This window comes from Eublepharis macularius, chromosome 16 (assembly GCF_028583425.1).
Source record: "Eublepharis macularius isolate TG4126 chromosome 16, MPM_Emac_v1.0, whole genome shotgun sequence".
Lineage (NCBI taxonomy): Eukaryota > Metazoa > Chordata > Lepidosauria > Squamata > Eublepharidae > Eublepharis > Eublepharis macularius.
The window spans coordinates 3,919,139-4,063,317 of record NC_072805.1 but is presented as its reverse complement, the minus strand read 5'-3'; the positions used below and the strand labels follow the sequence as shown (position 1 = coordinate 4,063,317).

The 144,179-nt window shown below is 44.4% G+C and overlaps 1 protein-coding gene across 1 annotated transcript; it reads left to right on the top strand.

Annotated features, from left to right (window-relative positions):
• Nucleotides 1-26,582: 26,582 nt before the first annotated feature.
• Nucleotides 26,583-133,686, top strand: SHISAL1 (shisa like 1). The gene is made up of 6 exons (XM_055000867.1): nucleotides 26,583-26,660; nucleotides 63,281-63,380; nucleotides 100,191-100,404; nucleotides 129,114-129,413; nucleotides 132,169-132,267; nucleotides 133,315-133,686. Exons 2-5 carry the CDS (start codon nucleotides 63,314-63,316, stop codon nucleotides 132,227-132,229), a joined length of 642 nt encoding a protein of 213 aa, XP_054856842.1. The 5' UTR covers nucleotides 26,583-26,660; nucleotides 63,281-63,313; the 3' UTR covers nucleotides 132,230-132,267; nucleotides 133,315-133,686.
• Nucleotides 133,687-144,179: the final 10,493 nt, after the last annotated feature.

The following is a 144,179-nucleotide window of genomic DNA, read 5'->3' as shown; positions in this document are numbered from 1 at the left end:
CCTGAAACCCTTCAAGGACTTCACTGTGGCGGTCTCATCTGACACAGCGACCCTGGGTCTGGTCATTCCTCTGGTGCACGTGCTCCAGAGTTCAATGACCTCCTTTATGGACCCAGACGCACCACGTGCAGACATTGTTCCAGCGGTGCGCGCACTCATGAGAAGGTTGCAGCAAGGCATAGCTGCCAGGCCTCTCATGGAGAGAGAGTTGTACATGTTGGCAACCATGTGCAACCCACGCATTAAGGGCACTTCCGCTGAGTGGGACATGAACATCACCCAAGCCAGAGAAGCCCTCTGTCTGTGGGTGAGGCGTATGCAGGCCAAGAGGGGCCGCCTATCATCAGAGGGGACAGGTGGGGGGCCCAGCCCTGTGGGCCCCTCTCGTGCCCCTTCTGAGCAGGCTCCCCTCGCAGCCACCACCGGGATGTCCATGGAGATGGAGATGCTCCAGCGGTCCCTCGGTCCCTCTGGGATTGTGAGTCGTGTGAGAGAGGAGGCAATAGTCAGGGACTACCTTCCAGAGCCCTGCGAGTTGCTGTCCACTGATCCGCTGAGCTACTGGGCCAAGAAGGAGGCAGTCCGGCCGGACCTCTCCCTCAAGGCACAGCGTCTCCTCTCACGCCCACCAATGAGCGTGGAGAGCGAGCACATTTTTTCTTATGCAGGTGACATTGTCAGCCCACATCGCACTCACCTTCTCCCATGGAGAGTTGAGCAGTTGGTCTTCTTGAAGGTCAACGCACAGCTCTTCGATTTCTCAGGAGTGGACTTCCAGAGTGACTGAGGTGAGCCCTCCTTGTGGCCTGCATCCTCTGCGAGTCTGGGACCTGGGGAATATAGCTCTTCCCATAATTAATATTAGTTAGAACACTAGCAGGAGGGGGGTGGAACTCAGTGGCAGAAGGGATGCACCCTGCAATTTGGCTGGCCCCCCAACCACACACACACACACACACACACAGAGAGAGAGAGAGAGAGAGAGAAAGAGAGAGAGAGAGAGAGAGAGAATATAGCAGAACTGACCCAGTCCCTGTGAGTACAGATTTGTTCAGATAACTTTGAATAGAGGCCCCAGACATGTTGACTGCCACTTGAATGGGAAGACATGGCACTGCACACCACTACTGGTGACAAATTGCTACATGATGTAGACACAAATTATGCAGTCGAAGTTCCTGCATTTGGGGAAATCACAGGGATAGGCATTCCCGGAGAGCAAGAGATGAGCCTAACCCTGGGAAAACCTCCTTCATGATCAAGGTGTCTCTGCCCCTGGTCTGATTCTTGATCATGGTAATTCTGAGGTTAACTTTCAGAACCTGCTATGAACAACATCACACCATATAAGTGACTTGGATGTAACAGATACAGAGTGGAAAACCATTTCATAGAATCATAGAATCATAGAATCATAGAGTTGGAAGGGGTCATACAGACCATCTAGTCCAACCCCCTGCCCATTGAACATTTGAACATTGCCATCATTGCTCAGTGTTCTAGATCTGGTCAATGTTTTCCAGTGCAGCCAAATTAAGTTCATCCTTGGAAAAGTGACTGCATAGCGGGGAGATCATCCATCTGCACTGGACTGTACTTTCTGCTGGTGAGTTGCAGATCTTCAGGCCATTATAGGAACAGACACTAACACCACTGTGATTATGTTATACCTTTAATTCCCTCCTCTTGCATTTATCATACACAACATGTGCCATCATGACATCCAAATGTCTTTCCCTACTTGTTTCTGTGACTATTATAGTACCTAGTTTGAAACAAGGAAACACATTCAAAAACTCTTTTTCATGATTGGACTTTATTGCTGTCACATTCATTCTTGGAGATATCTGCATCAATCACTGTTAACTGGAAACAGAGTTCCTTAAAGTATATTGAGAATCGTGCCTGTAACAAACTTCAGGTAGTTTTCATTGAATTCTTTATGTATTATCCTGTTTCGTTACATTGTTTTCTAATTTTGTAATCCAATTTTGTTGTATTGTTTTATTGCATGAAAAATAGTAATCTGCCTTGAGTATCAGCAAGAAAAATTGACTTGAAAATTAAGTACATTTAAAAAATCTGATATGAATGCATTCTTCCAGAAATCTAATTCCTATGAATTGCAAAATTCGCTCTCCAAGACAAAATTCAAGTTCATGAGAGATCCTCAAGTAGTCTAAGGGTACTCTTCATTGTCCCTATGGAACATATAAGTAACGAAACAAATGACAAGAACACCATTACATGTTTATTTCTCTGTTCCAATGGGCAAATATATATAAAGCATTAAAGAAATCACAGTGTGACATCTTTGTCTGACACTACATTTTCTCCCATATCACAATTATTCAACAATTAAACCCACAGACATGACCCAACAGGTGTTAAAAACTGAGTTTTCTTTCTTCAAAATCCTTTACTTTCAGAATTACAGAATCACAGACTTGGAAGGGGCCATACAGACCTTCTAGTCCAACTCCCTGCCCAATGCAGAATGAGCCTAAAGCATCCCTGACAAATCCAGCCTCTTCATGAAAACTGCCAGTGAAGGGAAGCTCACCGCCTCTCTAGGCAGCTGATTCCACCTTTGAACTACTCTGACTATGAAAAGGTTTTTCCTAATATCCAGCCGGTACCTTTCTGCATGTAATTTAAGCCCATTGCTTCGAGTCCTATCCTCTGTTGCCAACTGGAACAGCTCCTTGCCCTCTTCCAAATGACAGCCTTTCAGATATTTAAAGAGAGCAATCATGTCCCCCCTCAATATCCTCCAAACTAAACATTCCCAAGGCCCTCAGCCTTTCCTCGTAGGGCTCAGTCTCCGGACCCCTGATCAATCTCGTCGCTCTCTTCTGCTCCCTCTCAATTTTGTCCACATCCTTTTTGAAGTGAGGCCTCCAGAACTGCACACAGTACTCCAGGTGCAGCCTGACCAAGGCAGTATAGAGAGGGACTATGACCTCCTGCGATTTCGATGCAATGGCCCTTTTTTAAAATTTAGGAATAATTTAAGAATAATTTAAAAGTTTAGGAATAATTTTCATTTTTTTCTTGTTAATTTTGAATCCTGAATAGTCACCGAACTTCAAAAGCTGTTCCATCACATCCTGTATTGTCTCCTGTGGGTTCGAAATCATCAATACCAGGTCATCTGCATGGCATTTCAGTTTAAATTCTTCATCGTCCACTTTTAGGTCTTTAATTTTAGGGTTTCCATTGCCAGTACGACTGGTTGTGGTGACAATAGGCATCCTTGTGTAGTACCCTTTTCTATTTGCTATTCTTCTGTCAATACTCCATTAATTAAAATCTTCGCTTTTTGTTTTCCTTAAATTCCTTTTATCCAATTTTCAAACTTAGGGCCAATGCATAAATTTTGTATTATTTTTTGCAAAAAAATCCAAGAGAGATTATCAAATGCTTCTTCAGCATCCAGAAAGATAAATGCAAATGTATGTCCTTTCTTCTCCACTAGTTCTATTGCATCAATTACAAATCGGTTGTTTTCTCTGGCACGAAGCCCGTCTGATCGGGATGTATTATGTTCGTTATGCTTTTTCTGAGTCTTTCTGCTAAGATAGAGGTAAATAATTTGTAATCCATGTTCAGCAGCGAGATTGGTCGGTATGATTGTGGCAGTGTCGGGTCGTTTCCTTCTTTAGGAATCAGCGTTATATGTGCCTCTTGCTACGATTCAGGTAAAATCCTATCTTCACTTATTTTATTCATCAGTTGTTGAAGCGTCAGGGCCAGCTCTTCTTCAAAGCATTTGTAATACATAGCTGTTAGCCCATCCAGACCGGGTGCTTTATCTTTTTTCAAACTGTTGAAGGCTTTCACGGCTGGAGAACAACGGTTGTTGTGGATTTTCTGGGCTGTATTGCCGTGGTCTTGGCATTGTAGTTCCTGACGTTTCGCCAGCAGCTGTGGCTGGCATCTTCAGAGGTGTAGCACCAAAAGACAGATCTCTCAGTGTCACAGTGTGGAAAAGATGTTGGCAGGTCATTTATATCTATTCAGGAAGGTGGGTTTGGGCTGAGTCATCCTGTAAGAGTTTCCCAGGGTGTGGAATGCTAATGGCGGGAGGCTTCACTGTATCCTGAGGAGGTTCTTTTACATATGGATTGGGGCTTGATTAGCACATCAAGCACCAATCCATATGCAAAAGAACCTCCTCAGGATACAGTGAAGCTTCCCTCCATTAGCATTGGATTGGGCCCGTTTTGACACGGATCGGGTCCATTGTGGGCCCCTGCAGAGCGCGGGAGCATTCCTGCGCTCCGCAGGGGTCCACAACGGGCCCAATCTGCGCCCAAATGGGCCCAATCAGCACCCATTTTGGCGCGGATCGGGCCCGTTTTGGGCCGCTGCAAAGTGCAGGAGCGTTCCTGCGGTCCGCAGCAGCCCCCAACGGCGCAAGCCAGGGGGCTGCATGATGACATCACTTAGTGACATCATCACATAAAGCGCACGCGCACCCCCCCCCAGGTATGAGCCAGGCCCCAATCTCCCGCTGGGAGATTGAGGGGGCCTGGCAACCCTAAGCAGACAGACAGCATGGTGCCATCAGTGCCAGAGTCACCATCTCCACCCCTTTCTCTGCATTTTTACTCACAATGCAAGGAAAAGCTGGCCTGACAACGTCCACATGGGTGTGCACACGTTGGTTTGAGGATGGAGAGGTCTCCTGCAGTCTCTGAGGCCCCCCAATGCTGCAAAGGCTCGTGTAATGCAGGTTAGAGTGAAAATTGAACAGAAAAAACCATTATTAAAGGAGAGCCAGGAGGTCCCAAGCATGTGGAGCTGGTTCATGCCCATCCAGTGGCCTTCTGCTGCTGCTGCTGTCTTTCACTTAGGCACCATGGTGCTGGGGCCATTCACTGTGACTTAAGAAGTCCTCCAAAGAATTAATCTGGCCCAGAAAGCCTTCTAGTTTTGGGGACTTTTTTGATAAAAACTATTAACCCAGCATTGAATGATGGGGAGGTAGCAGCATATCTTGCAAAGTCACGCACGCACGCATCCCCAAGTTTTTCCAGGTCAGTACTGCATGGTGAAGGATCGATCTGGTCAGATTTTTTGTTTTTGAGCACACTGAAACTCTCTCGTTCAGTTTCTCCTGTGATTCCATTTCCTCCCCCTTTTTAATTCAACTCTGAGTTAACAATTCTAGTTGGAAAGGGAGACTGGTAGGCAGCAACCTGTCTAGTAACCCACTTTTACTAGTAAAAAATGGGGGGACACCCTTCCTCTACTTCCCTTCCCATGAAGGAAAACCCCTAGCTGTCCCTTTCTGAGTGCTTTTACATGCAGTGCAAGGACAGGATGGGAGTATTGGCCCCAGCTCCTGCAGCAGATTAGCAAGGAGGGTTCGCCAAAATGGCTCCTCATTGTGGAAACAAACTAAAAGGCACAAGGAAACATGGCTTAACAGCAGGACTCAAAGGTGAAACATATTGGCTTTGTCACTGAAGCAGGAATTTTTTTTTTTAAAAAAATTGCTGTGCTGCGCAGGACTGGTTGGCTAGTACACTCCTTGTTTCCTGCCACTGCCAACACTCACCTTCTTTAATAATAAAATAAAACAATAATAACGGCACTTATATTCTGCTCTTCTAGACAGATTAGTGCCCCACCCAGAGAATGGGCAAGTTCTAAGATTCATATTAAATTTATATTTTTTACATGCATTTTATGCTTATAGGGAATACGTATTCTTTTAACTATATATTATTCACCTCATGAGGTGATGATTATGTAATTTATTGTCTGAACTTTGTTTTACCTGCTGCATGCTGTTTTAAACTGCTGACATGTTGTATTTATAAGCCTATAAACTTAAGACCTCTAGTCAAAAGAGCTAATAAGGAAAAGAAATGAAAGGACTTTTATTGGATGATTTACTGGTTATAGGCAGCTGCAGAATTGCCAACATTGACCCTGAGGCTCTTGTCAGCTAGAGTTACGGACAGCTCATGAGTGTTTGAATAATGTACCTGGAAGGTACTATCCAGCCCACCTGACAGGCCCTGCTGTCTGTGCCCCCAGATTCAGAGGTGAGGAAGGTGGCAACGAGAGATCAGGCATTTTCTGAGGTAGCACCCCATCGCTGGAATAGTCTCTGTCTTGAGGCTCACCTGGCACTTATTTTGCTTGTTTTTAGATCCCAGACCAAAAAGAGTCCAGTAGCACCTTTAAGACTAACCAACTTTATTGTAGCATAAGCTTTCGAGAATCACAGTTCTTTTCGTCAGATGCATGGAGGGCAAGAAGAAACTGGTCAGATATATAGGTAGAGAGGGGAGAGAGGAGTAGATGCAAACAGTAGCTTCTGATATGGAGATCAGTTTGCTTCTGTTAAGGAAGTCAGTTACTTCTGATAATGAGAGAACCATTCATAGTCCATGTTTCTCTACAATAAAGTTGGTTAGTCTTAAAGGTGCTACTGGACTCTTTTTGATTTTGCTACTACAGACTAACACGGCTAACTCCTCTGCATCTAGATCCCAGACCAAAACTCATCTTTTTACCCAGTCATTTAATAGGGGTATTATTTTAACAGCTTTTAAATGATCATGGATCAGTTAAAGTTTCATGGATAGTTTGTATGCTGTTTATGTCCAACTGATTATTTTTAATGGCTTGTTTTATATTATGTTGTTTTGATTCTAAACCCCTTTGAGCAGGACCCTTAAGAGGAATCATAGAAATATCCTAAATAAATAAAATAAATATCTGAACAACAAACCAACTGATTAGCAAGAAAAGAAAGCCATTTATCCATGTCAACTGTCAATGGGGTGGAAATGAGCTTGAGGGGGAAAAAACTTGATGCGTTGTAAGTTGTGATATTGCAAGTTTGCTACCTTTGCATGTGTGAACCCACTTCCTCCCAATAGCCCCAACTGAGGGAAGATATTATGGAGCCTGTAAATGGGGGGGGGGGATTAGCGATACCTCCAGCAAACTGGTGTCTACTGTCAGGTTCAGAATGCTTCTCTATATATTGTAACCACAGAAACTCCATTGTAATCCTTTTACAGTGCAATCCTAAGAAGAGTTACTCCAGTCTAAGGCCATTGAAATGAATGGGCTTAGACTGGTGTAACTCTGCTTAGGATTGCACTGTTAGTGTTCTAAGGCCCTTTTCGCACTTACGGTTTAAACCGCCATTTATGAGCATTCGCCCCGATCGCAGTGGCTTCGGCATTGCACCTGTTCATTTCACACTGTCCACTGCAATTTCGATTTGGTGTCTGTGCTTCATTTCAAAACCTCGGTGCAATTTTGGGCTTTTGGGGCCTTGCAATTCACGTCACACTTTTTTTAAAAAAATTGAGCATGCGTAGTAACGTTGCAATGTTGGAACCCTTCCCCCCTTTTTGCTGATTGGGCTGTCCCCTGCCCACCGGAGAGGCAATTGGTGGCAGAGTTCTGGGGGAAAACATATACCACTCTCATTTTTTTAAATCAAGCCAGGAAAGGGTTAAAATGCTGCCGATTAATGTCCTCCCAGGAAGCAGAGGCTTGTTTCCAAAGGGCTGTGCAAAATGCTTGGGTTTTTTCCCCCTCTTTGGCAAAGTCTGAAACATGCCTGGGAGGGAGGGAAAAGCAGCCGTTTAATCCTTTCCTGGCTTTTAAAGCCAGGAAGAAAGTGCAGGAACATTACAACGTTGCAACCCATTCTTGTCTTTAAAAAAAAAAAAAAAGAATGTGTGTGCATACCCTAAGGGAGGAAGGAGAAAGCAGCTATTTAACACTTTCCTTGATTTTAAAGCTAGCAGGGAATTAGCAGCAAGCTTAGGAATCATTCCTGGCTTTTGAAAAAAAATAAAACAGCATGCATACCGGGACGAAGGAAACCAACGAAGAAGCAGCCTTATGACCCTCAGCTCGCTTTACTAAAAAAAATGGTGGACAAGGAGTTCAGAAAGCTGAGGAGGGTGGGAGTGGTTAATTCTGCACAAACCAATCAGCTCCCAGGGAAAAGGAGAGGGGGGGGGAAGAGAAGCAAAAAGGAGGCAAAAGTGTTCACATTAGCAAAATGCGGGCCAGCTGCCAGTCGGCAGCAAACTTAAAAAAACATCGGGGTATGTCCACAGGGGGAAAAATCGGGGATACAACGGACAAAAAGCAAGACTGCATCCCATGACTGCTTTTAAGTGTGAAAACCTTGCAAACATGGGATGTGGAGCAGGTACAAACGCGCTCTAAAAAACGAGTGCGTAGTGCTTTCTTCACAGGTGCCAAGATGTTCCCTAGCAGCTATCTCTCAGAAGAGGAATGTTTTGGCTACAGCTTTTCCAGTCCTGGGATTGTTTTGAGAACCATGGGGGGAGGCTGGGCCTACTGAGTCTTGATACTTTGTACTGTATTCTTTACCTCTCTTTCGTAACAATACACATGTACCAACCCAGATATTGCATCTGGGCCCGTGGACTATAATGGTTGCATTTTTCAGTAAATCTTTTGAAAACAACGGACTCTTGTCTGATTGCAGAAGGTAGTCTGGATACAACTATTATTTAGCCATAGATCTGACATTTTGTTACGAATCCCATCTGTTCCAATGCCTAAACCGGAGCAGCCAGATACCAAAGCCGTTCCTGACAGGGACCCTTTGTTTGATCCCTATGCCTCCCCCGGTTCGGAAGGACTGGAACCTCAAGGACCCGTTCAAAGAGGGACCGGGTCTTCTGTTACTACAATATACACCCTCGCTCCTAGCAGAACGGATACTCGACCCATAGCAGCAGCTGACCCGCTGATATCCTTACCAATGCCGACACAGTGGGGATCGAGGCCAAGAGACGCGAGGGAAAGGAGAGCGAGTACTGTGTTCACGCAACCCCCGATGGAAGGCCGACGGAATTTGGCGGTGATTGCAGAGCATCCAAGTAGCCAACCTTGGTACTATTGGAACCGTGAGGCCGACCAGTTGGAGTGGGAGCGAAGAGCTTCTGAGAGTACCCAAACGTGGGAAACGTCCCGCCGCGATGTAATGAGTTGGGACTATACAGAAGTTGCTCCGTGGACGGGGCAACAAGATTCGAGTGAGCATGCGTGGATACAATTACAGAGCCAAACCATAGCAGTAGATGCCGGAATTTCGGCGGTTACAGGATTAGCTAAAGGAATCCTGGTGGGGAGATCGCAGGAAGAGCAAGGTAACGGGGCCCAGGGCATGGGAGAAATAAGACCGTGGCCTGGGGCATCCTGTGCAGAGTATTTAGAGCCTATGCAAGTCCCTGATGAACCTCCCCAGAAGTATGCTGAAACCGAGACCACGGCGGTGGACTCGAACAGGGTACAGATCCTAGAGGAGAGATTGTCAAGTATGGAAGAGAGTCTGGCCCATGCAGTTCATTTGCTATCTGTGTTGGTGGTTGGGGGATCAGACAGAAGCCAAGAGACGGCCTCCGGCGTACAGAGCATGAGTCAAAGTTTGTCAACTTTACAAAGGATTATTCCGCGGACAGAAACGGGGGTACCCAATCAACCACTCCCATTACCTGATGATTCGCAGCAACCTGTACACCCATCGAACCCCACACCAGGGCCAGTCGATGAACAGTCGACCAACACCGAAGAAGAAGGAGAGGAGGATGAGGAAATAGTTGGAGGAGGGGAACCACCCCGAGAAGATCCGAGGGGGACCCCGCCGCCTCCCGGAGGTACCCCGCAACACCCGCCGGGGAAGCTCCGATCCTTATGCCCGCACCAATTCCACCGCAGGGACCACCAGCTACCCCCCCGATGACAACCGTACAGCAAGGGCAGCCATTCCTGCCAAGACTCGTAGCACCGATTGCACGGGGCACCACTCCTCGGCAATACCCGCTGACGGGATCGATAGGACGAGGTACTACACCCAGGCCCCTACTGCAACCGAGACCGAGGGGACCTCCTCCCCCAACACAGCCTGTCCCAAGAGGACCTCCTCCACCACTACAACCCATTCCGAGGGGGCCGCCGACACCGCTTCAGCCAGTGCCTAGAGGACCCCCTCCCCCAGTTCAGTCCATCCTCCTCCCCAATATTAAAGGGTACAACCTCAACCGAGACCCCAGCAACCTCCGATACAACCTCCCCCGGTACAGCCTCATCCGCAGTACCCAGATGGGGGACCCCAACCAATACCTATAGACTATTACCCACAGCCTGCTCCGGTAACCAGACACCCAGAATTGCCAATGGGGTGGGTAAAACTGGAAGCCACATTCGACGGAGACCCGTCCAAACTAGGATTTTTCCTAGTACAAGCTTTACAATTCTTTAACCGTTGGGGACATTTGTTCGGAGATGAAGCCAGCCAGATTGAACACTTGGGGTCTCGTCTACAAGGAAAAGCAGCAGAATGGTATGTAGCCCTTTACGATTTAGGGGCCCCTGAATTAAACACACTACAAGGTCTTGTAGATGCACTCCGCGCCCAATACGAAGACCCTTTGGAAGAAAGTAGAGCTCGAACAGAATTACAGTCTATTAGACAAGGCAGCATGTCGGCTAGAGACTATGTTACAAAATTCCGACAGCTGGCCGCTAAATGTCCAAGGTGTGAGGAGTCCACCAAAATAATTCTATTCAAACAGGGCATGAATCCCAGACTACTGGATAGGGCCCTGATGCAAGATAATCCCCCCGCACTCTTGGGGTGGATTCAGTTAGCTTGTGAGGTGGAAAATCACATGCAAGAAGTACGCTTGGTTGAACAGCAACAAGCCGCTGGGCACCGGCGCTCGTCTGTACTTGTGAGAGGGAGCAAGAGCGCTGGATATGCAATAAGAGGAGCGAGAGATGCTAGATGGCAACAAGGGTTGTGTCTACAGTGTGGCCAAAGTGGTCACTTTGTGGCACAATGTCCGTTCCGGCCTGTGCAAAGCACTCCGTTCCTACTAAGATGTCCAACCCCCACCTCTCAGCCCACACCAGCCCGCCCCACACCCGCTCCCTGAGCGTCGAGAGGCAGAGGGACTTTCCGCAGAAATCCTCCCGAAAAGGGCCTAGAGCTCGAAGAGATTATGGACTATGATTCCACAGCTCTAATAGGAGAGGAAAACCCCGAAATTCCCGCCTCGGGAAACGAGATGGATCTGTCATAAAAGGACCCAAGCGGCAGATCAATAACAAGTCAATTCCAACTCCGGAAAGACCTCATGGGTCCATATTATTCATACCAGTAACGTTAGTTAACCCAGAGAGAAAAATGCATATTCGTGTACAAGCCCTAATAGACTCGGGCTGCTCTAGAGACATTATTGCACCAGCCTTAGTAAATGGATTAGTACTCCCTGTGAAAGGACTGGAAACTCCAGTCATATTTGAACAAATGGATGGCATGAATATGAACCCTGTCACTACCGAAACCATACCGGTCATTACAGGTATGGGACAACATTGGGAGACGAGATCATTTGTAATTAGTACTACAGCAAAGTACCCTTTAATATTGGGAAGCAAATGGTTGTGGGATCACAACCCCTATATAGACTGGAAAGCAGGAAGCATCACATTTTCCCATGAAAAATGTGCAAACCATCGTTGGAACCAAAACTGGGGCAAAACCCCTACTCTCATTGAACAAGCCCTGTTAACTCAGGAAGAACTTAACCAAATACCCAAACAATATAGAGCGTATGTCCAAGCCTTCACCGAAGAAGAGGCCAACTCCTTGCCTCCCCACCGGAGGACGGACTGTGCCGTGGAAATTTTACCGGGAGCATCTTTACCTAAGGGCAGACTGTATCCTATGAGCCCAAATGAGCGGGAAGAGCTCCGCAAATTCATTGACACTAATCTTCAAAGAGGATTTATCCGACCCGTGAATAGCCCGCATGCTGCTCCAGTGCTATTTGTCAAAAAAAAGGATGGGGGATTGAGACTCTGCACAGACTTTAGAGGACTTAATGCAGTTTCCTCCAGCAACGCCTACCCCATCCCACTCATCCAGGATCTACTCAATGTCGTGGCACAAGGTAAGATCTTTACGAAATTGGATTTAAAAGATGCTTACTTCCACGTTCATATCAGAGAAGGCGATGAATGGAAAACCATGTTCAATACGCCCCTCGGCCAATACGAATACCTAGTTATGCCTTTTGGCCTAGCCGGGAGCCAAACACGGGTACTGCATCCCATGACTACCTTGCAAGTGTGAAACCCCTGCAAACATGGGAGGCAGAATAGATACTGAAACGCTTTAAAGTCCCAGTGTGAAAAGGACCCAAGTCTACAAGGGTCAGACAAACTCCGTTGAAAGTGAGGAGTACAATGTCCTTCAAGATCTCTGCCATCCCAACATATCACTTGCATCTTGTCCAGATTCAATTTCAATTTGTTCATTTTCAGCCATTTCTCCACAGCTGTCAAGCAGCAATCCAAGACTTCTACTGCATCCTGTGGGGACCATGATGGCACGATATAGAGTTGGGTGTCATCTGCATATTGATGACATCCAACTCCACAGCTGCAAATGAGTTCTCCTAAAGGCTTTACATAGAGATTGAATAACTTGGGAGATAAGATTGCACCCTGCAGAACCCTGCAACATAGCTCCCATTCTGGAGATAGCTGATCTCCAATGGCAACCCTTTGAGTCTGTTCCATGAGAAATGATTTAAACCAGTCCAAGGCACATTCTTTGATGCCCACTTCTATTTCTAAATGCCTCAACAGGATGGCATGGTCTACTGTGTCAAAGGCTGCAGATGGATCCAGGAGGAGCAGTAAACCTTCGGTTTTCATGTCCATGATCAATGAAGTATTGCATGACTTTTTGTACAAAGGTGTAGTGGTGTACCTAGATGACGTTTTAATTTATTCAGAATCTGAGGACGATCACGTAGAGCTGGTGAAAAAGGTCTTAACTACCCTAATGTGTAACAAATTGCCCATTAAACTATCCAAATGTGAGTTTCACAAAACAGAACTCACCTATCTGGGATATTGTATCTCCAAAGATGGGCTAAAAATGGACCCGAGCAAAGTGCAAGCTGTCCAAGAGTGGCAAACCCCCACTACGCGAAAAGAACTACAATCCTTTCTAGGGTTTGCTAATTTTTATAGGGAATTTATAGCAAACTTTGCTCAAATAACACTTCCCCTGACTGAACTGTTAAAAACCAAAGACAAAGGGGAACAAGCTAAAAAACCAAGCGCTAAATTGTCATGGACGCCCCAATGCCAAGCAGCATTCAATCAGCTCAAAACCCAATTTATCTCCGAACCAGTTCTGCAGCACCCTGATGAAAATCGCCCATTTGTAGCGCAAGTAGACGCCAGCGATACGGCAATTGGAGGCGTCCTCTTGCAGCGAGGGGAGGACAATGTGCTTAAACCCTGTGCCTTCCTATCCCGCAAATTTTCTGAACCTGAAAGAAATTGGAATGTTTGGGAAAAGGAAGCTTTTGCTGTAAAAGCGGCGCTCTCCACCTGGAGACATTAGCTAGAGGGAGCCCGTCATCCGTTTGAGGTCTGGATGGATCACAAGAATTTAGAAGCCCTACGCAGTCCGCGAAGGCTAAATGCCAAACAATTGCGGTGGGCAGAGTACTTTTCTAAATTCAACTTCACTTTGAACTTTTTGCCCGGCAAAACTAACTTCCTTGCCGACGCCCTATCGCGCATGCCCCTACATAAAAGCAAGAGGGAGGAGACCATAGACACTGTCTTCTCACCTACGCAATTAGGGGGAGTGGTTACAACGCGCAGTCGCACCACCCACCCTCCTCAGCCAGACCAAGGGTGGAGACAAAAACTGAAGGCTGAAGTGGAAAAGGAGGGGGGAAATGTACCCAAAGAAAAATTACAACAATCCGAACAAGGAGAGTGGCTTTGGGGGGACCGCTTTTATGTACCCAACAGTTTAAGAAAAGATGTGTTGCAACGCTGTCACGACGCCCCTACAGCTGGCCACTATGGGTACTTAAAAACACTGCATCTAGTGCAACGGCAATTCTGGTGGCCAGGCATGCGCAAAGACATTTCCCAATATGTAGCGTCATGCCCCATCTGTCTCAGTGCCAAATCACGCAAAGGCAAACCACCCGGACTTTTGCAACCTTTAGAAACGCCGAACAGACCATGGGAAACCATATCCATGGATTTTATCACAGATCTTCCCCCCTCCAAGGGCCACACTTGCATTTTGGTTGTAGTGGATTTGTTCTCCAAGCAAGCCCATTTCATACCTTGCACCACCATACCCTCAGCCCGAAAGCTAGCAGATATCTTCCTAAAACACATTGTTAAATTACATTCTTTTCCGTCAAAGCTGATTTCGGACCGCGGCGGACAGTTCGTTGCCAACTTCTGGCGGGAGCTTCTACAAATTATGGGAATTGAACAAGGTTTAAGTTCCAGCCATCATCCTCAAACCGACGGACAGTCCGAAAAAACTAATCAAATATTAGAACAGTTCCTCCGCTGTTATATCAATTTTCAGCAAGACAATTGGATCAATTTACTTCCCTTAGCTGAATTCTCATACAATAACAGCATGCACGCCTCGACTGGAGAAACACCCTTCAAAGTAGTATATGGCTTTCACTTCAAACCCTTCCCGTTTGAAGCACTCCCCCCTCCTGCTTCAGCATCCAGAGATGTTTCCGAATGGTGGGGGGAAGCTGCTCAACAATGGACTCTAATTAAACAACATCTCAACAAAGCCAAACAGGATTACAAAAAGTATGCTGATCGCCATCGTGTGGCCAAATGGGAATTACAACCTGGAGATCTTGTTTATTGTCTTGTCCATGGTATTCCTGACGACTGAGCCACTCCCAACGGAAGCTCCCAGAGGGGGGTTGCCAACGGGTGCGCTGGCATTGGTTGTACCCCGTTTCGCTGTTCCTTGCTTCTTCACCAGCCTTTTAATATATATGTCTGAAGAACATAATACCTATATTGTTTATGATGTTTATGATATCATCATAAACAATATAGGTATTATTATCGGTCGTCAGGAATACCATGGATTGCTTATTAGCATCTTAAGCGGCTACAATGGTTCTTTGCCTGCAAAAAGAAAAAGGACATTGGATTGACTGACTATAGAAGGTTTTTGGTGGACTAATAATTATGACTATATATTGAATGGACTTTGTGTACAATTTTGATGGTTGGTTATTGGTGAAATGTGAATATTGAGATATTAGCATGCCTTGATATATATAGTCTCTCTGAACTGTTTGTTCTTTTTGGCTCATTATTATCCTCACAACAAAACACCCGGTGAGGTGGGTGGGGCTGAGAGAGCTAGAAGCTGTGACTGACCCAAGGTCACCCAGCTGGCTTCAAGAGGAGGAGTGGGGAATCAAACCCGGCTCTCCAGATCAGAGTCCTGTGCTCTTTACCATTACACCAAACTGGCTCGCCACAACTCCTACAGTGGAAAAGAGCAAGAGTCCAATAGCACCTATAAGACTAACAAAATTAGTGGTGGGTATGAGCTTTCGTGAGCCACAGCTCACTTCTTCAGATGGGTTTCTGGGTCCTGCTGCTGTCTGCTTCCCAGCAGATACTGTGAGTGAGTGCATGCATGGATTTGCTTTTAAGGCTCACTTGAAGCCCTAACACAAAGATAAACCCCACTGAATGTACAAAACTGTATCTGGGTCAGGTTTTTTACAATGTGTTTTCTATCTACTTTGTGCTGATGGGGTCTGTGGCAGAACGGGCGCTGGCTCTCAGTCCGGGCAACTGAGCCGCCGTCAATGGCCTGCTAGCCCCGCTATCCACCTCCCACCGTCCCTGGTGGGCGTGGCTCACACTCTCCATCACTGCCACCACTCACTGATTTGTACACTGCCTGACTGAGGGGCAATGAGACCCCTCCAGCTGAATTTCCATACTGGGAAGTGAATTACCTAGTCTTTGGTTGGGCCCTGGAGAATTGGCAACCCACCAAGGTCTAGCCTTATCAGTCTCTCCCGGGCTCCCTCCCTTCTTGTAGTGTGCCAAGTGGGGGAGGTTATGTAGTCAGAACACCACAAGGTTCTTTATATTCAAAAAGTATAATTTAATAACTATATACAGAGTACTTGCACACAAAGCAGGTAAAGGCACAACACATAGGGGTAGACCCCCCCTTTCGTAACCCAAAGGGCAGAAAATTAAACAGAAGAGAACCACCGTCTGCTTTCCCTACCACACTGTTCCCTACTCTACCTTAAGGGGGTGGTGGTCTCAGGGAAGAAGGTTCACTCTTTTTATTTCCTTTCTGCTGCCTCCCAGGCCCTCCACATTTAGGGCCTAGGCACCCGGGTTTCACCCAGCAGCAGGAGCCCCTCCTCAGGATGGGCTGGGCATTTCTGTGGAGGCTGCTCCGCCCCTTATTTTTCCTGCACTTTGTTGGCCGGGGCAGCTGGGAGCTGTAGTCCAGGAAGAAGGGCGCCCCCCCTACCAAGACTCCTGCAGCCCCCCCACCCCCGGCACTACAGCCCATTAAACCTCATGGGGAACATTTTTTTCCCCTTTAAGACAGATTAACTGCAACCAGCACTCATTTCACCCTTGGTAACCATTTCGTTACAGGGTCCATGGAGATGGAATAAGCAACTGCAGGATTTGCTTCAAACCCTGGGTTGAAAACTGGTTTGATTTGTACAAATGTGTTACTCAGTGTGGGAGAAATCACAACTTCTTAAGATTTTGTATGTTTCCGTACAAACAGTGTTTGCTTCTTCTTTTTATTTAATCATTAACTGAAAAAGGATCTTTCCACCTAAAGGTTAAAGGGGAAAGAGTTTATATGTTGTGGAACCATCAACAGACGAAAGATTGCCATTTTTGCCGTGAGTCAGTATTTTTGCTTACCTTTTCCCTCACTCGTCCTCCTCCTTTGTTCTGCTTAGTCCTTTGCTCTCTACAATAAAAGAGATTAATGAGAGATCCCAACGAAGAGATTATTTGAATGAATTACACATCAGATTAAGGAAGCTCTTATTTCCAAAGCATCAAAATAAAATCTTTCTGATTAAAGAGGGGAGGAGCCATTTCCCTCTCCTGAAAATAATGAATTGGATTCTTTGCTCTGCAAGAACCCCTCAGTACAGCCCAATGTATTAATGTAACAAAACTACAACACACACTCTGCTGTGGACCCCACTCTGCGGTCAGTGCTGGGAAATGATTGTTGATCCAGCTAGGAGGCAACAGCATCAGAGGCACAAAGCCTGTGAGAGTTTTCCGCAGAACTGAAGGTAGCACGGCAGAGACATCGTTGTATGTGACGTCCATTCACTATTCTCTAAGACGTCTCAGAGGAAAACGGGGACACTCAAGGGTACATGTAACAGCTCTATTCCCCAACTGTTTACGATGATTCTTCCGCTTGCTGAACGCTGCATTGTTTCAGGTCTCTAACAATAACTTACACTAAGTTCCCTTCCCTTCAGGGTCCCTGCTTTAGGTGCCCCCCACCGCCACCACCTGAAGCTAGATGGGTGGCAGCCTGAGAAAAAGCCTCCTTGGCACCCAAACAATGTAATTTCCTCCTCAAAGAGCAGGGCTTGAGAGATTCATCTGCATCCCTCAATTACCGTCTTCACCAGCGGGTGAAGACTTATCCATGTTATTTGGCACTCTTTCCTGTTCATGTGTTTGTTTTGTGTTTAATTGTTTTTATAAGACGTATTTTTCAAAGCTTGTTTTAATGGTTTTCTTGTTTGCCATCTATGTAGCCAAAGGGCAATCGTTCTTTTAGATTTGATAAGAATAAACAAACAAGTGTTGAAGGAAAAGAGATTAAAGTAATCTAGAGGAGTTTCCAAAAAAAACAAGTCTAGAACAAAAAACATGCTTACGACCCTATACTGCTGTCAGGAACCACAAGCAATGACGACAGGTGGACCCCTAGTTCTGGTCCGTTGCACAGTGCTGCCCTGCAGTTCAGCCTCAGCTGCAGTTCTGCTATGTAGGGATTCTCTGAGGGCCAAGCTACACATGACGAATGACACTTGAACAGCAAGTGGATTGAGTGGAGGGCAAGTGAACAGGGAGAAATACACTTGCCATTCAAGTGTCATTCGTCATGTGTAGCTTGGCCCTTAGAAGCTGAATGGTTGCAGCTGTGCATTTGTTTCCCCCTAGGCCTTGGAGAGGAGTGATATATTCAAGATCAATCGATGAGTACGCGGCATACGTCCTAAAAGATCCCCATACCAGGTGCATGGTTTAACTCATAAAGATCCCTCTCCCCAGTACAATGACAGGACGCTGTGATCCACTAAAGTGCATAGTAAGATGGAAAACATGTTTTTAAGAGAAAAAACATCTTTGCCAAAACAGAAGGTTCAGACCTAGCCTGCAAAGTACTCTGGGCTCAAGAGGGAGAAACGGGGGCACACCACTAACTCCTCGAGTTCACAACAGTCTTTCACATGTGCTACTACACCATCTTGGGGATCCTAAATTCAGTGGAATGTGGCATAAAAGTATTTTGAATAAATAAAGTAAATATAGATATCCCTGAAGAAGTGCGATGAGATAAGAGCTAACTAAAACATTACCAGAATCATGTCTAGTTCTAATGTAGGTAGTATAATTAGCCAAACTGCAATAAACAATGGCATTTTGCAAAATCAAAGAAGCTTGGATCAGACCTTTAATCTGGCACCGTGCTGTTTCAGTTCCCTGGCCAGCTGGAGAGAGAGAAAGGGGAGATAGTGACTTAGCAGAACTGTGCCAAACAGGATAATCCCTGACTCGTGGTTCTGTGCAGTATTTCTGCTGATTTCCTTTTAATGGGAGACAAATAGAAAATCTGTGTATGTAACAGTAGAATTTACTTGGTTCATTTTACAGTGCCTTTGAACACAAGATATGCATTCAAATATGAATATGAATGAGAATAGGTTGATTCCCAGTCTTGATCAGGTTCTTGAAGAAGGAAAAGTGGGCTAAAAGCAAGTTCAAAATCTATTGAAGTGGCTGCTTGGGGCATGAGTTATTAAAGAAATACTGTAAACCCCAATATACTGAAATTATTATATACAAAATAAAGCCAATTATGTCCCAGACAAGCAATTAAGACGAGCACATAGAATTCTTCAATATTTTCTTCAGTCATGAAAAATGCATTTGTGTGATTTGTGTGGGTGCAGTTTTTTACTTGCCACTGGATGGCATCTGTGTTGTATGCTGTTCTCTGGTGCCACGGGGTGATGGAACCCACATAGTCTGAGAAAAATTATGGGTTTGTCGAGCCTCCCTCCCCCCCACCCCCCGCTGGGTGAGATCCAGTTTTAGGGACTGGGTTACCCTCTTGAGCAAGCTGCTCTGCTTCTCTGGTTGCTACTGTCCACACCTTTGACTGCCTTGGGCGTTGGTTGTCCAGTGCTGCTCTTGATGCGTTCTGAGCATGGGATGCAGGTACCCAGGAGTCTCTTTCTGCAACTCGAACCGCTGTGCTGGTGACAAGTAACACCTGAAATGGCCCCTCCCGCTTCAGTTGCAGGGCAATGTGAAATCTAGGTTGGTTATCATGACAGGCAATATCTGTAGGAAGGGTCTAAGAATATCACACCTAACTGTGCAAGGCTCTAAACACTCCAGTGAGCTGTAATATATATGTACTAGTAACAAAGCCAGTTTTGTGGGGGGGGGGGCTCTAGAAAGGGGACTGAGGGCAGGTGGGCATTGCTTCCTCCACCGTGACTGATCCCGGAGGGGTGAAGGTGGGGGGCAGACATGAGCACCTGCTCTGCTGCTGATCCAGGCTGGGTGAAAGGGGGGGGGCAGGCATTGGCACCTGCTCCGTTACTGATCACAGCTGGGTGAAAGGGACGGGCATTGCTTCCTGCTCCATGCCTGATTCCGGCTGGGTGAAGGGGGGCATGGGCATTGCCACTTGTTCCACTCCTGATCCCAGCTGGGTGAAGAGGAGGCTGTCATTGCCACCTGCTCCACCTGTGATCCCAGCTGGGTGATGACAGGGCGGGCACTTCCACTTGCTGCGCCCCTGATCCCAACTGGGTGAAGGCGGGGGGCAGGCATTGCCACCTGATGTGCTCCTGATCCCAACTGTGTGAAGGCAGGGGGGGCAGGCAGTACTTCCTGCTCTGCTCTTGATCCCAGCTGAGTGATGGCGGGGGGCAGGCATTGCCACTTGCTGTGCTCTTGATCCCAGCTGGGTGAAGTTTGGGGGGGGGGCATTGCTACCTGCTCCACTCCTGATTCCCTTTGGGTGAACTACCAATAGGAGAAGTGCCCTTAGATAGAACTGCAACAACCAAAGTGGAAAACCACAGCTAGGGGACAAGACAACAACCAATGAAAAATTGCAAAAGTATAACGAGTGATTATTAATAATACAAAGTGACACAGTGCATGTCTTATCTAATTCTAAACACTTCCAGGCTATATATATCCAATTCTCATATACAATATTACACAATATCCGGCCAACTGTAATAAATTTGCTTCTTACAGCAAGGTGGAAGCTCAAAGAGAGATGACAAAGTCAGTGCATAGAAGAGCATGGAACAACACTGTTCCTGTTGTAAACATTAAACAGGCTCTTGCATGTTGCTCTCTCTTTCCAAATGAAACAAGGAGATGGTGAACTTCAAAGGACCAAAGACCCGACAAGGAACCAGTCATTGATAACACTTGTTTCCAGACTGCATCAGGGGTCAGCAGACCTTCTCCCTGTGCATCTCCAAAGCCTCGCTGCTGCTTGCAATATCTCAGGCAGCAGATTGACGCACCCTTTTCTTTTTGGCCGTGCGTCAATCTGCTGCCTGAAATATTGCAAGCAGCAGTGGCACTGAAAGAAGGCGGCAAGGTCAAAGTTGGGCTTGGCAGCAGAGCCCTCAGTAAATAAGGCAAGATCAGGATTAGGGAGAGGTACCGAAAATAAATCAGAGCGGGGAGAATGAGTGACAGTAACTTCAAAACTGTCATGAGCTTCTCCAGGAGCAGGGAAAGGTATAAGGGTAGCGGAGCTGAGAGTAGTAGAACATTCAAGAGAAACATTGGGATCGGTCAGGAGAATCTGATCATAAGAAGTAAGCCTTTGGGAAGAGATAAGTCAAGTTGCTCATTGTAAAAGTAGCGCAGCAACAGAGTGGGGCATCCAGATCCTCTGTGGGTGCCCCAGAGTAAGATCTTGGGCCTTAAAGGCAAGGAGAGAAGCTGCTGCAGCAGCTCAGAGGCAGCCAAGAAGCCTCTAAGCTACAGGATCAAGTTAAGCATAATAATAATAATAGGGCGCATGTCAGAGCCGAGAGGCTGTGCAAGCATGTCAAGTACGATGCCTTCAGTCTCATGGACAAAAATGGCAAAACGGGGCTGAAAATGGCTGAAAAGGGACCTAAAATGGTCAGGATCGGGCCACTGCTTAGCGGGAGAGTGATCCACCACCTGTCAGAGGCCCCATCCGGACTGTTTCGGCCCCAATCCAGGCCGAAACAGGCCCCAAATTGCTGAGAGTCAGGTGACCGGGGCCACCTGACATGTGACCTCTTTGGGGAACTGCCGGAACTGCATTCCTGCGCGTTCCCCCTTGAAATGAGCCCTGGTCCTTGGAATACGCAACTCAGCCTGCCTTTGGACACTGGGGGGTGCTGCATGTCCCTTTGAATGTAATGTATAAGTCTAGCAATCTGCCACTCTCTTGTCTAAGGTGGGAACGCCTACTGACTCCTCCTCTCTTGCCTCTGTGCCTCTTGGGAAGTTTCACACCTTCCCTCGTGGTCTTGCAAAGAGAAAAGATGTAAAGCCACCATGCTCCTTCTGGAGCCCTTCTTTTTGTCCACAGACCCACTTCCAGCCTCGCTGCCTAGTTTCAGGCCGTGGCATTAGAATAGGGAATGTAACTGTTTAGATTAGGATCTTTCCCTTCTTATTACCAGAAGATATTGCTATGGAAGAAATCTGCTACAATAAACTGTAAGTTCCATCTTTCTATGATTTTGTCTGAGGATTAGTTAATGCAAGTTTGTAAGGGTTTAAACGCTTCTGACTAAATTGCTCTGCTATGTTACTCTGCTAAGTTACTAAACTAAACCAAACCAATATATAAATATATAATCCCAACAGTCCTGAGGTAAATAGCACGTATAAGTTCTGCCAGCGAAAGAAAACGCAAATTTAAAATGCAAGATTGGATGGATCGGGACCACAAAGAAAGCCTGCACCAGGTCTGCTTCACAGAACCAAGCACTCTTCTCTGGAGATGGCGGCAAGGATGATCTGTGGATCTGGCACAATGTTGTGGTGGGGGACTGCATTTTTGTTGCTAGCCCGAAGATCTTGTACAAATCTATGTGCTTGCCATTTTCATCAAATTTCTCTTCTTTTTTGATGGGTAAAATCTGAGTATTACATGGGGATCCAAGGGGCAACTTAATTAAAACTCCTTGTTGTAATAGAGCAGAAATGACGAGGATGATACCCTCAACTTGTTCTTTGGACAAAGGGAATTAGGGGATTTGGGGGTAAATGGCATTGGGCTGAATTGTAATTTTGGTAGGGTCAGCTGTCCACAAGCCCACAATGAAGGTAGCAGCAAAGCACCCAGAAGAGTCTCAGCAGGTTCTTCTGGCAAACAAAAAGAGCCCCTGTACAAATTCAGAGAACCATTCAGTTTACAATCAAAGGTTGCTCCAAGTTTACACAATAAATCTCATCTAATTCTAAAATTTAAATCTAAAACTAGTGTAACACATACATATTAAGCAGCACAGAGGAAAATACTGGCCCCTGTGGAACATCACAGGGAGAGAGGCGGTCCTGCAGGTATAAGGGATCAAGGCCATGAAGGGCTTTGCACGTGATGGCCAAAACCTTGGACTGAGCCTGGTAACTGATGGGTAACCAATGGAATGAGTGGGTGCGGAATGGGAGCAATACGCACGTCCTGCTTAGCTCCAAAAGTAAACAAGCTGTGGTGTTCTGTACCCACTGGAATCTTTGAGTAAAGAGTCCAGGAGCACCTTTAAGACAAACCAACTTTACTGTAGCATAAGCTTTTGAGAACCATGGGTCTCGTTGTCAGGTTCTCAAAAGCTTATGCAACAGTAAAGTTGGTTCGTCTTAAAGGTGCTCCTGGACTCTTTACTATTTTGCTACTACAGACTAACATGGCTAACTTCTCTGGAATCTTTGACTCTGAGGAGAGACCAATGTCAAGTGCATTACAGTAGACCAGTTTCGGTGTTATTGTGGTGAGAATCCAGGTGGCCAGATCAGCCATGTCAAGTTTAGGGTGAGCTTTTGAGCTGCTTGATTGTCTGTTGAGAAGACCATTCCGCCTACTCTGTTGGGGGGGTGCACAATAGGTTTTCTCCGCTGCTGCCTGTCCATTAGCTCTGATTGCCAACATAATCCCAGGAGGCAGACTGCAGTGGCTGGTGCTAGTGGGACTTTTGCAAGTGATAGAGGGTGCAATCTATAGAAAACTTGTAAGATATTATAATTAATTATATTCCATAGCACTGTTGCGGTGTTTTATCTTAAAATAAAAAAATCTAAATTGTCAGTTGTATTTTTTCACAGACAAGACTCCTGTAAATGAACATCCAGAAAAACTTTAAAATGTTCCCCTACAGGCTTTTCTGTGTTGCCTTTCTTAGTTTCAAATTTGTGACAGTGCTGAAATTATATCTCATCTAAGCAAAGAAGTAGAAGCCACACACCTAGGAATTTAGATTGAACTTTTGTTTGGGAATTTAGATTGAACAAGAACCAGATAGAAGTTATCTTCTTAATGAAAAATAGAAGATACTGGAAAGCCTCGGCCCAGAAGGTGTTATTCCAATGCTCACACCAATGGCATTAGGTTTCTACAAAGAAAAGATACCCAGACAACAACTGATACACAGGTGTCATAGGCAAGCTTGTATACTTAGCAATGACAACAAGACTGGATATTGCCAGGGGCTGTAATGTATTACTTAAATAATTTAGCTTACTCGTCACAAAGACTGCATTTAAAAGGGTGATAAGATACTTGAAGCGATTGCCAAGAGACAAGTGCCAAGGACTGTGAGGCAAGCTGGACCTTGTTGATGGCTTACAGAGTGTTGGAATAGAGGCATGCCTGGACACTGGGGGGTGCTGCATTAGTTTGTCCAATGCAGAAGGTGTGTACATTTGCAGATCTTAAAGTGACTATCCTAAAAGTGAATTTCAAAAATAGGACACAGCAGGAGATTGCTGAGATACCACTATAACCACTGGCCAACTCCTACCTTTTCCCAGGTTTGGCCCAGCTCAGGGGCATTGTTAAGGGGGTGCCCAAGGGTGCCCACACCCCCTAAATTTGTAGGGAGCCCCTCCCTAAATCCCCCAAGGCCCCATTGCCATAGATAGTAGAGACCCCCACTCTATGATGTTACCAGGCCCTGGTTCTTTTAAGGACCTTGCATAGCAAGGCCTCTGGCTCGGCCCCAGCACCACCACCACCCCGAAACTGGAAAGTCTACACCCCTGCCCAGGGTTGAATTGGGACACTGGATTTTTCTTGCACTGCAGATACTTATTTTCTGTACATTGTACCTATGCTCTATGAAGCTAATTACAACCTATATTACAGCTAGCTTCCTGACACCTCTAATTTGCGATACCCCTCCCACCCTCAAGCTGGATTATAAAGACTCTGACATCTTTCCACTCTATGTATCTGAAGAAGTGAGTTCTGACTCTCCGTAGCTCATACCAGCTAGAGAGCCAGTTTGGTGCAGTGGTTAAGAGTGCGGGACTCTAATCTAGAGAGCCTGGTTTGATTCCCCACTCCTCCACTTGAAGCCAGCTGGGTGACCTTGGGCTAGTCACAGCTCTCTGGAGCTCTCTCAGCCCCACCCACCTCACAGGGTGTTTTGTTGTGGAGATAATAATGGCATACTTTGTAAACCGCTCTGAGTGGGCATTAAGTTGTCCTGAAGGGCGGTATATAAATTGAATGTTATTGTTATTATTATAATACCCTGGAAATCTAGTTGGTCTCTAAGGTGCTACTGGACCTGAACCGTGCTCTTCTACTACAGAACGACATGGCTACCCACCTGAAATTATGTGTACTGAGAAGCAAGTACTCTCATTTCAAAAGATTCTACTTTTAAGGGAGTATTCAAGTAATAATAGGGATCCCTGTGTATCTGCTTAAAAGCAAATCTCACAGAATCCAGCAACTAGGCAAGTGTAGCCTCTAGGATTTCTTGCCTGAGAATGCTTTGCTAATGAACCCAGAGCATCTTATTAGTTCTCAGTATGTCTGCATGGAATAGCTTCAGTTAGGCAACTTGTTGGTCTACAATATTTATTTATTTATTATTTATTTATTGCATTTCTAGACCGCCCCGCCCATCAGACGGGCTCAGGGCGGTGTAACAACATACAATTTGTAACATATAGTTTAAAAACAATAAAAATACTATAACTAAACATTAAAACACTATTCCACATACAATACATTTTCTCTGGAATTCGGCTGCATCTTGCAGACCAGGAAAATTTCTAGGGTCTAAACTTTGGAGAGTCAAATCTTGTTGGTCCCGAAGGTACCACTGGCCTAAAATCCTGCCGCGCACGGGAGGGGCCCGGAGGCTAGCAACTCCTGCCCTTCTTTTGGTCCTCTGTCCCGAAAGCTGATCCGACTGGGGCAAACCTAGGGCGGTCCAGCGCCCCGCTTCCCTGGGGCAACCCAACAGCAACGGCGCTGCCGAGACGCGGGGCTGCTTGCGGGAAGAGCCAGGGGGCGCAGGGCCCGGATCCCGCGGGTTGCCACGGCCGCTCCGCCACGAGAAACGTGCGGGGAGGCGCCCGGCTCGGCCTTCGCGACCAAGTGCCGCCCCCGCCCCGCGACGGCCTCCCCGGCCAGGCTCTCGGGCGCCCGTTCGCGGGGCTGGCGTTGCTCCGCGCACCCGCCGGACCGCCCACCACACTGGCGCCTCGGCCCGCCTCCCTTCCCCGCCGACGAGCGGGCGGAGCGCAGCCTCTGCCTGGCGACGGGACGCGCTGGCTGGTCCGCCCTCCCCGCGAACCGGTGGCTGCGCCGGCGGGAGGAGGGCGCGGGGCGCGCGGGCTCAGCCTTCCTGGCGGCGAACGATGCGGCTCGGGGCTGCCTCTCCCGGGGAACCGGCTCTGCTCCCAGGTAGGCGGCACCTCCGCTCCCCGCCCCGCCGCCGCGAGGGCTTCTGCTTCGGGGGAACGAGCCCCCCACCCACCCACCCACCCGGGCGGCCGCTGCTGCTGCTGCTGCTGCTGCTTCCGCGCCCTTCTCGTCCACGGGCAGCCGCGCGCTGGGCACTGCCCAAGCCAGCCAGCCAGCCGGCTGACCGGCCGATGGGCTCCGCGGTGGGGGCGCCGGGGAGGGGCGCGCTTCCTCGGGGGTCTCGCTCGCTTAGGGTCGGCTGCGAGCCTAGGCGGGTCTTCGCAGGCCCCGGGCGAAGCGGGAGGAAGAAAGCGCCGGCCTGCCAGACAAGGGCGGCGGCGGCGGCTCGCCCAGGCTGCCCTCCTGCCCGAGTCGCAGCTGCCGCCGCCTACGCCAGCCTCACGACTCGGCTCTTGCGCTGCCCTGCCCTGCCCCGCCCGGAGCGGCTTGAAGCCGGCTTGGAGAGGGACGGCTCGCTAAGGCTTCCGCCGGCCGACGTGGAGGAGAGCGGCTCCGCGGGGCGGAGGAGGCCCAGCCAGCCCCCGGGGGAGCGGACCCCAAGGTTGGCGGGAGCCGAGCGCCCTTGCCGGCGAGGCGGGCGGAGGGCGGCGGGGCGTCGCTGGCTCGGCTTTGTCTGCTCCGAGGGGAGGGCGTCGAGCGAGCCGCTCAGTCCGGGTGGGGAGCCTGGGCAGCTGCGGCGCCGGGGCGCGGGCCTCGGGGGCGAGGCGAGGGCAGCGGGGCGCAGCAACCTGCAGCTCGCCTCCAGGGCGCGGCGGCGCGAAAGCCTGTGGGGGCTGCCCGGGCTCGTCGCCCTCAGCCGCGCCGAGCCGCCCCTGGTGGTTGTGAATAAACGGAGGAGGGGAGACGGCGGGGAGCCGCCTCGGCTGGAGAACTGCAATGCCCGCCCGAGGAACTCCTGGAGCCGAGGCCAGAAACTTCAGCTAGTCCGAAATGGGCCCCCGGGCACGGCCGGGAGCTGGCTGCAGGGGCTCCTCCGCCTGCCTCCTGCGCTGGCCGCCCTTGTTTGGGGGCACCGGTCAGAGCTGAGGCCTCCCGCAAGCCCTCCTCTGCAGGTCTTTTTCCCCAGCAGTGGCTGGCACCTTGGCCGTGATCTGCAGTTCCCCTTGAAGCTCACCTGGTGCCTACACAACTCTGTTTTAGGAGCCAGGTGTTTTATGCGCTGGGCTTTATATTTTTCATGATTTGGCCTTTTTATTTTGCGAGCGCTGCTTCAGGCAAGTTTATTTAAAAGTTTTAAGTAAATAAAATCAAGGAATCCCCATGTAAACTGACAAATCATAGAAGTCAGCTCTTACATAGCGTAAAGCCGCTGTGTCCAGTGCTTGTCAGTTATTCCCATGTGGTGGTGATGATATTCTTTGCCTGGAGAACACTGGAGAGCAAGAGCAGGTTGCCGAGTGAGTTGGCAGAATACTTTCTGCATTCTTCCCCTTATAGCTTCATAAATAAAAGGGCTAGACCTTGGCCGTTTCCACACACGTTGAATAATCCACTTTCAATACGCTTTAGTGCACATTTGTAACTGATTTTCCATGTGTGGAACAAAAAATCCACTTCTAAAGGATAACTAAAGTGCATTGAAAGTGCATTATTCAACGTGTGTGGAAACGGCCCTTCTCAGACTGAGATTCATAGAAGGGTTAAGAATCGTGGAGTTTTTTTTTTGTGAACGACATCTTTGGTGTGTGGTAGAACTGTGAGGAGGGCATATATGCTTAGTCAAAATAAAGGGTAACTTTCTCCGTTAACATTTTAAATTGATTTTAATATAATTTCCATAGCATATACTAATCACAATATTATATAACATTTTCTCTTTATATGTATAATACTGGTGGAGGTGAACAGCTGGAGGGGGCTTGCTTGTAGAAGAGAAGAGTAAAATGGCCTGGGTTTCCTCAAGACAATTTTTCGTTCGCTGAATCCAGCTTCTTTGTAAGATGTCAGAGGTAGCTAGGGTTTTTTTTTCTTCCTGTGAGGGCAGTGGAAGGGTGCATAGTACTGGGGGAAGGGACTGACAAAGTGAGGAGGGGAAAAGAAGAAGGAATCACAGCTCTATGGGGAAGTCAAGTTTGTATGGGAATAGAATGGTAGTGGCCTTTCTCCTGCCCTGCCCATTCTCCAAACCCCACAGATCATTGTATATGGGGTTATCTCATCAGCTCCAGAATGTAGACTAGGCTGAGACGTTGTGACTTGTACATTTAGCAGCATTGCCATAATCTGGAACAAATTGATGGGGTCTCTGCTTTCTCTTGAAGAAAGGAGCCATTTAATAGAAAACTGTATAGAGGTGAAGGAGATTGATTTGGGTTTACACACATCAGTTTTTCAGCCCACAAATGAAATTGGGAAACTTTTCTGTGTCAGTTTGTTGCATGAAATGAAGCCTTGTACATGTGTTTATGAGTGTGAGGAATGCACAGCTGAAGGCACTAAAAAAAGAAATGGGGTGAATCAGTGTCAAGTATGCTGTTTTGAGCGTGAGGGGAACGAGTGCCGTGCTTTGTTTTCTGTGGCAAAGCCTCTTATTTTTTTTAAACTGCTGTATGTATGCTTGCGCTTGCCAGTTTTCACCACTCATTAGGAAAGACTTGTTTCCATGACAGTGTGAACTCTACAATTATTCTAGTTATCTTTCTGTCCAGGCTTGGTTTTATAGTGGTATAGACGAACGGGCTACGTCATACTATCCTGCTTTGATACAAACCTCTTCCTTAGCACTGGTTGATTAAAAATGTCCACTCTTCTTCCATCTGTGCTTGTTGTGGAAAGGAGATAAAAAGTGACCGGCCTTTTAGCACTGTGTATGGTATCTGGTGGTTTAGCCTGTGTTCTGCAAAAGCACTCTGCGATCTTAGTGGCAGTCGCCTCCTAAGGTGAAAGGGATTTCTAAGAGCATTGTAACTCTAGGCCTGCCGATAATTTCTTTTTATTTTTCAAAGCAACTCTGGATGCCTTTCTGTCCTCTTCTAAGCCAGAATGAGAGGAAAGGGGTCAAGAAAGCAGAACACTACTACAAAAAACACACACACATAACTCCCTTTCCCACTCTGTGCTGTCCATCAGACCAGAATACACAGATGGATTTTCTGTGTAGATCTGCTTAGGATAGTTTGCAGATCGTTTTTTTAAAAACAGAGAACGGATTTCTACTATAAAGCTTGTTCAGACCCAGTGGACAGGAAGTTTCAGTGATGGTCTGGTTTTTACTGAGAAGTAAATCCCTTTGCTTTTAAAAAATACATATTCCTAAGTAACTGGGCGCAGGATGGAAGCTCTGAATGTGTGAAAATGCCTTGTGCTAAGTCAAACCAAGTGATGCGAAGGGCCAGGGGAAGAATTGGGTTCCCCCTGTTTTATCCCGAGGAACATTTTTCAAATTTTCTGTATTTTCTCTTTTACAATTAATGAAATGCTTCTTAAGGCAAGGGTTTTCAGTTCAAAATATATAACATGAAAGAGTTTGAGAACTTTTTTCAGATTTTTCAAATGGAGGATTTAGGGAGCGCTAAAAAAAACTTTTGTTGCTTCTGAAAAGAGAGAAGTGAAAAACAAGTTGTAAATGATGCATTGTATGTTGTTAAATTAGAAAAAGAAGCTTAAACTTATTAGAAAAATAATAACTCAACTCAAAAGTAGTAACCCTCAACTTTGTGGGTTTTTCCCCCTAGAAAAAATGAATGAGAGGGTTTCTTACGGTTTTTGGAAATTTTACTTCTGTAGTCAGACCACTTATCCAGGCAGTCAAGGATTGTCTACTCTGAGGAGTAGTAGAACTGAGGATTGTATCCACAGATCATTCCCTGCTAGGCTTGCCAACTTCTAAACTTGTTCTTTTAATACCAGTTTGAAAAGGTTCACCTGCCCAGCTCTGTATATTAAACTGCCATTATAGAGACAGGATATTCCTGACCGGTTGGCAAGCTTATTCCTTGCCCTTCTACCAGAAAGACTTTTACTTGGAGATATTAGTCCCTGCGCTTGGGGACCCCCCCCCCATTGTGGGGAAGTTATCATCTAAATGGCCTGTGCTCTCTCCAACAATATGTGTTAATCACACTTTTAGAGTAAAAATCATTTGTATTCATCAATGTAGATATGATTCAGAATAGTAAGTTTAATTCTTTAATTTTATAGAATTGTTTTTCTTTTATTAACATGATATAAACTGCATTTAGTCTAGGGATTATGTTTTTGTTACAGGTAATATTGTGGGATTGGATTTTGGAGCTGGCAAGTCATTTGTGGAGCCCTGACCGGGATAGCCCAGGTGAGCCTGATCTTGTCAGATCTCAGAAGCTAAGCAGGGTCAGCCTTAGTTAGTAATTGGATGAGAGACCTCCAGGGAGGACCAGCATCGCAGAGGCAGACAATGGCAGATCACCTCTGTTAGTCTCTCTTAGCTACCAGGGATTGCCATGAGTCATCTGTGAGGCAGCTATGACTTCAGGGCAATCTCCATTAGTAGTTTCTGGAAGCCTGGCAGCAAACTTGAGTTTTGTTTGTTTGTTTGTTTGTTTGTTTATAGTCCGCCTTTCTCACTGAGACTCAAAGTGGATTACATAGTGTGAGATCAGTACAATCAGTACAATCATCAAGGACAAGGGTAGGCATTGGAACCATGGAGCCCATGGTTCCCAACTTGTTGGCGAAACATCCGAGACCCCCTCCCTACAATACTACCCTCCTATCTGAATAAAAAAGCCTTTTTGAATAATTCAGTTTTGCATTGTTTGCGGAAAGCCAAGAGCGTGGGAGCTCTCCTGACCTCCTCAGGCAGGCTGTTCCATAGGGTAGGGGCCACCACAAAGAAGGCCCGTGTATGGGCTGCAGTTGATTTTGCCCATGTGCAGGCTGGCACCTGCAAGAGACTGTTCGGATGCGCGAAGCTGCTGTGGAGGGACATAGGGAGGGAGGCAGTCCCATATGTCGGGCCAAGGCCATGAATAGCTTTGTATGTAATAACCAGTACCTTGAATTGAGCACGGTAGCTGATAGGTAGCCAATGGAGTGACTGCAGGATGGGAGTGATGCGCATGCTCCTGCTCGCTCCTGACAACAGTAGAGCTGCAGCATTTTGCACTAATTGGAGCCTCCTAGTTAACTTAGATGGAAGACCAATATATAGTGCATTACAATAGTCAAGATTTGATGTTGCCATAGCATGGATCCAGGTGGCCAGGTCGGCTGTGTCAAGATAAGAAGCCATCTTCCAGGCTAGAGTGAGGTTGTAGAAAGCATTTTTTTGCAGCTGCCTTAACTTGTTTTTCTAGTAGTAGCACTGGATCCAGTATAACCCCTAGGCTCTTAACCGACTCTACAAGGGTCAGGCAAACTCCATTAAAAGTAGGGAGTACAATGTCTTCCAGGATATCTGATTTCACAACAAGCATCACTTCGGTCTTGTCTGGGTTTAATTTCAATTTGTTATTTTTCAACCATTTCACCACAGTTGTCAGGCAGTGATCCAAGATTTCTACTGCATCCTGTGGGGACCTGGATAGCGAGATATAGAATTGAGTGTCATCCGCATATTGATGACATCCAACTCCATAGCTGAGAATGAGTTCTCCTAAAGGCTTTATGTAGAGGTTGAATAACTTGGGAGATGAGATTGTGCCCTGTGGAACCCCACAAGATAGTTCCCATTCTGGAGATAGCTGATCTCCAATGGCAACCCTTTGAGTCCGTTCCATGAGAAACCATTTAAACCAGTCCAAGGCACATCCTTTGATGCCCACTTCTGTTTCTAAACACCTCAACAGGATGGCATGGTCTACTGTGTCAAAGGCTGCAGATAGATCCAGGAGGAGCAATAAGGAGGTGTGGCCCTTGTCTATATTTAGCTTGAGATCATCCACTAATGCTACTAGTGCTGTCTCTGTCCCATACCCTGGTCTGAAGCCTGATTGGAAAGGGTCTAGAGCGCTAGCATTTTCCAAGAAGATCTGGAGTTGGTCAGCTACGGCTGTCTCAATCACTTTGCCCAGAAAGGGCTGATTAGAGACTGGGTGATAATTGGCTACATCAGTTTTGTCTAGGGATGGTTTTTTAATTAGCGGATGAATAACTGCCTGTTTGAGGGGCTGGGGGAAGGTGCCCTGAGTTAGCGATTGATTTACAGTACTTCTCAGTAGTTCACTTATTTGATCTTTACCTGATTTCAACAGCCAAGATGGGCAAGGATCAAGTGTTTATCTTTTATTTTAGTGAATACCCAAGTATATCAAAGTACCTGTCTGTCTGTCTACAGTTATATCTATATATACATGGTCAGATAATAAGGTTCTTAAACTAGAAGTCAGGATTTGTTCACTGAGAAAGCTTGTATCAGCTATAAACTTGATGAATCACAATATCATCTTAACCTTTCTGTGCTTTTTGTTGTCAGCTCTGAATAGAGATGTGAGGTCTGGGAAAAAACTAAACAATTTGGAAGAAAAAGAGATTTTCCTTGGGGATTTTGAGAATTTTTTCAGTGTTTCTGTCAAAAAAATAAAAATGATGGAAATAATGAAATATTTTATCTTTTGGAATCAGTTGAATGCTTTTTGAAACAAGGTTTTACTTGTCTTAAAATTGTGGGGGGAAATTATGGTCTTCCTTACAATATTAGATAATGATAATTCTTCTGTATATTATAGAAATATACACTGTATTTCCAAAAATATATTTATAGTATTAACATGAATAATTTTGGGCAACCAGTAGTATACATCCAATCCAATCCAGTCCTAGCCATTTAATTGTGTCCGATCCTTGGCTACTCTGTAGAGCGTATCCCTCCAGGCCTTTCTATCTCTGACTGCTTCTTTCAATTCCTTCATGTTCAGTCCAGTGTCTTTCATGATGGTATCCAGCCAGCGGGTTTTTGGTCTTCCTCTCTTCCTCATTCCACTCACCATTCCTAGCATCATTGATGTTTCTAGTGAGTTCATAATATGATTAATGATAATAATTTTTAAATAGTTTAGTGGTTTCAGTGCTATAAAGTTTAACTGGATAACTGAATATACAGTTGAAATTAGAACACAAATTTTGTAATAAAGAACAGATAATGTAGTACTCGGACAGGAACGCTGTCAATGCATTCACAGCAAGCCTACCAGTATTATTATCAACGAGCACATTATAGCATGTTATTTGTTGACCAATTATTCACGTTTAAACAATAAACATATCCTTGTATTGTCGAAGGCTTTCACGGCCGGAGAACGATGGTTGTTGTGGGTTTTCCGGGCTGTATAGTCGTGGTCTTGGCATTGTAGTTCCTGACGTTTCGCCAGCAGCTGTGGCTGGCATCTTCAGAGGTGTAGCACCAAAAGACAGAGATCTCTCAGTGTCACAGTGTGGAAAAGATGTTGGCAGGTAATCTCTGTCTTTTGGTGCTACACCTCTGAAGATGCCAGCCACAGCTGCTGGCGAAACGTCAGGAACTACAATGCCAAGACCATGGCAATACAGCCCGGAAAACCCACAACAACCAAACATATCCTTGAAATATATTGTGTATAATCCTGATCCCACAGTTCCTTGGACCTCCCCCTCCCAGGCCCACTCTCAGAGTCCAGAGCTTGGAAACTAAAGAGCTGCCGGTTGACCTCAGGAAGACCAACTGCTCTACTCTCCAGGGGAGGGGGCAAGTGGAATGAGGGCTGACAACGGCACCCGCATGGGAGAAGACATGTTTGCTCTGCACAGTCGTTGGAGGGCATGAGAGGATCCTCTGAGCCGCAAGAGAGCGGTGTGGGCAGACTGTGTCTTTCTTGGCCTAGCAACTCAGAAGACAGGTGGTACACAATTTGTAGGGACGTTCTGAAAGGTAGCCCCTGACTATTACCATCGCTGAATCCTACCCCATGTTTCCAGAGGCGCCGAACACTTACAACACTGATCAGACGATGCGCCAATGTGCCTGCCTGGACCTGCTCCCGGCATAGCTGGTGAGTAGCTTTCATGCTGTGTGAGTAGTGAACCCTGATGCCCCAGCATCTCATGATGAGACACTCAAGAGCCACAGTGTCCAGTCTGGGATCCTCAGGACCCAGGCCTAGTGCATCCCTCACCACGAGGTGAAGGTTGTGGGCCATGCAGTAAATGCACTTGAGGCCCACTTTCACTGCCTCTGCCCAGATACTTTTGCTGCCATCGGTCTGTCAAACTGACAGCTCTCGTTCTCCTGCCGCTCGGGGGACAGGAGAACAGGGCTGTCAACTTCACTTATCTTGCGCCATTGGCTGAACCCAGTGCGGGGTGAGTGAAACTGACAGGCCTATTCTGCTGCCTGAGCAGGAGGAGAATGAGAGCTGTTAGTTTGACAGACCCTCCGCCGGCCTCAGCCCATGGGCTGAACCCAGCACGGGGTCTGTCAAACTGACAGCTCCTGCCACTCGGGGGACAGGAGAACAGGGCTGCCTGAGCGGCAGAAAAAAGGGGCTGTCAGTTTCACACACAATCAGCGGCGCCAGCCTTTACAAACAGCTTTACAAACTGCTGACGACTCGTACAAACCGGGTCAAAAAAGTTGTGGTGTTTGTAGAAAATATGGTCCCACAAACCACGAATCGGCCTGGTTCGTGCATTTTTTTGCTTTGTATTGTGATTCATGCCCACCTCTGCCCCGGACACATGTTTGTGGTTTTCATATCCTTTCTGGGATCTACTGGAAACATGAGATAGAACATCATCTGCATATTGATGACAATTCAGGCAAATCCAGTTTGGGTTCCACAACTAAGTTTTGGTCCCGCCCCACCTCCAGCAGCTTCATGGAAATGTTAAAAGTCATTGGGGCAAAATGGGCCTGGAAACGCAGTTGCCCAGCACCACCATCTGAAATCTCTCTTGAAGGTAGGATTGAAGCCACTACTGCATAGTACGTCCTAGTCCTAACCCCAAAAGGTTATCCTGAAGGCTACCATGATTAATAGTACTGAAAGCTGCTGAGAGGACCTGGAGGGCTGACAGGATTGTACTCCCCTATCCGGAGAGGATCTCACGCTAGATGAATTTGCACATGCAGCACTCTTTACCTGCACTGCCATGTCTCCTGCTTTGCTCCTACAAGCTGGTGTGGGGAGAGTCGATTGCTCTTTCAAACTTTGAGCTGTTGAGCTTGTTGCCCCTCCCCTTTACCACTCCTGTTAGCAAGACCAAACTGGCCTGGAGTATTTATAGACACCAGGCTTTCAACATTCAAAATATAAGAAAATTTAATAAATATAAAAAAATATGCGGTTCAATAGGTTGAGCAGAAGAGAAGTGAAAACACACAGTCCTCTCACCTATGCTCAGCACTTATCCCAAACAATGTTTAATTAGAGCAGGCTAGTATTTCTTGAAGATGTAGTGTTACAAAAACGCATAATTACTTTAGTTAGCCGAGTTGGGACTTCTTCCAAATTTTCCCTTGCCGTATGGGCAAGATGGATTAAAGACAGAGCTCCTTCATAGCTTGTGTGTCTCTTGTCAGAAGCCACAAGATAAGAGAGCTGCTTTCCGTCTTTCTATTTTCTGAAAATTCACAATCTCCTGAGTTCGTAATCTCCATTTCCCCCCTTTTTTTTGCGTCAAGAAGAAGAGAAATTAGCCGCATGGCTGTCTCCAGTTCACTTGAGTTGTGACTTTCTAGCAAGGTATGAAACAGCCGTGGCTCATCATTTGCATAACTAAGAGCTTGAATGCTCTGTGCTTGGGAGATGGATGCATCATTTCTGGTGCTTGTACTCTCTGCCCGCTACAGTTTTGCATGGATACAGTATAATCCAATAGTTGAATTATTGGCAGTGAATTTAAGAGATGAGGGCTTTTTTCCACAGTCTTCCTTGGACATTTTGACCACAAAGCTTAAGAGTCTTGAACAGTTTTTACTCATGGATTGCAAATCTGGTGCCACTGATCTTGCTTCTCCTTTCCCCAGACCCGTCAGTTCATTATTTTCATCTATCATTTTTGGCAAGTATCCTGTTTCACTTGAGCGATCAAGTTCCTACAACAAAAAGAGAAAAATATTTCTGTTTTAGCCAAGGGAGTGATATATTTTCCCCAAATGAATAATAGTTCAGACTCAGCATTTAATTAACAATTTTTAAAAGCCTTAGAGCATTTAAAACTACAACAATAATAATAAAGAATATAGATGTAATCTCTTAATTTGTTTACTCACATAGGATTTCTGAAGTAGAATTTTCCTAAATGATGTTCCACCACTACTTTGTAATAGCTTCCTGTATGTATTTTGTATTTTTCATGTTTCAGCATTATTATGACTAGTCAAGTAATTCAAACAAGCCTTGACAATTCTTTCCCAGATCTAGGAGCCAGGCCCAAAATTGAGGAGCTAGAGTAATTTTTCCCAGCATTAGATACCTCCCCCTAGGATCATTAGAGCCCACCCTCTATCAGATGGTGAAAGTAGTTGCTGTAATGCTCAGGTCTGTGCATTTTCAGAACTTCCTCCAACCTAAGAATGTTACCTGAATTGGTCTCCTTGTGAGTAAGAGAATTGTGGAGGAATTAGCAAGCAAGGAAGATGGCTAAGTGAGAGGTCGGTAACTATGAGATCTTTTTCATCAATTTTTACGAAGTCCCTTCCAATTATAGCAGACGAGGCTGATGCTTAAGTTCAAATAATCTTTTATTAGAAGGAAAAATGCATGCACGTACAGAAATTTGGGGGAATAAATGGTCTCACACACAGAGTCCTAGGAAGTTGGGATAGAGGGAGGGGAATATCTACTTATCCTGAATAGTAGTCCAGTCCACAGGAGAAGAGAGTTGCTTCAAACGTCCAGCATCCTCGGCCAAGAGAGAGCAAGAGGCTTGGGGCAAACCCCAAGGGAACAGCACTTTGGATACGGTAAGCATGTATGGAAAGAGAGAGGCTTAGGGAAGCGACCCTAAGGGAGCAGCCAAGAAGCATGCACAATTTGAACGGGCCAAGGCACTACTCTTTATAGGGCAAAACATTCCCTGAGGTGGGGTAGCTCACCTAACTGCTAGAACAAAGACTCCAACAGTCAGTTCTTGGGAGTAACAAAAGGTTTGACTACCTTGATTGGTAACTGCTGGGGCATGTGAAAGAGAATGCAAAATTTGTTCTAGCGCTGCGCAAAGGTGCAGTTTGCTAATGAAGTCCACCGGAGCAGAGTTGATGAATTTAGTTAGGGAATGTACCTTTCCAGGAATGAATTATAAATACTTATGAATGTCATTTAATTAGCTCCTCAATCAAGGACAAGAGACCTCATCACGGAAGGAGGGAAAGGAATGTGTTAAGTGGGGATGACTCTGCAAGGCCTTTGTTGCGCTGGACTCCTCCTAGAGCTGGAGGGACTACAAATCCAATCACCACTGATCACCCTGCATTCCTATGCGGCATTCCATTCATGCCAGGGTGTTCTGGGTGGGACTCAGCAACTGTTAGCTGGAATTCCCCTGACTGCAATTCAAACTGCCATTTTAAGTCCAGGGGCCTGGTCACATTTAATATCACAGCTAGCCATATTAAATGGCTATTAAAGATGGTGGAGGCTGGGCCGACAGCGTACAAGAAGATGGGATTGTGGCTGGGTCCTCCATCCACCCAGTTATACCACTCAGTTAATCTTCTCCCTCAGTTTTGTACTTAAATTTTTCTTTGCTGACAAAATGCTGCAGTCTGCAATTCTGTGCATGCTTACCTGAGAACAAAACCTTCTGAGCTTAGTTACGTCCAAGAAAACAAGCCTATATCTAGCCTGGCAAGTCAAAAAGAAGCTCTGGGGGAATCCGACAGTGCAATTCTATGTAGAATTACTCGAGTCTGAGCCTGTTAACCTCAGTGGAGTTAGACTGGAGGAACTGTCCATAGGAAAGCACTATAAGGACCCTGTATCTTCTGGCGATGTCCTAATCAAAAGAAATTAGCTTTCAAATGAAAAAATCTTTTCAGATTGTGTATTTTTGTGTATACTTTTCTGCTGTTATATTTAAAGAAGCCTACATATCATAGGCAGATGAACTATTTATATTATTATACCCTAAATGCACATGGTACTTTCTACTGAAAAAGACAGGAGAAAAGCTTAAAGTCAGGTTTCTGCCCCTAAGGAGCTTACAATCTAAATTTAGACAGAGGAATAGAGAGCAGAGATAGCATAGAGGGAAAGCTGCAATTAATGGTCATTGAGTCACAAAATAGCCCTTAAAATATAAGCAACTCCATGGTTGTATGAATATTTTAGATGTTAGATTAGTGTCAGTCCCTGGCAGTTAAATCCCCAAGTTCTCCACAGTTAACGCACAGGTGTTCCAGTTGAAGTAACTTTATTAGAGATCTGTTCAGTACAAGGTGTTCAGACAGTGAAATTGGCAGAAGTGACGTAGGTGGGGCTATCAATGTTGGAATATTCCCGTCTTTGGGAAAGAGGACTGTTAAAAGGGGGGGTGGAGTGACATTGTTTTAGAGTAGATGGTGAGAAAGATGAACTTACCTTTGGTTGTCGAAGGCTTTCACGGCTGAAGAACGATGGTTGTTGTGGATTTTCCGGGCTGTATAGCCATGGTCTTGGCATTGTAGTTCCTGACTGTGTAGTCCACACTGTGACACTGAGAGATCTCTGTCTTTCGGTGCTGCACCTCTGAAGATGCCAGTCACAGCTGCTGGCGAAACGTCAGGAACTACAAGGCCAAGACCACGGCTATACAGCCCGGAAAATCCACAACAACCATTATCTTTGGTTCTCAGGAAGAATATATCTTGAGCCAGTTTCAGCTGGCAGTCAAGGACACTGGCTCAGCGGAGCGAGAAAGAGAAAGTAAATTTGTTATCTTTCTGCTGGGCCTGCAAGACAGAGATGTTCCACCAGGCATTTGGTGGGGGCTAGGCTGCCCTCTCGCTGGCCATACCACTGAAGACCATCCACCACCCATGTAGGAGCTCATATGTGTGATGCAGGGCATGATGCAAGAGCCAAGCCCTGCGTCTAAAATGCTGTATTTTAATATTTATATCCGCCAATTTTAACTTTTAATGTTTTTATGTTTTTATTGTTTTAATCTTTATGTAAAAATTGTATGTTGTTACACCACCCTGAGCCTGTCTGACGGCAAGGGCGGTCTAGAAGTGTAATAAAATAAATAAATAAATAAACATTTGCGAGATAACCTACTGGCATTGCAGCAATAAAAAACTTCCCATACTCTTAGAGACCCGAGGCAGAGCCCATATACATTCATGGCAGATATGCACGAGGCATATATGACATACTGCCCACCCCAAAAAAGCCCTCCCATCTTAACAAAGGACCTGGTTTGTTTGGATAAGCCTTATGAAATTTAGGTGTCAGTTTGGGAGCATTTACACCTGAGGCTTTTACCCCCACTCCCTTTGTAGTGCAGTTATCCATCCACCATGAGGGGGGAAGGAGTTCCTCAATCCGGATGCCATTTGTCAGGAGGGGGTGCTTTCTTCAGGAAGCTGAAATGGAATATGGGGTGGACATTTTTTAAGTTCTTGCGTAGATTTACCTCTACAGTGACTTCATTTATTATCTTTTTGACCTGAAATGGTCCCAGAAATTTCCACCCCAGTTTTTTGCTGGGTTGCTCCCCCCCTTAGATTCTTAGTGGAAATGTACACATAGTCCTCTGGTTGTAGTTTCCATGGAACTGATCGCTTTTTATCAGCCTATTTTTTGTAATCCTCTTGGCTTTTTCCAAAGTTTTTAATTCCCATTGAGTTGTTAATGTAGACCACCACTCTTTTAGGTCTCCTGGTGTGTCGTTGCCTGGGGTCTTTACAAAAGGCATTGTGGTGCCCTCATAACCATGTGCTACCATAAAGGGGGAGGCTCCTGTGGAGCTGTGTACCGAGTTGTTATAACAATATTTGGCAAAACCTAGAAAATCATTCCAATTATCTTGCTGGTAATTGATGTAGCACCTTAAAAATTGTTCTAACAATTAACCCTCTCTGTTTGCCTGTCGGTCTCAGGATGATGGACGGAGCTAAGCCCTTGTTCAATTCTAGCCATTTTCAATAGCTTCTGCCAAAAGTTAGCAACGAACTGGACTCTGTGGTCTGATATCACCAGATTTTTTTCGTATGTGGTGGATGTATATACATACCTCCAGTTATTGTAAGGGTGAAGATTATATCAATAGGATTGGAAGAACAAATTCCCTATAAACCAGAGACACTGCTACTGAATTATTTACCTGATTCATCTAGAGATCATCAAATGGTTGCCTTACATATGATTACAGCTGCCAGGCTGGTTTTTGCAAGACATTGGAAACAAAAAAATAGTCCTAGAATACAAGATTGGTTGTTGAAAATAAAGAATATCTATACTTTAGTGAAATTAAGTGTTTATCAGAAAAATAGAGATATTTATAGTATAGATCTTTTATGGTCAAGAGAATGGAACTAGCAATTATATAATTAGAAATAGTATCGATATTGTCAGTTGATGGTGAAGGGTATGTCTTTGGAGACATAGATATGTCTTTGGAGGCAGGATGAGGGGTCTTAGATTAATAATGCTTTAGATTGAGCTGGCCCTGCCTACGTTTGCTTTGTAGTTAGCAATTTGCTTATTCTTTTATCTCTCTCAAACTCTGTACATAATTTAACAGTGGATGCACATGCATGCAGACGTTCTCATTATCTAATTCATAGTTTGATAACTACTGTCTCTTCTTTATGGTTGTATGATGCTACTGTTTAGCCTATATGATGAGTATTCTTTGGTTCTGCTGTCCTGCAATATTGGCTTTCTACCGTAATTGTATAAAGTATCATCCTGAGAAATAATACTTTTCTTCACTTTCTTCCCACATCCATTTGTTCAATTGAACTAGCATTTTCAGTACAGAAAACCATAATACATTATGTTGAAAATGCCTCAGTGCCATTTTGTAGAGTCATTCATTCTCTCAAATGGCATCTGGAATACAATTTAGTCTTACAGGATCACAGACGTTTCTGGTCATAAAGCACTAATAAAGCACTTTTCTCTCACACAGCAGACTGCATTATTTCATTTCATCTCATGTGTTTTTAAAGGAGGAAAAGTACTCAGTTCATAAATGAGAAGGTTAAATGCTGAAATAGTTTACACAGTACTGAAAAGAAGGGAGAAATAAAAATATGCATGTTATGGGCAACTTTCTTTGAGACAGATTCTTTCTTTAATTGAACTATTTTAAAAATATTTTCTTTTACGAGTGCATAATTAAACTATTATAAAGATATCTCTATCTTTATTGAGAAACGCACATTCTTAGTATATATCTTTTCATTGTAAATGCAGTCAATCAGAATGGAAAAGGTAACGTTTACTAAAATTCTTGATGACTAGTCAGGCCTGATTCAGATACGGGCATGAATCAGCCCTGAGCATCTAATTCGGTTTCCTATATCAAATCATTTAACTCCTGGCCAGAGATACACCACAGATAATGTTTTTGGTTTGTTAATTGGGTATAGTATGCAAGTAATACAAGTAAGGAGTCTCTGCTTCCATTTTAAGCCTTTATTATGACAAAATAATTATTCAGAATTCTTAATACCAGCTCTATCAACACAAAATCATACTACCCATTATAGCTACATAGATCATTAAAGGAGAGCAGTTACATGAGTCCAAAAAAGTATCTTACCCAATGATATGAAGGTCACAGGCAAGGAGCCCCTTCTAAGAAGAAGCTCTCTTTCAGATTAGCTTGTCCTGCTTATAGGGTTTCAGAATCTTTTCTTAAAAATAGTTGCTTCAAATTCTTGGCTAAATTATTAGCCTTATGATTTCATGCACCAAACAAGATTATCCATATTTGAAACATCTTCCCGAAACACATAACGATAGTTAGTTCATTCTTGTTACTTTTTGTATTAACAAAGTTTATATAGAATTAGCAATTACATGTGTTTCTCATGCATCTGAATTTTTTTGGCCCTCCACCAGTACGTCTATAATATGGCCAGTTTCTATGAAGTTAAACATTCCTGCCATTCTCAGATACTCCCTGCACCTAGGCCTTGGTACATTATTTTATTTCAAATTTCTATTCTGCACTCCCCGCGAGCAGGCTCAGGGTGGATAACAACGTATTAAAATACAGTAAAAATTCATCTACATTAAAACAACAGTGTATTAATACACATTTAAAACAGGATAGTGGACAGCCTTCACAGGGAGGGTTAAGATTTCATACACCCCTTTTTTCAGGCCGGTGGAGGCCCAGCCTCAGCCATATGCCTGGCGGAACAACTCTGTCTTGCAGGCCCAGCGAAAGGATAGTAGGTTCTGCCGGGCCCTGATTTCAGCAGATAGAGCTTTCCACCAGGTGGGAGCCAGGACCAAAAAGACCCTGGCTCTAGTTGAGGCTAGGCGAGCCTCCTTGGGGCCAGGGACCACCAACAGCTGTTTGTCCCCGATTAGAGTGTCCTCTGGGGAATATATGAGGAGAGATGGTCCTGTAGATACGCTAGTCCCAGTCGGCACAGGGCCTTATAGGTCAATACCAGAACCTTGAATCTGATCCGGTACTCCATTGGCACCCAATTCAGCTCGCGTAAGAACGGTGTTATATTCGACTTATTTGGCACTTTCATAATAACATGCGCTGCTACATTTTGTACCAGCTGTAATCTCTGGGTCAGGCTGAAGGGCAGCCCCGCATAGAGCTAGTTACAGTAATCTAGCCTAGAGATGACCATTGCTTGGATCACTGTAGTTAAGTCACAGGTTGATAGGTAAAGGACAAGTTGCCTGGTTTGTCGCAGATGGAAAAAAGAGGACCTGACAACCACTTGTGACCTGTGCCTCCATTTTCAGGGAGGCATCCAAGATCACCCCCAGGCTCTTAACCCTCAGAACTGGCACTAACGGTGCCCCATCGAGGGCTGGGAGCTGGAGTCCCAAACCTAGTCCCCCGTGACTCAAGTACAGGACCTCCATCTTCGTTGAGTTCAGTTTCAGCCGACTCTGCCTCAACCAACCAGTCACAGCTGCAAACGCATGTTCCAGGACATCTGGGGCTGAGTCGGGCTGGCCGTCCATCATCAGATACAACTGTGTGTCATCTGCATATTGATGACAACCAAGTCCAAAACTTCGCACCAACTGGGCAAGGGGAGCATACAGATGTTAAACAATAATGGGGAGCATATTGCTCCCTGTGGGATCCCACACACCAAAGGGTGGCAGGATGACAATTTCTCCTCAAGTGCCCCCTTCTGTCCCCAACTGTGGAGAAAAGAGACAAGCCTCTGTAAAGTAGTCCCTCATATCCCCACATCAGCAAGGTGTCACGGGCTGGGCCAGCCCAAGCAGGGTGGTTCAAGTCCAAACCTTAAAGCCAAAGTCAAAGGGGAGTTCCAAGAGCAAAAGCCAAGTCAAACCGGTGGTCAGAGCACGAGATAAAGCCAGGAGTGAGTCCAGAGTCCAAAAGCAAGGTCAGGCACAGTCCAAGGCCAGTCACCGATAGTGTCAGGTCCAAAAGCAGGCACAGGCAAGGTTCACACAACACGGAGTGGTTGCAAGCAGTAGACACATTGCTTCCACGCCCAGCAGTTCCTCCAGACTGGCTCTTATAGCCAGGCGTGGTTTTCAGCCAGCTGCTGGGGCTCTATCCTGTCACTACTCATCATCACTCTCCAGCAGCTGGCGTTGACTTAAGAGGCGAGCACTGCGCCGTCTCTCCTGCAGTTCCAGTCTCTGGCGCTGCCTGCGGCGTTCCTTGGGCGTGGGTGAACCTGGGGGGGTGGAGGCTCTTGGCTGTGCTGCACCTGTAGAAGTCCCTGGCTGAGCTTCCTCTGTAGTATTGGAGCTAGAGGGCGCTGGTGCCTCAGCTGCTGGCTGTAAGCTCTGATCAGCCAGCAGCTGTTGCTCCTGATTGCTGGCTTCTGCTGAATCAGGGCTAGGGCTGGCTACACAGGGCTCCTCTTCTCCTGAGGAGTCCTGGCTGGCTACACGAGGCTCCTCTCCTCCAGAGGAGACTTCACTCTCAGACTGGGCCATGACACAAGGCGGTGATGTGGGGATACAGTAGTATGACTTAGATGGCTCTTCTAATCTACACATGGCAATATAAATCTGTAAGTCTGTTGTTTTATGCCCCTCTCCAAGGTTGTTTTATTCTAGGCCTCTATACACCCTTTGTGGTCTATCTAGTTATGGGGCTGGTGTAGCCCTGTTTCTGCATACATCGGTGTCTTGAATAACTTTCTCAGTTATATCTAGCAATTGTTCCCCTACAGTTCTAGCCATATCCATGACACTAAATCTGATTCCCAATTGTCCCAGTCAAAACAGACCACCCCCCCCCAAAAATTTGTTTAATAACTGATGCTCTCCAATTTAATTGTTCTTAAAGGAATGTACAAACAATAAAATGCAGTATGTGTTAAGTGGGTGGGTGGGGCTGAGAGAGCTCTGAGAGAGCTGTGACTGACCCAAGGTCACCCAGCTGGCTTCAAGCAGAGGAGTGGGGAATCAAACCCGGTTCTCCAGATTAGAGACCTGCTGCTCTTAACCACTACACCAAACTGGCTCTCGGTATAGTATATGGCCTATGGGCTGTTAAACTTGAATAATCTGAAACTATTACTGCTGCATGTTTCACTCCACTTGCCTGCACTGAGATCACTGGATTGACAGGCGAGGTGTGTGCAAACCCAGGAGATTCCTCAGACAAACAGCCCTAAATAGCAGGGAGGGGGAAAAACCTGGTCAAAAACCCGGGGCCCTTGCCGGAGGGAGAACCGAGGGAGGGTGGAGAGTTCCTGGCCCCAACGCTGCTCGAGTGGCACAATCTGGAGGCCTGGTTCGATGGCCATCATGAGAAACGAGGGTATTTCCTGGTGCAAGCTACGGAGTTTCTCAGGGAGTGGGGCCGCACCTTCCTGGATGAAGCCAGCCGAGTGAGCTATTTGGGATCCCAACTGGAGGGCCCCGCAGCGAAGTGGTATGTAACCCTGTACATTGCCTGAGCTCCGGAGCTGAGAAGCACCGAGCTTTGAAGGAACGGTTCGAGGATCCTCTCGAAGAGGAGAGGGTGAGGACCAAACTGAAACGGATGTGGCAGGGCAGCCGTTCTGTGCGAGAATATGCCGTGGAATTCCAGCAGAATGCAGCCAAAGTGAGAGACGGAAGAAGTGAAGATCGAGTTCTTCAGTACAGGCCCGAACCTAGACTTGATGGCAAAGACATTGGTGCAAGACGACCCTTGGACCTTGCTGGGATGGATCCAACTCGCCTGCAAAATTGAGAACTGGGATCAAGTTATCAAGCTACTGTGGATGCAGCACCAAATGGGTCAGTGCAGACCCCCCCCCCCTGGACGTTGGAGCTCAAGAGAGGAAGCGCTCCAGGAACCTCCTTCTAGCGGAAGTATGTGGTGCAGGTGACTTTATGAGCAGTTCCATCGTTGCTGCCCCGGCCGGCAGGGGGGTGATGTCCGCAGGGACAGGCAACAATTCAGCTGCACTGCCAGTGGTCTCAGTGCAGGGGAGGGGACATAGTCTGTTCCTCCCCGACCGGGGGAAGGGGTTCCGTCCTTGCCGCCATGGCTGGCAGGTGAGCGATGTTTGTGGCCGCATCCTTCTACGGTCCCGAATGCGACCTGCGGTCTCCTCTGCGCCAGGGGAAGGGGTTCCATCCTTGCCACCATGGCTGGCAGGTGGGTGATGTCTGTGGCCGCATCCTTCTACTGTCCCGAATGGATCTGATGTGTAGGGGCTACTATCTCTTTATTTGGGGCAAGTGTACTGCCTGCTCAGGTCGGGTGTCTGTGTGTGGTGGGATAGGGCTTCTATGCAAGGGGGGTCTATGTCTCTGTCCCTTCTGGGTGCAACTTGCCCCTATCCATGGGCTTGGTCTCTCACCCCCTGATGGGGAGAAGGGCTTCCGTCCTTGCCGCCACAGCCGGCAGGTGGGTGATGTCTGTGGCCACCATATCCTATCCCACTAGGACTTAAAATGGCCTCCCCCCAAGGTGGGGAAGGTATCTGTGACTGCCGCCTTGTCTCAGCGGTGTTTTTTACCTGTCGAATCAAAACCACGTACTCAGATAATGTAATAATATGTCATAATGTGAGAATATGCAACAACGTGAAATGAAATACTTTGATAATATGAGTATAAGCAATAATGTGATATGAAATACTTTGCGAATATGCAACAATGATATGAAATACTGTGAGAATAATTGAGTGCTGCACAGGTTAGGGTGGGTTTTGTTTGGTCAGTGGCCACGTCTTCTAGGGCGGAGGGTCCTCATGCTGTTGAGATCATAAGCATGAGACTTGGGCTCCATCCATGGGACTTAGTCTTACCCTCCCCAACCACGGGGAGGAGGAGGCAGCCACCAACATCATCCATGCACTGGATGAGAAGGTGACTGCCCATTGGGGTATGCGGGCAGGCACGGGGGGGGGGGGGTGCCACCGGCTGTCGGCCAAACCCTCCCGCCCTGAGAAGGGAGGCAGCCGACCACCTCCCCGGGCCCATGAGGAGGAGGTGGCCACCAACATCACCCATATACCGGATGTGATGGTGGCCGCCCATTGGGGCGTGCATGAGGGGTGCTGCTGTCTGGCGGTCAAACCCCCCACCCCCAAGAAGGGAGGTGGCCGATCGCCTCCCCGAGCCCATGAGGAGGAGGCAGCCACCAACATCACCCATGTGCTGGACGTGACGGTGGCCACCTATTGGGGTGTGTGGGCGGGCACAGGGGAGTGCTGCTGGCTGGTGGCCAAACCTCCCACCCCCAAGAAGGGAGGTGGCCGACTGCCTCCCCAAGTCCATGAGGAGGGAGCGGGCACCAACCTTGCCCACGTCTGGAGGTCCATCACTTCAAATAGGGCGATGTCAATTGGCAATGGCTCCAATTCAATCTAATGGGACTTTCCTGGAGGTGCTGAGTTCGGGGGTCTATAACTCGGAGATCTGTATTGCAATCTTGACCAAACTTGGAGGGTGGTTGGAGGAGAGCCTGCTGAAAACTCCCTGTGAGTTTGGGCTCTCTGAGTGTGAAGGGGGCCATTCTGGGCCCCCACAAACCATGAACTGTGGTTTTTGGTCCGTGAAACTGTACGAACCTTGAACCTTGTGGCTTGGTTTTTTTCGGTTCATGCCCGTGTCTAGTTACGACTTCCTGGCAGGCCTGGGAACCCGGCCTTGAAGTTACAACAGAGACTGCACCAAGCTCCTAAAAGACTAAGTAGAGTTCATCCCTTCCCTCCTCCCCTCTTCCCAGGCTCTGTGCGCCAAAATCCTAATGGATTTTCTTTCCCACTGGGCAGGGACTGTGGCCTATAATTAACCTTGATTTGTTGCCTTGGGCCTTTCCAGCCAGTACCCCTGTCCTAGCATCTTGATACTGGTATTTTTCTTTAATAAAAACAACTTTAACTCATACACCTGAGTGATGCAGTGAAGTGTTGGGGGAAATACCTGGCAGGACCTGACAGTCATTTGGAGTTTGGCTTCTGTGTGGCTGCTTCTAGGCTAAAGGCTTTATTCAGATGTTATGAAAAAGCTCTGATACATTTGTGATGCAGATGAGCCTCGTTTATTCTTAGGCTTGTATGTTAGATCTGGTCTCTTGTGACGGATGGAAGAAAGAGTGAAATATCCATGTTTTTCATCTAACCACAGTTTGATTGTGGTTAAATTGCAATTTGTTTTTGTCCAAAAATTGGCATTCTAAGCCCCAGTGCTGTTAATAGAGGCAGAGGTCTGATGACAAATTAGTCGGTTACAGCTCTCTCACTGTCAGTAGAATTTGCAATCCTTTCAACATGGGCAAATTATGTAACCCCCATTTTAAGCTGTGGATTGATTAGTGAGACACACACACACACACACAGTTCTACCTTTCTTTTCCATCTAGTTCCAAGGATGCTGTTGATGTTTTGAAGCAGTGCTTGGACTCAGTAATGGTTTGGATGAACGTGAAGAAGCTAAAACTTAATCCTGACAGGACAGAAGGTTCTCTGGGTTAGAAGGAAGGCTGACCAGTGATGTGAGATCTCCCCTGTCTTGGATGGGGCTGTGCTCTCTCTGAAAAGTCAGGTTTGCAGCTGAGGAGTACTGCTTGGCACAGCAGTCCCCTTAGAATGCCAAATGGCTGTGGCTGCTTAGAGTTGCTTGCTTGGCTTTGACTGGTGTGTCAACTGCATCCATTCCTGGTTCAGTCAGATCTAGCCACAGTGATCCGTGCCTTAGTTACATCTCAACTGGATTATTGCAGTGCACTCTACTTGGGGCTACCCTTGAAGAAGGTTCGGAAGCTGCAGGTAATGCAGAATGCTGTGGCTAAACTGCTGGTCAGGGCCGGCTATTGGGAACACATGAGCCCAATATCACAGCAACTACACGGGCTCCCAATCCGCTCCTGAGCCCATTTCAAGGGACTAGGGGCCAGGGTAACTAAATCAGAATTGTAGGGTCTGCCAGGGTCATTTAGTCCAGCCTCCTGCACAATGCAGGAAATTCACAGCTACCTCCCACACCCATGCTCCGTGCTCAGAAGACGGCAAAAACCCTCCATGATCCCTTGCCAAACTGGCCCGGGGGAAATTGCTTCCTGACTCCACGGTGGTGATCAGCAGTGCCCTGGCCGTGTAAGAAGGGGCCATGAGAACTAAGCACTGATGTAACCCTTCCTGCCCCTCCCTCTCATGGTTCACAAAATCAGCATTGCTGACAGATGGCCATCTAGTCTCTGCTTAGAAACCTCCAAAGAAGGAGAGCCCACCACCTCCCGAGGAAGCCTGTTCCACTGAGGGACCGCTCTAAGTACTGTCTTCACCCATATTTTCCTGCATGAGAGTTGAAAATCACGGGGAGAGGCCCTCCCGACTGTCCCATCAGCCGAAGAAGCTTGGTTGGTGAGTACAAGGGAGAACAAGCTCTCTAGGGATGTGAACCTGGCCCCCTCACTCTCTCGCTTGAGGAGGCAGCTGAAGACTGTTTTATTTAGGACAGCTTTTTACTGTGTTTTAACTGTTTTTAACTGTTGTTTTTTAGTATATTTATGTTGCTTATATTTTATACCGTAAGACACCTTGAGCACCTTTGAAGGAAAGGCAGCTGATAAATGTTTTAAATAAATAAATAAATATTAAAACTTTGCCTTTCTCGTGGCTCAAGGAGCTTACCGTTCCAAATTTAAAAACATACAAGTACAATAAAACCCCAAATAATTCACCTTCCCCCACCCTCAAAACATGTACATTTTACATCCTATTAAATGCTCTCGTGAATAAAATGGTCTTTCATTGCCTTCTGAACACATGTGAAGGTGGCACCCCCTCAATTCCTCAAGTAACTCATTCCATACGGAGGTAGCTACTGTAGAAAAAATGGGTTCAAATAGATGCCAACTGGGAAATAGCCAGTAGTACCGTAGTTGGTGCTGAGGAACAAATGGGGAGAGATGGTTCTTCAGTTGTGAGTTCAAGACCATGAAGAATTTCTAAAGGCGTTTTGAATTGGACTCAGAAACACACTAGCAGCAGGCTAAGCTGTTCCTGTAGGCTAGACTCAAACAATAATTGAGTCGTCTCATTCGCTACCCATTACGGTTTCTGGGTTGTCTTAAAAGGGTAGCCTCATGTGGAGCACATTAAAGAAATCAACGGTTTTATAACCCCACAGTTGGATTAATGTGACTAGATTGGCCGAATCTAAAAAATGAAGAGACCGGGTGAGGCAAATGCCGCTGATACGAGGCACGTTTGGCCGTCATGCCAGTTTGCTTTTCAAACAACAAAGCCGAGTCCGTAAGCACTCCAAACAGAGAAGTCTAATTCCCAGGTATTTTGAAGCCATAGGAAAAAAATGTTATTCAATAGTTCCTTTCCCATTAAACCTAAACACTGATTATACATAATTTTAACTTAGTATACAAAATTGTACTGTTTGGCATACTAATGGAGTTAAAAAATATAAATGCCTTTGTTTTATAGAAGCAAAATCACAAGTGTACCCAATACTGAGCAGGAGCTGCGAACTCCTGTACCCCGTGCTTCCATAGCCCATGTCTCTTTAAGTTTTGCCATCTGAGAGGTAGGACAACATCAGAGTTGAAAGTAAAAATCAAATTTTGTAGTAAACAAAAGAAAGTGTATAATCGGACAGAAACACTCAGGCATGTTTGAAATGAGCGAAATGTCTTCCTGAGACACGGTTTTTCTCACTCAATAAATATTTCATAGGAGGTTTTTCCAGTGTTCCTTCAAATTTCCAAGTTTTTTCCACTGGAAAAATTGAAAAAGTCTGAGAACTTATTCATGCTATACATTTTAAGTGTGAAAAATCTTGCCTTAAGAAGCATTTCACTCGTTCAAAAAGAGAGAAAGCAATTAGGCATGGCATATTAAATGATGCAGAAGCTACTCAGTAAGTAGACTAGTCCACAGCTCCTGTCCTTTAACCGGAGCATTTTTCTGAAACATTTCCTTGCAGTACAAGCTTTCTACCTGTGCAAGAAAGGCAGGCCATTCCATAAGGAGGGGATCCCAATAGCGAATGTGCACGTGTGGGCGGTTGTTGATTTTACCCATTTGCAAGGTGGTACCTGCAGAAGGCTGTGATCAGAACAGCAAAGTTGAACCGGCATAGCATAGGGAGAGAAGCAGTTTTCCAGATATTCGGGCCAAGGCCATGGAGGGCTTTGAATGTGATAGTCACAACCTTGAATTTATCCTGGTAACTGATAGGTAGCCAGTGGAGTGACTGAAGAATGGGAATAATAGGCATGATTCACCTGATAATAACCGAGACGTAGCGTTCAGCATCAGCTGGAGTCTCCCACTTGACTTTGAGGAGAGACCTATGTAGAGTGCATTACAGTAGTCTAGTCTTGAAGTTACCATGAGTTGCCATGGATCTAGGTGGCTATATTGGCCGTGTCAAGGGAGAGGGCAATCTTTTGGGCTAGACAGAAGGCCTTTCTGCAGTGTATTAATTTAATTTAATTTATTAAATTCTAACCTTCCCTCCCTGCGAACGGGCTCAGGGTGGGTAACAGAATTATTAAATAACTAGCAACAAAACCCTTTGTGGGGAAAAATACAATGGGCTCTAGAAAGGGGGGGGCAGGCAGGCATTCCCTCCTCCTCCATTGCTCATCCCGGCCAAATAAAGGCAGGGGGGTGGGCATGGCCACCTCCTCCGCTTCTGATCCCAGCCAAGTGAAGGGATTGCTGCCTGCTCCAGGCCTGATCCTGGCCGGGTGAAGCAGGGGTGGGCATTGTCAACTGCTCTGCTGCAGATAGATCCCTGCAGGGTGAAGTGGCGGGGGGCATTACCTCTTGCTCTGTGTCTGATCCAGGCTGGGTGAAGGGAGATGGACATTGCCTCATGCTCCACTCCTGATCCCGGCTGGGTGAAGTAGGGGCCAGGCATTGCCACCTGCTTCCCTCCTGATCCCAGCTGAGTGAAGGGCAGGTGGGCATTGCTACGTACTCCGCTTCCGGTCCCAGCTGGGTGAAGGTAGGCGATGGGTATTGCCACCTGCTTTGCTCCTGATCCCAGCTGGGTGAAGGCGGGGGGGAGGGCAGGCATTGCCACCTGCTCCTCTCCTGATCTTGGCTTGGGCTACCCACCATGGCATGCTCTCTGGAGGTTTGGCTGCCACATCTGAGCTTCCCTCCACAGCAGCGCCCTCTGATGGCACACCAGAGTAGGAAGTGAGTTGTCTTGAATATGCTTAGTCTTTTATATAGTAGGATAACAATAAATACAGTATAAATACAAGTATAAAACTCAGTTTAAAAACCATAAAAACATATCCAACAGTGGCAAAGATGTTAAGACTATACACCTCTTCAGCAACCAGAGGGGGTAGGGTTGGCAGGTCATAGATGTTCAGCAGACCAGGTAGCCCACCGAGACCTCAACCACTGCCATAGGCCTGGTGGAACATCTCCGTCTTACAGACCCGGTGGAATTGTAATAAGTCCTGCACGGCCCTGGTCTCAATGGAGAGAGAGTTCCACCAGGCCGGTGCTAGGGGCAAAAAAACCCTGGCCCTAGTTGGGGCTAGGCAAATATCCTTGGGGCCAGGGAACACCAGATGATGTTGATCAACTGAACGTAGAGCCCTCTGGAGAGGAGCCTTTGATACAGTAGGTTATGCCATCCTGTAGAGGCATTTGTAGAGGCAGAGGAGCCTTTGATACAGTAGATTCAAGAGGAGCAAATAAGAAACATGGGGATTTTCCCTAATGTAAGTTTCCCAGCGGTAATACCTTTACCAACTCCTGGCTCCCAATTTACGTAGAGCCTTTTCTTTGGCCAGATTTAATGTTCTTCCTTCAGCCATTTTATCTGGCAGATTTCATGGGATTCCTTATTATAGCAGGTGTTGTCCTTGTTTGATGGACTGTGTTGAAACTCAAAAAGAGTCCAGTAGCATCTGATGAAGAGAACTTGATTCTCGAAAGCTTATGCTACAATAAAATAAAATTGGTTAGTCTTAAAGGTGCTACTGGACTCTTTTTGATTTTGCTACTACAGACTAACACGGCTAACTCCTCTGGATCTATGTGTTGAAACTGTTTCCCATGTTTTTCTCCAGTGCCCTTTTTATCTGGCGACACGCCGGGATCTTCTACATCCTATATTAGCCCAACTTTCAGAGTTTTCTGATGATTTTAAAGTTCAGTTCCTGCTTGACAACCCAGATGGGGAAATAACTGAAATAGTAGCTAAGTTTCTCCACAGTGCCATGGCTATACGCCCTGACGAGTAATACTCTGTACTGGTTTCGCTGCACTGTTGCCCTGCTCCTATCTGTATTTTGATCTCATTTTGTGTGGAGTCTCTGTATTTAAAATTTTATATTTTATATATGCCAATAAAGGCTTGCTTGACTTGAAACATGGCCTTTGTCTACATTCAGATTTAGGAGCCCTTTATTTTTATTTTGTTTCTTGTTGACGGTCTGAAGTGCAAAATTGAATCTAATTTGTAATATGATTTCTGTATGGAGAAGAAATTTCCATAATGTAAACTAATGGAGCTGAATAAAACATACAGTAGGATCATATTTATTTTACGGATGACTCAAAGCATGCTTTCCATCTGCCGATTATGAAGTGGACGGTTACTCTCAGTGCATATTACTGTACGCTCAGGATTTAGGAAGATTGTTGGCTATGGTGGGAAAATGGATTAATTTTTCCATTTGTAAAAAAATGCAGTTGTCACTTGAAGGCAAGGGCAATGTCAACTGCTACATTTGCACTTCCTTGTGAATACATTGTATAATTTTATCCACTCATAGAGTTGCAAGTGACTTTATAGCCATCTAATTCAGTCTCCCTGTTCAGACAGAATCTTACGTTAGAGCATCCCCTACAGATGGCCAAGCCTCAACTTGAAGACATCTAGCAAGGGAGACCCCACCCCCGTTCATTGATTCCATTATCAAATTACATTAACTGTAACTTCCGCCCTTTATATCTAGTCTTGCCAGCAGGAGCAACGGAGACCAAGTCTTTGCTCTCTTCCATGAGAAAACCCGTTATGTATTTGAACAATGATTGCAACATGGGAAGTTGCCTTTTGGAAATTCCCTCACACCCATCAAAGTATTCTCTAAAGTCTTTTCTTATTGTACTGTTTTAAAGATTTCTAGCTCTCTTAAAAGTAATTAATAGGGTGGACTTGCATCTGGAAATTTCAGACAAAATGTACCAGTGTTTTTCTAGGTTTTTTTCCTACACTGTTTTTCTTAGGTTGTTCTCTCTGAACCGATTCCAAATGTGATCAACGGCAGTCCTGAGATCCTTTTTAGATACTATTATCAAACCAGGTATCCTATACCTGTATATTTGGTACTTTTTTGCTGAAATGAAACTGTTTCATTTGTCTCTGTTAAAGTTCATTTAGAATGATAGAATCATAAAGTTGGAAGGGGCTTTACAGACTATCTAGTCCAACCCCCTCCCCAAAGCAGAAAAAGCCTAAAGCATCCCCGACAAGTATTTGTCCAGCTGCTCCTTGAGGACTGCCAATGAGGGGGAACCCACCACGATTCCACTGTGGAACTACTGAATTAATGTGATGACGCTTGTCCTGATGTCCAGCCAGCACCCTCCCTCCTTTAGTTTAAACCCACTGTTTCAAGTCCTGTCCTCTGCTGCCAACAGGAACAGCTCCCTTCCCTCTGCCTTTTAAATACTTAAAGAGAGCAATCATGTCTCCCCTCAATCTCCACTTCTTCAAACTGAACATTTCCAAACCTTTCATCACGGGCTTGGTCTCCAGGTCCCTGATCAACCTTGTTGCTCTCCTCTGCACTCGTTCCAGTTTGTCCACATCTTTTTTGAAGTGAAGCCTCCAGAACTCCACATAATACTTCAGGTGGGCCCTGACCAAAGCAGCACATAGTGGGACAAGGACATCCTGTGATTTGGTATTATGCCTTTGCTGATACATTCCAAGATTGCATTCACCTTTTTTGCTGCTGCGTCACACTGGCTGCTCATATTTAGTTTCACATCCACCCATATCCCAAGATCTTGTTCACACACTGCTATCCAGACGTGTATCCCTCATCCAATATGCATGCTTTCCATTTTTGTTACCAAGGTGGAGAATCTGGCAATTATCCATGTTAAATCACGTCTTATTCAAATCTGCCCATTTCCCGAGTGTGTTCTGATTTAGCTGAATTCTATCTCTGTCTTGGAGGGTATTTGCCACTCCTCCCAGTTTGGTGTCATCTGCAAATTTTATGAGTAATCCCTTCACACACTTGTCCAGTTCATTTATAAAAATACTGAAAAGCACTGGGCCCAGAACCAAGCCCAGTAGCACTCCCCTGGACACCTCCTTCCAATGTTGTCCATCAGATGCTTGCAGTTGATGCTTTTAATATCTCTTCCAGTATCTTCCCTGGAACAGAGGTCAGGCTGATTGGCCTGTAGTTCCCAGGATTATTCTTACTCCCTTTCTTGAAGATTGAGATGACATTTGCCCTCGCCCAGTCTTCTGGCACATCACCTGTCCTCCAAGAGGCCTGGAAGATGATCGACAAAGGCTCGGCAAGGTCTTTTGAAAGTTCTTTGAGCGCTCTCAGGTGCACCCCATCTGGCTCAGGGCATTTGTACACTTCTAGTGCAGCAAGGTGCTTCTCTACAATTTCTCTGCCTATGTCAACCAGCAGCCCCGAAGCCATGGTTTGCCTACTGTCATCTCTAGGTGGGCCTGTTATCTCCTTCAGGGAGAAAACTGAGGCAGAGTAGGCATTGAGATTTTCTGCATTCTCTGTCCTCTGACAGAGTTTCTCTATTTTCTCCCAGCAATGGAGATATCACCCCCTTCACCTTCCATTTGCTCCTCGTATATCTGAAGAACGTATTTTGTTGTGGTAAGCTCCCCTGGCCAGTGTCAGCTCATTCTGATCTTGATGGCTGCCCTACAGTGCCTAGCTACCCCTAGATACTCTTCTTTGGATGCATGTAATTTCCTCTATTTCTTGAACATCTCCTTTTCCCTCTCTAGTTCATCACAGAGCTTTCTGTTCATCCACGTTGGTTTCTTAGATCCTGTACTGCACTTCCATCTTGTTAGGATGGTGATAGCTTGAGCCTGCAAGAACTTTTCTTTTATGAGAACCCACTCTTCACTCATTCCTTTCCCTTTCAGCATTCTTGTTCATGGAATAACTCTCAGCATATCTCTAAGTTTATTCAAGTTTGTCCTACTAAAATCTAACTTTCATGTTTGGATACAAACTTCATTGTTACCCCAGAGCAAAAGGAATTCTAGGAGGACGTAATCATTTCTCCCTAAGGTTCCCACTGCCTTTACCCCATCAACCGATTCTTTTTTGTTGGTTAATATCAAGTCTGGTATGGCTGAGCCCCTCATCATTTCCTCTACCATTTGAGAAAGGAAGCCTTAGTCTTTTATTAATACTCGTAGACCAACGAATCACAAACATACAGGAAAGATTATATTAACATACAAACATTGTGAAAAGCATAATTATATAATGTGGGAAACATAAATATGCAATTTTAAGTATAAAATTTTAGATTAAAGAGTGATACAATTTTATGCCATTGATAAAAATTTTACTACTGTCAGACTCACATTTGGATCAGTATCAGATAATAGGTACAACATCTTGTTCTGTGGCAAAGCTCCATTTTTGGATATAGATTTTGATCTGTTTGTCACAAGCCAAATTGTACTTATTACAATCTATTAAAAATGCCAAATAGTGTCTAAGTCACCAGATTTACCTTGATTGTTGCCTCCAGGCCTCTATTAACTAGGGACCAGAAGCCATTGTGGTTATTAATGCTCAGTCTACATTCAAATTCCATAAAAAGGGGATACCAAAGAATGAACAACTATCGAACCATTGTGTTACTTTTCCATGCAAGCAAAGTGATGCTCGAAGTTCTACAGCAAAGAATCTTACCATATATGGAGTGAGAAATGCCAGATGTTAAAGCTGGATTAAGAAAAGGAAGAGGCACTAGACAAATTTACCAGGGCTAATGGAATATACTAGAGAATTTCAGAAGAAAATTGGTCCGTGTTTTTATAGCAAAGCTTTTGACTATGTGGATCTTGAAAAGCTATGGATGGTGTTAAAATAAATGGGGGTGCCACAACATCTGATTGTTTTAATGAGCAACCTGTACTCTGGGTAAAAGGCTACTGTTAGGACAGAATATGGAGAAACAACAGTTTCCAACTGGCAAAAGTGTTAGAGAAGGGTGCATAGTATCTCCCTACCAGTTTAACCTCTCTGCAAAGCATATCATAATGAAAGCTGGACTAGATTTAGAAGAAGGTAGAGTGAAAATTGGTGGAAGGAACATTAACAATATGAGATATGCAGATGACACCAGGTTACTAGCATAAAATAGTGAAGACTTGAAATGACTACTAACAAAGGTTAAAGGAGAAAGTGCCAAAGCAGGATTACTGCTGAACATCAAGAAGACAAAAGTAATAACAACTGAGAAATTACACAATTTTAGAGTTGACAAGGAGGAAACTGAAATTGTATTTCTTGGCTCATCAACCGAAAGGGCGACTGCAATGAAGAAATCAGAAGAAAATTGAGACTTGGAAGAGCAGCTGTTAGGGAGCTAGAGAAGATCCTTAAAGATAAAGATGTCTCTCTGGGAACCAAGATTAAGATAATCCAAACTATGGTATTCGCCATTGCCACGTATGGATATGAAAGTTGGTCAGTGAAGAAAGCTGACAGAAGGAAAATTGATTCATTTGAAATGTGGGCCATTTTCATGCTGCTTACTGGCCATGGAACATCGCACCAAACTCCCAGAACGATAGTGTCTTCCTGGCACAATTTCACATGGGAACGGCAGTTCTCGCACGAAATCACACCAGGAAGACGCTGTCATTCCGGGAGCTTGGCACGATGTTCTATGGCCAGTAAGTAGTGTAAAAACGGCCGTGGTGCTGGAGGAGAGTTTTGCGGATACCATGGACAGCCAAAAAGACAAATAAGTGGGCACTAGATCAAATTAAGCCTGAAGCTAAAATGACAAAACTGAGGCTATTGTACTTAGGTCACATCATGGGAAGACAAGATTGGAAAAGTCAATAATGCTAGGAAAAGTCAATAATGCTAGGAAAAGTGGAAGGCAGTAGGAAAAGAGGAAGACCTAAAATGAGATGGCTTGATTCAATAAAATATGCCACATTCTCCAGTTTGCAGGATCTGAGCAAATCTGTTAATGTGGTAAGACATTTTTGAGGTCTTTCATCCATAGAGTCACCATAGTTGGGAGGTGACTTGATGGCACACGAGACACACAAGGTTGACAATGAAGATGCTGTTTTTTCTATCCCTTTGTTCAATCATCAACCAAAAGGGAGTCTGCAACCAAGAAATGAGTAGGAGATTGAGACTTGGAAGGACAACCATGACAGAACTAGAAAATATATTTAATTATAAGGAAGTGTCACTGGGGATCAAGAGGAAAACAATTCATATTGTGGTATTCTTGATTACAATGTATGACTGTGAAAGTTGGACAATGAAGAAAGCTGACAAGGGGGCGTGGTGCCAGCTCCGAGGGAGAAGGATGCTTGGAAATTGAGCTCCACCCCTCCCCACCCTAAAGCCTCAAATTAAATTGTCATAACAGAAACCAAAAGCAAAAACGAGATAAATATGTGTAAACAAAATGCAGAGAAGAAAAAAACAAAGGGAAATATCTCTTTAAAAGCTTCAATATTTCTTCCTCGCCTCGCAGCAAGTATCAGAGAAAGAAAGTGCGACCACCAAACTGGCGGTTAAAAACAGCAAGAGTAAGATTAATTTACCTATCCCTGCCGATCCGATGCTTGCTAAAATATTTGCCCAAATGGAACAAAAAATAATGAATAAAATCTCAACCATACATCATCCGTTTGAAGAACAACTAACAGAAATAAAAACGGCTTTAGGCAAAGCAGCACAAAAGGCTGACCGAGAGCAGATACTAAGCATGTCGCTGCAGTCTGAAATAGCTGTCTTAAACCGGGAGAATAAACAACTTCAAGAAAGACTTTTACAAATGGAAATCCTGACAAAACAATCCAATCTTAAATTCAGAAACTTTGAAGAATAGAAGACTGTAAATGCAAATCTCCCTTTTCAGAGTCATGGTTGACACCAGCACTTGCAGATTGAAAAAGGAACAACTCCAGTAATCACCAAGGCTTTTCGGCTGGGGATACAAAACAATCCAAAAAACAATTACCAAGAGTCATATTAGCTATGATTCCTGACTTGAAAGACAAGAAGCAAAACCTTGGAAATAGCAAGAAATAAAGGCTCAATTCCATATAAAGGGACACACATTCAAATACAGACTTGCCATCCACAATTTTTTTTAAAAGAAAATAACTTAGATCTACAGCGGAAGCACTGAGAAAAGCTCAAATAAAATACAAATGGGCTAGCTATGCCAATCTCCAAGTAAAAATACAAGATACCATCTACCAAGCTGCAGATCAGGAAGCTGGAAAGATACTATTGCAAGACCTTGGCACTGAGGCTTTTTCGAACTGCGACAGACTTTCACAGAAGAGAAAAATGCCCGTTCCCTAACAAGTAAAGAAAAAAACAGACTGAGATGTTAAAATTCAAGTTGAGAGCAAGCTAAAATTACCTGTAAAATGTTATGACTGTATAATGTATAAATCTGGTTTCAGAATAGAGGCACAGGGTGGGGGGAGCTCACAGATTGGGCCTCCAGTTCTTTTTACACTTCTTCAAGGTGGTATAAGAAATACCAAATAGTCTGTAGGGTGTTACTCTAGGGCTATAGAGAACTGTTTAGTAAGCAACTTAATTTAATCTAGTTAATAGTGTTTTAATCAGTAAGTAAGAAGGGATAGAGTTAAGAGAGGGAGGGGGGAAAGGGGGTTATTCTAGTGAGGTTTATAAAGGCTATAATAATGGTTACAAATTACTGTCGTTTTTTCTTTTTGTTAATATCTGTAATTGATCCGTAAAAGGTTTGACTTTATAATAATACCTATTTAATCATTATTATAATAGAATCTATTTCAAAAATTATCTTTAATGATAATCTTATTATCAAACATTATTCAATTGTCTATGTATATATAAAGAATTCTCAATAGTAATGTCAGATTTTAGGATATAATTTAAGTATATTAACCTCAATTTGAAATCCAAAGATGAAACACTTATTTGTAAGAAGACTTATTGTTATCATGGTATGTAAACCATCGCTAATATATGTAATAGAAATTTTATTAGATACAAATGTATAACAACTTTCTTTTAATATTGTAACTGTTTATTAAGCATAACTAAATAAAAATTTGGAAAATTAAATATATATATATATATAAGAAAGCTGACAGGAAGAATATTGATTCATTTGAAATGTAGTATTGGAGAACATATTTATGGATTCTATGGATGGCCAAATTTGGGAGGGGGGTGGAGCCTAGAGAAGGTAAGGTTTGAAGTGAGGAGGGGCCTCAGCAGGGTATAACACCACAGATTCCACCATGCAAAGTAGACATAGAATCATAGGGTTGGACATTTTCTACAGGAGAACTGATCTCTGTGGCTTGGGGATCATTTGTAATTCCAAGAGATCTCCAGCCGCCACCTGGAGTTTGGCAAACTAGTTCTAGATCAACTCAAGCATGAATTCTCACTAGAAACTAAAATGATGAAACTGAGGCTTATCGTGCTTTGATCACATGATGAGAAGGCAAGATTCATAAAAGGAATCCTCGGCCCTCAGTGTGCAAGAGCAAACTGAGCAAAGCTGTTAATGATAGGACGTTTCGGAGGACTTTCATTTATAGGGTTGCCATAAATTGACACATAATGCATGCATACATTCCCACCAGTTCTAATAATTCCAAAGATGATACATTCAGACAGGAGAAGGCAGAGCTAATGTGTGTGGCTCCCAGAAGACCATGGCTTTCCAGCATAGGTTGATTCAAAGATAGTGAGAATTGCCTGTAATGCCCAACATGCTGATTCAAGGTCTAGTCAAGCTGAGCCCGCTTGCAGGGAGGGCGGGATATACATATAATAAATAATAATAATAGTTTCCCATCTGCACCAAACATGGCTTGGACTTGGTGGTGTTGCAGAGTGCCCTCAAGTCAGAGTTGACTTATGGCGACGCCTGGTGGGCTTTTCTTGGCAAGAGACTAACAGTGGTGACTGCCTCTGCAGCCCTGGTCTTCCTTGGAGGTCTCCCATCCAATTACTAACCAAGGCCGATCCTGCTTAGCTTCTGAGATCTGAAGAAATCAGGCTCACCTGGGCTATCGATGCCAGGGCATGGTTTAGACTTACTGTTTGTAAATTGAGCAGCAAATGAATTGAGCCAAAGTTTTTTCAGAACAAGTTACCCTTGCATCCTGAACATCAAGAACATACAACTGCACTTGGAGGTGAGATGGTACAGAGGTAAAACATTTCAACCGGCTGAAACCTAGCATACTCTGCAGACAATTAATAGCCTTAGCTGCTGTTGTACCATCAGTGGAAGGTATTCCCATCTTCAGGTGAAACATTTTGTAAAAGGAGAATCATCCTCCAATTATCCACAAGTTCTTGTCATGGAGGCTACATACCGTTCTACAGTCCTTGACTAAGCCTCCTTTAGAACACCTAAGGGAAGATTTACTCAGGGTCTTTAAATGTTCTTTTTGTTAACAGTCACTTCAACTTAAAGAGAATCCGGCTTAAAGAGAATCACTAGGGGATGGAGCATATTCCATAAAATGGTGCCCAGATTCCACATTCATACCTAAAATTAACTCTTTATATCACTCAGTATATCACTGGAGATACACTGTATATCACTGAATATCACAGGTAGTGATATCAAAAGTAACTGATTTCCTTTACAGAAGCAAACTGATCTCCATATCAGAAGGAGCTGTTTGAGAGCTGTTTGCATCTACTCCTCCCTCCCCTCCCCTCCTCTATATCTGACCAGTTTCTTCTTGCCCTCCATGCATCTGACGAAGAGAACTGTGATTTGCTACTGTTAGAGAGGGTTGAAGCGAGTATTTCGTTAGCACATATCATGGAAGAGAAACAAGCTTTTTCTCCTCTCCCTTTTGCAACATCTCTGTGTAGCTATTTTGCTGGCAGGGTATCGATCAGAATCCAGCTCCCAGCTGATGTCCCAGTCAGCTGGGAGTAAGCTTCTGACCAAAAGGCAAGCTTATTGCACAGCTGTTTAACTTTCTGGATTCAATCCGAACATATCCTTGATTGGCTTACAGTCTGATTGTGAGTGTTGAACAGTTAATTTGACTGTCAAACAGGTTTGCAGAGAAATTTACGGCATCCCTGCTTATTTGACAAGACATTGTTATTTACAACATTGGATGGTGAACTGGTGTAAGAGAGCAAGACTAGAAATCTCATACTTTGGAAATCTAGTTGGTCTTTAAGGTGCTACTGGACCTGAACCTTGCTCCTCTAATACAAACCAACATGGCCTCCTGAAATGAACTGTTGTAATACTATATACTGAGAAGTCACAAGTTTAAATATCACTTTAGCCACAAACATTAGTTTTCTCCAGTTCCTTGTTACTCTGCCCCTGCAATATGAAGATAATACTGTTTTACTTTACAGGAATGCCATAGGTATTACTGAGATATAATGCATGAAGCTCTTGAAAACATAATCAGTGCACATGGTGATCTATGATAGAAGCAAAAAGAGGGGGGGAAGAGGACTGGTTTCCACTCTGTGTAGATTTATGGAATCCAAAGGCTTATTGTGAACTAATGTATACATTATTTAGACTTCCTTGCATCAGGAACGTTTTGAAATTAATATTCATTTTGAGAGAGGATTAGGAGAGAACACGTCTCCTCTTCTAAAGTTTTTGTGACACTTTGCATTTCACTTGTCCCATTGAAAACAACAATGACAATATCTCCTGGTGAGGCTATAGACAAAAGTTTGTTTCGTACAGTTGCCCCACCTTTCTTAGGGCCCGGGAACAAGCAAAATACTTAGACTTCTTGTGGCTTAACGGGCAGGGGGCATAATGAAGAAACCGACACTCTGGGAGAAGAATATAGTGAAGAGATGAAAGCATAAAGGACATAGAAAGACTATTGTCACATTGTTTTCCCCTCCTCCACTTTATCCTTACAACAACTTGGTGAGGCAAGGTGACCTGAGAGAGTGTGACAGGCCCAAGGTCACCTGGCAAGCTTCCATGATAAAGGGGGGATTTGAACCAGGTGTCCTGGACACTCTAACCTAATGCCACACCTTGCAAGTTTTGGTTTGGCAGGTAATGATGTATCTTTACTTCACAGTAAGCATAGGATTTCTCAACTAGCAGAAACATTTTAAAGCCTCAACTGGGAGCATCCTCAGGAATCAACACAGGCACAACATGTGTCTATGACTTGGAGGGGGAGGGGTTGTCTTTTGAGAGTAACAGCATCAAACCCTTAGAGATTATTTTTAAGATTCCGGTAATATTAGAGCCTGTGGCTGCTCAAAACTGTATTTCAGGAGCCTCTGCACACATTACAGTTTTAAACTTACAGTTTTGAATGTTTGGATAGTAAAACCTGTGTTTATATATTTACATATTGGCCATGGCCTTTAACTTTAAAATAACATCTTGTTAAACAGGCAATTCTTGAACAGATCAATGAAAACAAAACGATGACAAGTTGTGGTCTACAGACATTGAATACACTGATGGTTGTATATTCTGTGCTTCTGTCAACAGGTAAGGAACTTCTTTTTTTAAAAACGTAGTCAAGTTATTGCTTCTTAGAGTAAAGTATCTTATAGCCCCATAAAAGTACCATTTCATGCCACAATAAATTGGTTCATTTTTAAGGTACCATGTGACTCTCTATGATTTTGTTTGTTAAATCTCTCCCGTTGTGACATGGGATGCAGAACTAATTGGTTATACTGTAGCCAGTTCAAGAGATTACAAATGTAAAAAGGTTGTGTGTGGTTTAAATATATTTAGTTGCTTCAGTCCAGCTTTCCACTGCCAGACCTAACCTGCCCCATGTTTTGACATATACCCCCATCCTCATCAGTAAGGATGCAGTAAGTTCATCAGAGCTACAGCAATGGTATCCCTCAGTATGTGGAGAGCCACATTTCCATTGACCACAGCCCAAAGAGCCACGTAACTGCCCCATGCCCTGTGAGCCACCCCACCACACATACAATCAGGGCTTTTTTTCTGGGAAAAGAGGTGGTGGAACTCAGTGGGTTGCCCTCGGAGAAAATGGTCACATGGCTGGTGGCCCCGCCCCCTGATCTCCAGACAGAGGGGAGTTGAGATTGCCCTCCACGCCGCTCAACTCCCCTCTGTCTGGAGATCAGGGGGCGGGGCCACCAGCCGTGTGACCATTTCCAAGAGGTTCCGGAACTCTGTTCCACCGCATTCCCCCTGAAAAAAAGCCCTGCATACAATGATCTAAGATACAATGATTAATATTAAATATGTAACTATAACCTTTTAAATTACCAGAGTATTTCTGAGCATATAGGGTTGTCTCTCCACCCCACTGTTGAACCTGAGACAGCCCTTGTGTAGTTAGACTGAGGAGAAGGGTGTCCCTCTCAGTCTTGCTGCCCCCCTAATATGAGGCACAGCAGCTTTGGTGAGAGACTGACATGCAACTGAGCCAAGGAGCTTAGCGGGGACAGCGAGCTAGCCATGGAAGAAGTGGCGTGTCCACACACCCCGTGGCCAGCTTCCTCTTTTCCTGTGTGGTTTGACTCTCCTCTCTGTAGCCCGTTTGCTCCTTCCCGAAGCTGCCTGGCTGCAGGAATGAGAGAGTGGAGTCTGCAGAGGAGGATGGGAGTTGTTGGAAGGGAGGGGCCCTTTATTTCCATTCCTGGCACAAGGCCCGCATCTCAGGAAGACTTGCAGCTTCCTTGTCCTCCAGTCCCTCCAGCTTTTCAACAAGGGAACCACTTGCCAACCACAAGCACTTCTGGGTGATGGCTGTGCCCACTTCCCTGGAATGTGGGGTAGGAGCCAGATAGGGGGAAAGGCGTTCAGAAGAGCCCCATGAGGTCCTCAAGTCACTGACTGAGTGTCACTCTGCTAAGATAAGCATCAGGAAGCAGATGCGAATCCACATTCAGAAGTGCGTTAGTGCCTTCTGCCCAAATAAGTCCCTTGCTGGATCTGCAAGGAAACTGTTTTGCGTGGAGGATACTAACATTAACACATCCAAGTTCAGTATTTTAATATAGAAGAAGTTCTGGGTGGTCAGGTAGTCAGTGACAGTAAAAATGTTTATAGCCTTTATGAACAGGTATCATAACACTTTTGTGTGGATATTTCCATATTCCTTTATAGTTCCTTATTTATTGAATGAATTTTTATTTCACAATTAAGAGTTTTCTTTATTTAAACTATAAACTATAAACAATAACATAATAATAATAAACAATAAACATAGAGGATAAGAAAAAACACAATATTCTAAACAGAAGATACACTAACAATACGTAAACAAGTTAAAAAATAGTTTTAAAAAAAGACCCTAAAATTACACTACAGGTTGAGTTCTGATTGTCTCCGCAACAAATGTGTGATTTCTCACTTATTCTAAGTTAATCATAAGAGCCCCCTTTTTTCATCAAATCCTTGTTATCCATTTCATGTAAAAAGTCTATAAATGGTTTCCATTCAGTCAAGAAGTTAACTAATGTCCTTTCTCTAATCAATGAAGTAAGTTCTGCCATTGACGCAAACTCCAAAACTTTCGTCCACCATTCCTCCACTGTAAGCAATGTTGGAGTTTTTCACTTTTGTGAATAAAGTACTCTTGCTGCCATAATTAAGTAAAAAATCAAAGTTCCAAAGCTTTTTTCCAGCTGGCTGTCCATTATTCCCAACAGAAAAGTCTCTGGTTTCAACTGAATTTTAATCTTATACATTCTAGCCAATTTTTCAGGAGTCATATACCAACGATACATCATTTTGTAAAAGTTTTCTTTAATACTAGAGCTTAATGTAAATTTCAACCCCCTTGTCCACATATTTTCCCATTGCTCCATATATATGTCATGTTCACATTTTTTGCCCATTTAATCATACATTCTTTTACTTGCTCGTCTTCTGTCTCAAACCTCAACAAAAGTTTGTACATTTTAGAAATAACATGTTCATCGTTTGTACAAAGGGCAATTTCGAATTCAGTTTTAGATTGCTCAAAGTCATAATGACTCTTGTCTAATTTGAATCTCTCCGACATTTGCATGTAGGGAAACCACTGGCAAGCGTGCCTTTCTACTGCTAAGTAGGGGTGTGCAAGGCCTGCCTGTTTCGTTAAACCTGATTCGGTTTTAACTGAATCAGGAAACCGTTTCAGTATTCAGGGAATAGCAGAACAGCAAGCCGATTCGGTATTCGCGTTTCGGCTTGATTCGGCCATTGTTTTCAATGAGAAAACCTTCTCCCGGTTTTCCGGGAGTCTGGGGGGGCATTTTCTGTCCAAATCTCACCAAACATGGTGGAGACCTTCTCCTAACTCTCCTCTAACTACCCTCGAAGTTTCAGAAAGATTGGACTTTGGGGGGCCATGTTATGCCCTCCCAAACAAGGTGCCCCCATCCTCCTACAATCTCCATGAGTCTCTATGGGGAAAAACAATTCATCTTTCTAGGTGTCTTGGGGTGGCATTTTGCAAGCAAAATGCAACCAACTTTCAGGGGACCTACTCCCACCTGTCCTCCCACCCTCCACCAAGTTTCAGGCAGATTCCACTTTGGGGGCCATTTTATGGCCTCCCAAAGAAGGTACCCCTATCCACCTCCACTGCACTATTCCCTATGGGGGAAATAAGATAGGCTTGTCTGGCTAGGGGTGGCATTTTGCATACAAAATGCCCCCAAACTTCAGAGGACCTCCTCCTACCTGTCCTCCCTCCCTCCACCAAGGCTCAAGCAGATCTCACTTTGGGGGGCCATTTTATGGCCTCCCAAAGATGCTGCTCTTAGCCCCCCCCCTTTCTCCATTATTTCCTATGGGGGAAATAAGACAGGCTTGTCTGGCTAGGGGTGGCATTTTGCATGCAAAATGCCCCCAAACTTAAGGGCCCAACTCCCACCTGTCCTCCCACCCTCCACCAAGGCCCAAGCTGATCCCACTTTGGGGGGCCATTTTATGCCCCCCCAAAGGTGGTTCTCCTGCCACACCACTTTGTCTTTCTACTGTGAAGAAGACTTCCACACCGCAGAAACACATGGGATTGGGGCTGCCAATGGCCACAGCCACAGTCCACCTGCACCCAAACTGCCAAATACCACACACCCCTCCCCGAAACATAACCTTCCCTGTCCTGTGGCTAACCACTTTCTATTGATTCCTGTTATGGGAAAATCTCCCACAGCAGGGACCCACGGAATGTGGCATCTATGGCCACAGGAATAGTCCCCCTTTTAAATCTCCCCCCACAGCCCCACACTGACCCAAAGACACCCTCCCCAACATTCCCACACCAGCCACTACCCCAGGAGCAGGCTGGCCAGCCGTCCCCCATTGTTCCCTGTGATGGGAACTTTTAAACACTCTTTCCCAGGGCAATTATGCACAGCCCAGGGGTGCCACAATGGTGGACACACTCCTGAGTGCGAGCTTGTCCCTGTGAAAGAGCACCTAAACCACAGACACGCTCGCCCAAATTCCCCCACCACCTACAGAGATGGCTGGCCAGCCAGCCCCATTGTTCCCTATGATGGGAACCAACTGCACAACAAAGAATAAAACACACACACTGAATAAAGTTTTTTAAAAAATATTTTCTCGCTTTCAAAGTACAAGTAGGCAAGGCATTGTGACACATTACACCAGCAGTCCCCCACAAAGAAAAATAACACAACTCACTTAACATCAGAGAATCACAAAAAGACAATTCCTGTCAAAAACGCTTTATTTCTTTAACAGCTGTCGGTCCAGTGGGGTGCTGCAGGGCTCGGTTTTGGGCCCGGTACTTTTCAATATTTTTATCAATGATCTGGATGAAGGAGTGGAAGGGCTGCTCATTAAATTTGCTGATGATACCAAATTGGGAGCGGTAGCAAACACCCAAGAAGATAGAATTAAAATTCAACAAGACCTGAATACTCTGGAGAAGTGGGCAGCTGTGAATAGGATGCAATTCAACAAAGACAAGTGCACAGTATTACATCTGGGCCACAAAAATGGGAAGCACAAATACAGGATGGGGGATACACTTCTGGGTAGTAGTGTATGTGAAAGGGATCTTGGGGTAAGAGTGGACTGTAAACTGAATATGAGCAGTCAGTGTGATGTGGTGGCAAAAAAGGCTAATTCAATCCTGGGTTGTATCAAAGGGGCCATAGCATCAAAATCGCAGGAGGTCATAGCCCTTCTCTATACTGCCTTGGTCAGGCCACACCTGGAGTATTGTGTGCAGTTCTGGAGGCCTCACTTCAAAAAGGATGTGGACAAAATCGAGAGGGTGCAGAGGAGAGCGACGAGAATGATCAGGGGTCTGGAGACTGAGGAAAGGCTGAGGGCCCTACGAGGAAAGGCTGAGGGCCTTGGGAATGTTTAGTTTGGAGAAGAGGAGGTTGAGGGGGGACATGATTGCTCTCTTGAAATATTTGAAAGGCTGTCATTTGGAGGAGGGCAAAGAGCTGTTCCAGTTGGCAGCAGAGGGTAGGAGGCGAAGCAATGGGCTAAAACTACATGCACAGAGGTACCGGCTGAATATTAGGAAAAACTTTTTCACGGTCAGAGTAGTTCAAAAGTGGAATCAGCTGCCTCGGGAGGTGGTGAGCTCCCCTTCACTGGCAGTTTTCAAGAAGAGGCTGGATGAATACTCGTGAGAGATGCTTTAGGCTGATCCTGCACTGGGCAGGGTGTTGGACTAGATGGTCTGTATGGCCCCTTCCAACTCTATGATTCTATGATTCTATTTCCCCCATAGGGAATAGTGCAGTGGAGGTGGATAGGGGCACCTCCTTTGGGAGGCCATAAAATGGCCCCCAAAGTGGAATCTGCCTGAAACTTGGTGGAGGGTGGAGGGACAGGTGGGAGCAGGTCCCCTGAAAGTTGGTTGCATTTTGCTTGCAAAATGCCACCCCAAGCCACCTAGAAAGATGAATTGTTTTTCCCCATAGAGAACCATGGAGACTGTAGGGGGTTGGGGGCACCTTGTTTGGGGGGCATAACATGGCCCCCCAAAGTCCAATCTTTCTGAAACTTGGGGGATAGTTAGAGGAGAGGTAGGAGAAGGTCTCCACCAAGTTTGGTGTGATTCGGAGTGAAAATGCCCCCCCCCCAGACTCCCGGAAACCTGGGAGGTTTTCTCATTGAAAACAATGGCCGAATCATTTCGGCAATCTCTGTTTCAGTATTACCAAAATTTTTCGGTATTCAGAAAAAGTTTCGGTAATACTGAAAAAAACCGAAATGGCCCTGATTTGGTATTTTTAATCTAATCAGAATACTGAATTGCAAACCCCTACTGCTAAGTCCTCTCTTGGTTTAATTTTAACTTGGCCTTGAGAGAATTCCAGTAAGTCCTGATAAGTTAACCATTTAAGTGGACTCACCATTTCCCTTCTAAAATGAGCTTCCAGCGATGACAGCCAGAGAGGTATTTTCGAACAAAACCTGGGTTTGTATTTATTCCATACTCTCAGGATTGCACGCCTTACATAATGATTATTAAACTCTGCATTGGCCTTAACTTTGTCATACCATAGATACCCATGCCACCCAAATTTTAAGGTGTGCCCTTCAAGGTCCAATATTCTTCTGTTTTTTAACAGTATCCATTCCTTTACCCAAACCAGATAGTTAGCCACAAACTATAATCTTCAAATCTGGTAGATCCAAACCTCCTCTTTCATTCACATCCTGTAGAACCTTAAATTTAACCCTTGTTTTTTTACCTTGCCATATCAATCTCAATATATCCTTTTGCCATTGCTTAAATGGTGCCTTAGTTGTCAATACTGGAATTGTCTGAAATAGGAATAACATTCTAGGTAAGACATTCCTTTTAATAGTAGCTATATGGGTGGAAATAAGGGGAGGGACAAAGGGTATTGTTGGAGTCTGCTACAGACCTCCTGACCAGGGAGAGGAAATGGATGCTGCCCTCCTTGAACAGATTGGTAGAGTATCCAGACATCAGAACCTTATAATTATGGGTGACTTCAGCTTCCCTGATGTGTGCTGGGAGACAAGCTCAGCAAAGCGACCGGACTCATGTAACTTCCTGACCTGCCTGGCTGATAACTTCCTTTTTCAAATGGTGGAGGTAGCTACAAGGGGCTCGGCCATACTAGACTTAATATTAACCAACAGGGAAGAATTGGTAGATAGGGTGAAGGTGGTGGGGACCTTAGGGGGAAGTGAACATGTCCTTGAATTCCAGTTTCTGTGGGGGGCCAAGAAAGTTCATAGCCAGACTTGTAGGTTAGATTTTCATAGGGCCGACTTCAATTAACTCAGAGGCTTGATGAGAATCATTCTGTGGGGGAGTGTGCTGGAAGGGAGTGAGTGAATGGTGGGCTCTTCTCAAACACGAGCGTTTGCAAACTCAAGCCCTCACTATTCCAGCAAGACGGAAACATGGTAAGGGCTCTATGTGGATGAACAGAGAGCTCCAGAATAAGCTAAAGGAGAAAAAGGAAATGTTCAGGAAATGGAGAGAAGGACAGACCTCTAAAGAGGAGTATATGAGGGTTACTAGGTACTACATTAGAGAAGCCAAAGCTCAGTATGAGCTGGGTCTGGCCAGGAGAGCTCGCTACAATAAGAAAAACTTCTACAGATATGTGAGAAGCAAACACAAGGTAGAAGAGGCAATTGGACCGCTGTTGGGAGTGGAAGGAGAAACTCTGACGGAGGACATCAGACAGCAGACAGGCTTAATGACTTCTTTGCCTCTATTTTCTCCCTGAAGAACTTGAGCCCATCTAGAGATGGTAGTAGACATGACAGGACACCTGGGGGGCTAGTTGACATTGACAGAGAAGTGGTGGAGAGGCACCTGGCTGTACTGGTCAAATAGAAATCCCCTGGGCCAGATGGTGTGCACCCATCTATAGGACTATAGGATAGTTCGGTGGATAGGGAACTGGTTAGAGAACTGCACCCAAAGAGTGGTGGTCAATGGCGTTTCATCAGATTGGAGGGAGGTGTCCAGTGGGATGCCACAGGGCTCGGTTTTGGGTCCAGTACTTTTCAATATTTTTATCAATGATCTGGATGAAGGGGTAAAGGGGCTACTCATTAAATTTGCTGATGATACCAAATTGGGAGGAGTGGGAAACACATGAGAAGATAGAGTTAATGTTCAACAAGACCTGAATACTATGGAGAAATGGATGGTTGTGAACAGGATGCAATTCAACATAGCTAAGTGCACATTATTACATCTGGGCCACAAAAATGGGAAGCACAAATACAGGATGGGGGATACACTTCTGGGTAGTAGTGTATACGAAAGAGATCTTGGGGTAAGAGTGGACTAAACTAAATATGAGCAGTCAGCGTGATGCGGTGGCAAAAAAGGCAAACTCAGTCTTGGGTTGTATTAAAAGGGCCATTTCATCAAAATCACAGAAGGTCTTAGTCCCTCTCTATACTGCCTTGGTCAGGCCGCACCTGGAGTATTGTGTGCAGTTCAGGAGGCCTCACTTCAAAAAGGCTGTGGACAAAATGGAGAGAGCGTAAAGGATGATCAGGGGTCTGGAGACTGAGCCCTATGAGGAAAGGCTGAGGGCCTTGGGAATGTTTTGTTTGGAGAAGAGGCGATTGAGGGGGGACATGATTTCTCTCTTTAAGTATTTGAAAGGCTGTCATTTGGAGGAGAGCAAGGAGCTGTTCCAGTTGGCAGCAGAGGATAGGACCCGAAACAATGAGCTTAAATTACATGCAGAAAGGTACCGTCTGGATATTAGGAAAAACTTTTTCACGGTCAGAGTAGTTCAAAGGTGGAATCAGCTGCCTAGGGAAGTGGTGAGCTCCCCTTCACTGGCAGTTTTCATGAAGAGGCTGGATGAATATTTGTCAGGGATGCTTTAGGCTCATCCTATATTGGGCAGGGGGTTGGACTAGAAAGTCTGTATAGCCCCTTCCAGCTCTGTGATTCTGTTTGATTCTGTGTGATTCCCAGCAACGATAATTGAATCTTCAATACAGTTCATATTTGACAAAGTAATACCCAAGTATTTTACCCTTTTCTCAATTTTGAACCGTTTTATAAAATTCTCTCCAAAGTCCATATCTACCAAGATCTTAAACAGAAATTTCCAATTTAAATTATGAAAGGCCTTCTCAGAGTCCAGGAAGATCAAAGTGGCTTATCTTTCATTATGTCTTTCCAAGTATTCCAGAATTCCAGGTAAAAATCCACTTTAGTCTTCATGAATTATGTCCTGTAGGATACTTTTAAGTCTTCCAGCCAAGATCATTGCAAACAGGTTATAGTCATTATTTAATAATGAGACTGGCCTATAATTTCTTGTCAATGTCTGATCTTGTCCATCTTTTGGTATAAGTGTTACGTTGGCTTCCTTCCACGACTCCGGCATTTTACCTCCCTCTAAAATAGATCTCATTGTTTTTTGTAAAGGCTGGAGAAGTTCATTCTCGAAACACTTACAGTAGCTACTTGAGAGTCCATCTGGTCCAGGTGCTTTCCCCAACTTACTCTTTTATAGTGTCTCCCACTTCTCTTACTGTTATAGGTCCATTCGTAATTTGTCTTTGTTTTTCCGTGACCTTAGGTAACTTCTGTTTATTAATATATTCATCTATTTTTATCACTGATACATTTCAACTCTTACACAGATTTGCATAATACTCAGTGCTTTTTTCTAAAAAATTGTTTAGGGGTACTCTCAGTTTGACTCAAGAAAATCATCATTTTATTGTTCAAATCAGAACAAATAAATGCAGTTAATGGACAAAATTATCAACAACATGCTCACTCTTCACGTGGTCAACAGAAGACGGGGCCATGTGCCCACTCTCCACGTCGTCTACAGCAGATGCTGTATCACACAACACCGTTGTCGCTTCTTTTGTTTTTACAAAGTTATCATTCACTTTACACTTCTTTGCTGGCTGTGATGATGTAGAATAGTAATTTTCCTACTCATATTGAAATACTGCCACTCAATGAGGTTATAGGCCAAACTTTCATCAGTAAAACACCACACTACTTCATAGATTAAACACTTGCTTCCATCTGAGACTCAGGAAACACCATGAAAGGAAATGACGTCAGAAGACTGTCGGTGATGAGAATTATGGGTATTGCCAACCAAGTCCCTCTATAGAGACATGTGCACACAACCAAAGAGTTTCGGTATAGACAAACTCTTTGCACTCTTTGTGCAAAACGTACACAGATACACAAATTGGTCACCGCCATTGGGGGTAGCATCATGAGAGATTCCGACTACCAGAGCTCCAAGTGGTTTAGAGAAGACTTGTTTGTATTTGTCTGCACCCTAACGATCACCGATTATGCCAGCGATCTCGGTGGCGTGTTCGATGCTCAAAGACGTTCCATTTTTTGTAAGATGAACAGTGCTCCTAGTGAGTTTAAATATAACTAAACATCTTTGTTGCCAACATACACTACATAAAACTTAACAAATCACATAAATATCCATAATACATTTGGAGGTGGTTTAGCGGGAATCCCGACATTTTAAAATTTTTACTTTCTCCCATTAGATTCACAAAAAGTTTTAGGGGTATGCGTACCCCTGCGTACCCCCCAGAAAAAAAGCACTGATAATACTGATAAAATGCCTTTTGTATATCTGCCATATCAATACATCTGCCTCTTGTATTTTCAGTATCATTCTCTTTTCTCTCTCCTTTCTCAGTTTATAAGCTAACCATTTTCCTGGCTTATTTGCATATTCAGATGTTCTTTGTTTGGCATAATTCAGTTTAATTTCCATTTCTCTTGACATTAACGTCGATAGTTGTTATGAGATCTTGATATGTTGCGGTATATTTGTATTTCCAGGAGCTCTCCTTAATTCTTTTTCTTTGCGCTTTATCTCCTCAAGAATATGTTGCTTTTTCTCTTGATTCTTTGTCTTCAATTAAGCATTATGTTGGATTAGATAACCTCTAATAAATGCTTTACTTGTGTTCCACACAAGTTGTGGTCCGAAGGTCCCTCAGCCAATCATAATAAGAGACAGACGTGGAGTCCTGCGGATGAAGCAATCTATAACCATTTATTAAACGATGGAGGAATGATGGTTACACTGAGAGTAAAAGGTCTCCTCGTGTAGCTCATCAATACTACAATAGCAGTACAAAGCAATTAATACCTTTGGTTAATTATAATATTTGTTATTCTGTTGGCTCAGAAAATACAATGGCCCCCACTGGCTCAAGTGGGTGACCACCTCTCATAATACAAGTGTCCAGGGATATTCTTATTGGAAGAAACAACTTAGGTCAACAGCACAATTAAAATATTACCCGATTGCCATTGCTTATCTTATCTGTCCTTGTTCTGTCTCTAGAAGGAACATCTCCCTTCCTTTCCCACACGTCTCTTTCATAGGCTTTTCATTCATGCCCATTCCTCTGGTCCGTGTAACATTTAGCAAAGGCGCCCCGATGTCGCTTTTGGCAACCTTGTGGGTTTCAAGCAGAGAATATTTCTCTGGGTTCCGTGGGAGGAGAACACTCTCCCTTCCCTAGGAATGTGCTTAAAGTTACATTCAGCACCCATTCCTCTGCTTTGTGGTTTCTTCTCAGCCTTGAAAGGTTCTACAAATCTAATTAGCCTGCAGGTAGCTTTCTTCTCTCAGTAACACATTTTCTTTTCCCATCCTTTCTGTTGCTACATTTTGCATAAGCAGTTTTACAAAGAAGTTTCTGTATTAAGTCATAAACAGGTGTCTGGCAAGCTCAATCTACTTGGTAGCAAGCTTCACAGTGTCTAATCTCACTTCTCACTGTGATTCACATGTGTAACATACGTTCTGCTTTGGTCTTTTGTTTCAAGTCTCATTTTCTTGCAAGTTGCGTTACAAATACTACATTAGCTCCTGAGAATAATAAAAGTGCATAGCAATAGTAAAAGGCACATAGAAGTACATAAAATCTCTTTCATTATATCTACTTCCCACACTTACATCCCAGACCATTCTCATGTCTGTACCTTTGTTTGAGTTTAATTCAAAAAATTCTTTTAGTTTATTTTTACAGTCTTTAATAGTCCCTTCATTTTGTAACACAGCTTCATTTAATCTCCACCTAAAGGTACCACTTTCCCCCCTATAAGTCAGATGCCTTGGGGGATTTTAGAATTCCAGCTGCACGTTCCACAGAAGCTGCTATAGGTGTGTGGAACACAAAGCTCCTTGAAGCTATTGACACCGTTGCTCCTTGTCAACCCCTCCAGCCCTTGGGATGGAAGAGAGCACCGTGGTTTACCATGGAGCTGACTGACCTGAAGAGGGCTGGAAGATGTCTAGAAAGACGCTGGTGAAAAACTTGTGCAGAAGCTGATAGAACTTGCTACAGAATGCACTGGAAGATCTATGAAACAGAAATGAAAGCAGCAAAGAAGCGTTACTTCTCAGCAACCGTTGCATCGGCTAGTTCACGACCGTTCCAATTGTTCAGGGTATCCAGACACCTTCTAACCCCTAAATTTGAACCTTGTCCCAAGAACAGACAATGAGCTGTGAGGCCTTTGCCAAGTTTTTTGCTGATAAAATAGCACAAGTACACTCTGATCTAGATGCTAGCTGCAGTACAAATGAGATAGAAGAAATGCTTAATACACCATCTAGCTTATATTTAGACTGCTTTGAACCAATTACAATGACAGACCTTAACAGGATCCTGGCATCTATGAAAGCCACTACTTGTGCACTTGATCCTTGCCCATCTTGGCTGTTAAAATCAGGTAAAGATCAGATAAGTGAACCACTGAGATGTAATGTAAATCAAACTCTAACTCACCCACCTTAGACAGGGCACCTTTCCCCGGCCACTCAAACAGGCAGTTATTCATCCGCTAATTTAAAAATCATCCCTAGACAAAACTGATGTGGCCAATTGTCGCCCAGTCTCTAATCTGCCCTTTCTGGGCAAAGTGATTGAGAGGGAAGTCGCTGACCAATTCCAGACCTTCTTGGATAACTCCAGCACTCTGGACCCTTTCCAGTCAGGTTGCAGACCAGGGCATGGGACAGAGACAGCACTAGTAGCATTAGTGGATGATCTCCATGCCTCCTTACTGCTCCTCTTGGATCTGTCTGCAGCCTTTGACACAGGAGACCATGCCATCTTGTTGAGGTGTCTAGAAACAGAGTGGGCATCAAAGGATGTGCCCAGGACTGGTCTAAATCATTTCTCATGGAACGCACTCAAGGGGTTGCTGTTGGAGATCAGCTATCTCCAGAATGGGAACGGGTTCCGCAGGGCGCAATCTTATCTCCTATGTTATTCAACCTCTACATAACACCTTTATCAGAACTCATTCGCAGCTATGGAGTTGGGTGTCATCAATATGCGGACGACACTCAACTCTATATCTCGCTATCCAGGTCCCCACAGGATGCAGTAGAAATCTTAGATCACTGCCTGACAATCGTGGTGAAATGGTTGAAAAATAACAAGTTGAAATTAAACCCAGACCAAAGTGATGCTTGTTGAGAAATCAGATATTCTGAAAGACATTGTACTCCCCACTTTCGATGGAGTTTGTCTGACCCTTGTAGAGTCGGTTAAGAGCCTAGGGGTTATACTGGATCCAGTGCTACTACTAGAAAAACAAGTTAAGGCAGCTGCAAAAAATGCTTTCTACAACCTCATTCTAGCCTGGAAGATGGCTTCTTATCTCGACACAGCCGACCGGGCCACCTGGATCCATGCTATGGCAACATCAAAACTTGACTATTGTAATGCACTATATATTGGTCTTCCATCTAAGTTAAAAACGAGGCTCCACTTGGTGCAAAATGCTGCAGCTTGACTGTTAGCAGGAGCAAGCAGGAGCATGAACATCACTCCAATCCTGCAGTCACTCCATTAGCTACCTATCAGCTACCGTGCTCAATTCAAGGTACTGGTTATTACATACAAAGCTCTTCATGGCCTTGGCCCGACATACCTATGGGATCACCTCCCTCCACAGCAGCTTTGCGCATCCGAACAGAGTCTCTTGCAGGTGCCAGCCTGCACATGGCAAAATCAACTGCAGTCTGTACACGGGCCTTCTCTGTGGTGGCCCCTACCCTATGGAACAGCCTGCCTGAGGAGGTCAGGAGAGCTCCCACGCTCTTGGCTTTCCACAAACACTGCAAAACTGAATTATTCAAAAAGGCTTTTTTATTCAGATAGGAGGGTGGTATTGTAGGGAGGGGGTCTCGGATGTTTCGCCAATGAGTTGGGAACCATGGGCTTCACCATTATGTTGCTTTACGTATGATCTGTTGCTTTGAATATGTACTCGTATATACTGCTTGTGCTTCATATTGTCTAATGTCAATCCTAGAATGGATTATGTTCTGTTTCAGCAATCCTTCAACCCTGTATTGGATCCTTGCTAATGCGATATCTCTGTAAACTTGTATTCATCTACCCTATGACATTGTTTATGGAAATGTCCTTGACAATGTGTGGAAATGCCTACCCTTGTCCTTGCTACTGATTGTACTGATCTTACACTATGTAATCCGCCTTGAGTCCCAGTGAGAAAGGCGGACTATAAATGACATAAATTAAAAAAAAATTTAAATACAGGATTATGATCTGAGAAGGTCTTGGGTAGGACCTCTATTTTAACCACCTTAGTGGCAATGTCTCTTGATGTCAAAATCATATCTATTCTTGAGAAAGATCTATGTCTTTCTGAAAAAAGTATACTCTCTTGCATTATCATTTTTCAGTCTCCACAAATGAATCGGCCTCCCACCTTTGGGGTGGGGGTGTTCTCCCCACCATTGCACTTGGTTAATTTATTTCATTATTGTTTTGTATGTTGATTTTAGTATTGTTGTTTTCTTGTTTTTATTGATTTTAACTTGTTCACCGCCCAGAGCCCCTGAGGATGGGCGGTATATAAATTGAAATATAAAGTAAAAAAAAATTTTAAAAACCCAAATTGTCCATTAAATCAAAGAAAGCTTTAGGCAGTTTACCTTGGTTCATCTTATTTATTTATTTATTTATTTATTTATTTATTTATTTATTTAATCACATTTCTAGACCACCCTCCCCGTCAGACGGGCTCAGGGCGGTTTAACAACAGCTTAAAACAGTAAAAACATTATAAAAACATTAAAACATCATATCAAAGCAATTAAAATTGGCAGGTATAAAATATTAAAATGCAGCATTGTCCTGCATGGGTGGTGGAAGGTCTTCAGTGGTATGGCCGGCAAGAGGACAGCCCAGCCCCCACCAAATGCCTGGTGGAACATCTCCGCCTTGCAGGCCCGGCGGAAAGATAACAAATCCTGCCGGTCCTTAGTTTCCTCAGACAGAGAGTTCCACCAGGTCGGAGCCAGAACTGAGAAGGCCCTGGCTCTGGTAGAGGCCAGGCGGACCTCCCTGGGGCCAGGGACCACCAGCAAGTTCTTAGTGGCTGACTGAAGTGACCTCCAGGGAACATATGGGGAGAGGCGGTCCCGAAGGTATGCTGGGCCCAGTCCGCATAGGGCTTTATAGGTCAACACCCAAACCTTGAACTGGACCTGGACTCAACCGGTAACCAGTGCAGCTGACGGAGGATGGGTGTTATATGAGCCATGATTGGTGCTCTGGCAACCACCCGTGCAGCTGCATTCTGAACCAGCTGCAGTTTCCGGATCAAGCCCAAGGGAAGCCCTGCGTAGAGTGAGTTGCAGTAGTCTAATCTGGAGGTGACCGTTGCCTGGATCACTGTTGTAAGGTCATGGGTCGATAGGTAGGGGACAAGTTGTCGAGCCTGTCTTAGATAGAAGAAAGAGGATCTAACAACCGCTGCGACCTGTGCCTCCATAGACAAGGAAGCATCCAGGACCACCCCCTCTTAATATGTTTCTCAGAGTATCTATCTATCTTTGAATCAATCACTCCATTCCAGTCCCCCATCAAGCAACAATTTTCATATGCTTAATCTCTTAGTGTAGAGACCCACCACCAACATTTTTGTCCCCTGTAAGTCAATTTCTAACGCTACATATCTTCCATGCTCATCACTCAGTATCAGTTTAGGCTTTAAGTGTGGTTTGATGTACAAAGCAATTCCATTCTTTTTGGTGTCTGCTGCTATAAATTCTTCATCCAGTACTTTATAAGTCAGAAACTTTGTCTTTTTTTTCTAATATGAGTTTCTTGCAAACAAATCATATCGTATTTTAGATTCTTTAAGTAGTGAGAAATTTTCTTCCTTTTGGGAGCTGAATTTGCCCCATTAATGTTCCATGTTAAACTTTTATAATCCATAGTAGCATGAGATTTTTAAAATTAATAAAATGGAAATAAAAACAGAGGGGTATGAATGGGAAGGTGAAAAGCAGAGTTAAATAGGAGCCCCCACTTCCTCCTCCTCCTCCTCGCTCTGCTCCAATTGTTGCCTTGTTGATGCTTTAGTTGAGCTTTTTGTCAGAATGTCGTCTAAATTTCTGTATTTTTTCAGAAAGTCTCCGGCTTTATGTGCCGAGTTCCGCCCGAGTCTTTGTCCTTGAAATGTAAAAATCACACCTTCCAGAGTATCTCATCAAAAAGCAATATTTTTTTCTGCTTTAGCTTTTCCACTAGGAAGCTATAAATAATCCTTGTGTCTACACAAAAACTGGATGGGAACTTCTTTCAAAACGGTCATCTGGGCACCGCCAATTGTTAATTTTGTGATACAGTGCCGTTGTAGAATTCGCTCCGTTGCTCTTCTTCTTACAAAGTAGATCAGTACATCCCTTGGGAGCGTCCTCGTTTTAGCAAATGTAGAGTTAATTCTATATATTCTATCAATTTCCATTTGCATTGCAACCTGGTCCCAATCCAAAAACTCCGCCAAGGCCAATGAATTTTTATTCCATCTTCCCAGGGAACTTGCCCAAGGTGGCTTAAAAAATAAAACATAAGAATAGAGAGTAGAATCAGCACCAGGTGTCCCTGGTATTCCAGAGGGGGAAGTATTCCATAGACAAGGGGCCAATTCTGGAAAAGCCTAGGCTTGGGGGGCAGAGAGAGCAGGGCTTGGAAGGCAGATCCTAACTGCTGGACTGGACGTGTAGTATCCTGAAGTAGGCACAGCTGCCTCCCAGAGCCAGTTTGGTGTAGTTGTTAAGAGCGGCAGAACTCTAATATGGAGAGCCAGGTTCAATCCCCCCATTCCTCCTCTTGAAGCTGGCTGAGTGACCTTGGGTCAGTCACAGCTCTCTCAGAGCTCTCAGCCCCACCCTCCTCACAGGGTGTCTGTTGTGAGGAGAGGAAGGGAAGGTGATTGTAAGCTGCTCTGCGACTCCTTCGTGTAGTGAAGGGCAGGGTATAAAACCAGCTCTTCCTCCTCTTCCTCTTCTTCCTTCTCCTCCTCCCTTTACCAGCTCAAACTAGCAGAGGTTTCTGATGGATTTCCATTGGGCTTGTGATTTCTTGCTCCCTCTGCTTACTCCATCCCCCCAAACTGATTTGAGAATACTTTTAATGGTGTTTCATCGTATGGTTTTAGAAGGGGCCAAAGAGATCTTGCTACATTCGCCTTCCTATTGTTGGTGTTGGATCCCCAACAGTAGATTGCAGTCAAGAACCTTTGTTTACTCTGCTATGGAGTGGATGGCTGCTGGTGGGTTGAGGGTGGAACTCATTAAGTTCAGAAGGAAAGCCTGAGTTTTTAAGGAATTGTAACTGATTCTAACTATTTCCAATCAGCTCCCATTATGCAAAACACAACTTGTCAGCATCGATTGTGGTCAGGTACTTAAGAACTCCTTCTGTGCTCCTTAGCAGTCCCAGAAATCAGCAACGGGACCCCTCTGATGGGATGATTTGTATCAGTAATTACTGGTTTGTATCAGTAATTAATCTTTAATGCAGAATTTGGTATTTATTTGAATCCTTTCTCATTGAGACTGAGATTACATAATTAAAAACTGTTTAACAAACAATGTGGTAAAAACTGGACTACACAATTAGAGAATGCACTAGAAATGCAATAAAGCAGGATTACAAAACTGATGAACAAATTCAATATAAACTGTATAATATATGATGAAAACTATCTACAATTTCACAGATCTTTTATAAGAATGTCCTCTTCAACAGTTCTGTTCTACACATTCTGAGGAACAAAAGTGTGGGAATGTTCCAGGCCATTCCACCAGGGGGAGCCATGAGAGGGAATGCTTGGATTGAGGCAGAGGATCTCTTTCTCCTTTGCAGGATGTGCTTTGGAAGGCTTTGCTCAGATGAGTGAAGCTGCCACATCAGAGGGTCCTAGTCCGTGAAGTAATTGGAAGGTAGCGACCCAGCTCCTTGAATTAAACCCAGGAACTTAGGGATAAACAATGCAGTGATTGCAGAATAGGTACCTGGGACCTGCCGTCAAGCTGTCTCACTCTGCACCAGCTGGAGATTCCAGGTTGTTTTCAAGGGCAGACCCAGGCAGATCTCATTGCAATAGTCTAGCCTCGAGGCTACTGTGACATGGATTAATGTGGCCAGATTGACCAGGTCAAGATATGGAGCCATCTTCTGGGAAAAGTGAAGATGAAAGAAATCATTTTTGAAGGTGCATTAACTAGCAACGTTGCTATGTTCAGTATAATTGAGTCAGTGAGGGGTTGTTTGCACCCCATCAAATGTGGAAAGCACAACATATATCAAGGCTTCAGCCTTCCTGGCCAGCATCACGTTGGGTTCAATATTCAATTTTTTCATCCTTAGCAATTTAGCCATAGCAGCTGGGCACTGGCTCCAGAACATTACAGTGCCAGGTGGTCTGGACAAAGAACCCTAGAACTGAATGCTGTCAATATATTGATGACAGCCAACTCCAGAACTATGAATGATTTCTCCTAGCACCGCAACAGGATGGCATGGTCCACAATATGAAATGCTGCTGGTAAATCCAGTAAGAGCAACAGAGAGACACAGCCCTTGTCCACATTCAAATGGATACCATCACCATTGCTCTCTCCATCCCATAGTCTGGGCTGAAGTCTGACTGAAAAGGGCCTCGATCAGATAGGTTATTTGTGCACAGGCTTCCTTGACTCTTGAGAAGAACAGATTAAGCACAGCCCCTGTTTGTAATTTATTTACACATTTGTAGTCTCTGTGCAATCCCTCAACAAGGAACACCGTTGGGGCAGAGCACCACTGCGGAGCATGGCGGGCGCTTCCTTGGCTCTGAGCTCTTCCCGCGCTCAGATTGACCCAACTGACTTTAAAGGTGCCCAAGAGCGATGGGAAAAATGGGAGCAAGCAAAGCAAAAAATCCCCAAATTCAGTCGACCTCGGTAAAGAACTATTTTGCCCTGGAAGACTTGAAAAATAACAGATATCTTCAAGCCGGTTGGAGTCCCAAAATGGCGGGCGCGAGGCACAGCACTGACTACCTAACAAAACAAGATCTCTCAGACTCTCTTCAAGTCCTTGAAAGTAGTATTATCTCAACAATTCCTGCAAGCCTGGCTGAAATAGTGAATGCTGGTTTGGAGCCTATCACCAAGCAACTTACAGACATCCAGGAATCTTATCAGTAACACAGACTGCCGAGACAGCTTTAGAACTTGGGCTTACATTGCAAGAAAAAACAAAGGAAATCCAAATGGAAGTCCAAACTAGCTAGGATTGGACTTAAAAATTTCTTTCTGGGGGATGTGTAGAGTGGGCAGTGTAGTAAATAATGAATGACACAAGTCTTCTGGCTCTGAGCCACCACACGGGTAAAGACGCTGAGCAGCTGGAATCTTGGAATAAGGGCCTTCGAACATGGCTGTTTTCATGGACTGAAAGCGGATTGAGGTGAAGGCTACACGTAGTTTGCTAATTGAGATCTTGATTAGGTATTGTGCCCTAGTATGGTCCAGCTTAATAATACGACGTCTAGAGATTCGAGAATTCCCAGAATGCTGGACAAATGGAAGAAAGTTACACCTAAATCACAGTCTAAACGCTGACACCTCTCTTCTACGAACTGTCGTTAAATGGGTACACCAATAAGTTTGGTAATTCTATCGGCTGACACAGGGCCGGGAGCTGAGGACCTGTAGCTCTCAAGAGATCCCCCCATTCTCTCTCTTTTTTTTTTGAACCCCCAGGAGTAGTGGCCATATGCCCTACAAAATTGTCCTTCACTGTACAGCTGAAGCCAGGATGGTGTATTTTTTGTTTGCTGCTCTGCCTTTTTTTTTTTGTTAATTTATCTTTTTTTTTGGCCGCAGGGCAGCTGTTATGTAGATGATGGGGGAAAGGGGAAGGGGAGGGGGGAAGTAAGAAATACTGGGCTTGTGCTCACATGTTCTGCAAAATTGCTGCTGATTGTAAAAGCAGCTGAAATCTCTTTGCTTTGGTTTGGAGTGGGAAGAGTGGGGAGTTGGGTGGTCTGCTTGCAGTTTGATTGTTTTGTAAATAGTTATGTTAGGGAAGTGGGATTGTTGGGAGACTCTTCCCTCCTCCTTGTCTTAATACTAGGCTTGCATGAAAATGTAATTTTCAAATTACACTTATTGGGGAGGAGAGAAAGGGGGTGGGAAGGGGTAAATGGGAATTGTTTAGTCTCTGCCTTGTTCTTTGTATTGTTGTTAGGTCCACAGGACAAAGACCCTGAATTTAGGGCATTGAATACACATCCTTATTTACCGTACTCCATCATAGTAAAGAACTGCCTGAAGAAACAAGGGAACAAAAATGTGGTATATATCTCAATTTTTATTCTTTTATCACCATGGAAAACCAAAAATAAAATCATTTCTGTAAACTGCCGAGAATTGAATAATAAGATTAAGGCTAAGAGGGTGGCATCAGCTCTAACTAAACTGAAACCCTCAATCCTTTGGCTTCAAGAGTAGACATGGGCACGAACAGCATTACAAACGGAAAAAACCCACAAACAGCCCGTTCGTCTGTTCATGAACAAACAGTTTGTGAGGCTTCATTCTAAATGAACAAGTAGTCATTGCAAGCCTCATTCATTGCCTTCGTCAGCTGTTTTTCAAGCCAGACAGTCTAGGGCCTATCAGTCAGTTCCTCTGGCAACAGCAGGAACTGAACTCTGTCTGAACTCCTTCTGGCTTTCCTTCTGGCTTTAACTGTTCAAAGTACTTCCAGCAGAGAGTCCCGTTTTTGCCACTGTGAAGAGAAAATGACAATAAAGGGGGAGACTCATGCATCATGCCTTTCCTGGGGTGCAATCTCTCTGAAACTTGGGGGGTCTTCGGTGAGGACTATGTCCCCTGCAAATTTGGTGTGTATTGGACATTGGGAAGGTCAGGTTGTAACCCCTCAAAGTAGCTGCCTTCCAACAGGCAGTCCCATTTTTGCCACTATGAAGAGAAAATGACAAAAAGGGGGAGACCCATGCCTTTCCCGGGGTGCAATATCTCTGAAACTTGGGGGGTCTTCGGAGGACAGTGAGGACTATGTCCCCTGCAAATTTGGTAGGTATTGGACATTGGGAAGGTCAGTTTGTAACCCCTCAAAGTAGCTTCCACCAGAGAGTTCCGTTTTTGCCACTGTGAAGAGAAAATGACAACAAAGGGGGAGACTCATGCATCATGCCTTTCCCGGGGCGCAATCTCTCTGAAACTTGGGGGGTCTTTGGAGGACATTGAGGACTATGTCCCCTGCAAATATGGTGGGCATTGGACATTGGGAAGGTTAGTTTGTGGGGTGTTTAAAGGGCCCTGCCCCTTGCACGTGGCAGGAAAGGGCCCTTTAAACTATCAGCTGGCAGGCGGCAGGAGGGAATCCCCCTTGCCACCTGCCAGCTGATAGTTTAAAGGGATCTTTAAAGGGCCACGAACAACAAACAATGAACATGTTTGTGAACAGGGTCATGTTCGTTACTGTTCATTGTTTGTTGTTTGTGGATGACAACGAATAGCTTGTTCGGGTTTTTTTTTTCCATTCGTGCCCATATCTATTCAAGAGACACATCTGAAAAAATCATCATTACCTGTATTGCATTCTAACTGGTTTGCCCAACAATACCAATCTTTTGGTTCCTCTCAATCTAGAGGAGTGGCAATTTTGTTTTCTAGAAACGTGCATTTTAGTTTAGAAAACTCCTTGTGTGACCCCATGGGTAGATACTTAATTTTAAAGGGTCTTCTAGACCAGGTACCAATCACAATAGCAGTTATCTATGCTCCTAATCAAAATCAGTTACAATTTATTGAGAGCACGCTAACTAAATTAAACTCCTTTGCAGAAGGAGAAATTATCCTAACTGAGGATTTTAATTATATTATGAATTATGACTTAGATAGATCCCAGAAGAGAAGTAGCTGTCGCAAACAGAAAAAAGGAAACTCAGAACTTAATGATATTATGACGAGACTCAGTTTTTTAGATATCTGGTGTCTTCAAAACCCCTTGCAAAAAGATTACACCTACTTTTCCTCTTTTTACAACACCTACACAAGGATTGATTACATTTTTTTATCCTAATTTAGCAAACCAAACCACTGGTGATAAGCTATGGACGGACCATGCCTGGACAGAATGTATTTTCTATTTAGGTAACAACAAACAGACATGACCAAATTGGAAACTGAATACATCACTTTTATTTAACAATCAGATATCTTCACAAATATCTTCAGATATTAAACAATATTTTGAATCCAATTCGAACTGTGGCGTCTCCCAAATCCATGTGTGGGATGCTATGAAGGCTGTTATTCGGGAAAAATCATCTCTTTAGCTTCCTATCACAAAAAACAAAAAGAAAGGGTTAGAAATGTAACAATAGCCAAGATTAGAAAATTAGAGAAAGAACAGAAGAGGACCTGTAGTAAGAAAATCTATAAACAATTATTAATTGAACGGAAAGCTTTGGAAAGCCTAGAGATTTCTCAAATCCAAAAACAATTCTTGTATACCAAGCAAAAATACTGGGTAAGGTTTCCTAAGTCAACAAAATTATTGGCTCAGAAAGTGAAGGAAAAAAAATCTTTCTCACAATATAAACTCCATTAAAGACCTGAGTGGGGAATCTCATACCAATTCGGAAATGATTACCAAAACATTTGCTAACTTTTACCAGGCTCTCTACACCTCTGACAACCCTAACCTCAACAATATTTTGCAATATCTGACTAAAAAAGACATTACGCTAAAGATCTCAAAAGAACACAAATCAATCATGGAACAACCAATTACAATGCAAGAGGTTAGAACTGTTATCAAATCTCTAAAGAGCAATAAACCCCCAGGAAGAGATGGCTTCCCAGCCAAATTTTACAAAAAATACTTAGATTTAGTCTTGGCCCCTTTAGCAAATGCCTGTAGTTCAGTCATGGCATCAGGCATTCTACCACCCTCCTGGATGGAGGCTGAAATTACAGTAATACCAAAAAAGAAAAAGGATCCTTCTGACACAAAATCATACAGACCCATTTCCTTACTGAACCAACACCAAAAAATCTTCACCTATAAACTTGCAAATAGATTAGCTGGCTTTATTACGAAATACATTCATTCTGACCAGGCAGGCTTCATGCCATCTAGAACTCTATTTGACAATATACATGAAACTCTGAACTTAATCACCATCTCTGCACAAAACAAAACACCTGCCTTGCTTTTATCACTTGACATAGAAAAAGCATTCGACAAAGTGGAAATAGTATACCTTAGGACCTTACTGGATGAGATGAGCTTTGGAGTTCGCTTTATCAATGTTATTAATGTACTCTATCACTCTCTGATAGCCACAGTTAGAGCTAACAATACACAGTCATCTATCATTCATATATCCAAGGGAACTCGACAGAGAGTTCCCCAATCCTTTCCCCAATCCTATTTGCCATCGCCAAAGCTAACCCTAAAGAATCTCTTCCAGCCATTGAAGCAAGCTTAATGGAGTTTAAATGTGTTTCTGGCCTTCTTGCTAAATCATTCTAAATCAGAACTATACCCTTTAAATTTACAGCAAGAGGACATATATCAAAAATACCCACAAATATAAATGGGTTAAAAAATATTGGAGCTACTAAGGAATCAGAATACCACTTAAACTAAGCAATAGTTGGAACCTAAATTATGAAGAGTTATACTCTAACATATCTAGAACGTTGAAAAGTTGGAAAAAAATTAATCTAACTTGGTTAGAAAAAATAATCTCATGAAATCTCTAATTCTCCCCAAAATTCTATTTTGTTTCAGGGCTCTGCCCATATTAATTAAACCTAAGACTTTAGGAATGTGGCAAAAAGTACTGAATAATTTTATTTGGGAAGGGAAAAGGCCCAGGATTGGTCATTTTGTCATGTGCAGTCATACAGCCCAGGGGGGGGTTAGGTGTACCTGACATCAAATTATATTATGACGCAATGCATCTCACATACCTGTCCCTTATGCTCAACCGTAATTGTAATATGGATTGGAAAACTACAGAAAGCTATTATACTTCTCCCAAAACCCTGCAGGAAGTCATATGGAACAAACCGTTTGAACGTCCCTCTAGCATTAAGAAAAATATCTTTCTGTATGCCGCTGTAGACGCATGGGACAGACATAGACCCAAACTGGCACCCTCTGTATCCCCCCTTTCATGCTTTACAGGCCAAACCTGGTTTGAACCAGCTGTACGCCAGGAATCGTTTAATAGCTGGAAACTGGGAAGTCTGACTAGGCTGATTGATATATCAAGAAATGGAATCCTTTTCTCTAAACAAAAGATTGAAGCTAAATTATGTAACAAGATCCCCTGGTCCCAGTATTTCCAAAGTAATCACCTTTTTAGCCAACCCTCCTTAAAAGTAGCATTAAGCCGCAAAACAACTGAATTTGAAAACTTTCCTTTACGTGAAAAACACAGCAGCAAGGGCTTTCTTTCTAAAATATATAGAATGTTACTTTCAGTCTCCAAAACAAAGCCCTTTTCTTATCAATTAGCATGGGGGAAAGACTGCAATACCAAGTTCTCTGATGCTCAATGGACTAAAATCTGGAATTCTTCAACTATCAAAATTAGATCAATTAACATTAGAACTCAGTCCATTAAACTCCTAACAAGGTGGTACATCACTCCACAAAAACTCAACTATAGTACTAGATCTGTCTCTCCCAAATGCTGGACACTGTGTGGGGAAATAGGCTCATTCTATCATTGCTGGTGGTCCTGTAAGGTTATTCAGAAATTTTGCCTAGATGTGCTTTAGTGCATTAAGCAAATTACAGGATATACAGTCCCACTTAAACCGGAGCTGATCTTACTGAATCTTTGGTCTGATCTTGACTTACCAACAGGCTCAAGAGATCTAATAGCAGTACTGCTATCAGCAGCAAAAATCACTATAGCATCCGCATGGAAAAACTCTCAACCACCCTCTCTTGCACTTTGGCATAATAAGCTCTGGGACTCCTTCTTTATGGATAAAATATCTTAACCAACTAAAACAAATGGACTTGCTTAATTTGCAGCAAAGTTTTTGGGAAGACTGGTTACCTGTCCTTGATTATATGATCGCATGTGAGATATCCCCTTGTACTCCTTATCCAACTGATCCTTTTAGATTCTAAGATATTGTTCCAATTATTACCACATATCTGTACATAGTTAGGCTTGTATTATTATGTTTAATTTTTTGGATCTATATGTCTCATAGTGATAGTCTGTTGTGGACTGTTATACTCATTCCAGTTGTTGTTTCTGTTTGTGTTTGTTCATTCAATTTTGTTTTATTGGATATACTTAAAATTATAAAGACCTTCAAAAATAAAGATTTTTTTTTAAAAAAAAAACAAGGAACACTGTTTTAAAATAGAACAGAGAAAATATGCCAGAAATATTCTAGAATGTGGAAGTATTTGCCTAATGTGTTTAATAGGAGAACCTTGACCGAACTAACCCATGAATCTTGTCTTTAGTGTGCTTCTAACTGTGCTTCTTTCTTGTTGAAATTGTAGCCCTGATTTAATGTGGTGACAACAGTAAGGAATGGGGCATTTACTTGAAGATAGTTGTTTATGCAGAGTCTGGCCTTTACCTAGTTATGATTATCAAAAAAATAAAGTAATATCCCTCACTGAATGTAGTTGAGATTGGAGGGATCAAGACAAGACCCATCAATATTTCTTTCTGGAAGGATTTTCTATTATGTGGAACAATTCTGATGATAAATCCAAAGGTCAAATCTGTCACTTAAATTAAAAAGTGGTTTTCTTTCCGATTGGTCAAATTAATTCACCAACTCTCCCTTCTTCTGTACCAGCACATTACAGCTAAGACTAGATGACCCCGAAACATACCTGGGGCTGGTATTGTGGTAAAATACTACAGGGAATGATGGACATACTCAGCTAACCCAGTTCTCATGCTGCTAATCTCAATGCGGTGTTCACTTCACCAGCTTTATCCCATTCTTTCCCTTTCCCAAATAGGGTTTAGTCTGCTGCCACCAGCAGGATGCTAGGAAAACCAACACCCCGGGGAACCAAGATTTTAGAAATTAATTATGTATTTTTTTTTTCAAAGTGCAAAGTGCAAAAGTGCTACTTAAATATAACATGCATCATAAATACATTTACAAATTACAAAGTCCATCCAATGAAACATCCAACTCGTCACAATTTCAAAATCTCAAAGTCCATCCATTTATAAACTAAATCTTCATCGTCCGGAATATGTTTGAAGATTTTAAAGTGCAAATGCTGAGTACAGTGAAAAAAGCCGGTGGGAAGGGAGACTTGTGCAAGGTGTTTGTTCTTTCACGGTCCAGAGTAGAAATGATTATTTAATAGACGCCGACGGGAGTTTGCAGGCAAATTGTTATTAACCCGTTTCGTGAGTAGAAAAAAACTCACTTCATCCTGGGCATAAACATAATCAGACCAGAAGCACTGTAGGAGTAGAATAATTCAATTACAGATATACATATACATTTCATCATGCAATGAAAGCACAATCAAAAATATACTCACTGTCCATAGATGCACAACACACTCCCCCACCGCTTGCAACAGAAGGATTCACGGACTGATGGTAAGTGGATCGGACAGCAATGTTATAACACCAAGGGGCCGAATTAAATTAATGATTTAATTGGTATTAAAGGAAGGTCCTGCAGGAGCCCAAAAACTTACAGTAGGGATTATAGAAAACAGGAGAAATCGATCTCTAAATTTAATCCATGTGGATCCATTATTAGACAGCATTGGCACATTATAAGTGGAATTCGTGGCTGTGAGGCCGGTTTGTCGGTGGGCTATAGACGCACCAGATCAATAAGAGACATCTTAATCAGATCAGAATTTTCCAGCAGACAACCTCCTGTAAATTTTCCAAATGGCCACTTTGCGTGTGGCACATGCAATGTATGTGGTCTGATGGTTAAGCTTGAACAAATCCTACCAGATCACCTCTTCCCCAAAAACAAATTTTCGAACTGCAAAACGTCCAACGTGGTATATGTTATTCAATGTAAGTGTCCCAGGATATACATAGGGAGTACCACGCGCCCTTTAAAGACCAGAATTCAAGAACACATATCGAGGATTAGGAACAGAGTATCGGAGGCACCTTTGGTCGAACATTTTCACGAGTATGGCCATCCTTGCAATGAGTTTAAGGTTTCAGTAATTGAACAATTGGACTGCCCACACGCTTCGGACATAGGAAAGCTATTAATGCGTTTGGAGTCCAAATGGATTTTCCAACTTCATTCCCTGACTTTGAGATTTTGAAATTGTGACGAGTTGGATGTTTCATTGGATGGACTTTGTAATTTGTAAATGTATTTATGATGCATGTTATATTTAAGTAGCACTTTTGCACTTTGCACTTTGAAAAAAAAAATACATAATTAATTTCTAAAATCTTGGTTCCCCGGGGTGTTGGTTTTCCTAGTTTGGACCTGGGGCCGCCCCTTGTTTTTCCTTACCAGCAGGATACTAGCAGTGCTGTTAAAATCATACAATCATAGAGTTGGAAGGGGCCATACAGACCATCTAGTCCAACCCCCTGCCCAGTGCAGGATCAGCCTAAAGCATCCCTGACAAATATTCATCCAGCCTCTTCTTGAAAACTGCCGGTGAAGGGGAGCTCACCACCTCCCTAGGCAGCTGATTCCACTTTTGAACTAATCTGACCGTGAAAAAGTTCTTCCTAATATCCAGCCGGTACCTTTGTGCATGTAATTTAAGCCTGTTGCTTTGGGTCCTGTCCTCTGCTGCCAACTGGAACAGCTCCTTGCCCTCCTCCAAATGACAGCCTTTCAGATATTTAAAGAGAGCAACCATGTCCCCCCTCAGTCTCCTCCTCTTCAAACTAAACATTCCCAAGGCCCTCAGCCTTTCCTCATAGGCCTCAGTCTCCAGACCCCTGATCATCCTCATCACTCTCCTCTGCACCCTCTCCATTTTGTCCACATCCTTTTTGAAGTGAGGCCTCCAGAACTGCACACAATACTCCAGGTGCAGCCTGACCAAGGCAGTATAGAGAGGGACTGTGACCTCCTGCGATTTCGATGCAATGGCCCCTTTGATACAACCCAGGATTGAATTAGGCTTTTTTGCCACCGCATCACACTGACTGCTCATATTTAGTTTACAGTCCACTCTTACCCCAAGATTCCTTTCGCATATACTACTGCCCAGAAGTGTATCCCCCATCCAGTATTTGTGCTTCCCTTTTTTGTGGCCCAGATGTAATACTGTGCACTTATCTTTGTTGAATTGCATCCTAGTCACAGCTGCCCACTTCTCCAGAGTATTCAGGTCTTGTTGAATTTTAATTCTATCTTCTTGGGTGTTTGCTACCGCTCCCAATTTGGTATCATCAGCAAATTTAATGAGCAGCCCTTCCACTCCTTCATCTAGATCATTGATAAAAATATTGAAAAGTACTGGGCCCAAAACGGAGCCTTGCGGCACCCCACTGGAACCTCCCAAAATGCTTCCCCACTCCTCCACTTGAAGCCAGCTGCCAAAGGGGTAGGGGCAAGTTTTGGAAATATCAGAGATACTCCGAGCGACACAGACTCTCCCTTCTTCTCTCTTGTATTTTGATAACCATGAGCCAAAGTGTGAGCCTTTGTCCATTGTTGCAAAGATCAAATAACTCCAATTTCAGAAAAATAAAATTTTATGCTTAAGTATATAAATAATCATTGGTTACAAGTAAAAGCATGCAGTTGAACAGTGAAAGAGCAAGCATCTGAGTACTGGAAAAATCAAGTATAAATTCAGTTCTTTTTCCCTTGATCTAAAATTGATGTTGAAGAGAGATGCAGAAATATCCTAATGGTTCCAAGTTTGTTGTACAGGTTCTGTTCATCTCAGTTTTACCTTTTTATCCCTCTGGCTGGTCACCTCACTCCAGACCATGTGCCTGTACGTGTCTCCTTCCGAGCTTCCAAGTGTCTGTTTTTTGAAAGCCTGTTTTTTTTGTGCCTCAGACATGACTACCCCTCTTCTTAATAACAATAACTTTCGACTTATATACCGCCATTTATGACAACTTAATGCCCACTCAGAGCAGTTTACAAAGTATGCCATTATTATCCCCACAGCAAAACACCCTGTGAGGTGGGTGGGGCTGAGAGAGCTCCAGAGAGCCATGACTAGCCCAAGGTCACCCAGCTGGCTTCAAGTGGAGGAGCGGGGAATCAAACCCAGTTCTCCAGATTAGAGTCCCACTCTCTTAACGACTAGCTACTTCTTCCCCAGAGCCCCTAAAACTTCTTCAACTCAGGGACATATTAACCCATGTCTGGGCCCCGAGGCTTTCAGCTATTTCGGGCTCCCTCCAGCACTTCAGTCTTTCACCCCACTACAGCTGATGCCCTGATTCTGGTACAGTAGGTACTAGACCACAGTACATATCCCTATATCCATTTTGAGGGTCTCCTGAAGAATTCTATTCACGATTTTAAAAATATTTTTCTTGTGTGAGTAGAACTCTTCAGGAGAGCACATTTTGGGGGTATAATTGTTCAACACTGTAATATTCTGAAGTGAATAATTTTTTCTTATTTAATAAAAAATATATAATTTATGGAAAATTGTTTTAATATAAGAGACTGTTTGTTTCACTTAAATAAGGAAGCTGTTAATTATCTTATTAATAGAAGTTATATAAGAGAATCAATTAAATGTAATTTAATTTAAATGTAATTTATGTGGGGGTGCCTCAGCAAAAAAAAAACCACCATGTTTTAAGATAGATGTCAACAAACTAGATTGCATTCAGAGGGAGCAGCTAGAATGGTGAAGAGCCTGGAAACCAAGTCCTATGAAGACTGGTTGAAAGATCTTGGCATGTTTAACCTGAAGAAAAGAATCCTAAGGACAGGCATGACCCCTGTTTTTGAGGATCTGAAAGGCCATCACATACAAGATGGAGCAAGACTTGTTCTGTCTTGTTCCAGAGGACAGGACTAGACATGGGCACGAACAGCATTACGAACGCAAAAAAGCCACGATCAACCCGTTCGGCGGTTTGCGAACAAGCTGTTCGTGAGACCCCATTCTAGACAAACAAGTGGTGGTTGCAAGCCTCGTTCATTGCGTTCGTCCGCTGTTCATGAAGCCAGACAGTCAGGCACCTTCAATCAGTTCTCTTGGCAACAGAGGCAGGGACTGCCTGAATTCTGTCTGCACTCCTTCTGTCACCCTGGAAACCCCAATCTAAGCCCAACTTAGCTTGATGGGCATGTTTTCTTTCCAAGTGTGGAGCTCCAAATTGTTTATACTTGGTTACATGGGAGCAGGCACCAGTGGGGAGGGAGGGGGGAGGGGTGGTGTTCTGTAGCCACGGGCACTCCAATCTCATCCCTGCAAACCCTGTTAGGCAGTTCTGACTGCCAACCACAGACCTCCTGCTTTTCTCTATGAGACCTCTGGTTATAAAAGGAAGCGTGCTCCAAGCTTTGGCTTTTCACTGTCAGCAGGCAGTGGAGTGGGACAGAGCTGTTGCTGGCCTTTTGGGAGAGAGACAGGGAGAGTGCATCGGAGCTGGTATTTTTTCTGTGTGTGGTCGGTGGGATAGGGATCTAGCCCCTCTGGATCCAGGGCTGCTGCTCAGTGGGCGCCTTGGCTGAGGGCTCACAGTGTTCTCTCCTTTTCTTTCCTCCTTAATTCTTGTTGGCTGGCACAATGAGGCTTCAGGCAGGGGCCAAGGGTGGTCATGCGGGGAAGTGCAAAGATTATCCCGGTTGCCCTGTGGGAAGCAGTACTGGGCACGGCTCTGGGGCAGCAGAGACTCCCACTCCCCAAAAATCACCTGTGGGGACTGTGGAGGAGGCTGAATAGCTCTTGTCGCCCCGGGGGAGAGGAACTCTTTAAACTGTTTGAGGAGGAGGAGGGCGAGGGATCCATGGAGGAGTGGTTGGGGTTCAGTGAAACATCCATCCTGTCCCCATTCCAAACTTCTGGTGCTGTCCCTGCCTGCAATCCACCCCTCACTCCATCTTCCGTTGCCAGCTCCGCGGCACAGCCAGTAACCCTTCGTCCTCCTTCCTCTGGAACAGTTAGTGGGCCACGGTTCAAACTCTCTGTATGGAGGCCCTTTCAGGCCCTTTCGAATGACCCCCGTGTGGTGTGGTGCCGTGTCTGTGATGGCCTGGTGCGCAGAGGCAATGACCCAAAGTACCTGTCATCGACAGTTCTGACGAGGCACCTGACGATGCATCACCCAACCCTGTGGTCTCCGTCCTCAGCCAGCAAAACATCCAGTGGGGGGAGACAGAGGGCCACCAGCTCCTCTGAGCAGGGATCAGTGGGAGGGTCACTGGAATCCTGGCCCCAGCCTGGTGGAACGCTCTGTCAATGGAAACCTGGGCCCAGCGGGACATATTATCGTTCCGCCAGGCCTGTAAGACAGAGCTGTTCCGCCAGGCGTTTGGTGATTGAAGGGGGCAGTGCCATGTCGGCCTCCCACCTTTGGGGTGGGGAAGGTTCTCCCCACCACTGCACCTTGTTAATTTGTTTTATTATTTGTATATTGATTTTAGTTTTTGTTTTTATCGATTTTAACTGTTCACCGCCCAGAGCCCCTGGGGATGGGAGGTATATACATTGAAAAAATAAATAAAATCCACCCCAAGCAAGAACCCTTGCCTCGAGGGTGCTGCTGGTGGGAGCAGAACGGTCAGGCAGGCCGCCCTTGGGGAGGTTGTTCCATCGGGGTCAGGGATAGTTCTGCTGAAAGGGGTGAGGTCAAGGGCTCAGGAGGCAGGCATTCGTGTCGTGGCAGAGACGATTGCCGTGCAAGGATTCCCCATATCTGTTGTGGAGGGCGTGAGCTTCCAAAGGCTGCTTCAGCACTTCGCCCCATAGTTCTCCATGCCGTCACAGTGCACCATTAGGCGTTGAGTCCTGCCTGCCCTCTACCAGACTGTATAAGACATGGTGCTCAGGGAAGGTGTCGGCTGCCAAAGGCCGTAAAGTACACTTCACAGCAGATCTCTGGAGTGGCTGCCATCACAGCTACCTTGCCATCACCACCGACTGGTGGCAAGCAGAGGACCTCCGCTGCCCCAGGCCAAGATCTGGCACCCGGAAAAAGGTGTCCTGCTTTACACTGGACTGCAGGGCAGTTCTTCTCCAGGCCTGGGGAATGGATGATGTCCATACTGGGAAGAACATCACCACCACTGTAAAGGCGGCTCTGAAGGAGTGGACGGCCGGGGGGGAAGTGTTTGTCTGTGGCTTCATGGTGACGGATGCGGGAAGCAACATGTTGGCAGCCCTGAAAGAGGCATCCCTCCCAGGCCTGGTGTGCATGGCGCACAAGCTGCACCTGGTGATGAGGGACGTGCTCGGGCTGGGGAGCAAGCCAAGGGACAGCTGGGATGAGGGAATATTGTGGATGCACTATCTGCTGGACAGCTGCGGGTGCATCGCTTCCCACTTCTCCCGCAGCATCAACTCTTCCTGTGAGCAGTTCCAGAGGCAGGGGGAGGGGGGACCCCGAGCACCAACTCTTTCAGGACCTGCCCACCCACTGGAACTCCACCTATGACATGTTAAGTCATCTGGTGGAGCAGAAGGGCCCGTTGCAGGACATCCTGTCATTATTGGACGTTCTGAGGAGGGGAGAGGAGCTGAGCCTCAGCTCCATGGAATGGAGAGTCCTTGCCCAGATGTCCCGGATGCTGAAACCCTTTAAGGAGGCCACCCAGCTTTTGTGCTCTTACAATGTCAGCCTGGGTCAGGTCATCCTCCTGATCCATGGGCTCAACCAGTTCATGGCCCAGGAGCTCGAGCAAGAGCTGCTCTCCATGGTCAGGGAATTTGTGAGGAAGATGCAGGCATGTGTGACCAAGTGCTTGCATCCTCTGTGCCATGAGGTGCCGTACCAAATGGCCTCCCTCTGTGACCCCCGAATCAAGGGCAGCATCGCCATGCGGGCGGATCAAATGCAGTGCTGGAAAAAGGAGCTATGCACAGCAGTCCTCCGTTTCCAGAAAGAGAAGGCAGGATGGAAGGAACCGGGCAGGGGCGAGGGGCAGGTGGCAGAGAGGGAGGGGGGAGGAGGTGGAAAGAGAGCCATGCCAAGAGAGACCCACCCAAATGGCCCCACTTGATCTATGGGCCTCGTCGGTGGTCTGTGTGGTTGGCCGCAGCACGGTAGGCGTGTCCCTCGCAGTGGAGGACTCGGCAGGGGCCATGGTGTGTGCGTACCTTGCGGAGCCGCCCTATTCCAACCTGTTGGATTATTGGGCAAGTAAGTCTGCCGTATGGCTGGATCTGTCCATCGTGACAACCAACATCTTGTTGAGCCCTCCCAGCAGCGTGCATAATGAGCAGGTGTCCTCTCACCTGGGAGACCTCCGTCCCCGCTGCGCACGTCTGCACCCGGACCTGGGAGACATGTTGAACTTCATCAAGGTCAACCTCAACCTACTTGGGTATACCTCCATGGACCAGGATCTACCTGGGCTCTGAGCCACCCCAGTCTACTGTGGTTCTAGGCCAAGCTTCTTCACCGTGGGTTCTAGCCCCCATCAGTTCTCAGGGCTGCTTCCATGGCTGGTAACCCTTTGCCCTCCTCTCCCAGACAAGTTCCCATTCCCTCTTTCAATCTCTCCCTCTCTGGATGGTGCCAATATGACCCTTCCCCACAACTTGTCCTGCACATCGCGTCCTCTCCCAGACAAGTTCCCAGTCCCTCTTTCAACCTTGCCCCGTCTGGATGGAACCAGTACGACTCTTTCCAACAGCCTCTCCTGTCCTGCCCATCCTGTCCTTTCTGCAAAGGCAGGAAGGTGGGTGCTGTCAGCTAGCACCGCTTTTGGGCACGAGGGGCACCTCAAAAGCTTTTGCTGATATAGTTGTGCTGCATGGTACACCCCTATCCATGGGCACCTGCTGTTCCCCCTGTGCATGGGGGGAATGGGTCCCGTGATTCACTTCCTTTCTGCGAAGGCAGGAAGGTGAGTGATATTGGTGGCAACCTCCAGTTCGACACAAGAAGGGCAGACGAGCCTCTCTCAGAGTAGTCTGCACAATCCAACACGGTGGATGTTGGGGTCCTCCCAGTCCTGCTTCACAATGCGGCCAGGAAGCCTCTGTCCTCCTCTCCCGTACAAGTACCTGGTTCCTCTTTCGACCTCTCCCTCTCTGGAGCCGCCCTGACCCCACCCTGCAACCTCTCCTGTCCTGTCCATCCCATCCATTCCCTGAAGGCAGGAAGGTGGGTGATGTTCGCTGCCGCCAAAGAGAAGCTCAGTGGGTTTCTTGGCTCATGCCTCGCAAATGTTGGGGTCCTCCCGGTACTGCTCTGCAATGCAGCCAGGAAGCCTCTGTCCTCCTCTCCCGTACAAGTACCCAGTCCCTTTTTTGACCTCTCCCTCTTTGGAACTGCCCCGACCCCTCCCTGCGACCTCTCCTGTCGTGTCCATCCCGTCCTTTCTGCGAAGGCAGGAAGGGGGGTAATGCTGGTGGCAGCCTCCACTACTTATTGCCTGCACAGGTGAGGTGTCTCTGAGTGGGGTGGATTCTGTGTAACTGCTGTCTTCCATAGGGTGCTGATGCTGAATAGACTGCCATGTCTGTGAAGGCAGGTGAGTGGGTGATGCAGGGGGCAGCCCACAGCTCCCCACGAGGACACCTGCCTCTCTGCCCACAATCTCCTTTTCTAGCAGAACTGATGCCTCCCCCACAACGTGGGGGAAGGCATCCTCCACCACTTCGACGGCTGGCACGTGAGCCTCCGGTTCTACATGTTAGGCTCAGGCCCCACCTCTCACCCTTGGTTCTTTCCTTCCAACTTTCTAATGATGGGATAATGCAGATATTTATGCAATCCACATGTCTCCCCAATATGCCCGTACACGGTATCTGTCTCTCCTGTCAATCCAATACAGGTATTCAATGTATCCACACATCCCTCTATCCTATACATCTATCCCATACAGCTATGCACCTGTCTATTGAGAAACCTGTCTATACCATACCTTTATACCGAGGCGGAAAGTAGCCTCTGGGAGGCCAGGTGGGCGGGCACATGCGGGGTGCTGCTGATGAGTGGCCACACCCCCTGCCCTCTAGAGGGGAGGCAGCACGCCACCGCCTCTCCACGCCTGCCAGGCCTGGTGGCTGCCAACATAACTCACCTTCCAGCCTATGCCAGAAATATCAAGTTCTGTGAGGCCTGGTGAAGTGGGCACATGGAGGGTGCCGCTGGTGAATGGCCACAACCCTAAAAGTGAGGCAGCAGGCCACCACCTCCCCCAGCCCGCCAGGGCCGGCGGCCGCAAACATCACCCACCTCTATACCGAGGCGGAAAGTAGCATCTGGGAAGCCTGGCGGGTGGGCACATGGGGGATGCTGCCGGCGAGCGGCCACACACCCTGCCCCCTAGAGGGGAGGCCGCATGCCACCACCTCCCCCAGCCCGCCAGGGCCGGTGGCTACAAACATCACCCACCTCTGTACCGAGGCAGAAAGTAGTCTCTGGGAAGCCTGGTGGGCGGGCACATGGGGGATGCTGCCAGCAAGCGGCCACACACCCTGCCCCCTAGAGGGGAGGCTGCACGCCATGACCTCCCCCAGCCTGCCAGGGCTGGCGGCTGCAAACATCACCCACCTCTGTACCGAGGCAGAAAGTAGCCTGCGGGAGACTTGGCGGGGGGGTGCCGCCAGCGAGCAGCAACACCACCTGCCCCCTAGAGGGGAGGCAGCCCACCTTCAAGTCCACCGCTTGTACACGGGGCCAAAGTCAACTGGTGGCTCCAATTATATCAAATGGGAGTTTCCTGGGGGTGTCAGATTTGGGAATGTATAAGTCCAAGATCCATATTGCAATCTTGGCCAAGCTTGGTTGATGGCTGGAGGGGAGCCTGCTGAACACTCCCTGTGAATATGGGCTCTAAGTCCAAACATGTTCATTAACGAGACATGTTCGTCTGTTCGTGTTCGTTGACGGCAATGAACTACGAACAGCGTGTTTGGTTTTTTTCCCCCGTTCGTGCCCATGTCTAGACAGGACTAGATAGAAATTGCAAGGAAGTAGATTTTGGATAAATGTTGAGAGAACCTTGCTAATGGTAAGAGTTGTTCAGCAGTGGAACGGACTGCCTTGTGAGGCAGTGGACTCTTCTTCATTGTATATTTTTAAGCAGAGGCTGGACGGCCATCTGTTGGGGTCTTTAGCTGCATATTCCTTCATTGAACAGGGGATTGGGGTAGATAACTTCCAAGATCCCTTCCAGCGCTAATATTCTATGACTTCCTTGAGTGCTGGAATAGAGTTGGGCTGCAGGCTACTGGTCCAGCCAAGTATTGCCAGTTCACAATAAAACATTCTGTGAAGTCAAGAATGCCTTGAAGTAGGCTTTCAAATTGTTTCTTGTTGATAGCTTACTCCTCATAGGAGTCTGAGTACACACATTGTAATGCATATTGTTATTGTGTTACTGTTACCCCAGTTTGGGAACTGAAAAAATGGAACAGTATGATCTTTCTAAATAATTGGCCTGGGTTTGATATGTGCCTGTCATTATTAGCTATAAACAATATGGGGCATGATCCAGCCAAAGTAAAGCATTTTGAAATCCCATAGATTTCAAGGAGAATGTTAAGTACATGCTTAACCAGTTCCCATTAAAATCAGTTGGAATTCACAGTGCTTAATTTTGGCTGGATCATGACTTGATTCAAATTCAGCAGTTTAGAGTTAATTTAATGAAGTACAAACCGTTTTGTTCTTAAATCACACTGTAGCTCTAGCTTTTCAATAAAGTTTCAGGGAAGCCTCGTTCCCTTAGTCCACTCTCTCGTGCAACGTGAGGATTATGAATCTGGTCTTCCCTGCCAGGCTGATGTGATATAGAGGAAGGGTCTGCATTCGATTAGGCTATATCAATATTGGGTTAGCCAGCCATTGCAAATGAGTTACAAAGAGAATTACTCTTTACCTTACAGCGCTGTCTGCACATTTTCGGGTCTGTGAGCCATATACAGACTACAGGGGCCGTGAACATTTTGGATTCCACTGCCCACGTCTTTCTGACAATAAATCGTACATCTTTTGCTGTCACCATAACAACACCGTGTTTAAATACTGCTGTAATGAGACGGAGTTTCAGACTGTTATGCAGATGAACTTAACAGGGAATGCAGATGGATATATGCATAAGTAAGTAAATTATCTTGAATATTTTCTTTTTAAAAGTTTATTCTGAGTGTGATCAGAATTGTATTAGAAGCAGGTACCCAAAACATGTTTAAATCGTGTATCAATATTTAGGAAAACATCACCAAAGGAAGAGAGGGAATTGACATTTTTCTAAACAGTATAAATGTTGTAGGGTTAATTGTTCATGTTTTAGATATTAATTACTTGAAATCACTTGTGTTTCAACTGTGGAGTACATATGATATATGGCCTGGAGCTTATTCTCTGTCTTAGATTCCTCTTTATATTTTAAACTCTGTGGCATTATCTATTGCTTACTCTCCACCTTTGGATCTTTGAAGATACCTTTCAGTAGCATTTTGAAGAGTTGTCAAGGTGTATACATTTTGCATATTTAAAGTAGGTCTTTTTAGAGCTGGATCTCACAAGAGCTTTTTCCCGTAACTAGTTTTCAAGGCTAAGATTCAACTCCAGAAAGAGGATGTAAGTCCCTTACTACTAAAATAAACAGAAATGGCATAATCCCCCAACTGGGATTAGCGAAAGTAGGCCTAGCAAGCACCATGATTACCGGGGGGCGGGGGGGGGGGTGAGTATCCAGGGCCTGTTAGAAGGCCAGATGGGTGTCAGGTGTACAGATCAATGAATCGTTTCATCTTGTGTCAGTCTAGTGTCCTCATCTCTGTGTTTGTGTGCTGTTGATTCCTGAAGTAAGAGGAGGCAGAAGTGCTCCTCATAATGAAATGAAGTGCTCCCCATAATAGTTTTGTTTTAGTACAAGAGGTATCAAGTTGAAATTGCAGGCAAGCCCATGTAATTGGAGAAAAGAGAAATACTTCCTTTACTAAATAGACACATCTTGCGTCTTAAGGGGTCCAGGATAGCAAATCTGGCGAAAGCCCCGGAAAACCTCTGCCATACTGGTGGGTTAGAAGGACCAGTAATTGGACTCAGTATACCTCAGTTTAGTGTTTTCAGCTTATTTTGTGGATCATTAAGGAGCTGAATGCTCCGGTGCAGGCCTCTTTGTTGTCATGTTTTCAGAGAGCCTGCTTCTGACTTTCATAGGTGGCCCACGCAAACTGAAAACGGCAGGGCAATCAGCTTGGCAGGCCCTCCACAACCTCTGGATTCCAGCAGTGTCTAATCCGGCTGCCCTCTGGTACCAGACATAAGTGAAAGAAATATCTCTGTTTGCTTTTCTTGTTAAAGAAAACTCTTGCATTGAGTTCTTAAAACACTAATTATAAAGAGTAAATTGCTTTCCATTACACTATTTTGAAATGGGGCAACACCTGGACAGATCTTTGCTGAAGCTGTAGTTGGGGGTGGGGTCCCACAAGGGTGGGAGATGTGATTGTGTCTTCCCAGAGTATCAGTTTGTAAAGTCAGTAGCTATATTGATTAGGCAACGTTTTGAAATCTGCAGCATAGCCTAGAGCTCAGAATTTGCAAACAAGCAAATATGGAGGCAGTCAGAGGAAAAAGATCGGTCTCCTGGCTGCTGTTGCTGCCACAACACTCTACCAAGAAGTGCACTCCTTCCCCCCCCCCGCCCCTTATTTTCACCCTCATAGTCTAGAGCAGAGATGGCACATCCTCCAAAAAGGGTTTGTTTTCCTAACTTCCTATCCTGATCATTTCTCTAAAACAAAAGTTCAAATATCTCACTATGGTGTCAGCATTATCACACTGTTAGGACACTGTGCTAAAGCCTTCTTAGAAGAAGAACTCCAGCAATATCTGGGGATCCATGTGAGATACACAGGCCAAAGAGAGAGTATTATTTTTTTAAAAGAAATTGAATTTATAATAAAGGGTTTTTATGGCAATTAAACTAAAAAGGAAGAAAAACATCTATAAATGACAAAAAAAATATATAAAAATTACAAAACACAAGATTTCTTATATATTGCATGACTCTGGACGCTATGCCAGTAGGTGTTACTGTTTGCCCAGTCCTCAATCAATCAGTCTCCATCAGTTGAGCAATGGGAGAAAATATAGGGGGAAACAACATGGGGATGCTGTGACGTCACTCACCCCAGGAGTGACATCACAGTGTTCTAGGAATTTCCCCTAATCTCTGTTGTTTTTACTGTAGGGATTGTGGGCATTCCTAGAGCTGTGTGTGTGAGAGAGAGTATGATTGGGCATGATGACCCAGAAGTGACAAAAGCGTTTGCGTCACTCTCCCATCCCAGCACACACACCCAGCTCCCAAAATATGCAGGCATATGGCTTGCAACCCTACATGCCAGACAGGTCGCCAAATATTTATTCTAGGCTGCTTTGTTCTCAAGGTCATAGATGCAGAGGAGTTAGCCGTGTTAGTCTGTGGTAGCAAAATCAAAGAGTCCAGTAGCACCTTTAAGATTAACCAATTTTATTGTAGCATAAGCTTTTGAGAATCAAGTTCTCTTCGTCAGATGCATGGTACAGAAACTGGTCAAATATAGAAGAGGAGGGGGGAGGGGGGGAGGAGAGAGAAGATGCAATTAAGGGGGGAGAGGGAGGATGCAACCAAAACATTCCTTTGCTAGTAAATGTAAACATCTCCTTTTGGTGTGGGGATCAGTTGGCTTCAAAGGAGTTTGCCATGTTAGTTTGTAGCAGCAAAACAGCTAGACCATCCAATTCCAATGCAGTATAAGCCTTCGATAACCACAGCTCTCCCCGTCAGATGCATCTGACAAAGAGAACTGTGGTCCCCGAAAGCCCACGCCAGGTGCCACTGGGCTCCCCCAGACCCCGCCTCTGTAAAGGAAATCTGTTACCTGTGATAATGTGATAACCATTCATAGTCCCAGCTTGACAGAGTCAAATTTGCATATGAATTCCAATTCAGCAGCCTCCCGTTGGATTTTGTTTTTGAAAGGTTTCTGTTGAACCACAGCGACCTTTAAGTCTTTGATGGAATGTCCTGGTAGATTGAAGTGTTCTCCCACTGGTTTCTGGACGTTTCCATTTCTAATGTCAGATTTGTGTCCATTTATTCTTTTGCGTAAAGGTTGGCTGGTTTGTCCAATGTACAGAGCAGAAGGACATTGTTGGCACATGAGGGCATATATCAGATTGGAGGATGAGCAGCTGTAAGAGCCAGAGACAGTGTAGTTGATGTCATTGGGTCCTGTAATTGTATTCCCTGGGTAGATATAGGGGCAGAGCTGGCATCTGGGTCTGTTGCAGGGCCTGGTACCTGTGCTGGTGACTCTGCTGGCCGATTCATGATTGTGAGTGAGAAGTCGTTTCAGGTTGGGGGGCTGTCTGTAGGCAAGGAAAGGTCTTCCACCCAGGGCTTCTGAGAGAGAGGTATCATTTTCCAGGATGGGTTGTAGCTCCCTGATGATACGTTGGATGGGTTTGAGCTGGGAGCTATAGGTGACAACCAGTGGTGTTCTGTTGTTAGTTCCTTTAGGTTTGTCCTGGAGCAGGCTGTTTCTGGGTACTAGTCTGGCCCTGTTGATTTGTTTCTTCACTTCATTTGGTGGGTACTGTAGCCCCAAAAATGCTTGTTGTAAATCTCTTAAGTGTGAGTCTCAGTCGAGAGCATTGGAGCAGATACGGTTGTAACGTAAGGCTTGGCTGTAGACAATAGACCGAGTGGTATGTTTAGGGTGGAAGCTGGAGGCATGTAGATATGAGTATCGGTCTGTTGGTTTCCGGTATAAGGTGGTATTTATTCGTCCATTATGTAGTTGTACAGTGGTGTCCAGGAAGTGTACCTGTTGTGTAGAGTGGTCCAGGCTTAGGTTGATAGTAGGGTGAAAGTTATTATGGGAGTTGTGCCTGTTGTTGGGACAGGAGGCAAAGAGGGAGTAAAGCTGTGTCCCTCTTTGCTTGGAGTGGCTTGGAGGTTCTTGAGCAGCTTGGGGTCAGTTTGCTTGAGGCTTGCTTTGCGCCCTTGCACATGGCACTTGTGGGAGGGGCTTCTGTGGTTTGTCTGAGGTTTAGGAGGTGGAACTGCAGCCCTTGGCAATGACGTCAGTATTAATCAGGGTTCCGCTGTTGAAGAAGCCATGCCATTCTTCCTATGTGCGCGCGAGGGGTGAGCTAACCTGAGGGTTTTATGTGGGGAAACAGCAGGGAAGATTGAGGGGGGAATAAGAGTTAACCCCAGAAAAAAGCATATTGAAAAAGGTTTAAGTGTGACAGATTTGGGTGGGTGGCCATGTTGGTCTACAGTAGAACAGCAGGATTTGGGTCCAGTGGCAACTTTGAGACCCAACAAGATTTTCAGACTGTAAACTTTTGAGAGTCAGATACAAGCCAGAATGAGCCTTTGTAACCCAGTCAGGAGATGGGAGGGGTGAAGCAAAGAAGAGAGTCAGGTCCAATTCAGCTTGAGTAGAGCAGAAATTAGCATCTGTCGTGAGATAAGAATGAGGCAAGCCACTTTGGGTCTCCACTAGGGTAAAAATCAGGGTATAGGAGACTGACTCCTATTCTTTGTCCAGCCGTGAGAAGACTTGCAAGACGTTTTGCCCTTTGCCTACCACAGTCCACTTGAAAGCATACTATGTTGTCTGTACCATCCGTACAGCCAGACCAGTCTCTCGAGGGTGGCGTGGAGCCATGGTGGCAGCTTTAATTTGGTTTCTGCCCTCAGATTCATGGAACTGAGTGGATATAAACGCACACTCGTTGTCTAAGACAATTGTGTAAGGCACTCTATGGGTTGCAAGTAAGTTATGCAGTTCTTCTGTTGTTGCTGTTGGTGATGGCCCAGGGCTGTAGACAATAAACTCTTTTGACTTTGAATAAGGTAACTTCAAGCCATTTAGAATAGAAGTCTACTACAATTTCCCTGGAAGAGACCTGCAAAATCAATGTGAATTCTTGAACAAGCTTCTTGTACACTTCCCAGGGGGCTTTTGGTGAGGTGTGCCTAGTAGCCTGGCAGGCTGCGTCCCATAATTATCTTTTCAGTGTCCAAGTCCATTCCAGGCAATTAGATACAACTTCTAGCTAGTGCTTTCGTGTGAACAATTTCTGGGTGTGCAGCATGCAGTGCAGACAAAATCGTTTGGTGACAAACCCCTCCCCCTCCCCAGAGTGACATTACCGTTCCTCCATGGCAAATATCATTTATGGGCAAACAGTTCATGCTGGCAGCTTTTGAATGTCTTGAATTTTCAGGCAGTTCCTCACCACACCCTGTTTAAAACAGGAGACATTGTGGGATCCCAAGCAGTTAATCTAGCGATTTGATCAGCTCAGAGGTTTTCAAGCATCCAGACTTTCAATTATATTTTTTTAAATTTTTTTTGTTTATGTTATTTATAATCTGCCTTTCTCACTGAGACTCAAGGTGGATTACGCAGTGTGGTCAGTACAGGCATTTCAATAAACAATGTAATATAAATGCAAATTCATGCAGATTTAAAACCAGTAGAAATCCAATGCAGAATTGAAGAAATGCTGAAACAGAGCATAAGACTGACATATTAAACAACATAGAACCACCCAGAAGGATCATACTTACAGCAACAGACAGTACATACTTTACTGATACATCTCTTTGAGACCGCTTCCTTACAGTACACCCCTCCTATCTGAGTAAAAAGCCCTCTTGAATAATTCAGTTGCATTGTTTGCTGAAAGCCAGGAGAGCGGGAGCTTTCTTGACCTCTTCAGGTAGGCTATTCCATAAGGTGGGGGCCACCACAGAGAATGCATGAGTACGGGCAGCTGTTGATTTTGCCCATATGAAGAAGACCCTGTTCAGATGAGCGAAGCTTCCCGGGTGGAACACAGAGAGAAAGGCGTGGGAAAGGGCCTGGGAATGCATGAAAGTAAACTAACATTTCAGACAGTGCAAGGTCACTTCAGTGAGCTTCGAAGAAAGGAGATAACACAGCTGGGTTCTCAGGCTGTGAGAGAAACGAAAGCGTTAGAGCATTTGCAAAATGCAAACAAGGTACAGCATTACAGCATTAGCAGTGGTTCAACACGTAGAACAATGTTATGGATGTAGGGGTACAGACATGACATATAGAGTCAGATTTCTGGCAGTGATTTTAGATAGCTTAAAGCAATACTTAGAGGTCAAGAAAATTTCCGTATTGCTATCTGATACAGAGGCGGAAGTGTCTTACAGTCTCTCTATTCACAGTTGCAGCATCTAGTGAGGGAACTGGATAGATAATTCCTTTTTCTTATGGTCCTAGGGTGTTATTTGCTGTAGTTGTATTGATATTTTGTAGTCCTTGGAGTTTATGGAGTCAATATCAACTGTTTATTTTATTTGTTAATTGTAAATTTGCTATGGCCAATGGCTAATTGCAGTGAACTTACTTACTACTTACTAATTTGTGTGTAATTCCTTCAGTGGATGACATAGTTCTCAAATAGCAAGCAGGGATTTCTTTGCTTGGATTTTCTGTAGATGTTATGGCAAATGCATTTCTTGTGCTCTGCTGATTTTTCTGCCAAAAATTCTCTGCCTGCTTACTATGGATAGCATTTATGTTAAAGGCTCCCTTCTTAATTTCTGTAACATAAAATGAAGCAATCTCACTAGCAAAAGACAATTCTGGCTCAGACAGGAGATGTTGTTGGGGCAGTTCATTTTAAAACTTATACATCCAATGATCCCTCAACGTAATATCTCAGAGATTCCCAACATGACAGTGTACAGAGTACCAAAAAAAATTTCAGTAAGTCTGAATTTTTTTACCAAATCTGAAGAAAAAGTTTAAATTCCCTAAATTCCCAATTGATTCTCTAATTCAGTTTGACTTATTTCCGAAAAATTCAGCCACTGTTTTTTATGGGGAAATCACCCTGGGGGATATCCAGTGGGCTGGAGGAGTCATATTTCAAGCAAAATCCATCAAATTTGCAGGGAGCCTACTGTGCTCTTCTGTACTCTAAAGACCGCCCTCCGTGTTTCAGGAAGGTTGGACCCTGGGGGCCAGTTCTATGGCCCCCCAGCCACTCCATTGTTTCCTATGGGAAAAAAGTCAAAGCTGATTCCCTCTGCAGAATCACATTGAGACAAGGCAGCCATGGCCAAGGCACACTCTCAAATGCAAGCCGAGCTCATCCTGGAGAAAGCCCAACAGAACCAATTTGAAGAATTGGGATGGAATCCCTCCAGAAACAAAGTGAGGGCGGGCACCACAAGATACCAGAGGCTACAGCTCTAACTCCTTCAACCCCGTATCGATCAACTGATACCCTTATAAGTCGAAAAATAACCTAAAAGATGAAGAAAGTGAGGGGGAAACAAAATTAAACCCTCTCTGACAAAAACGAGATCTCTTCAAACTTATTTTCAGTCAGCAAACAAAGAAACGGGCAAAACAAGGGAAGAAGCTGATAGGAACAAAATGGAGGTCTCTGAGGAACTGCAGCCAGTAAATAAGTTCTCTTCTAACACGAGAAGAATTTCAACGGTCTATGAGTGCTCTGAGGCACAACATAGATAATATAGAAGGAAGGATCCTTGACAAGATTAATACTGTCATGAAGCCACTAATTTTATTAGTCATATTAGAGACTCAAAAGGAGTGTAACATGCAAAATTTAGAGACATTTTTCATGTTCTAGCAGCTTATTATAAATCCCTCTACTCAACCAGAGGACCAGATCAGAAAAGTATTGTAAACTATCTAGAATCAAACAACCTTGTAAAGCAAATCTCCTCAGATCACAGGGAGAAGTTAGAAAAACCCATCTCAATAAATGAAGTATAAGAAGTAATAAAAAATCTACAGTACAATAAAACACCTGGCCCTGATGGATTCCCTGCAGAGTTCTGTAAGTTTTTTTCTAATAACTTAGCTGGACCACTGACTGCGATCTCTAATAATATATTAGAGAAAGGCATACTACCCCAATCCTGGAAGGAAGCGATAATAGTGACTATACCAAAAGGGAATAAAGGTCCCTCAGCCGCAGCCTCATACAGACCGATAGCATTGATTAACCAAGATGCCAAAATATTCTCTTCAGTGATAGTACAAAGATTGAAAAACATTCCAACTATATAAATATAGACCAAACTGGTTCATTCCAAAGAGAAATATGACTGACAACATCAGAATTACCCTAAATATGATTAATTATGGCAGACACCAATCAGGCCCCTCTATACTGCTTTCAATTGATATAGAAAAGGCATTTGATTCTCTAGAAATTCCATATTTACAGGCTTTGCTGAAAAAAATGGGATTTGGGGAACAGTTCCTTAGGTTGATACCAAGTATTTATGAAGCTCCGATAGTAAAAGTACAAACGAATGGCTTACTGTCAAATTATTTCCCCATGACTCGAGGAACAAGACAAGGCTGTCCCCTGTCTCCTTTGCTATTTGCGCTGGGAATAGATCCTCTAGCTGAAGCAATATGAACTAATAATGAAATTAAAGGGATGCAGGTGGGAGGCCACGAACATAAAATAAGCTTGTTTGCCGATGATCTGGTACTTTATATTTCACATCCAATACAATCTTTACCAGGGGTGTGCAAAACATTAGCAGATTTCAGTAGAGTTTCTGGTCTTAGGGTGAACCAAGAAAAATCTGAACTCTTCCCTATTTAACTTTCCGAGGAGGAAAAAGAAATCATAAAAACTAACTTCCCATTCAGCTGGGTTACCTCTAGCTGGAGGCATCTTGGCGTATAAATCCCTCTGGAACTAAAACATCTTTTCAAATTTAATTATGCCAAATTAACTACTGACATTGCAAACCAGCTGACAAAATGGCATAAACAAACTCTAACTTGGTCAGACAGAATAGACCTAATAAAGAGTTTTGTGTTTCTGAGATTCTTGTTTCTTTTTTGTTCCCTTCCAATAGAGGTGTGTGATTCACAACTAAACAAATGGCAAACAATGTTAAATAATTTCCTTTGGTCTTACAAAAGACACAGAGTCAATTTCAAAATAATACGCAATCCCTCCCAGAAGGGAGGTTTAAGCATACCAGATCTAAAATTATACCATCATGCAGCTAAACTGGTTAATCTAGTTCAAATGCTAAACAAGACTGCTACAGAGGTTTGGATAAGCATAGAAGAAAGTTATATTAGCCCTAAAACCCTAAATGAAGTATTTTGGAATCTCCCTTCCATCCATCCCATTCAGGTTCAGCAAAATGAATTACTGCGTACATCCCTAAAGACTTGGGATAGGTGAAGAAAGAAGTTGGCTCCATATTTCTCTCCAATGCAGGTGTTTACTAATCAACTATAGTTTCCTCCAGGAAAGGAATTCCAGCCTCACTGGAAACAAGCAGGCATGTTAACGCTAACTGATATCACTCACAAAGGCACTCTTAGGGGAAAAGCCGATGTAAAATGATCTTTAGATGCGAAGATACCTTGGTACTGCTATCTCCATTTAATAAGAGACCCAAATGTTCAAAAAGCAATAAAGAGACCCAAAACAGACTTAGAAAACATACTTAATATAAACAAAGGTGCCATGAAAGGTTTGCTCTCAATTATCTACAAAATCCTGCTTGAAAGAAGATGCAGTTAAGGTTCTTAAATATCAAAAAACCTAAGTCTCATATGTACAATAATTCAATGCTACTGTTATTATGATTGTTACCCTACTCCTTTTGTATTGTTGATATTCATGCAATAAAATTTATTTTTAAAAAAATGTATCAAAAGACCTGGCAGAATATGTGTTCCATAGATTTGACAGAAGAACATTGGAATCACATCTGGAAATCATTTTCAAGTAAGGCCTTCCCTATCCGATTGCAAGCATTCAAAATTTTGACAAACTGGTACCTCACTACCCCAAAATTACACTATACAGATAAATCCAGATCTCTCTTATGCTGGAAGAATTGTAGAAACCCTGGCACGTATGCTCACTGTTGATTGGCTTGCCCCAAAGTGGAAAAGTTCTGGGAGGAAATTATTTTTAAAAATCATGAAATAACTGGGTGTTCCTTGCCAAATACACCAGAATCATTGCTACTAAATGTCTGGGAGGCCTGATTTGTCATTACGGAGAGAACTCATAATAACTAATCTAATAGGAGCAGCAAAAATGGTCATTGCAGCTAAATGGAAAGATGATTGTTCTCCCACTATTCAAACACGGCACAAAAAACTATGGGAGTTTTTTTACATATGAGACAATCTCACAAGGTCTGAAACAGTCAGGTACAGAGAACTCCTATGCCAAATTCACGCAAAATTGGTTTTTACTGCTGACTTACCTCAGCAAACACGATATTTTACCACCTTCCTATGTCCCTCAGGCTCTCGCCTCCTTCTAAAATATGTTGGGATCTTACATATGACTGGTAAGCTAAACTCTCCTGATCTTTTTGTAATGTATTTTATCTCCAATGTTAGTTTTTTCTAACATATTATGTTCAAATTATTATATTGATTTGGTATTCTTGTACTTTAAATTATCTATTGCAATCTCTGTATTACGAATTTTTTAAGAACATCAATAAAGGAATTTGGGGGGGAGGAATCAAAGTGAAGCAAGGGACGTCACATCAGAGAATCACATCCATTCCACCCAAACCTGACTGAAGAAAGGACACTGTTGCAGTTTATTTTTAATAATAACATAATAATACCATTCGATTTATATGCTGCCCTGCAGGACAACTTAACACCCACTTAGAGCAGTTTACAGAGTGTCCTCACAACAATCAGTCTGAGGTAGGTGGGGCTAAGAGGGCTGTGAGAGAGCTGTGACTGACCCCAGGTCACCCAGCTGGCTTCAAGCGGAGGAGTGGGGAATCAGACCCGGCTCTCCAGATTAGACTCCTGCTGCTCTTAACCACTACACCAAACTAGTTCTATGTTGGGCTCAGATACCCTGGAAATCCAGTTGGTCTTTAAGGAGCCACTCGACTAAAACCTTGCTCTTCTACTGCATACCAACACGACTGCCCACCTGAAACTTACTCTGTGCTGCTGGCACTTAACATCAAAACTGGGAAAGCCAAAAGGAGCTGGGAAGAGGTTTCAGACAACTCATTCCTAACAGATGATAGTGGTAGAAGTTTGAGGTAATATTTGTGGGAGCAGAACTTTAGAATGAAAGTAAATGGCAGCCACGTTAGTGGAGCAAAGGGCTAAGGGAGGCAAGGACTGTTAGAGAGGGAAATGTGGTACAGCTGTCCATGTGTCAATGCTAGAAGCCTTGAAGCTTAGATGGAGAGCTGAAGCACTTGGTAATACCCAGCAACCTGGATTTAGTTGTTGCTTCAGAAACCTGGTGCAATGGGGAACATCATTGGATTGAGGTTATCCCTGGATATAAACTTTGTAGATAGGTCAAGGAAGGATGTGACGGTGGAGAGCACAAACAACTTGGATCTCATGATCCAGCAACAACTGGAACTCAGGATCCTTTGTTTCCTGGCTAGATTACAGCAGCATAAGAATTACTGGTATTGGAAAAGCTTGCAGATAGCGGGGTGGGAGCCTAGAACTGAGTGGAGGGGAAATCACAGGCAGCACGGCTCTGGATCCTCCCAGTCCATGCTTCCCCTTCCCAGTCCTGAAAGTGGGAGCCAAGGCTCCGTGCGATGCAATGAAAGTTCAAGAAATGAGTTGCTTGAACTTGTGTTGTTCTTATAAAAACTTCTAAGTATCCTGTAGTCACTCCATTGGCTACCCATTAGTTACCGTGCTCACTTCAAGGTATTGGTTATCACTTACAAAGCTCTTCACAGCCTTGGCCCAGCATACTTATGGGACCGCCTCTCCCTTTGTTCCTCCACAGCAACTTCACTCATCTGAACATGGTCTCCTGCAGATGCCACCCTGCACATGGGCGAAATCAACTGCAGCCCATACATGGGCTTTCTCTGTGGTGGCCCCTACCCCATGAAACGGCCTGCCTGAGGAGGTCAAGAGAGCCCTCACTCTCCTGGCTTTTCGTAAATGATGCAAAACCAAATTAAAGCCTATTAAAAAGGCTTTTTACTCAGATAGGAGGACTATATTGAAGGGAGGGGGTCTCAGATGATCCACTAATGAGTTAGGAACCAGAGACCTCACCAATATGTTGTATCAGATTCCTGCTAACGCTGTGTCTTTGTGAACTTGTATCTATTTGCCCTATGGCATTGTTTATGAAAATTACATTAACTGTACTAATCTCACACTATGTAATCCATCTTGAGTCTCAGTGAGAAAGATGGACTATAAATGACATAAATAAATAAATAAATCTCAAAACCTCAGAAATGAAAATCATTTAATGGATATTTGTTAAGAAAATTTGTGTGCCACTTCTCCAGAGACCTGGGCGAGGCAGCTTGCAACCAGAACAAAAGCAAACAAAACAAGCCAAAACGTTTTTTTTTTAAAAAAAAGCCAGGGCATGAAAACAGCATGAACCACACATCAAGCAGCCTTAAACGATGTAAATAAAATGATTCTCAGGCCAGGAGCAGACTGTAAAACAACTTTAAAACCCTCGGTTAAGAAGCCTGGCTAAAGAGGAAAGTAAGGCAAGCCCCACCTGGACCTCTTGTGGGCTTTCCTTGTGCAGGCCCTGCTGCCCTTCGTGTGCCATACTATCCCTCAAGAAAGAGAGAGTTGCAGAATGAGTAACCAACATTGGATAGAGAAACCCGCAGCAACTATCTAACTAGAAACATAAACAGTAATAATTCACTAAACCAAATCCTTTAGAAAGACAAATAGAAATTATAATGAATTATAATGGCTTTTTTCTTCTTGCAAAGAAAGAATTTTCATAATTTCTGCACTTGAACACTTTATGGACTTACCTATATGACGAAATAAGGAACTAGAGTGTTTGATTATTATATGTATTGGATTCTCTAATGGCACATTATTGTTACTATGGTTATCCTCAGGGCTTTTTTTCTGGGAAAAGAGGTGGTGGAACTCAGTGGGTTGCCCTCAAAGAAAATGGTCACATGGCTGGTGGCCCCACCCCCTGATCTCCAGCTCCAGTGGCGCAGAGGGCAATCTAAACTCCCCTCTGCCTGGAGATCAGGGGCGGAGCCACCAGCCATGTGACCATTTTCAAGAGGTTCCGGAACTCTGTTCCACCACGTTCCTGCTGGAAAAAAGCCCTGGTTATCCTTATTGTTGCACGTGTCACTTTATGAAATATCAATATAATCTTGTTGTTTGGACTTGAGAGATTATATATTTCAGACGATACATTTCCTATCTATTCTGTATTACATTATTTTCATTAATGCACATATCACTTGATGAAATATTGGTAGGATGATGCTGTGTTGACACCTATTTGACACTTGAACTTGTGAAATTATAATTTCAACTTGTCTTTCTCAAGGATTTGGTTTATTGAATTATTGCTGTTTACGTTGCTAGTTAGATAGGTGCCATACTGTCCCTGCAGCGGAGGACCTGCATGGCGTCAGATTGGGGAGGGGGCTGCACCATACCCTCTGCTCAGACACAGGGCCAAGCTACAAGTGACCAATTACACTTGAATGGCAAGTGAACAGACTCATGTGTGTTCCTCCCTGTTCACTTGTGTGATCGAGTGGAGCACAAGTGGAGCACAAGTGAACAGGGAGGAATACACGTGAGTCTGTTCACTTGCCATTCAAGTGTAATTGGTCACTTGTAGCTTGGCCCACACTGCCTGTGGGCCAAGCAGATCCTGCAGATCCTCCTTAACTGTACAATCCCGTCCACCTTTTCACCCTACCAGAAGTGTCCTGGATCCTTGCCTCAGCTGCTGCTGCCTCGTAGATTGTTCCCAGGTAGGGCCTGATGATATGACTGGCTCCAGCTGGCTGCCAAATTCGATTTTTAAAATATTTTACTTCATTTATACTCCTCCTTTCTCCCCAGTGGAGACCCAAAGCCCCTTACATCATTCTCCTCTTCTCTATTTTATTATCACAACAACTCTGTGAGGTAGGTTAGGCTGAGAGGGTGTGACTGGCCCAAGGTCACCCAGCAAACTTACTTCCATGACAGAACGGGGAACAGAACCTGGGTTACCCAGAATCTAGTCGGTCTCTCTAGCCACCCCACCCCACTGGCTCTTACTTAGCCTGGAGTCTGGTCTTTTGTTCTGTTTAGCCATCCTCAGTCTTTCCTGGGAGGAAAAGATCTGGCCACTCTGGTGTATGCCCCGGTAACATCAAGATGGTTATTGCAACATGATATCTGTGGGACTGCCCTTGGAAAGTGTTCAGAAACGTCACTTGGTCCAGAATGCTGCAGCCAGGATGTTGACTGGAGTGGGATGTTGACTGGACTGGATGATGATAACAACAGCAACAACAGTAATAACTGTGTTCATATATCGCTCTTCAAGACAGATCAGTGCCCCACTCAGAGCAGTGAACAAAGTCAGTGTTGTTATTCTCACAGTGCAGCTGGGGTCCTGGGGCTTAAAGGAGAGGCTTACCTAGGGCCACCTGCTGAGCAGTCGTGGGATTCAAACCACGGCCATTTCCTCACGTCCTTAAAGGGATGGCCCACTCACCAAACATGGGCAGCTTTTGCACTTCACTCCAGATGTCTACATTTTGAAAATGGTTATGGGCTGTTTAGCTTCCGTTTTTTCAGTGCCTTTTCTGGCACCACGGGCAAGTGCGGTTCCAGAAAAGGCACTGAAAAAACATCTTGGGAATGGCCATGGGAAACCCTGCTGAGAAGGAGAGAGGTACAGGAAACAGCAGAACTGATCTCCTTGTACCCCTCTGCCTCTGTCAGTTTGTGTATGTTGCACCCCCTGAGAGAGCTCATCTCAAGCTGGCGATGGTGCCCTTGACGCACAGGTCACACATGGTCACCAACATGTATGACTTCTTCTCAGTGAGAGGTTGCAGGCAGGACTTGATGTCATCTTGCAGCCTTCTCACGAGGGCACGCACTGCTAGAACAAGATCTCCACATCTTGTGCCTGGGTCAGGAAGGAGGCCATCCTCCTCTAAAGCATCTGGATCAGAGGAATTACCAGACCCAAGGCCGCCATGTCAGGTGAGATTGTGACAGTATCCTTAAATGGCCTAAGGACCTCCACCAACTGAGAGATGATCGACCAGTCCTCTTGGCCAAACTGACTTTCCCCCTTCAACTGTCACTCTATGAGAGCAACACAATCAGAGTGACCTGCTTCTCCACCAAACGAGCATGGCATGGATGGAATTCTAGTGAGTGCTGACATTGCTGGTCAGGCAATACTTGGCATACATACAGGGGGTTGGACTAGATGGTCTGTATGGCCCCTTCCAACTCTATGATTCTCCATGCCAGGACCTGCTTCTGACGCAGTTGGTGAGAAGATTTCATGCTGCATGAGAAATGGCTCGTGATATGCCGGCATCTCGTGTTTAGGCACGAACTCACAAGTTGCAGCATCCAGTCCAGGTTCCTCAGACGAACCCAGACCAAGAGCATTCTTCACCACGAAGTGAAGTTAGTTGCCCTGAGCGCACAGTCAGTGAGAGGTATGCATGCCGCAACAGAGGGCAGGTCCAGATGTCCGATGTGAAATGCGCAGTTCCCCTAGCACTGCAGGACAGCTGTGCCCTCACATACTCCTTGGTGGCCCCGTAAAGGGGCCCTGCTTAGCATGCTGCTTCTATCTAGGACTGTCTGGTGGTCAGCATTTCAAGTGATGAATGTTGTTTTATGGCTGCTTTTATACTGTGTGAATTTTTTAATTATTTTATTATTATATATTATATTTTATTATATCATTTAATTTTGTGAGCCATCTTGAGCAGATATGTGGAGAGGTGGCATATAAATTTTCTAAATAAATACTAAACAAAAGTATGCATGTATAAACTCCAGTTCAGTGTGTGCCTCTTGACTGCATTGCTTTTCTGATGTTGTGTATCCTTTCCTCTTCTTCAGGTCCTGTAAACTTGCTAGAAGTTGAGTAAGAAAAAGATTCTTGGGAGGAGAAGGCAGTGGGTCTCTGCAAAAGACACAGAGACCTACTGCCTCCTTCGTAGGTTCTCACCGGCTATCTTTATTTCCCAGAGAACACACTGATTTATATGAGAGAAGTTTACAATGCTGCAGTCAAGGTGCTTTGCAATTCTTCTCTGACCTTGGCATTACCAGTGTCTTGACATGCCCAACTTGCAGCCACTGACAGTTTCTCCCATGGAAGCCAATGGAAGCTATCCATCATTGTCTGTCTTCTGTGCAGTCATGGGACTGCACATTTGCAGGCCTGCTGATTGGTATGTTTTTTCAAGCTAAAGTCCACTAGAGGGCGCTCACCTCGCTAGTGTGCATGCACGGGTCTTCCTGCCATAACGGCAATGGAAGGCAGCGCCCCCAGCCCTGCAGTTCCTTTTTCGCCGCTGACTGGGAAGGTCTTGCTATCTTTCTGCTCGTGCTAAGAAGAGGAAAAGAGGAAAACGTAAGCTAAATTCGTTGAATATGGCTGGTACTGCTCTTTTTAAAAGGTGTGTTTCAGGTGCAACAAAAATGACCAAGACCGACGGTCACTCGGTCTGCCTCGAATGTCTGGGGGAAGGACGCAACATGCAGGTCTGTGAGCACTGCTGAAAGTTCACCCCCAAAGCCAGAACAGAGAGGGCCAAGAGGTTTAAGGCTCTGTTGTGGGAGAGGGCAATGCAGACTTCTGATCTCCCAGAAACTCTTCCCATGCCACTGTTATCGGGGACCAGAGATTGCCAGGCTTTGGATCGAGTTTCTACTCCAACTATGGAACCGACTCAGATCTGACACCCGTCTGTACAGTCGACAGCATCATCATTGGATCTGTCTCGGAGCTGCTCTTGACTCCAAGTGCTGGAGACACAGAGCCTAACTGAAATCCCTCGAACTCCTGCTCCACCATCAAAATCGCCTGCAAGATCCAACTTGACTCCGGCTGCAGCAGTGAAGTCAAAGAAGAAGTGGTTGGACCCGAGTGGCTCAGAATCGAGATGGGAGCATATGGCTTCAACTTTGAAGGGTTCAGATCCAAAGAGGCTGGCTCAGAGGACCGTGTCGGATCCAAAGGCTATGAATCCAAGGAGTTCAGAGCTGAAGAAGTCGGCTCCAAGGAGCTCAGATCTGACAAGGTTGGATCCGAAGACTATAGATCAGGGAAAGTCGGATCTGAAGGATGCAAATCGTTCTGTAGTGCCCGCTGAGTTTGTGCAACCTCCAGCCAAGAAAGCCAAGCACAAAACCAAACACTTAAAAATGGTCCTGGAGGATAGACCTCAGACTCCATTGATCCACTCTAGGTCCCCATCATGTCATTCCTCAGCGGAGGAGGGTGAAGTACAGGAAGGATTTGCACCTAATGATTGGCAATCCGACTCTGAGGACCAGCGACTTCATCCCTCACCTTCCAGATCAATGTGGTCCCATCAAGTCCCATCCAAATATGGTCTGGATTTGGGGGGACCCTATCGTATGCTCTCAATAGCATCAAGATTTAAGCACAGGGAGTCCAGATCCCCTTACAAAATTCCTGAATCTGTGATGCCATACCACCTCTCCAAGAGCAGCCGAGAAAGAAGCCTCAGCCCTGTATCGGAGCCTTCCCCTGAGGAGACCACCATGGGGCCTGGCCAAGTTTCTCCTACAGAGGACTACTGCCTTTATACAAAACAACTTTTGCAGATGGCACGGTCCTTGGAGATAGAGGTGTTGGCTGTAGATCCTAAGCCAAAGGATAAGATCCTGCAGCACCTCTACTCCGGGAACCCTTCTAACATGGTGTTCCCTATCATTGAGGACCTGGTGGATCTGATTAACACCATTTGTGAAAATCCAGCTTCTGCCCACCCTACATCCAGAAAGTCAGAGGGGCTTTATAAAACTAGAGAGGATATTTGCATTTTCTTGTTTAGCCATCCTCCTCCGTCGTCGATCGTGACAGATGAGATGTCAAAATCACAAATTACACAGCCATTATGGGGGCTTATCAGATTTTTTTAAATGGAATCCACTGACATCTTTCTTAGACAAGTTACCTGAGGACCAAAAGATCCTCGCTAAGGTCATCCAAGAGGAGGTCTTGAAACTCTCCAAGCAGCAGATCAACGCAGGGTGCAACTCAGCTGATACATCTGCCAGGGCTCTGGTGTCTTCAGTGGTCTTGAGATGGCATGCGTGGCTGCATACCACAGCGTTGCTGCTGGAGACAAGAAATAAAATTGAAGGGATGACCTTATTCTCTACAAAGACAGAACTACCTCTCCCAGAAGAGAAAGAACCGCCAAACAGCCCGATCCTATGGCGTGCTTCCCAAGCAACCATCTACCCAGCGGTACCCTTACTAGCAACAACAGCCCTATATGGGGGGGGGGAATTACTGATACCAACCATATCCTCAGTATGCATACAGGTAACATCAGGCTTAACATGGACAATACCAGAGGAGGTGGTCAAACAATCGAACTTGACAAGGCCAGCAGCAGCCCTCTAATAAGGAGGTGCAAGGGCAGAAACAATTCTGACTAGAAATGGAACAACTAGTCATTTTTGAAAATAGACTGGCCAAATTTTTCTGGATTGGGAAGGGGTTACTTCCAATAAATGGGTCTTACAAATTGTTAAATTTGGTTATAAAGTTGAGTTTGCTTGTTTCCTGGCTCAGTCTCTCCCAGATTGGTCTTCACACTCCCCTTCCAAGGGTTTAATGACTGAGATAAGGGAAGTAGTTGAAAAGGGAGCTGTACAACAAGTTCCCAATGACAAGTTGCAATGGGGGTTTTACTCTAAAATGTTCTTTGTCGATAAAATGGATGGAGGGGTTAGGCCCATCCTAGATCTGAGGTGACTCAACAAACATATAACTACAAAAAAAATTCAAGATGGTAACACTTGATACAGTCTTACAGTTGCTCCTGCATGACACATGGTTTGCGGTGTTGGACTTAAAAGATGCTTATTTCCATATCGATATCCATCCTTATCACAATCTGTATTTATGCTTTGTGTAACAACAGCATTTTCCAGTATCAGGTTTTACTCTTTGGCCTATCTACAACCCCAAGGGTGTTTACCAAGTGTATGGCCATTGTAATGGCTTACGTGAGGAGACAGGGTCGTTCCATTTTATCTGTATCTAGATGACTGGCTCATGACAGCATCTTCCAGAGAACACCTGCAGGAAAATGTACAGTTAGTGGTGGACACCTGTAAAAGATTGGGTCTGATTGTGAACTTTTAAGACATCGTCCCTCACACCTTCCAGGAGGGTGCAGTTCATTGGGGCCGTATTAAACAGCAACCATAATAGAGGCTTCCTGCCCTGTGAGAGGGCGGATAGGATTTGGAGATTGGTGGAACAGTTTAGACATTGTAGGTTCCAGTCTGCCATGAATATTCAAACCCTACTGGTTTTGATGGCGACCACTACATCTGTTACCACCTTCACTAGGTTAAACATGTGAAAGCTACAATTGTGGTTTCTGTCAGTACACAATTTTGAATCCCAGGACCTGAATAAAAAGCACTCGATTCTGAGAGCAGTTATCAGTTCCTTGAACTGGTGGGGGGACGTCATGAATGTACTAACAGGTGTAGAGTTTGGGTCAACACAGGTAGATGTGACAATCTCTTCTGATGCCTCTATGTCGGATTGGGGGGCTCACAGTAGTACCCTCAGTACTCACAGGAAATGGTTGAAACAAGAGTTAACTGCATATTAATATTCTAGAGTTACGAGCAATCTGTTATGGCCTTATAGCATTTTCAGATACCATTCATCAAAAGAAGGTTCAAATACTGACAGACAATTGCATGGCCATATTTTATTTAAACAAGCAGGGACAGTCAAACAACTGAACTTGACAAGGCCAGCAGCAGCCCTCTGGACACCCCCAGACTCCTGTGCGAAGAAGCTATAGCCGTATGGGAGTAGGGAAGGGAAAGGGGTGTTTCCCTTCAGGCTGTGCACATTCTGGGCTCCAAAATGTGACCACAGACAAGCTGAGCAGAATGAAGTCAGAGAATCACGAATGGTCTCTGACAGATACTTACTTGGAACCAGTGTTCAGGGATTGGAGTCACCCCGAGATAGATCTCTTTGCCAAAGAAGAGAATCAGAAGGCACCAAGATTGTGCTCCAGGGGAGGAATAGGATGCAACTCCTTAGGGGATGCCTTCCAGATGATCTGGGAGGGACACCTTTTTTATGCGTCCCCCCCCACACACACACACACATTCCATTAATTTCCTGGACATTCAGCAAGATTCAGAAAGACAGACCACACATTATCTTGATAACATTCTTTTGGCCCAGACAACCCTGGTTCCAATACATAATGCACCTATCCCAAGGATTATGGAACAGACTTATCTGCTGACAGACGGGGGTGGGGGGTACGGTTTCATGACAGCATGAAGTTGACAGCATGGCTCATAGCAGATCAGGGATCTTATCTGTAAGAGTGACTGAAGTTGTCCTCAGTGCTAGGAGAGTAAATACTAGGAAATCCTATGCCTTTAAATGGGAACGTTTCAGTTGCTGGGCAGCGCACAAACAGCTAGAACCTTTAACTGTCAGTTGTCAGATATATTAGAGTTTTTATTGTCACTTAAGGATGACGGACGTTCTAACTCATCCATTAAAGTGTATCTTGCTGCCATATCAGCATATCACCCTAGAATCGATGGTAGGACTGTCTTTTCCCATAGGATCTCTAAGTCCTTTCTTAAAGGCCTTCATAATATGTTCCCACCTATTAGAGAGGTAGTGCCTCAGTGGTCATTCCAATTAGTGCTGGCTGAGTTAATGCAACCCCCGTTTGAGCCTCTGGCTAGCTGTGACCTTTGTTTTTTGTCTCATAAAGTTGCCTTCCAGATAGCTGTCATCTCCAGCAGATGAGCGAGTGAACTGGCGGCTTTACGATCCAACCCTCCCTTTTTGAAGATGCACTAAGGGAAGGTGGTTTTGAGGCCTGACCCCAAGTTTAGGTTGCGAACCAATTGCATTTGGCCCAGGATATTATACTCCCTATATTTTTTCCTACTCCATCTATGGACTCTGAGCGAGAATTACATTCTCTGGATGTTCACAGGGCTTTACTTTTCTATTTGCATTGTACAGCAGTGTTTAGGCAGGACAAACATTTATTTGTGTGTTATGCTGGACCTAAGAAAGGGGTAAAGCTACTGCCTAGTTGATAGCCCAATGGGTGACTTCTACCATTAAACAGTGTTACCTCATGGCTAACCTCCCGTTCCCTTTAGAAGTGAAGTCTCATTCCACAAGAGCTCAAGCATCCTCGGCTGCATTCCTGAGAGGAATGCCTTTATGCGACATCCACAGTGCTGCCACATGGAACACCTCAGACATGTGTGTGAAGCACCTCCAGAGCCCTGGACATAATAGAGAGGAGAGAATCGGCAGTGGGACAGGCTGTGCTCCATTCTCTGTTCCAATGAAGATCACTCTCTCCTCCAGGTAAGAAGCTTGTTAGCCTCCCATGTGGGACTGCACAAAAGATGGACAATGAAAACAGAGTTGCACTTCCTGTAACTGCTGTTCATTGACATCTTCTGTGCAGGCACACATGCCCTCCCTCCTGCACTGCTGTGCTCTTCAATACTTACTATTGGAAACCAGTGGCTCAGGAGAAACTGGAGGGCTGGGGGCGCTGCCTCCCAGTGCCGTTTCGGTGCCCCACGCATGCGCACTGCTGAGGCAAGCACCCCCTAGCGGACTTCAGCTTGAAAAAACATTCTGATCAGCAGGCCTGCGCATGTGCAGTCCTATGAGTGCTTGCACAGAAGGTGTCAATGAACAGCAGTTACAGGAAGTGCGACTCTGTTTTTTCTACAAAAGAGGAGTGGCGCTTCATTCATTCATTGTAAGCGCAGCATAACGTAAAATGCACAATATAAAATCACCCAGGGTGTAAATGCAGAATAAAACCATGTTCACCACTTGAAATGATGATCACTAGACAGTTAGAAGCAGACAATAAAACCAGCTTAAAATTGGACTTCTAATTTAAAAACCTGGGTTTAAAAAATCCTTGTTTTGTCCTGAAGCTTAAAAAAAGGTACGGTGGGCACCACAAGGAATAGGTCATACGCCAAAGAGTATGTGCAACCATTGAAAAAGTCCTGGTTGCCCCCCTGCCCCACTGCTGCAGGTGGGGCACGGATAGGGAGACTTCGGGGATATTGGGCTATGGCAATCAAATGGTGTTTGTTCTTTGGTCTAGTGTTTGATGTAATACACTCTTGGTTGTGCACTATATGTACAACCTGATGCTGAGAATATGCTATCCAAATATAACCATTTTGTCTTATGATTTTATTAAAATAGCCCCCCCAATATCTGACTATATTTATGCTAAAGCATTCTTTCATTTCTATATTTGTCAGAAGCAGCAGCTGTTCCAAAGGACAGATGACAACTTCACATATGGCCCAATTAATAAATAGTTGCTTTAAATTGTAACTCTCAAAATAGCATTCATTTTTCACTAGACTGAAGCAGTTATCTTAAAAACAATGTATGCTGCTCCTAACACCTGTTATCACCCAAGAAAGCAAAGTGTGTTCATGTTCCTTGTTTGTCTTCCACCACTACAAAGAACTAGCGGGGACTCTAATTTCACTAGGGTGGGAACCAGCCCCTTCTCCCTTCCAAGCATTGGGGACCCACACTGTTCGACTCAGCAGACGTTGCCAGAAAAGAGCAGCTTCATCGGAATAATAATAATAACGTTCAATTTATATACTGCCCTTCAGGACAACTTAACACCCACTCAGAGCGGTTTACAAAGTATGTTATTACTATTCCCACAACAATCACCCTGTGAGGTGGGTGGGTGGGGCTGAGAGAGCTCTGAGAGAGCTGTGACTGACCCACGGTCACCCAGCTGGCTTCAAGTGGAGGAGTGGAGAATTCAGCCCGGATCTCCAGATTAGAGTCCTGCTGCTCTATACCAAACTGGTATCAATTCATCTGTTCTCGCTTTTCTTCACCAGCTTTTCGCCGTTTTGATTCATTTCCCTCTGTCAGCCTGAGCAATTAAAATGAACAACAGAAACAATCCATTTTTCTTTCCAAACGTTTTTTTTTTAAATCAGAACCATCTGTCTGGTTTTATCTGCTTTGCTGCAGTTTTAGATGCTGCATTCACGTGAATTTTAAACTGTTATCAGCTCCTGCAGTTCTTACCTCCATCAGGCAAGGAAAAAATGACTCTGCTGTTCTTAATCTGATTTGCCTAAACTGAAGCAAAGGAATCACCTGAGCAGCCATCAATACTGACCTTGCTTTATTTTATGTAAGGAAAGTGTGTCCAAGAGGCCCACCAAGAGTACCACAACATGCGGCAGGAATGAGATGTTCCATGCAAGTCTATAGCAAAAAAAGGTTGGGACGGGAGCCAAAATCTTAGAACGGAAGGGAGGAAATATTCCAGGTTAACCTCCACTCACAATTAAAGAAGAAACATTCTCCCTCCTCCCCTTACCTTCTTCATTCCCTCTAATGGTTAATTCCATATTTTGTGGAGTATTAACCACTCAGTTGTGAACTAGAACAGTAGCATTATTTGTTATAATAAACAACTGTAGGACACTGAAGCGCTTCACTCCATGGCATGGAATAATCAACCCTAGGATGTCCATAGTATTTTCGGTTTTCCTTGTACAATAAAGTAGTTAAATAAATTTTCATCATGTGACAAATTATGCACATTAATCTTAAAAGGCTTCATTGTAACCTTTCAGGAAAAATGTAGTACAATTTAGTTTGAATAAGCTGCAGATTCAATGACAGGAGAAGCTGATATTTTCGCTTGAGCTGCTGTAGCACAGTGGTTATGTGGTTCGAATCCTGCTATTGCCATGAGCTCAGCAGGTGGCCTTGGGTAAGCCACTCCTCTCAGCCCCAGCTCCCAGCTGTATTGTGGGGATAATAGTAACATTAACTTGTTCACTGCTCTGGGTGGGGCACTAATCTGGCTAGAAGAGCAGTATATAAATACAGTTATCATCATCAGAAATTAGCAGATAGATGGGTTCATCTACAAATACTCTGTCCACAGTGGTTTTTAACGTAGCAAGAAATCTTCACATTTTAAGCTGCATTGCTGGAACTATAGGACAACCAAAATTCAAGAGGATTTGTAATCCATATGGTGTTTTACTAAGCCTTTCAGCTTTTTCAAGACCAATAGACTGCTTCTCTGTTCATAACAGGTGACTCAAATGAGGCCATTTAGGTGATTTTTTGCTATATACAAGATGTTTTCTTTGGAGCTTTGGAGCATTTTCCTTTCTTCACTTTCATCTCTTCCCAGATGTTGACTTTTAGTTTTCTGTGGACTTTGATTTGACGTCTTCTGGTTATACACATTTATGATATTTTGTAATAAGTCCAATTTATTGGATATTGAGTCTAGCTGCTGATAAATAGCTGTAACAGTTTTGGTGGTAAGGAGGCAATGCTCTCCTATGAAAGTTAACAAACTTTTAAGAACCCAGGTTGGCTTCTCTTCTCTGTAGAAAGAGGGGCCATGTGAGCTTCTACAGATCTTTCTCTTAAGCAAAATTAGTCAGCAATAATGGAGGAGCAATGATGGGCATGACCCAAGGACTAAGTTCAGGGTACCACCCCCAGACTGATGGGCTGTCCGAAAGAATTAACCAGATACTGGAGCAATTTCTAAGGTGTTGTATCAATTATCAGGAAGATAACTGGACCGAGTACCTTGCGTTTGCTGAATATTGTTACAACAATAGCATACACAGCTCTATAGGAGCATCTCCCTTCAAAATCACCCAGGATTTTGAGAGCAAAGCATTACCCTTCAAGGACCCCCTGAGGGGGAGACCTCAGCACCTGGTGGAACTCTATAGTAGAACAATGGGGCTTAATTAAACATACCTGGAAAAAGCCAAAGAGGACTATAAAAAGCATGCAAACCGAAAGCGCTCCCCCTAATGGGATCTAAAACCTGGGGATAAAGTGTATGTGTCCACAAAGAACCTTAAAGGGTTTTAGCAAGAAACTGGGGTGGAAGTTTATAGGCCCCTTTACAATTCTGGAAGTAATAAATGGAGTACCTGTCAAACTGGAACTGCCAAAAAATTTGAGACATTAACATCCAGTTTTCCACTGCATCCTTTTGAAGAAAGCCCCGAACCCGCATGTCTGGCACCCGGAGCAGGGAATTCCTCCTCCTTTAATGGTGGATGGTCAACCTCATCACAAAGTGGAAGCTGTATTGGATTCCAAGTGGAAGAAGGGGAAATTGTTTTACCTCATCCAATGGAAGTCCTTCGACCCAAGCCAAAAGGAGTGGGTTCAGTCAAAAGATGTCAGAGCTCGTAAACCTGTCAGTGCTTTTCACAAACAATATCCTGATAAACCGAGGGGAGGGGTGATTTCAGAATGAATGTGGGGTTTGGTTTTGAGGGGGGAGTATGATGTCAGGCAGGGTTGTCAAGTCAGCCTGCCTGCCATACACAGAAAGGCCTTACACTTGAGGAGGGGGGTGGGTAATAGATAGTCATTAACTGCTCTGCTACTTCTCTGCTGTCTTCTTTGCTGCTGCCTGAATTGCCTTATCTGGGGGGGGGGGGGTGCATGGAGCTGAGAGACGCCTGAGAAAGAACCAGCCAACCTTGAAGTCTCTGCTCAGCATCTTGCCCTGCTTTTCCCCGCTCAGGGAATCGCATGCCAACTCCAATGGACTTCTACTTGGGAAAAAGGGAAGGGGGGTGAGTATAACTGAATTGGGAGGGCTTTGCCCTGGTATTCCCAGCAATTGCCTTGTACTGTGTTCTAGCAATGGAAATCTCTAAATGAAAGCCTTTAACTCACACAGTCCGGTGCAGCGAAGCCTCTGAGAGAGTCCCTGACAGAGCCTGGCATTTACATGCAGAAAGGGTGGGACAACATCTGTTGTTGTTTCAGAAGATACAGATGTACTCATACTGTGCCTCGGATTTGCAAGTGAAGTACCATGCCCCACGTTTAACAGATGTAGAAGAGTCACACAATCTTTATTGACGTAATGGAACTCAGATGCTCCCTTGGACAAAATGTGATTAGACTACACGATTGAACTACATGCCTATACTGGCTGTGATGTTGTGAGAGCTTTTACAAGTGACTTCCATGAAACTACTGAGAAGAGTCGAAAACTAGCAGAACACATTCAGAGCAGAACCACAAGTGACAAAAGGCACAGATTGGACACTTGTCAGCTTCCCTCAAGTTTTGATGGGAAATGTGGGCATCCTGGTCTCGCAGCTTGGCTCTCCGACTGCTGCCCAATGGACTTTTCAACTGTCACTTGTCCAACATTCCGCCAAGCTGCCTACATTTCCCATCAAAACCTGAGGGAAGCTGACAAATGTCCAACCTGTGCCTTTTGTCACTTGTGGTTCTGCTCTCAGTCAACTAGGGAAGGTGTGAGGTATCTGTTTAAGAAGGTACAGCAATCCACCTGTCTGATGTATGTTCCAAATACCAGCAGTGCTTCTGTAACTGAACTGTGCCCTTCACTTTTTTGTGCCAAGTGTGGAAAGGTGGAATCAAGCCAGCTTCCACCATGCAAAGATTGCCTGTGCTTAGGGCCAGGTTCCAGGTAGGAAACTGGAGAGACCCGTTTTGCAAAGCCAGCAAAATGTTCCTGTCCCAAAAGATTATGGATAGATGACAGACAGAGCTAGAAACCTTGTTATCGACTGGATGCATGAACCACCCGCACCAATTGCAATTTTGGAGATTTTGTCTTGCTAGTGTGTGTATTCCTGTCAACTGCTGAACTGCTGGTGCCTTCCTATGGACTTGCAGACATGTAGCAATCAGCAAAAAACAGATGTGGACTTTGTAGCTGAATTCAAGGACTCGAGAGATTAATTCAGTGATGATGATGGACATTAAAATAATGTGAAAAAATTATGTTAGCAGCTGTAAAATGATAATGTAGGATTTAAAAATAAATACATATGCATGTTGAACACTTGCTGAACACATAAAATTAAAAGATTTTTCTTTGCAGTAACAATAAGTTACCTATTACCCAGTTACATCAGATAAAAATCACATTATACTTGATTCCATTCTTATTCACCTAACTGAAGCATATAAAAATTAATTTCCTCATGCTATTGGCTCATTTGAAATGCACCAGTTTGGTGTAGTGGTTAAGAGCGGCAGGACTCTAATCTGGAGAGCCGGGTTTGATTCCCCACTCCTCCACTTGAAGGCAGCTGGGTGGACTTGGGTCAGTCACAGCTCTCTGGAGATCTTGCAGCTCCACCCACCTCACAGGGTGATTGTTGTGGGAATAATAATAACATACTTTGTAAACCTCTCTGATCGGGTGTTGTCCTGAAGGGCTGTATATATATCAAATATTATTTATTATTATTAAAAGAATAAGCCACGATTGTCTAATATACTTGAGGTGACTGTCTGGATTAGGTGAAAGGCCATATGCCATAGACCTTTGAAAAATGTGGAGGGAAATGACTTTTTTCGTTGATGTACGTCTTATAAAAATGGTAATAAATAGAGGCATTATTAGTATTGTTTATTTGTAGGGGAATTTATTAGCTTTCCAACAGTTTTTTAAAATTTGGAACTGGTCACTTGGTTCAAGAGTTAGAAAAGGTAGGGGAAATTTTCTTCAACCATCTGGATGACATCATAAAAACCTCACGCTACCAATCAGAACAGGTTATCACATCAAAATTTAATACATAGACAGGGCTTTTTTTCAGCTGGAACATGGTGGAACAGAGTTCTGGCACCTCTTGAAAATGGTCACATGGCCGGTGGCCCCGCCCCCTGATCTCCAGACAAAGGCGTGGAGGGCGATGTACACTCCCCTCTGTCTGGAGATCAGGGGGCGGGGCCACCGGCCATGTGACCATTTTCGCCGAGGGCAATTTAAACTTTAAAAAACTCCCCCTTTGTTCCAGCTGACCCAAAGTGATGTCATTGTGCAGTGTCAGGAACGTGCGTGCACTTTGCGTGTGTGCATGTGGTACCAGGGGACACCACCTTCCGCCAGGAGTTGCCCCCTGTGCTGGCAACCCACTGAGTTCCACCACCTCTTTTCCCAGAAAAAAAGCCCTGTACATAGACATACTCTTTTCAGAAAAAAAACATAAAAGAACAGTGCAATCCTAATCAAAGTTACTCCAGTCTAAGCCCATTGATTAAGTATTGCACTGGAAGTTTTGCTGCCTTATGTGATACCAACATCTTGTCTGGTTCACAGACTAATAGAGAAGGGAAGCATAGAGGTAAAGTGATCACTGCCTATAGTAAAGAGGCTAGTAGCACCTTTATCCAACTTCGTTGGTTAGTCTTAAAGGTGCTACTGGACTTGTTACTATTTTGCTACTACAGACCAACACGGCTAACTCCTCTGGATCACTGCCCAGGAGAGCATGATGGTGTTTCCCTCATTCTTAGTCACATATTTTTGTAGCTGTTCTGGCTCTACCGTGGAAAAACCAAACCTAGTCCCCAGATGCACCACCAGTGCTGTTGCAACAGCCTGAGTTGCTTTTGTCTGGCTCTTGAAGGCATCCATTGGAAAATGCCTATGTTAGGCGGTGTAAAACATTATTAGTGAACGCCCCGGAGCACCCAACACTGCAGCATAGTGGAAGCTGAGCTGATATAGACAAAATACCTGCGTGGGTGACCACTAGGAAGAGAGAGGTATATGATAAGCAAATACTAAATAACAGATATTGAAAATGTGAACGACTAGAGTGATAAAACTAATGGATAGTAATTAATATCTCCTTTCTTACTTCTTTTTGCAGTAATTACAGTGCATTGTTAGGAGTGTGGATCTATGGGTTTTTTGTTGTGGTCTTGCTGATACTAGACCTTTTATATTACTCTTCAATGAACTATGATATTTGCAAACTATACCTAGCAAGATGGGGCATCCAGGGGAAATGGATGAAGCCGGAACCAAGCCGTTGGATTAAGCCTTCTCAGGACCCAAGACAAGTACAGGCTCAGCCTCAACTTCATCTTCAAACATCACAGGCTGTACATACAATAAAAGGAGAAGTTTTAAATCCACCACTGATGTCTTTTCCAAGTTCAACAGCCTGGTAAGTGTAAGGGTATGGTGCCTTTTTCATATCATTTCCTTTTATTTAGCCATGGTCAAAGACACTATTATTTATAACAATGAGAGACAAATGATTTTGAAAACATATTTAATGTAGATATGCTAGAAGAGAAGGTAGAGCTGCAGTCTTCATTGTCTTAGGCAAAATCCACAATTCCACCACAATTCGGTGATAGAGGGGATTGTAGTACTTCAGGTGGGGGAATACTATTTTTGAATGCTCATCCATGATTTTCAAAAAATCGGCATGTAGAAAGAAGTTTATCAGTCCTGCCACTTGTAGCCCCCGCCTCTTCAAGAAGAACTTTTGCACTACTTTGTATAAACCAGATGGAGGGAAAATTCTGTTGCATTGACCTGAGATTTTCACAGTACAGCAGAATGCTTCTGGCAGATGGTATCCGTGTGACCCCAAAATAGAATCATTTATAAAGTCTTGAGAAGCTGGAACTTATTTCCGTAGCATAATTTTTAAATGGTTAAAGTTATTATTACAGAGAAAAACTAGTTTCCATATATTTCATCTGAGAGGAATATGCTTTGTTCTTCTGATTTTAAGTATACCTACTTTTATGTTCCTGACCTGGATAGCCCAGGTGAGCCTGATCTCATCAGATCTCAGAAGCTAAGCAGGGTCGGCCTTGGTTAGTAATTGGATGGGAGACCTCCAATGAAGACCAAGGTTGCAGAGGCGGGCAATGGCCAACCACCTCTCTTAGTCTCTTGCCAGGAAAACCATACGTCTGCTATGACTTGAGGGCACTCTCCACCACCACTTTTTATGTAAGTGTTTTACATGGAAACTGCAACTTGGATTTGAATGCATTACTGTGCAAATTCGTGAACACAGTCTGTGAGGTTGGCTTTAGCAACTTGGCCGTGTGTTTACTGCTGGACTAAATTTAGCCACCTTGAGACAAGAGGAAAAGCAGGGGTATAAATACTTGAATAAATAAATAAGTAAATAAAACATCTATTTTAATTAGTTATCATGGCAGCTAACGTTTGATTGATTGATTGATTGATTGATTGATTGATTGATTGATTGATTGATTGATTGATTGATTGATTGATTGATTGATTGATTGATTGATTGATTGATTGATTGATTGATTGATTGATTGATTGAGACCCTTACTTTCTCCCCAGTGAGGAAGTAAAGTGGCTGTATTGGTAACTTCTGATGTACATAGCAAGGTTCAAGGAATCGGTTCATACATTAGTTACCATGGAATGCTCTAATTTCAATTTCATGAGCAGAATTTCCTCTTTGAAGAGTGCTGTCTTTTGCAAGTTGAAATATGATGTTCCATATAACTGCAGAGTCAAGATGTGGCCTCTCCACTTAAAGAATTTGATGTGCTGAAATGCTGAAATGAATGGAACTCTGAGGGGAGTTCCTAAAGGCAGAAATCTGTCAAAGTCACTTACACGGGGGAGAACTGGTTTGCAGTTTCCAGAGATCAGTAACATTAGATTTTTAAAATACCCGATAACAGATTTCCAATATCATTATCATTCATCTCTTTTTAATACCTGTCTGTACTTAGTTATTTACTATATTTATAGTCCACATTTCTTGCTGAGACTCAAGATAGTCAGAAAATAAAAACAATGGACTTATACAGGATAAAAAGGCCAATGAACAATGCTATAGTACAGAATTACGGGGTTATTATAAACAACAATCCCCCATTGTTTTGTCTTCCTGTTTTTGTTTCCATTGAACGAAGTGTTGGGAGCCTTCCTGACCTCTTTAGTCAAGCCATTCCACAGGATGGGAACCACCACAGAGAATGTGTGAAAACGGGTGGTTACCTGATCTTACCCATTTGTCAGGTGGCACCTTCAGAAAGCTTTACTCAGATAAGTAAAGCAGTTGTGATGCAGAAGTCAGGTCATTGGGATCATTAAGGGAATACCACAAAACAAAAAAAAGTCTTCACACTCTGATGGAAAAGAGACAGGAGAATATCTCCATAATTTTGGCACCATGACCATGTTGCCACCTGTCTTATTTCGGATGGTGAGGCGCCTAAAGCAGGGTCTCATGGGATGACCTTAGCAGTCAGGTATAGGAGTAGGTGCTGTTGGTTGACTGTTCAGGAGGGTATACTTCCAACTGCTTTGAAAGAGGCAGTTGTAAGACCCCTCTTGAAGAAGGCATCCCTAGGCCAAACAACTTGGACGTAACTGGATCCCTGGCCCTAAACAACTACTGCCTAGTGGCTAATTCTCCATTCTTGGGCAAGGTACTCAGACAGGTGGTAGCTACACTCCTTCAGGCTCTCTTGGAGAAGATGGATTATCTAGATTCATTTCAATCTGGATCCATGTCTGGCTTTGGGATGGTAACTGCCTTGGTCACTTTGACTCACCGGAAGAGGAGGAGTATATCCCTGCTTTTTCCCCTGGACCCTTCAATATCTTTCAGTACCATTTATCATGGTATCTTTTTGGAGAGGCTGACTGGGTAGGAGTCAGAGGCTCTGGTCTTTGGTGGTTCTGCTCTTATTTGACCAACTAGTGCCAGAAGTTGGTGCTGGGGTGCTTCTGCTCACCTCTATGACGTTTATGCTGTGGAGTCCCACAGGGTTCCATCTTGTCCCTCATGCTGTTTAATAATCTATGTGAAACTTCTGTGAGAGGTTGTGGAGAAAAGTGTTTTAATTTGGAGGTTTGGACTGTATGAAATCTTCACCTTTAATTTTAAAAAGTTTTTCTCTTTCTTTTAGCAGGGAACAGGCAGGAGGGCGAAAGTCAGTTGCTCTCCAGCCTCATCCAGCAATGCTTTAGAATTGCTAATGGCCTCCCTGGCTGGAGACAATGAAATGGTAAGCTCACACCTGCAGTTTGAAGCTGACACCTGGAAGGAGACAGAGACTTGGGAGGTAGAAGAGGCTAGAATGTATCTTCCTGTAGACTCCAGGAGAGGGATTGGGTAAACAGATCCAAATGCCGCAGAGTTTCAGGAAAAAGATCTGAAAAGGGAATGGGTAAACAGACTGGGGGATCTCTTTGGCTGACTCACAACTAGGGAGAAGGAGCTGGCACACCTGGGCTCCAACTGAAGGCTGCCATTGCCATGCAGGGAGAGGACCAAGGCCTAGCTGCCTGAACTCAACCACAAGGTAATGTAATGCAAAGTATTTAGAATCCTGTAACATCTCAGTGAAAGAGCCTGCCTTAGAATAAGGGCTGTTAAGAGATGTACAAAGTGAGGGGCAGAGGAATTGTGTGTGAACACTTTTCTGTTGTGCTGAAAGTATGTATGTGAACATTTTATTTTTAATAAATGCTTTATCTTATATACTAATAGCCAAGTGGTTCTGATCTGTGGATACTTAAATCCAGAGACTGGAGCCATAAATGGACAAGATAGATCTTCCTACACTCCTGAAAAATGCCCCAGGTTTTCAGGAAAAAAATCTGAAATCTAAAATAAATACAGTGATAAAAGGAGCACCTACAGGCAACCATAACAGTTTAGTCAGTATTCCAGAGTTGGTTTCTGTCAGCAAAATGTAGAGGAGGGGGCAGGGCCCTTTTGCCTTTTGAAGGAGGATTCATTGGGGCCAGGCCCAGAAGCAACCACCAGGTGACTTGATACCACATGACTTGCATGCCTCACGTAGGCCTGGATGCTTGCTGCTACTCATTCAGCAGCAGCTCCCCTGCCCCGCCAGTGTAGTGTAGTAGTTTCAGAGTAGGATCTGGGAGTCCCAGATTCAAATTACTACTCTACTGTGGAATCTCACTATCACATTCTCAGTCTAACCTACCTCTCAAGTAGGTTTCCCAGTTGAAAGATTTTTTAAAAGATTTTTAGCATCCAGATGCATATTAATGCCGTACAATGATGTATTCTGTATGTTTTATAGAAAAAAAATATTTTGACGTGCCTCAAAATGGGAGAGCTCAGAGCATTGTCCAAGAAAAGCAGCTTCTTCCAAAGGGAGGAAAAGACATTATTTTGCTGGAAAAAACTCAAACAAGATATTGAGTTCACTGTGTCTGATTGCAATATGGAGAGATTTCAGTGAGGAAACAGTCTGCAAGCAATACCTTTGAGACAGAGACCTCCTCTTACGAAAGAAGACAAGCATCTTGGAGGAACAAGTTGCTCTAGTGGACTGAGGCTGGACTTGGGCTACAATATGAACATTTGGTAGAACCGTTCTTTGCCTCTCCTATCCATTAAATTACAATTTGAGTCTAGCCTCGTAAAATAAATAAATGCAACTTTCACAAAATTCTCTAATGAATGAAGTCACATGTGGTAGATCTAGGTAACAATTTTCTTGCTTTTTTTTAACACATGGAAGCAGAAGGAAGGACACCGTTGTTCTAGATTAGAAGATGTTATTTTTATTCATGACAAGTTGGCAGCTTTGATTTCATTTTCCCGAACTTACCAATGTGGCCTCTATTGATCAACACAGATGGGAAACAAAAGGGATAGCACAATCTTTTACTCCTTGATTCTACCTGAAAAAATATAGAAAAATAATAACACATGAAAATATAAAGCAATAATAGTAAAAAAGTTCAGTTCCTTTATTACAAGATACCACTTGCCTATTAACTGTTCTAGAAATTACCTCCCCTCAAGAACAATGATATTGTTGCAAAGAGAACAGCAGTGATTCGCTCACTAAAGTTTATGAGGTCAATTACTGTATTCGTGAAATAACTCGACTCTTCAATAGAAAATAATATAGTTTGAAGACATGGCATGTTTATGTCTCACAGTTTTCTGTTAGTTCCATAGACTAACTCTGATTAGGATAGTACTGTAAGACTTCTGTGTATGACCAAGCACACGATGTTGTCAGTTGAAAAATCAATATTAGAACATGTGTTGTTAAGACTTCTCTGGAAACATCTTTAGGAAGGCAGATATTTCATTTTTCATCTCTTGTATTGTCTTGAATATAAATTATGGCTTCCATGCAGTAATGTAATAAATAACAGAGAAGGGATGAATAATAATAACAGTATGCTTAGATACCACTCTTCTAGATAGATTAGTGCTCGACTCGGAGTGTTGAACCCAGTGTCATCATTATCTCCACAATACAGCTGGCGAGCTGCAGCAGAGCGGAGCGGCTTTCCCAAGGCTACCTGCCGTGCTCATGGCAGAAACGGGATTCAAACCAGCAGTGTGCTGACTTGTATCCCAACCACTTAATCACTCTGCTATAACAAGCACTAGACTAGAGAGACAAACTATACTCCACTATACTACAGGCAAACTAAAGCAGAACATTTCTCTCCATTGAGTGTCCCAAAATAGGATGCTTAAAGAGTTGCCTTATGCTGAGACAGAATAGCTTTCTGTCTAATGCAGTGTATCAGTAACACAGAGCCCCATGTGGAATCTTCTTCTATTTTATCAGTCCAGGAGTCTGAATTGGAAACCGCTGGTAAAACCTTCATGCTTCATGCCAAAAACAGCTGGCTGGTCCTTTAACAGCACTGAGCGGCTCCCTCACCTCTGCTACTCCGGGCCGTTGCATCTCCCTCTTCTTGTCCATTCTTAATCCTCATTTTCCTCCACCTTTCAGATTTTCTCCTATTCCTTAGAAACACTCCCTTTCCAGTACTCTTCCTTTCCATGGTTTCTTTCCTTTGTTAACACCTTGTGGTTCCTGTGTGCACTATTGTGGTGTAGAGTGCTCAACTTGGATCTGGGATAGAGCAAGATGAGTAGCCATGTTAGTCTGTCTGTAGCAATAGAAAAGGGCAGGAGTCCCATAGAACCCATAAGACTAACAAAATTAATGGTAAGGGACGAGCTTTCAAGAGCTCACTTCTTCAGAGACTTCACTTCTGGGAGACTCGTGTCCAGATGCCCGCTCAGCACGCTGGGGCCAGTCACACTCACACTCTGTCAGCCTACCCTGCCTCACAGGGTTCTTTTGACAGTAAAATGGAAGAGAGGAGACTGAGGCATGGTGCTCAGAGAACCTTGGAGGAAAGAAATATATTAAATTAGATCACTTCTATATTGCCTTTAAAGTAAAAGTCCCTGAGGTGGGTTACCACACAGTAAAACAAAATAAAAAACCCAGTAAGATAAATAAAAATTCAGTTAACAGTGAAAAAATAAATAAATAAAATGCCACAAATTGAACAAAACATAATATTCTGGCAGTGTTAATCATCATGCCCTATCATTTCCTGTTGGTTCTTCAGAAAAGGTGGGTTTTGCACCCATCTGGAAGGCCATCAGGCAAGCAGCAGTTCTCAAATCCTGTGGCAGGGAGTTCCACAACTGGGGCAACAGCCGAAATAAACGTTATTGCGGGTTTTCACCGGCTGAAACTCTGTTAAGGCTGGTTCTCAAATGAACTCCTCCCCCTTTGACCAACCTCAAATCTTAGGTTGGTTATCAACATACCTCTACCTGTAGCAAGGTGCAGGCAGTCCTTCATGAAGTCTTTTTATTGTTTTAGAGGTAAAACCCAGCACCTTATAGTGCAAACAGCTTGGATACCAGTGTGCATGGTATAATGCTCTGGTGGGTATCTGTAAAGAAGCTAGCAGTTAACTGAAGGTTCTGAGCTTGGCTTGAGGATATCTCCATGTAGAATGTGTTATACTAGATAAGTACGAAATGTTACCAAGGCATGTGTGTGACTGTGGCCAGGTCAGCAAAAGTATAATTTTTTTGCATTACAATATAGGTAATCAGGTTATTATTAACAACAGAGCCAAGGGCCTGGTTCCAGTAGATCAAGGACACAGGGGGCAGAGTATGTCTTATGAGGGGCAATCTTAGCCAACGCGCAACAGGGGCACCTGCCCTAAATTACCACGGCCTTGCCCTCTGTCAGAGGGAAGAACAGCAGGCTGGTGCTGCTGCCTCCACTCACATCCGCCTGTGCTCCCACACTCGCAGTGACGGCTGCTCGTGCCTGCTCAGCAGCTGGCTTCCAGCAGCTGTTCCCAGGGATATGGGGGTGGCAGTGATTCTGGGCCCCCATCTTGGACTTTTGCTCCAGAATCTCCAGGATCATTCTTTCCCTATATCAGCCCATCTCCAAGGAGAGCCTCTGATTCTCGTGGGCAACAAATGTTTCGTAGTCTCTTGCTATTTGTGGAGGCATCTGTTCATGTGTTCAAGGTTTGTTGTATTACTGTCGCTGTTTTACTTAATTTAGAATGTCCTACTTAGTGACAAACATAGCATTCTAAAAGCCAGCAAGTTTTCAAAGCATTTGCTGCACCCTTTCATTTTTTAGAAATAATGTTCCGTGCATATAAGGCACACAATATTTGCACAAAAGCATACTCTACAAAATGGAACTCTCTGGCCTGGCCTTGGCGCTCCGTTAGGTATTTTCCTCTATTGTACACAGAAGCTCTGGTCACATCATTAGAGGAGCAAAGGAATTGTGACATTCTATCAGAAAACCCACCTGCTTGTGGTAGCCGAGTTGGGAGGAGGGCAGGGTTCAAGCACAGCGGTCTAGTCGAGGGAGTGCTGCCAGGCACATCTTGTCCATCAGAGGTGAGAAAATCTGCTCCTCCAGAGTCCTGCCTTTGACATTCAACTCACTCACAGAAGCCTATCTGGAATTGGGGTGTGTGGGTGTGCCATGCTCACAACGGGGATTAACCCTTGAAATCTATGAACTAAGAAGACTGAAGCTTGTCTGGTTGGGCAGGTTAGCACAGCTTGCAATCCACCAAGCCAACTACAACATATTTTTAGTTATGCTAGAGGCTTGACCCCTGCCAGACTATGATAGCAAAAGAGGAAGGTTATCAAACCTTAGCTTGCAGGTTGGTAGTTTACATTCTGCTGGTGTGGTTTGTACATGCATAGAAAAATTAATCATTGTTTTTTAATTTTTTGTTTGTTTATAGCCAGCGTTTTTCACCTGCTATTTGCCTGCTAATGTAACCATTAAAACTGTACATGGTGACATTGTTTTATAGTAATGTTCTCCATCACCCCCTACCTAACATTCATCTTCCTGGAATATCTGGAATGGGCAGTCTTTCAGGTGGATGCACACCATCATTTGCATTAAAAGCTGCATCTTCCCTGCACGCAGGTGAGCCCACCACACACGGAAGTTTGCTTCTGTACAGGAATGTAGCATCTTCCTTGTTCAACATATTTTCTCCACCACTCATCAATATAAAATACTGAGCACAGTAGATTCTCCACAGAAACTGCCAAGTGTATGCCAAATTTCCTTAGCATGCCCACCAGGTGTGACGGTTAGCAATGCTGAATGGATCACAAATATCACGTCATGAGTTTTCCTACCTCCACGTTGCTGGCAGCTGCGGAAGAAGCAGGGGACATGATGACGGCACCAACACCTTCTGCTCTCTCAGAAGCCAGTCAGTGGGTAAGGCTGAGTGGCAAGGAGAGGGTTTCAGGGGCCCGCCAGTCATTGTCTCACCCCACGGCTACCACACCCAGGGTTAAATTATGCAAAATAATAACATATTTAGTGCATACTTACAATACATTTTATGGAGTATGTGATTTGCTCATTTTGCATAATTTATCCAAAACACAGAATTCAGCTTTTCTTGGCATTCGATTGCACTGATGTAGAATTTAAATTTTTTTTAGTGTGAATACACAGACCTGAAAAGAAAGCTGAGAGAGAGAGAGAGAGAGATGATTCCACAGAAAAAAATATAATTCACTTGACAGATCCCCATTGAACAAATTGCTTTTTTATACCTATTTAGACAAGTTTCCTTCCAAACCAATGTTTTAGAATTGTGTGTATGTGGTTTTTTAATCTACTTTCATTGTGAAGTTAAATCATCTTAGGTATCTTTCTAAAAAGCTTGTGTTCATGAAGGAATTTGTTAATGGTTTGTGTGACTCACTGTATTTTGTAAAAGGTTTATTTCCCTTTGGGAATTGTGCATTTAATGAGCAGTTTTATGCTTCTAGTTTCTGTATGTTGTAACTGATCTTATTTTTTAATTTCAATACAGAAGAGGTTGATAGTCAGTAGATACTAATCAGTTCAAATTTTCATATTGCCTAAATATTTGCTTATGTTGAAAAATTCGTATCGTAATTAAACAGTTTGCCAATGGTGAGTAATAAGTAAAACAAAATTGCCCTTTTCTTTTAGTTGAATTATAACTGACCTGGCCTTAAAATAAATGTATTTCAAAAATTGATTATTGTCCCACATGACTCACTGATTATAATTAATGTTTGAGCAACATAATGTAGGACTCCAAATAGAACATCCAGAGAGTTTGTACACGGAAGCTACTTTCTAGTATCGCCCACCTTCGCCAAGCCCATCCAGTCATTCCCTCCTGCTTTATACTAGTCCTAGTAACAATGAAATGGGAGTGAAGGGGAAGGAATGCAACAGGCAGAAGCCTCCATTCTCTGCTTTACAGAAAGGAAAAGGAGGAGGGACTGGGCTGCAAACTTCAGACCCTGCCTGCTGCAGATCACACCTCCTGACTCCGCCATAATTGAGCCTCCGACTCAGGCATCAGAACGCAGGAGAGAGCGAGAGAGAACCAGAGAGTGGAGCCTTTAGGCTCGGCAGGAACTGAGATTCTAAAGATGTCTGGACCATACCAAAGAGATTCTCTATTTGCGGTATTTACATCATGGGGTTAGACCCTAAAAAAATTGTTATGGTGGACGGTGATTCGAGGGATTTTCCTTTTCAACTGACATGGATATAAACTTTTTTCTTTTTGTTAACAAGACGTACATGAAAGTTAATGTGATTAGCAATAGTATGACTTTGAGAATACAACACAGTAAAACCAGCTAATTTGGCTTCAATTGACTTTATACCTCTTGCCTTAAATTTGTCTCCTGAGTTCATACAATTATATCTATGTGATTTCTGGGGGGGGGGGGGCGGAATCCATGCTAAGGAAGCTAAAAGCAAGCACTATTTGTCTCCTAGTAGAAGAGCCATATCAAACCAGCTCTTAACTGAGTCCTTCCCAGACTTCCTAACCAGGTCACCTCTTTCTTGTCAGCATGTTCTTTGTCAGCCAACTGAAGACAACCAAGTATTGACCTAACTCAAAAATAGCTATTCTCTAGGCGATGTCAACCAATATTAAAATATCAAATGATGCTGTTCAATGGGTTTATGTTGAACAAACGTATAGTTCTTCACAATAAAGTTTCAAGGTTGCTGACTCAGAGTCTGCAAAGACTTTCTGCACAATCAGATAGAAATGAGGAAGAAGCACCAACCCTAGGACACAAAGTCCATATGCTATGTGCCAGACTGCTAAACTACAAGAGACGAATTACACGAGGACGTTTATTTCCTCTTCACCTCCTAAAAGGGGATGTGAAACTGACTGAGCCTTCGGGGGGGGGGGGAAGAGAAAATTAGCAACCCTCGGAGGAGTGATCTTTGCTGGATCTATAGAGAGGCTGAATTGATAAAGCCTTCCAATCTCTTAAGACTTACCTTCCCAGCTAACATTGCAACTTCCTTCATGTGTGCATCCTCGGGTAATTAATCTCTTGTAGCTTAGCTCTCAGACAAACTGCAATCAGCTGTGTCAAACCAACCATGCATCTAAGGTAGGTATTAATGTTGTCAACTTAAAGTTGTATATAACACACCAAAAGTAACCAAGATTGTCTTAATTCCATAACCAGACCTGAAAACCGATTGGAATTGGTTAAGGGCTTTGGAAAATTCCTATTTGACAGTCTTTATCAAGTTCCTCAAATCTTAGGGATATTAGGGGCAGCAATATGCAAAGTATACTAGAAAGGGGAGGGCGGGCAGGCAGGCATTGCCTACTCCTCTGTACCTGATCCCAGCCGGGTGAAGGTAGGGAGTGGACATTGTTACCTGGTCCGCTCTTGATCCCGGCCGGGTGAAGGTGGGGGGCAGGCATTGCCACCTGCTCTGATCCTGATCCTGACCAGGAGAAAGGGGGCTGGCATTGCAACCTGTTCTGCATCTGATTCCAGCCAAGAGAAGGGGGGTGGGCATTGCTACCATCTGTGTTCCTGATCCCGGCCAGATAAAGGTGAGGCAAGGCATTGCCACCTGCTCACCTTATCTCAGCTGGGTGAAGGTGGGGGGGCAAGCATTGCCACCTGCTCTCCTGATCCTGGCTGGGTGAAGGCAAGGAGCGGGCATTGCCACCTGTGCAGTGCCTGATCCCAGTTGGGTGAAGGCGGGGGGCGGGCATTGCCACCTGATCCACTTCTGCTCCTGACTGGGTGAAGGCAGGGGGTGGGCATTGCCACCTGATCCACTTCTGATCCCAGCCTGGGTTTCCTGCCACAGCAGCGCCCTCTGCTGGTGCACTAGGGTAGGAAATGAGTCGTCTAGAACACACTTATTCTTCTATATAGTAAGATATGGATATCCACCTCAATATTCAAGATTCCAACTAGTTTAATTTCCAAATCCTTTCTTGTGTCAAAAACTGTTGTAGAAAAATACATGTCCTCCAGAGAAGTCAGTTATTAGTCATTCAGACTTTGAAGTTGTCTCTGTCTGTCAAGTATTCATTAGATCAAGCTGCCATGCTATTTTGTAAGAAACTAATCTTAAACGCATAAGAATAAAAGAGATGAAATAGTGGAAAAAAGAAAATGAGTTCATCTTGCTTCTGCAGTTGTTTAACCACATCCCACCAGAAAACAACCTTCGAATTGAAGGGAGGTGACCCCCTTAGCCCTTAGGACCAAACCTGCTGATTAGCCAGTGGAATTCTGGCCACTGTGACTCTGAAATACTCACTGTAAATTAAGATTTCCAGCCATATTGCCGTTTATACAGCAAACCAACTTCAGCGTCAAGCTCCCGCTTAAAATACATTTTAAAGGATGGGTCTCAGTAAGAGAGTACGTGACCCCGGGGATCAAGCGGCACTCCCAGTTTGCGAGCCGAAAAGAATAGAGAACTATTTTACTTCGGAGCTTGTAACATTCCAACGGCCCACCATTATGCTCCTCTAGCAGATATGACAAACTTGGAGGGAACTCTCACTGCATAACTTGACAATCTCCCTCACAATATATTTCTCAAGAGGAAAGAAGTATCGAGGAAACTGGCAGTAAAGTGGGAGATAATTATGCTTTGAAAGAGCTCTCTCTTTTGACAGCCCAAACTGTAGACCTTTTCTTTATTATGCTTAAGGAAACCAACTCCAGACTTGATCATCTCCTTAAGGCTGTGAGAAAGCCAAAGAGCTTAACAGGTTCTGGTGGAGCAGGCATTTTTGTGGCTGAAAGAGACAAAGCAGGCTGCAGACCTAAAGCAGCCAAAGGATAATAGGGGCGGTATAATTTTACCCTGCAACCATACAGGCTCCGTTTCACTATCTGCCAATACAAGGGACAGGCACCTAATTGGAGTACTAAATACCAAGTGGTTAATCACTTAAGATCACTATTCCCAGAGAGCTGCAGGCAAATAGATCTACACTCAGTTGAAAGGCTGAACAGCCTGAATCAAGCACAGAGAATAATGTTGACCTTCAACACTTCAAAAATACCTTCACTGATGCTCCGTCAAAAAAGCTTTCTTGAATCCAGAGGGATTTTCCCAATAAGGGTCTTTGAGAACTCCATAGTGTCTCCCAGGGCTTTTTTTCAGCGGGAATGTGGTGGAACAGAGTTCCAGAACCTCTTGAAAATGGTCACATGGCTGGTGGCCCCGCCCCCAGATCTCCAGACGGAGGGGAGTTTAGATTGCCCTCTGGGCCACTCCAGCGGCGCGGAGGGCAATCTAAACTCCCCTCTGTCTAGAGATCAGGGGGTGGGGCCACCAGCCATGCGACCATTTTCTCCAAGGGCAACCCTCTGAGTTCCACCACCTCTTTTCCCAGAAAAAAAGCCCTGGTGTCTCCCCTGCTCCCCAAGCTGCAAACAGCCAAAGCTCAAGCAGAAATGGGAGATCCTCTTCCGAGGGTTAGTGTAACCACTTGTAAAAAAAGGAATCCTAATCAAGGCAAACATCCACAAAGCTCCCCAAGACTCACAAGACGGAACTGAAAATCAGCATCTGGAAAACTCAATTGAAGATCTAATCAGCTCCTTTCCAGTGCTTCCAGAAGCAGGACAATTAGCAATATTGGAAAGACTAGACTGGCTAAAACTTTCAAACTTAAAGGAACCATGCCAAGAGGCCCAAACTTGCCCAGAATGTGTCTCATTGACAATTTTGATGGCCCCATCTGAAAAATCTTTCGCCCAAAGCTCCTTCAAATAACACCGAATTGCAAATGTTACCAATGGAGGCACCTGTCACCACAATGCCCACAAGAATCCATTAACAAAAGTAATCAAATCGACCAGGGTGAAGTTTTATTATACAAGAATCTCTGTGCTTTTCTGGACTCGGAGGGTATAAGATATTTATTGCCAAATAACAATTAAAATTTTTATCCTGGAATTTGGAGGGGGGTGGAATAATAAGCTTCATGATTCTGACTTTTTAACCTTTTTATCTAATCATGATATACTTTGTTTACATGAAACCTGGATCCAGAATCTTTATCTCCTTGTTATGCAAGGGTATAGGCCATTCCCCGTTCCAGCAATCAAATTTTGCTCAAAGGGACATGGAAGTGGAGGACTGGTAACTTTTATTTCTGTAGACTTGAAAGTTGAAGTTCAGGTGCTAGAGAATAGTTGTCGCAATAATTTTCAAACACTGCTGCTTAAAGGTGCTCACCTCGGTACTATTCTGTGTGCTAATGTGTACATCCCCCCAAGAGGTTTAGACTTCCAGGCCAGGAGGTGCATTTGGGATGCTTTTACCACCACATTTGAATCACTGATCTCTCATCATTCGATCTCCCACGTTATTTTATGTGGGGACTTTAATGCACGACTAGGATCAGGGGAAATAACCACAAGAGCTGGTCTGAACACCCGGGTTGCAGTGCACGCCCATTTTTTTGTATTGTGTATAAAAATGTTGACCAGAACGGGTCCCAGAACTGATCCCTGGGGCACTCCACTCGTCACTCTTCTCCAAGAGGATGAGGAACCATAAACAAGCACTTTTGGGGTGTGATCGGTCAACGAGTTACAGATCCACCTAACAGTAACAGGATCCAAACCACATTTTACCAACTTGCCAACAAAAATATTATGTGGAATCATATCATGGTTTTATACACAACTTTATAATAAAAAAATTATCTGCAGATGATCTTTTATTATTTGTTTCAGAACCTGAGTCTTCCATTCTCATATTAATGAGCTTGATTAATAATTTTGGTCGTTTGGCTGGTTATTTAATTAATTGGTCTAAGTCAGAGCTGATGTCACTGGGAGAACATATATCAATGAAACTATTTGCTGATGGACAATTTTGGTGGTGCCCAGATGTTATTACTTACCTTGGAACAGTGATTCCAAGAAATACTAACATGATTAGGCTGAATTTTTACAAGTTAATTGCTGACAGATCCTTGGATTTGGACAGATGGGTAGCTTTAAACCTGTCATTATGGAGTAAAGTAAATACACTCTAAATGAATATCATACCTCAAATTGTATATGTTTGGCATGCAATCCCTTTCCACATGCCTTGCAGATATATTCGTAAAATTCATACTTTGTTTTGAAAATTTCTTTAAATAGAAAGCAACTTGCTTAAGGAGGATTTGATTCCTAGGAGAGGACACTGCAGGGAAACCTTTAGCGGCCATGAATGGATTAATTAATAATTTGTAGTGTCCTCCTTTCCTGTGTTGCCAAAATTCCCGTGTCATTCTTCTTTCATATGAG

Bases quoted from the DNA above. Each gene is read 5' to 3' on its own strand.
- SHISAL1 (XM_055000867.1), top strand. From the start codon at position 63,314: ATGACAAGTTGTGGTCTACAGACATTGAATACACTGATGGTTGTATAT. The intron at 100,405-129,113 runs GTAAGTAAATTA...TTCTTTTTGCAG, and splicing joins GCAGATGGATATATGCATAA to TAATTACAGTGCATTGTTAG. The intron at 129,414-132,168 runs GTAAGTGTAAGG...TCTTTCTTTTAG, and splicing joins TTTCCAAGTTCAACAGCCTG to CAGGGAACAGGCAGGAGGGC.